General features: G+C 41.8%; 4 protein-coding genes and 2 long non-coding RNA genes across 16 annotated transcripts; 2 read left to right on the forward strand and 4 right to left on the reverse strand.

Annotated features, from left to right (window-relative positions):
- Positions 1 to 16,442: 16,442 nt before the first annotated feature.
- On the reverse strand, positions 16,443 to 19,649 carry LOC120323499. 2 transcript variants are annotated; one of them, XR_005563987.1, is made up of 5 exons: positions 19,368 to 19,649; positions 18,425 to 18,543; positions 17,868 to 17,930; positions 17,436 to 17,769; positions 16,443 to 17,357 (listed from the first exon to the last, which is right to left on the reverse strand). It is a non-coding gene; the product is annotated as an uncharacterized LOC120323499 (long non-coding RNA). The 2 variants fall into 2 exon arrangements; XR_005563988.1 differs by having other exon boundaries at positions 16,446 to 17,357; positions 17,695 to 17,769.
- A 1,008-nt stretch (positions 19,650 to 20,657) lies between these two features.
- SLC12A4 (solute carrier family 12 member 4) lies at positions 20,658 to 67,626 on the reverse strand. Of its 4 annotated transcripts, none has more exons than XM_027749983.2 (25): positions 67,353 to 67,626; positions 47,242 to 47,336; positions 45,451 to 45,582; positions 39,835 to 39,981; positions 39,202 to 39,256; positions 38,745 to 38,875; positions 38,081 to 38,322; positions 36,289 to 36,503; positions 35,133 to 35,297; positions 34,952 to 35,050; positions 33,388 to 33,445; positions 32,677 to 32,851; positions 32,175 to 32,293; positions 31,608 to 31,706; positions 31,186 to 31,305; positions 30,332 to 30,436; positions 29,169 to 29,337; positions 27,908 to 28,103; positions 27,046 to 27,215; positions 26,747 to 26,878; positions 26,543 to 26,650; positions 25,710 to 25,894; positions 24,950 to 24,964; positions 22,877 to 23,010; positions 20,658 to 21,810 (listed from the first exon to the last, which is right to left on the reverse strand). In XM_027749983.2, the coding sequence occupies exons 1-25, from the start codon at positions 67,624 to 67,626 to the stop codon at positions 21,719 to 21,721; spliced, it is 3,432 nt and encodes a 1,143-aa protein (XP_027605784.2). In that variant the 3' UTR covers positions 20,658 to 21,718. The 4 variants fall into 4 exon arrangements, with proteins under 4 accessions (XP_027605784.2, XP_027605786.2, XP_027605788.1 ...); XM_027749986.2 differs by lacking the exon at positions 67,353 to 67,626 and adding an exon at positions 50,718 to 50,962 and having other exon boundaries at positions 21,719 to 21,810; XM_027749985.2 differs by lacking the exon at positions 24,950 to 24,964.
- LOC114003246 lies at positions 67,251 to 73,924 on the forward strand. Its single transcript, XR_003546163.2, has 3 exons — positions 67,251 to 67,507; positions 68,987 to 69,217; positions 72,481 to 73,924. It is a non-coding gene; the product is annotated as an uncharacterized LOC114003246 (long non-coding RNA).
- A 1,698-nt stretch (positions 73,925 to 75,622) lies between these two features.
- LOC114003269 (dipeptidase 2-like) lies at positions 75,623 to 90,486 on the reverse strand. Of its 5 annotated transcripts, XM_039382510.1 has the most exons (12): positions 89,534 to 89,558; positions 85,864 to 86,008; positions 84,941 to 85,067; positions 84,331 to 84,460; positions 83,856 to 83,997; positions 82,938 to 83,007; positions 82,260 to 82,436; positions 81,652 to 81,739; positions 81,002 to 81,077; positions 79,191 to 79,326; positions 77,824 to 77,930; positions 75,623 to 76,885 (listed from the first exon to the last, which is right to left on the reverse strand). In XM_039382510.1, the coding sequence occupies exons 2-12, from the start codon at positions 85,995 to 85,997 to the stop codon at positions 76,720 to 76,722; spliced, it is 1,353 nt and encodes a 450-aa protein (XP_039238444.1). In that variant the 5' UTR covers positions 85,998 to 86,008; positions 89,534 to 89,558; the 3' UTR covers positions 75,623 to 76,719. The 5 variants fall into 5 exon arrangements, with proteins under 5 accessions (XP_039238444.1, XP_039238445.1, XP_039238448.1 ...); XM_039382511.1 differs by lacking the exons at positions 85,864 to 86,008; positions 89,534 to 89,558 and adding an exon at positions 89,664 to 90,486; XM_039382514.1 differs by lacking the exon at positions 85,864 to 86,008 and having other exon boundaries at positions 89,534 to 89,628.
- Positions 90,487 to 101,852: 11,366 nt separating this feature from the next.
- On the reverse strand, positions 101,853 to 104,157 carry DDX28 (DEAD-box helicase 28). The gene has a single exon (XM_027750054.2). The coding sequence runs from the start codon at positions 104,155 to 104,157 to the stop codon at positions 102,526 to 102,528; it is 1,632 nt and encodes a 543-aa protein (XP_027605855.1). The 3' UTR covers positions 101,853 to 102,525.
- A 47-nt stretch (positions 104,158 to 104,204) lies between these two features.
- DUS2 (dihydrouridine synthase 2) lies at positions 104,205 to 120,799 on the forward strand. Of its 3 annotated transcripts, none has more exons than XM_027749990.2 (16): positions 104,205 to 104,265; positions 104,600 to 104,739; positions 105,489 to 105,534; positions 107,069 to 107,160; positions 108,099 to 108,142; positions 108,980 to 109,040; positions 109,448 to 109,495; positions 111,316 to 111,381; positions 113,102 to 113,172; positions 113,649 to 113,735; positions 113,846 to 114,014; positions 114,976 to 115,097; positions 117,766 to 117,909; positions 118,279 to 118,366; positions 118,998 to 119,071; positions 120,296 to 120,799. In XM_027749990.2, the coding sequence occupies exons 2-16, from the start codon at positions 104,617 to 104,619 to the stop codon at positions 120,531 to 120,533; spliced, it is 1,473 nt and encodes a 490-aa protein (XP_027605791.2). In that variant the 5' UTR covers positions 104,205 to 104,265; positions 104,600 to 104,616; the 3' UTR covers positions 120,534 to 120,799. The 3 variants fall into 3 exon arrangements, with proteins under 3 accessions (XP_027605791.2, XP_039238509.1, XP_027605792.1); XM_039382575.1 differs by lacking the exon at positions 104,205 to 104,265 and adding an exon at positions 104,313 to 104,551 and having other exon boundaries at positions 104,646 to 104,739; XM_027749991.2 differs by lacking the exon at positions 104,205 to 104,265 and adding an exon at positions 104,313 to 104,493.
- The last annotated feature ends 18,062 nt before the right edge of the window (positions 120,800 to 138,861 follow it).

Genomic DNA, 138,861 nt, shown 5'->3' on the forward strand with positions numbered 1-138,861 from the left:
AGCAAAGCAGAGGGACTGCACTCCCTGCTTTTCTTACCTGCAGGCACACACAGCACAGCACGTTGGACAGAAAAGCCACAGGGTTAGTCCTGCCAGAGGCGTCCGGCACACCCACGGCGACCGCAGGAAAAGAGGGAGCCTGGGAACACGGAGTAAAAGACACCTTAATTAGGAGTACACTGAGCAATAGCCAGGTCATTCCCACAGCTTCACCGTCCAGTCACACAAAAAGCACTCACCGCGGGCCTCCTTTCGGATGGTCCTGACGCTGACCAGGTGCATACGGTCCCTGGAAGCCCGCTCCGCTCATGCAGGCACTGGGGCTCACCCAGGGGGTCTTTCCAAGCATCCCATGGAATTAAATTAACAGCCTGGCAAAGTCGCTTCCTCCGGACGTCCTGGCCAAGGCCACGGTCCGTGCACAGTCAGCCCACTGGACAGCCGGGGGGGATTTTTTGGGGCCCGCTTCAGCTTTTATTCTCCAGAAGCTCCAGTTCTTTCTGGCACCTCTTGCTTCAGTCTTCCCCTGTTGGAAGAGGTCACTTAAGGCTTTCGAGGGGCCAGACTGCCAAAGCCCGGCCGGTCCATTCCCACGAGGAAAGGTAGCTTTGTCTTGGACAGGATACTGGGGGGGAGACACAAAATAAAAGTTTAATTTAAAACAACTGCCTAGAATAGAAAGCGATTCAAACATAAGGCAGACAAGACTCGTGCAAAACTGAATTACATTTGTCTTCAAAGGATAATTATTTCCCTCTGCACCTCAGAGAATGCAATTTTCACCCGGGGTCTGCTCGCCGTCGTCGACAAAACACGCTGACCCAAAATTTTTCCTGAGACAGTGGAGAGATATTAGAGCACACTGCCCAGGGCGCTGTGAGCCTGCCCCGTCCCTGCCAAGTGTTCCAGCGGGCTGGAGGGCGGGCGGAGGCATCCAGCCGGGGCTGAGAGCGGACGGTGTCCCTGCCCCCGGAAGGCCAGGGTGGCCTTTGAAGGTCCCCTTCAAACCAAATCGCTCTGGGATTCCCCTCCAAAATCACGACCCAAGAGACACAGCAAGCAAAGCAGAGGGACTGCACTCCCCGCTTTTCTTACCTGCAGGCACACACAGCACAGCACGTTGGACAGAAAAGCCACAGGGTTAGTCCTGCCAGAGGCGTCCGGCACACCCACGGCGACCGAAGGAAAAGAGGGAGCCTGGGAACACGGAGTAAAAGACACTTTAATTAGGAGTACACCGAGCACTAGCCAGGTCATTCACACAGCTTCACTGTCCAGTCGTACAAAAAGCACTCACCGAGGCCTCAGGTAGGATGGCTCCTGACGCTGACCAGGTGAATACCTCCATTTGCCCCGGGGTGTCAAGAATAACATCCCTGGGAAGAAGTCACCTCCAACAACAAAAAGGCAAAATTAGTGAAGCACGGGGTCCTCTTCTGACTAGATTGCCACCAGCATTCCATAGCAAATGCCACGACTGTTCTGTTACAGACGAGAAAACCCTGTTCTCCCAAACAAACAGCCAGGAGATTTATGGGCACGCCTGAAAATTTCCTGTGAGGAACTTTTTGTAACTAAGGAGCAGGTGCTATCTTGAGTTGAAGGCATCAATTTGACAGACACTTAGTACAGCAAACTCTTCAGCAGAGCAATTAATTGCTGCCTATTTGAACAGCAGGGGAGAGAAAATGACGGTCGAAGGGAAGACAAGAAAAGCAGAACTGCAATCAGCAGCCTTTTCTTCCATCTCTCCCGAGAAAGTCTAGTTGGTCTGTTCTAATAATTCTATGCCCTTTTCTACATGAAACTTAGACCAAGGCTGAAAAAACAACTAGAAAACACGGAGAGAAGCTTTTTAGAATTTCACGTGATTTTCCCAAACCGATCCCAGAAAAGCAGAACTCGGTAGAATGTGCTCACCTCGAGGCCTTTGGTCTTTTTTTCCATAAGCTTCGTCACCTGATTGAAAAAGCAGAGTAGACTCGGTATTTAGGCTCACAACAGGAAAACCTCCCCTTCGTTTCCTAAAAGAAAGGACATTAATCTGCACAGCTGCAGGCGCGTCTCCAGCTGTTAAAGCCTTTCAGCTTTTCAGAGGGTGAGAATGCCCTGCTAAGGAAGGCTGAAAAATGCTCGGAGCCTGCCCAGGTCAAAGAGCCCCTTGATTTTGTCTGTGTTCCAGTCCCCGGCTAAAGAAAGGGCAGAAGAAGCGCAGTTGTTCCTTGCCTTTTCCCTACGAGGTTTTGCCAGGCGCTGGGCCAGCCCGGGCCCTCCGGGGGAAGGCCGGCAGTGGCCAAACCCCGCCGCTTTCCCAGGGCAAGCGTCGCTTGCCAGAGCGCCCCCGAGCGCCGGGCCCTGCCTCACAGTCGCCGCCTGGCGGACACGGCCGGGAGCGGCACTGCAGCCGCGCGCGGCGCTGCAGCCGCGCGCCCCCCCCCCCTTGGCGAGACCCGCGGCGCCTTTCGCGCGTACGGGCCTTTCTTCCCTAAAACCTGCCCTTGCCTAGGAAAAGCTGAGCAGTTCACAGAGTTGCTGTTTCCAGCCCAGCTTCCCAAAGGATTTCTCTCTCCCGGCAGCACAGACAGGGTCCCCGAGGCAGCGCAGACCCTCCCCGCGGGGGGGTGTGGTGCGTGTGCAATGCCAGGGCACATCCGAACCCGGCCCTGCGGCGGCACGCAGGTGCGAGTTTCTCCGCAGAGGCGGGAAACTTGCCTGTCGCTTCCCCGGCCTGCAGTCGCCGATGGTCGCGGGAGAGGCAGAAGAGCGGCCGAGCCCCCCCCCCCGTCGGATCTGCCGCCGTGGGTCGCTTCCGGGGGGGAAGGCGGCGGCGCAGCCCCGACAGCATCTCCAGGGCACTGCGGGACCGAGCGGGGCGGGGGCGGGCGCGGCCCCGAGACGGAGGCTGCCCGCGCCGGTGCCTGCCGCCGCCCACGAACCTGCCGCCCGCGCCCGGCGCCGCCGAGCCCCCCGCCCCGTCCCCACAGCGGGAAGCGGCGCGGCGAGACGGCGCTGCGGGCGCGGGGCGGGGGTCCGGGTCGCGGCGGAGGTCAGGCAACAGGATAGACGCCTCTCTGAGGCGAGGGGGCCTCTCGCCGCCATCTTTAGTGTGGCCCCGGCTAAGTTCCGGTCGTGGCGGCGCCATCTTGAGTGTGGCGTCGGGGCGAACTTCCGGGCCGGGGCCGCCATCTTTAGTGTGGTCGTTCCGGTCCTGGCGGCGCCATCTTTACTGTGGGCTTGGCGGACTTCCGGGCCGGGGCCTTGGAGGACTTCCGGTCGCTCTCTACTTCCGGTGACCGAGTTTACCCAAATTACCGGCCCTCCTCGCTAATTTCCGCGCTTTCACCCCAAAAAATCTTCACGTTATTCCCCCCACACACACCCCGCCAGAGACGGGAGACCGCCAGTCCCGCCCTGCCGCCGGAACCGGCCCTTAACTCGAGCGGGGAGCGCTGCACCGCCACGAGAGCCACTGCGCATGCGTCGCCGGTCCCGCTCCTGGCTGCCCTTACTTACCACGTGATCGCCGGCGTCTTGCCAACGACTGCGCACGCGCCGGCGTCGCCACCTTGCCTGCCCCCCCCCCCACCCCGCCGCCCGACCGCCCGGCTTCGCTTTCTTACTGCGGCTCCCCCTCCGCTTTTTCGGCTCCCTGGGGTTCCCCCACCCGCATTTTGGGGTCCCCGTCTCACATTTTAGGGGTGATGACCCCGCAATTTACGGGTCGGGGGCCGGGAGGAGAGGAAACGGGGTGCCCAAGAAGGGGTTTCTTTTTTTTTTTTTTTTTTTTCTCTTTTATTTCATTTTCATTTTATTTCCTTTTTAGGTTTTTTGCCTTTTTTTTTAATTTTATTTTGTTTTTTATATTTCCTTTTTTATTTCGTTTATTTTTTATTCTCTTTATTTTTCATTTTCTCTCCCAGTGCTCCCCAGTAACACCCAGTGCTCCCCAACAACCCCCAGCAACACCCAGTGCTCCCCAGTAAACACCCAGTGCTCCCCAACAACCCCCAGGAACACCCAGTGCTCCCCAAAAATTGACCCAAAACCGACCCAACTCACCCCAAAAGCTGACCCAAAACTGACCCCAAAACCTGACCCAAATCATCCCAAAAGCTGACCCAAAACTGACCCCAATCATCCCAAAAGCTGACCCAAAACTGACCCAAATCACCCCAAACAATGACCCCAAATCACCCCAAATCACCCCAAACTGACCCCAAAAACTGACCCAAATCATCCCAAAAACTGACCCAAAACTCTGCATTTATTTGGCATCATTTCCTCTCAAAAAACAACATCTCCGATTTAGTTGATTGCTAAAGCCATCATTTTAAAATCATCCCAGGAATCAAAAGGGGCTGGAAAACACACACAAATCATTCCTGCACCCACCAAATCATTAGGAATTGGAACCTGATTCCCTCATCTCTCTCCTTGTGCTTCTTGGCTGGAAAACCTGATGATCCCCACTGGTCTAGGGTTGATGGGGGTTTTTTGGGTGGTTGTTTTTGTGTTGGGGGAGTGTTTGTGGTGTTATTCGGATTTTTAATGTATTTTTAAGGATTTTTATTAAAAATAAATTTTATGTGAAGTTCTATGACTGTCCAAGGGATGGCAGCAGTTCGATTAATTTTCAGTTGCAATTGCGTTTTTCTTTCGGCAGGTGCCGCTGTTAACAATTTTTTTCAATGCAGTTCCTGCTTTCCGTCAGAAGGTGGCGAAGTTATGAATCTTTTAAGCTGCAGTTCCTGTTTTCTGTCGCCAGGTGGCAGTATATCATATCAAATATATGTGCAATTCATTCTCTGAGTCACCAGGTGGCAGTGTTGCTATGCGATTTTTTACTTATTGGATTTTTTTGTTTTATAACCGTATTTGTTGGTGTAGTTCTTTTGGGAAATCGGATAATTGGCTTGTAATTGCTGAGTGGTTTGAAAATTTACGTGTGTAATTAGGCTCTTCTCCTGATTTTAGTTCTCTAGGCTCTTCTCCTAAGAGAATAAAAATCAGGACAAAAGCCTAAAAAAATTGAAATCAGGAGAAGAGCCTAAGAAAAATAAAATCAGGAGAAGAGCCTAAGAAAATTAAAATCAGGAGAAGATCCCATAAAATTAAAATCAGGAGAAGAGCCTAAAAAAACTAAAATCAGGAGAAGAGCCTTAAAAAAACTAAAATCAGGAGAAGAGCCTTAAAAAAACTAAAATCAGAGGAAGAGCCTTAAAAAAATAAAAATCAGGAGAAGAGCCTAAAAAAATAAAAATCAGGAGAAGAGCCTAAAAAAATGAAAATCAGGAGAAGACCCTAAGAGAAATAAAATCAGGAGAAGAGCCTAAAAAATGAAAATCAGGAGAAGAGTTTTAAAAAAATAAAAATCAGGAGAAGAGCCTAAAAAAATTAAAATCAGGAGAAGAGCCCAAGAGAATTAAAATTTAGGAGAAGAGCCTAAAAAAATTATAATCAGGAGAAGAGCCTAAAAGAAATAAAATCAGGAGAAGAGCCTAAGAGAATTAAAATTTAGGAGAAGAGCCTAAAAAAATTAAAATCAAGAGAACAGCTTTAAAAAATGAAAATCAGGAGAAGAGCCTAAGAGAAATAAAATCAGGAGAAGAGCCTAAAAAATAAAAATCAGGAGAAGAGCCTAAAAAAATTAAAATCAGGAGAAGAGCCTTTAAAAAATAAAAATCAGGAGAAGAGCCTAAAAAAATTAAAATAAGGAGAAGAGCCTTTAAAAAATGAAAATCAGGGGAAGAGCCTAAAAAAATTAAAATCAGGAGAAGAGCCCAAGAGAATTAAAATTTAGGAGAAGAGCCTAAAAAAATTATAATCAGGAGAAGAGCCTAAGAATATTAAAATCAGGGGAAGAGCCTAAAAAATGAAAATCAGAAGAAAAGTGTAAGAGAAATAAAATCAGGAGGAGAGTCTAAGAGAATTAAAATCAGGAGAAGAGCCTAAAAGAATTAAAATCAGGAGAAGAACCCAAGAGAATTAAAATCAGGAGAAGAGCCTAAAAAAATTAAAATCAGGAGAAGAGCCTAAAAAAATGAAAATCAGGAGAAGAGCCTAAGAGAATTAAAATCAGGAGAAGAGCCTAAAAAAATTAAAATCAGGAGAAGAGCCTAAGAGAAATAAAATCAGGAGAAGAGCCTAAGAGAATTAAAATCAGGAGAAGAGCCTAAGAGAATTAAAATCAGGAGAGGAGCCTAAAAAATTTAAAATCAGGAGATGAGCCTAAAAAAATTAAAATCAGGAGAAGAGCCTAAAAAAAAGAAAAATCTGGAGAAGAGCCTAAGAGAATTAAAATCAGGGGAAGAGCCTAAAAAATGAAAATCAGAAGAAAAGTGTAAGAAAAATAAAATCAGGAGGAGAGTCTAAGAGAATTAAAATCAGGAGAAGAGCCTAAAAGAATTAAAATCAGGAGAAGAACCCAAGAGAATTAAAATCAGGAGAAGAGCCTAAAAAAATTAAAATCAGGAGAAGAGCCTAAAAAAATAAAAATCAGGAGAAGAGCCTAAAACAATTAAAATCATGAAAAGAGCCTAAGAGAATTAAAATCGGGAGAAGAACCCAAGAGAATTAAAATCAGGAGAAGAGCCTAAAAAATTAAAATTTAGGAGAAGAACCTAAAAAAATTAAAATCAGGAGAAGAGCCTTTAAAAATAAAAATCAGGAGAACAGCCTAAAAAAATAAAAATCAGGAGAAGATTCCAAGAGTATTAAAATCAGGAGAAGAGCCTAAGAGAATTAAAATCAGAAGAGCCTAAACAATTAAAATTAGGAGAAGAGTCTAAAAAATGAAAATCAGGAGAAGAGCCAAAAAAAATTAAAATCAGGAGAAGAGCCATAAACTGAAACTCAGGAGAGAGCCTAAAAAAATAAAAACCAGGAGAAGAGCCTAAAAAAATTAAAATCAGGAAAAGAGCCTAAGAGAATTAAAATCGGGAGAAGAGCCCAAGAGAATTAAAATCGGGAGAAGAGCCCAAGAGAATTAAAATCAGGAGAAGAGCCTAAGAGAATTAAAATCTGGAGAAGAGCCTAAGAGAAATACAATCAGGAGAAGAGCCTAAGAGAACTAAAATCTGGAGAAGAGCCTAAAAAATTAAAATCAGGAGAAGAGCCCAAGGAATTAAAATCAGGAGAAGAGCCCAAGAAAATTAAAATCAGGAGAAGAGCCTAAGAGAAATACAATCAGAAGAAGAGCCTAAGAGAATTAAAATCAGGAGAAGAGAGCAAGAGAAATAAAAGCAAGAAAAAAATAGAGGTTATTTCTAAAGCTGCAGTGCATCCTCGCTCCTCATGCTGCCTCCCCGACTCACCTCCGATGCCTGGACGCTTCCAAAAGTTACCCGGATGGCACCTGCCATCACTAAAGTTCTGTGCCTTGCTGCTCATCCTTTTAAAACTTGGAGATTGCAGACAAGGACAGCTCAAGACGACCAATCTGAGTCAGTCGCCCCATCGTGAGGTGGTTCCTGCAGGCAGGACATTACTCCGAGTCAACTACGAGAAAAAAAACCATAACCAATATGTGAGTTGTGTGGCACGGGGCTCGAAACCCAGTGATCCCCCTACTCACTGGCACCAAGGTCCTGACCAGAGTCAGACACTGTGGCTGTCATCTTCTGGGATACCTGAGTGAGCAAGAGACAAAATTAGAGGGCATCTCTAAAGCTGCAGTGGATCCCCGCTCCTCCTGCTGCCTCCCCAACTCACCTACAAGGCTCCTCTCTCTTCAGCTGCTCCCAACACCCCCCCTGCAAATGAAATGGGCAAATGCTCAAACACTCAGCTCTCAAACATTTAGGGATTGCTCACAAGGAAAGCCAAAAACCTCTAAACCCTAGACACTCTTTGCTACTCTACCCAGTCGGGACTCTATACACCCAAGCAAGGCATCACAAGACCATCCTGCTCACAGACTGGACAGCCATCGGCTCCACTGTCTAAGGGAACTGACATTATGACGTCAGACTCGGAGCCATATTCCATCTACCCACTGATCCACGGAGCAGGGCAGAGCAGTTCCAGGCTGACCCCAAGTGAGACACCCCACACCTGTGACCACACACACCACGAGACACAAAACACGCACGAGAGAAAGGACGTGACACACACCAGAACTGCTCTGCCCTGCACATGTAAATCCAATGATAAAAAGTAAGCCCTTCCTTTGAGGCGTCCAAATAACCTGTCACAGGATACCCCCTGCACCGGAATAATTGCAAAAATCCCTCCAGGCGAGGCACAGACTTGCACCCACTCCCAACCCCTCTCTGGGGCTTTGCCCTGCACTTATCTTTCCGAGAGCAGGGGATGCCAGTCCAGCTTTGATGCAGAGGAGGGGCACCTGGGCTGCCTCAGAGGTTCCTGCCATCGTCAGACTACTCGGAGCCAACTGCGAGAAAGAAAACCAGACACCAGATCTGAGCAGTTTGACACGTGGCCCCCGCCCCGATCATCCCTCTGGGATGATCATTTCCGACTGGGGGAACTCGGGAGGGAGCAGGGAGGGACTGCAAAGTGACTGGGATGGGAATGGGATGCACAGGGGAAAGGAGCACAACGCACTGGGGAGGAACTGGGGCAGTGGGGAGGGACTGGGATGGGACTGGGGACACTTCAAGGGGGTTGAAAGCACTGGGTGCGACTAGAGGCACTGGGCTGAGACTAGGGGCACTGGAGAGGGACTGGGGGTAGTAGGGAGGGACTGGGATGGGACTGAGGGCACTGGAGATGCTCCCAGTCCCACCCCAGTGCCCCCACTCTCATCCCAGTCCCTTCCCACTTCTCTCAGTGCAAGCCAGTGCACCCATTCCTTCCCAAGTGTCCTCCTGCAGTGCAACCCAGTCCTTCCCCAGTTTGCCCAGTCCCAGCCCAGTCCTTTCCCACTGCCCCCAGTCCCACCCAATTCCCTCCCCGGTGATTCCAGTCCCCTCCCAGTGGTGCCCCAGTGTGTCCTAGTGCCTCCCCAGTGCCTCTCAGTCCTATCCCAGTGCCTCCAGTCCCTCCCCAGAGAATCCCCGTCCCAGCCCCGTTCCCCCAAGTGCCCCCAGGGCCTCTCCAGTGCCCTCAGTTGTACTGGGAAGGGACTGGGAATCACTTAGGAGGGACTGGGATGGGACTAGGCAAGCTGGGGAAGGACTGGGTTGAACTGCAGGGGGACGCTTGGGAGGGAAAGGAGGTTGTGGGTTGCAGCGGGGGAAGTGGGGAGAGACTGGGATGGGAGTGGGGGCACAGGGGTGGGACTGGGAGCACTGGTGGCACTGGGCTAGGACTGGGGGAACTGGGGAGGGAGCAGGGAGGGACTGCGAGGGACTGGGAAGGGAACTGGAATGGTACTGGGATGGGAATGGGATGCATGGGAGAAAGGAGCGGAATGCAGTGGGGAGGGACTGGGAGCAACAGGAAAGCCACTGCAGGGACTGGGATTGGACCGGAAAGGGACTGCAAGAGGACTGTGACAGGACTGGGGAGTGGGCCTGGGATGGGACTGGGATGCAGAGGGGGAAAGAACCGGGATGCCCTGGGGAGGGACTGAGGTCACGGGAGGGCTGGGGATGGGTCAGGGGCACTGGGGAGGGAACTGGAATGGGACTTGGATGTTCTAGGGAGGGAGTGGGATGCATCGGGGAAAAGGACTGGCATGCACTGGGAGGGACTGGGGGCAGTGGGGAGGGATGGGGATGGGACTGGGGACACTGGAGAGGGACTGGGGGCACTGGGAGGATTTGGGCTGGGAGTGGGGACACTGGGGTGGGACTGAGATTTTCGGGGGGGTGAGGGGGACTGGGAGCACTGAAATGGGACTGGGGACCTTGGGACTGGGGGCACTGGGATAGGAGTGAGATGCACTGGGGAGGGACTGGGCCAGGACTGAGGGCACTGGAGAGGCCCTGGGGACACTTGGGGGAACTGGGCTGGGACGGGGATTCTCTGGGGAGGGACTGGAGGCACTGGGATATGACTGAGAGGCACTGGGGAGGCACTAGGACACACTGCGGCACCACTGGGATAGGACTGGGATCACTGGGAATTGGGATGGGACTGGGGGCAGTGGGAAAGGACTGGGCTGGGACTGGGCGAACTGGGGAAGGACTGGGTTGCACTGCAGGAGGACACTTGGGAAGGAATGGCTGCGCTGGCTTGCACTGAGAGAAGTGGGAAGGGACTGGGATGAGAGTGGGGGTACTGCGGTGGGACTGGGAGCACTGGTGGCACTGGGCTGGGACTGGGGGAACTGGGGAGGGAGCAGGGAGGGACTGGGAAGTGACTGGGATGGGAATGGGATGCACAGGGAAAAGGAGCACAATGCACTGGGGAGGGACTGGGGGCAGTGGGGAGGGACTGGGGGCAGTGGGGAGGGACTGGGATGGCACTGGAGACACTTCAAGGGAGTTGGATGCACTGGGTGCGACTAGGGGCACTGGGCTGAGACTAGGGGCACTGGAGAGGGACTGGGGGTAGTAGGGAGGGACTGGGATGGGACTGAGGGCACTGGAGATGGACTGGGGAGAACTGGGCTGGCACTGGGGACACTGGACTGCAACTGGGATTCTCAGGGGAGGGACTGGGGGAAGTGGGATGGGACAGGGGTCATTGGGGAGGGATTGGGGACAGTGGGACTACAGGCACTGGGATGGGACTGAGATGCGCTGGGTGGGCACAGGGATGGGACTGAGGTCACTGGGGAGGGAACTGGGATGGGACTTGGACCACTGGGAAAGGGAGTGCAGGGACTGGGATAGGACTGGGAAGGGACTGCAAGGGGACTGGGAGAGGACTGGGGAGGGGACTGGAGAGCGTGCCTGGGATGGACCTGAGAATCTCTGTGGAGGGACTGGGACCACAGGGATGGGGCTGCTGTCACTGGGATGGGATGCAGTTGTACTGGGAAGGGACTGGGGAGGGACTGGGAATCACTTTGGAGGCACTGGGATGGGACTGGGCAAAGTGGGGAAGGACTGGGTTGCACTGCAGGAGGACACTTGGGAGGGAAAGGAGGTGGTGGGTTGCAGCGGGGGAAGTGGGGAGAGACTGGGACGAGAGTGGGGGCACTGGGGTGGGACTGGGAGCACTGGTGGCACTGGGCTAGGACTGGGGGAACTGGGGAGGGAGCAGGGAGAGACGGTGAGGGGGCTGGGAAGGGAACTGGGATGGTACTGGGATGGGAATGGGATGCATGGGAGAAAGGAGCGGAATGCAGTGGGGAGGGACTGGGAGCAACGGGAAAGCCACTGCAGGGACTGGGATTGGACCGGAAAGGGACTGCAAGAGGACTGTGACAAGACTGGGGAGTGAGCCTGGGATGGGACTGGGATGCACAGGGGAAAAGAACTGGGATGCCCTGGGGAGGGACTGAGGTCACAGGAGGGCTGGGGATGGGTCAGGGGCACTGGGGAGGGAACTGGGATGGGACTTGGATGTTCTAGGGCGGGAGTGGAATGCATCGGGGAAAAGGACTGGCATGCACTGGGAGGGACTGGGGGCAGTGGGGAGGGATGGGGATGGGACTGGGAACACTGGAGAGGGACAGGGGGCACTGGGGGGATTTGGGCTGGGAGTGGGGACACTGGGGTGGGACTGAGATTTTCGGGGGGGTGAAGGGGACTGGGAGGACTGGGATGGGACTGGGGGTCATTGGGGAGGGACTGGGGACTGTGGGACTGGGGGCACTGGGATAGGAGTGAGATGCACTGGGGAGGGACTGGGCCGGGACTGAGGGCACTGGAGAGGCCCTGGGGACACTTGGGGGAAGTGGGCTGGGACTGGGATTCTCTGGGGAGGGACTGGAGGCACTGGGATAGGACTGAGAGGCACTAGGACACACTGGGGCACCACTGGGAGGGGACTGGGATCACTGGGGAGGGAATTGGGATGGGAGTGGGGGCAGTAGGAAGGGACTGGGTGAACTGGGGAAGGACTGGGTTGCACTGAGGGAGGACACTTGGGAAGGAATGGTTGCGCTGGCTTGCACTGAGAGAAGTGGGAAGGGACTGGGATGAGAGTGGGGGCACTGGGGTGGGACTGGGAGCACTGGTGGCACTGGGCTAGGACTGGGGGAACTGGGGAGGGATGAGGGAGGGACTGGGAAGTGACTGGGATGGGAATGGGATGTACAGGGAAAAGGAGCACAACGCACTGGGGAGGGACTGGGGGCAGTGGGGAGGGACTGGGGGCAGTGGGGAGGGACTGGGATGGCACTGGAGACACTTCAAGGGAGTTGGATGCACTGGGTGCGACTAGGGGCACTGGAGAGGGACTGGGGGTAGTAGGGAGGGACTGGGATGGGACTGAGGGCACTGGAGATGGACTGGGGAGAACTGGGCTGGCACTGGGGACACTGGACTGCAACTGGGATTCTCAGGGGAGGGACTGGGGGAAGTGGGATGGGACAGGGGTCATTGGGGAGGGATTGGGGACAGTGGGACTACAGGCACTGGGATGGGACTGAGATGCGCTGGGTGGGCACAGGGATGGGACTGAGGTCACTGGGGAGGGAACTGAGATGGGACTGGGAGCACTGGGAAAGGGAGTGCAGGGACTGGGATAGGACTGGGAAGGGACTGCAAGGGGACTGGGATAGGACTGGGAAGGGACTGCAAGGGGACTGGGAGAGGACTGGGGAGGGGACTGGAGAGCGTGCCTGGGATGGGCCTGAGAATCTCTGGGGAGGGACTGGGACCACTGGGATGGGGCGCAGATGTACTGGGAAGGGACTGGGGAGGGACTGGGATTTGATTGGAAGCACTGGGGAGGGACTAGGAATCATTTAGGAGGGACTGGGATGGGACTCGGGAGGGAATGGGGCCACTATGGCTCTTTAATGCACTTGGGAGGGACTGGGAGCACTGGGATGCAGTGGGGAAGGACTGAAGGTACTTGGATGGGACTGAGAGAACTAGGATGGCACTGAGGGCACTGGGGAGGTACCAGGGGCACTGGGTTGGGACTGGGCTGGACTGGGGGCACTTGGGAGCAAGTGGGATCACTGGGGAGGGAACTGGGGTGGGACTGAAGGCACTGGGGAGGGACTGCAATGGGTTTGAAACAACTTGGGAAGAACTGGGAGCTCTGGGGAGGTTCTGGAGGGAACTGCGCAGGGAGCTTGGTTGGACTGAGGGTACAAGGGATGGACTGGGATGGGACTGGGGTGCAGTGGGAGCAATTGGGAAGGCGTGGAGGCACTGGGGAAGGAACAGGGAGGGGACTGACTGCACTGGGATGGGGTTTGGGGTACTTGGGAGAAACTGGGAGGGACTCAGGAGGGACTGGGGACAGTGGGGAGGGACTGGGGACAGTAGGAAGGGACTGTAAAGGTGAAATTGAAACAGACTCACCTGAGTCACGGTCTAAGAAGTCCTGCTACAGCTCCTGACTCCGAACAACAGCCAAGGGGCCTCAGCCCAATCCCTGGCTCCTCCTCCCCCTCATTGTTAACACCTGGGCCTTCCCCATAGAACAGCTGACTCTACCCAGTATTCCCAGTTCCCTCCAATGGCTTGCAATATAATTACTAGACTCCCCAGAGTGCACAAAAATACAATCCCAATCCCACAGTAATTTCTACTCAAAATCTACACTCCCTGACCAAAGCATCCAGTCCATATTCTAGCCCCCAGCTCTATCCCAGCCCCTTAGTGATTTTAGCTTGAGACCCACAAGCTTTATTGCACTGCCAGCTCTGCTCTCTCAGCAGCAGCTCCAAATCTTGCAGGATCTTCATCTTGGCTCCATCTCTGTGACTTTCCAGCTCCAACCTCACACTCCCATTCCCAGTCCCCCAATTACTCCTCCAGCCCCACAAACCCTAGCCCAATTCAAAATTCACAAAGCCAGCACTAGACTAATTTAACCTCTCCTCGCCCAGTCCATGTTCCTGCCCATCAATCACTAGTCCACAGCCGCACAGGATTTTAAGCAACGGTGCCAGTCCCTATCCGAGCTCCAGACACTCTCCCAGCTCCAGAGATGCAATCCTAGCACTATACTGACTTCAGGCCCAGCCTCCCAGTCCGCATTCCCAATTTACAATCCCAATTCCACCACACAGGGATTTTAGCGACGGTGCCACAGGCCCTATGTCACAGTGATTGCTCTGATTACTGCCCCAAGTGTTACAGTCCCAAGCCCAAAACCTGTCCCTACCCCAGCCCCTCAGTGATTTCAGCTCGAGACCCACAAGCTTTATTGCACTGCCAGCTCTGCTCTCTCAGCAGTAGCTCTGCATCTTGCCAGCGCCGCCACGGGAAGCTGCTCCAGGTTCTCACTGCAGGATCTTCAGCTTGGCTCCAGCTCTGCGACTTTCCAGCTCCACCCTCACACCCCCAGTCCCCCAGGTGCTCCTCCAGCCCCAAAATTCCTATCCCAATTCCAAAGACACAAGACCAGCACTAGACTGATTTCAGCTCTACCCACCCAATCCACATTCCCACCCATTAATCCCTATTCCACAGCCACACAGCCATTTCAGCGATGGTGCCACAGACCCTATCTCCGCCCCACACTGATTCCTGCCCCAAGTGTTACTGTCCCAAGCCCAGAACCCATCCCTACCCCAGCCCCTCAGTGATTTCAGCTCGAGACCCACAAGCTTTATTGCACTGCCAGCTCTGCTCTCTCAGCAGTAGCTCTGCATCTTGCCAGTGACGCCACGGGAAGCTGCTCCAGGTTCTCACTGCAGGATCTTCAGCTTGGCTCCAGCTCTGCGACTTTCCAGCTCCAACCTCACACCCCCAGACCCCCAGGTGCTCCTCCAGCCCCACAAACCTGATCCCAACTCCAAAGTCCACAACCCTGCCCTAGACTGATTTCAGCTCTTCCCCCCGTCCACGTTCCCGCCCATCAATCCCTATTTCACAGACACAGATGTCTGAGTGACGGTGCCAGTCCCTGTCTCAATCCTACAGTGATTTCTGCTGCGGTGCCACAGTCCCTATCGCTGCTACACAGTCCCTTTCCGAGCACCAATCTCCCTATCCCATACCCACACCCACAACCTTTATTTCTCTGTCAGCTCTGCTGGCAGCTCCTGGTAAAGCTGCTGCACGTTCCAGTCCTAGCATCTTTCTTTTGTTAAAGGTCTGAGTTTTCCACCCCAGCTCTCAAGCCCACATTCCAGGCCAGGCCTGACTATTTTTATCCCAGCTCCATCCCTGCAGTACTTATGCCAGGTCCATGCTCCCTAATCCAGCCCCACTCTTGTTCTGCCTACAGTCCTACCGTCTTTATGTCTCCAACAGCTCTGCTGCCTGAGCTCCAGGTTCTCAGCTTTCTGCTGCCTCTGCCTAAATCTGCTCCTGGGTATCTCTGCAGCCCCGGGCTGTTGACAAGGTCACAAATCAGTCTTTGTCGTTCACTTAAATATCTCTAGGAGCTTTCCCACCCATCCCAACGGGAACAGCAACAAAACAATAGAATAAACAATCAAGTAGTCAAAGATGAAAATAAAAGCAAAATAAAATTATAATAGAATGAAACATCTTTTATTACTTTTCTTTGTAACAATACTTTCAATACCAACCCCACTGAGAGGCTGCATCCTCATCCTTCTGGTTCGGGGGAGCACCCCTGAGCATAGGCTGCTCCCCCACTGAGCACTGACCAAAGCTGGCCGGCACAGCTGCCGGGGACACCGCCTGCCCAACGCCCTGCCTCGGCAGCTGTGGGGGACCGACCCCGGCTCCCCCTGGATCGGCAGCCGAGGGGGTGCTGCCCCATGGCTCCTCACCGCTCCCTGGAGCGGCAGCCGCGAGGGTCCCACCCTGGCTCACCGCCGCTCCTCGGCCCAGCGGCCGCGCCGATCCAGGACCAGCTCCCGCCGCTCCAGCGCCGCCCCCAGCCCCGCCGCCGAACTGCCCCCAGGGCCCCCCGCCCACGCCGTTTATAGCCCGCGGCCCGCACAGCCCCGCCCCCCTCGTGCCAGCCCAGCCAATCCCAGCGTCCGGCAGCGTCCCCGCCTGCCCGTTCCCGCCCCGCCCGTCCCCAAGAACCCCGCTGTCCCCTCACGCCCCGCTCCCAGGGGCTGCTCCGCTCCCGCCCGCTCCCCGCCTCCCTCCCCTTCTCCCGGGAGAACTCCGGGACGGGACGGGACCGCGGACCTCCCACCCGCCCTCTCAACAGCGCCTGCGGACACCGCGGCAGCGCAGGCGCGGCTCCGCCGGATCCCGAAGCAAAGGCGCCGAGACCGGCGCCTGAGGGGAACGCGGGGGACGAGGTGGAGAGGGGGGCGGCTCCGCGCCGCGGCTGAGCGGGCAGAGCTTGCTCGACCGCGGCCCCGTTGACAGGGATCGGACCTGCACGTCGGGAGCGGCAGCCGCGGGAGTCCCGCCCCAGCTCACCGCTGATACAGCGCCGCTTCCACCTCCGCCGCCGAACTGCCCCCCCCGCTCCCCCCGCCCCCCCCCCCCCCCCCCCGCTCCCCCCGCCCGCTATTTATAGCCCGCGGCCCGCACAGCCCCGCCCCCCCGTGCCAGCCCAGCCAATCCCCGCCCGCCCGTTCCCGAGAACCCCGCTGGTCCCGCAGGCCCCGCTCCCGGAGCCCCTCCCGCCCGCTCCCCGCCTCCCTCTCCTTCTCCTGGGAGAGCTCCCGGACGGGGCGTGACCGCGGAGCTCCCACCGCCCTTCCGTGGTCCCAGCAGCGCCTGAGGGGAACGGGGGGACGGTGCCGCGCGGAGGGGCCGCGCCGCGGCTGAGCGGGCAGAGCTTGCGGGACCGCTGCCGGATTGAAAAGGTGGGCTGTGATTGGACGGCGCCGAGAAAGGCGGGCCGGGATTGGCGGGCCAGACGCTGCCTCGGGCCCGGATTGGCGGGGCTTGGAGCCCGCGGGGTGGCGGGAGGTGCTCGGGTGGTCGGGAGGAGGGACGAGGGCCGTGTCGGAGGGGCCCTTCCCGCGGGTCCGTAGCCATCCCGGGTCCCGCTCCCGGGACCCCGTCCCCTGCCCCGCCCCTTGGTAGGGCTGCACCCCCGGGGTCCCGGCCCCAAGGCCCCTGCAGAGCCCCTCGGGGAGCCCCCCACCGGCACACGGGGCGGTTCCGGATCGCGAAGGCGGACTGTGCGGCATGGGGGACCGGGGAGCAGCGGCGACGTGGTGGGCCGGGAGTCGGCGGCGGGGAGCGGGGAGGACGCAGAGCGGCAGTGACCGCCTCTGACCGCCTCTCCCCACGCAGCAGTTCTGCTTCTACGGGGACTTAGACTGCCCCGACTGGGTGCTGGCTGAGATCTGACCGATTCTGACACAAGAGTTTGGCAGCACATAGGCGATAACCCCGCAATTGGCTACTCACCGTCCCCTAAGCTGAGAAGTTCTCGGGCCACTGGCTCTGACCCAAGTCAGAGGCTGCTGCCGTCACTGTGTGCCGTACCTGGGTGAGTGAGAAAAAAAGTTACGTGGTGTTTCTGAAAGTAAGGGAGACTCCAGCACCTCCTCACTACCTCCCTACCTCAACCTTAATGCTCCTCCTTTGCCAAAGGCAGGCTGGATGGCACCTGCAACCAGAAAAGGTCAAGCCTTAATTGATGAGCCTCGTAGTACTAGGAGACTACTGACAAGGACAGATGAAGACCATCAAACGTAATTGGCAGGTGGCTCCAGCCCTCTGAGGCTGCACACATTCTCTGCAAAGTAAAAAAGCCAAAGGCAAATGTATATACTGAGATACTGCCTGAAAGGATGGCTTTCCTGTGGGAGCTCCTACCTACCTCTCCTCCACAGTGACCTATTACCAGCAGGGGCCCTGAAGCATTGGACTGTCTGTTAGAAGGTGGCAGAACCCCCTGGAGAACACAAGAAACAAAGCATGTGCACAGATTCACCACAACACCTGTAAAAGACCATCTAGTTCTGTCCTGGAGTCAATGCTCGCCTTGCTCACCGGTACTCACTCGGATCACCTCCCCTCCGGTGCCTAGAGCCTCCTGGGACCAGCGCTCTGCATCTGAAAACAAAGAAAAAACAAACCAAAACAATAAAATCCTTAACACATCCAGTAAACATGGAGCCAAAAGCCACATCTTTGTGCTGATGTCAGGTGACCACCCACCTTCTTGCTCTGCTCCTCTGGCCTCTGTTCTGTTCAACTCTGCTTTACACCCTGTCCTTCTGACATGGTAAAGAAACCCTAACCAAAGTCACCCAGATAGATAGGGAGAGCTGAAAGAGTCTCCCTTCTCTTTTAGCAAACCACCCAGGGTCACTGCCTGCAGCCAAAGACTGCAGCTGTAATCACACGGAATATCTGGGTAAATGAGAGGAAAACTTAAGTGGCACATCTGAAAAGTCAGTGGATGCCTTCACAGGCATTTAGGGGGCTTTTCCCAGACACTGCTTTCCACCCATACTACCTTCAAAACACCCCTGGCAATTCCTAAGCTGGCACCCAAGCCCTCGCTCCATCTCTGGGCTGTAACCCCCCACTGACTACTTGCAAACCTGGGTGTCTGTAGTCATCTTCAACACAGAGCAGCTTCACCTTGGGACCAGATAACACATGTGAAAAAATGCCAAGCTGCAGTTGAGATGATCAGGAGATCCCAAAAGATGCAAGGCTCCTAAGGAAAAGAAAAAAAGATAACAAATTACAAAAGCACCTTACCAACACAGGACACAAAATTATTAAATTTAAAACCCCTGCATTTGAGTGTAATCCTCTTCATTGCCATATACAGCTCTGCTTCGTTGGATGCCAAAGCTGATGCTTCAATAAAGCAGGAACAGCTTGAGAAGTCCCATTCAATGAAAGAAAGAGAGAGCTCTTATCCCATTAAAGCCCTGCTGCTGAATGACCTCCTCGAGCAAAGGCTGGGGTGAGGCCCCGGGGAAAGGGAGGAGCCCAATCCCAGAAGGTATAAAGGCTCTGGGAGCAGCAGCACCCGTTTTGCATCTCTGACTTAAAATCAGGATGGGTAAAGAGCCTGACAGAGAAAAGGATTCTTAACGAGAACAGGTATTATAGTTGGTATTGGATTTAGTGTTCGAATTTGCATTTGGGATTGTAATTTGTAAGAAAATGAGAGCCATTCCCTCCAGAAAGAAAGCCTATGGCTTTTGGGTGTCAGGTGCAGGTGGGAAAACTTTCTATATGCGTGGAAAGGGTTTTGTTAGCTTGCCGGAGCCCTGCGCTGAAACTGCACCTGACTCACAAAGGCTAGAGCCTTTCTTTCCTGGGGGAAAGGGAGCCCAGCAACGAAACAGCAGGTCTAACTCCCAAAATTAACACGGATGAAGTCCTCTCCCTGCACAGCTCCCCCGCTCGCAGAGGGCAGGAATCCCCGGTGCAAAAGGTCCCCCACAGTGCCCAGGGGGTGTGTCCGGAGCCCTCCGGAGTCCCTCAGAACCCCCCTCCGGGCCCGGGACACACGGGCTGTGCTCCTACCCTTCATGGCAGACGCGCCTCCCTGCCTGGAGAAGCCTCGCCCTCCGCCAGGGGATGGCTGCGCGGCTGAAGCGCTGTGTGGGGCGGCGGCGCGGGCTGGAGCGGTGCGGGCTGGAGCGGCGCGGCGGGGGCTGGGGCAGCGCGGCGTGGTTGCGTCCTGCCTGCGGGAGCTGCGGGACAAGGGCGGTCCTGGCGGTACCGGAACGAGGCGCGGGGGGGCCTGGAGGGAGCCCCGGGGATGCCGGACCCTCCCGCGGTGTTGGGCTGAGCTCCCGGGGTTCCCAGAGCGCTTCGCGACGAGGGATGTGGAGTGAGGCAGTAACGAGAATCAGGGAAGTGCTTCCACGGACCCGCGCCCCGTTCGGTGGCTATGCCGAGGTTTGAACCGGGAAACAGCCGCTCTTTTGGTACACTGAGGAAGGACTGGGATGCGGACCCGGCTGGGAGCGGCACTGCAGCCGCGCGCCCCCCACTCACCGAGGGGCCGAGGCGCCGCGGGGGCAACGCCGATTTCTCTGGAGCCGCGGCCTCGAGTCCCGCCACCAGTAAAAACTTCTATTTGACATTTTATTTTATCTTATTTTTCTTCCTTGTTTTTTACACTTTTTATTTCTTTTTTATTTTATTTCCACGCAAACCCTTCTGGGATATACCGGGCAGCACAAAAGCTTCTGGGATGCACCGAGGCGGCGCCAGGGCTGCCGGGATCTATTTATTTCTTTTATTTTGCTGTTATTCCTTGCCCTCTCGGTGCCTCCGGCCCCCGTCGTCCGCGGAGCTCCCCTGCTCCAATTTTTGGAGTCTCCCACCCAGTTTTTGGAGTCCTCCCCTCCCATTTTAAGGGTTTGGGACATGGGGAGGGAGTAAACGGGGGCACCAAAAAGGGTTTTTTTCTCTTTTATTTCAATTTTAATTTCATTTCTTTATTTTAGTTTTCTTGGGTTTGATTTTCTTCTTTTTTTATTTTTTTTCATTTTATTTTGTTTTATATTTTATTTTTTTGCCAGAAATCTTGAGGGGGTACAAGCTTGTGTGTGTTTAATAGTCTACAGGTGCAGAGTTCGACCTGGCTGTTATTTGTGGACTCTGGAGTCTTTCCTCAGGCCACCCAGCTGCTTTGCAGTCTGAGCTGGCACCTCCACTGTGCAGGACTTGTGCCATTTAGGCGAGCACCAGCGTATCCCGCCCACCTTCCCCCTCTCACCCTGGAACCAGAGGTGCCGACATAGGACCATGGCACGACAGAGAGGCTATTCCTATGTAATTCACCATTGCACACAGACCAGAAAATAGGTTCAAAGTGTATGCAACATTTTATTGAAAAAATATGAATGTTCTGTACATAAAGTACAACTTAATGGGCTTAATAAAATCTCGAGAGACTTATTGGTTAATACAGGTCTTCTTCTTCTCCCTCTAAGGGCATAAAGCACAAACTGAAGCAGCAGGTCCCCTGTACTTGTGCAAGTGCCATCCCATCGCTGTGCGTGCAGCATAGCACCTGTCTCTACACACAGGACTCTAACATGCTCAATGTACTTTGATGGATGGTCTGCAAGAAATTTAAAGCATGAAAGAACTGCCCAGGACTGGTCCTGCAATCCACTGATGATTCAGAATTTATTGTGAGATCTCTGTTCTTCTAAACAGTCTGCATCTGCATATCCAATATTTCTGACAAATAAATACAAAAATAAATAGGGATCTGGCCTCACAGAACCTGAAGTCTCAGAAGCAACACAACCTATAGTAAGCTACATACATAATTTCAACTATATCAACATAATTTATTTAAATCTCTATCAATAAGTGTATTAAAAGTATAAATTCTTATCCAATACTGAGAGTTTAATTCTGGAAATAAATCCAGAAAAAGAAAGCTTTTCAGTCCTCTCTTACAGTTTAGTGTGCTCTTAGAAAATGCTTTATAGCTGAACTTCAGCAGAAAGTAGCTGTTATATAATGTACTTCTATTCCCCAATCCTAATAGAAAAAGCTTTTTAAATCTTTTTACAATAACTGGCTTTTATGTCCTACCTTTAGATACAGTTACTAAAAATACTGCACATAGCAGTGCTGACTAAAATTAGGTTTAGTGTTAAAACTACTTGCACAAATGCTGGAGTCCCAAAGCAGAAACTGAATAATGTGGCAGCTTCACAATTAATTTATGTTGCTAATTGGATGGTGTAACAAATACTGCAATCCCAAAAGATATGTATGTTGCAAATGGAAAGACAATGAGTAGGACTGGATGAGGATAAAGTTAGGCAAAAACCTTTTTTCTTCTCCATTTAAAACTGGAATGTCACCAAGAAGGTAAATGTAGACCAGTGTTAGAAGCTTCTAAATCAGGAGTAAATGGTGATGACTTCTCGGCCGCCACCTCTAACAAGTAATACCCTCTCCAGACCCTCAGTCAAGACTTCTAGAAACTCCATGTCTGTTTCAGTAAGTCAAGGACAAAAGAAATATCAAAACCAAAATACAGTGATTAGCCTCTGTATTGGGTTTACATGGCAATGCTTATGTGCGGTGAGACCAGAGGCTGCCCCCATGTCAGACAGAGACAGTTGCATGCAGCTCCAAAACAAATCCACCACAGCTTAAAGCTGAGCCTGTCAGAGATGCTGGTGGCACCAGGTGACAGTCACACTCCCTCCCATGAATACTGAGCAGTTTTCAGTCACAGTGGCTCAGCCTCTCTAGGGAGGGGTAGAGAAATATGCATTACCCATTACCTTGAGTTTAAAATCTCTCCTGAGATGTGGTTCAAACCCCTTTATTCTAAGAGGAATGTTTTTATCCTTTCTGGTGAAACAAGCTATTACAGCTACTAGTACTATCTAGATTTAGGGGAAAACAACCATTTGGTATGTCATTTGTGACATCTTTTTTTTTGGCACACACTAAATTAATGGTACAAATCAAGGCTGAAGAGCAGCTGTGGACAGCAGCAAACTGTGGCACCAACGATCTCTCTCCAGCTCACAACCCTCAGCTCTGATCTTGCTTAAGGGAATCATGTAAGTATTCCTCTAAAAACCAAAGTACTGTGACTTTGAATTTTTATCTTACCAGAGCCTTGTACTTGGACCTAAGCCCCAAACTCTGACGTGTGCCTGAGATATTCCCTTCTCTTTCAGGACTTCCTTTTGACTCAAGTTCAGACGCTGCTCTGCCCAGAGCACTGGCTGCTGTGAATGCCTTCTTAAATATCTGCTACATCCACTGTTGAGAATTAAATTAAACTAACAAATAAAATCAAGTAAGAATTTAGATAAGACTAAATTCAAACCTTCAAACAAGGCTTCCATAGCAACCAGTGGCAACTTTTACTTTAAGCAACTTTAAGCAATTACTACCCTACAAGCCACAAGACAGTACCCTCCACTCAGTGGACACTTTATCACATATCACAGCTCGACAGTACTGGTGGCAAAATGAATTCAAGAGCATAGATTACAGAAAGACCTTCTGTGTGGCCCAGGTCTTGCCTGAAAGGATACAGTTTTCATCCCCATCAGTATTCTTTGGAGGACCAGGCATGTTGAGGAGCACAAGTCTGGCATCATGAGATCTATTTACAATAACTTCATTTAGCTTCACTGCTGTGTGCATCCTTCGGACATTAGACTGGTTCCTGTAGAAAAAGCACATTCAGACTTACTGTTAGAAACATGCCTCTGAAAACTGAATGATTAAAAAGGCCCTTAAAAGTATACCTTAATCTCCTAAAAACGCTGTAGAATGTCAACTCAACATACAGTGTTTTTTCACACAATGACAAAGATACAAAAGAGATTTTAGAGTTCTTTAGGTACAGCTAGTCTGTCGGTAAGATCTCTGGAGTCAAGTCACCAGTTTACAAAATTACTTCGCTCTTCAAAAGTACATTTTATCAAGATGATTTAGTCTTGCATAAGAAGTTAAAGCGCAATTGTACAAGGGGATGTGCTCTTTGACCGTGGACACCTGTGACTGCAGAGCCTTCCCTTACAGCAGCCCTGTCCAGAACCCCTCGCACCCACAGAAGCACAGGTCACGCACCTCTCCATTCTCAGTACCAGAAAACTCCTTCTCAAAAACATCAGGACTAAGTAGAAGACCGGCACCATTGCACTACTCCACACTTCCCATGAGCACACTTCCCTCTTTGTGTTGAACAGCAGTTGGCATCTCCAGAGAAAGCCTGGCTTACTACAGATTGTAATCACATGGTAGGGAAATACAGGATCACAGCCTACAAAGGGCTGGATGTATGTCTCCTATAGGGCTTTTCTGGAGAGTAATAAGGATGTGACCCTCTCCTTCAGCTGGACACTAATCCACCTCTCTGCCTGGCTATTTACAACACTTTTACCCAGGTATCCTTAAAATCTCAATCATGCTTTCAAACTCGAGTAGACACTTGTTTCAAACGTTATGGGAGAAAAGGGAATAGATGCATGATCTCATATGCCTCCGCTCCTTAAGAATCCAGGCTAAGAGAGGTAACGGCATTATTTATTCAGAATACATTAACACAAAATAACATCAGTTCATGCAGGAATTGAACTTGAAAGCATCCTTTGGGGATTTCGAGCCAGGGAATGTTTCCTTCTTACAGAAAATCAAACACTATTTTGGTAACATAAAAGGAAATACAATACAGAAATAAACTTATCAAAGAGAGAATTTATTTACAGCTTTGAGGATTTTCCACTTGGGTTTTTTCCTTCATTTTAATATATTAAAAACAAGTATTAGTAGAAACAAATAAAATATGAATCTTTGGTTTCATTAATTCAGTTTTGCGTGATATGAGTCAAAGTCTTTAGTAACTTCACTGCTCTTCTAAATATTCAGTCTTGCAAAGAAATAATTTATATAGCTAGAAAATAGAAGATGCAGTGGGAAGAATCATGTTTATTATACCAACAGCACAATTTACCCGCTGTGAACTATCTCGCTGTTACTTCATGTTCTTATTTAATTTGGAGCAAGGACACCCTCTGTCTTCACATCAGGTTCAGAAAGCCAGAGTATGTTTATAGGAAGTGAGGAAGAAACCAGCAGCAGGAACCACATACTGTCATTAACTGTGTATAGTTTTGGAAAGGGAATTGAAAACTGAAGATCTGGTTTTCTCTAAAGCGATATTTAAAATTGTCATCTCCCCAGTGATTCAAAGGTGTAGGCTATAACAAAGGGCTTGCTTAGTGTCCAGAAACCACCAGAAAAAACATCCTAGCAGTAGAGAACTGCTAGGAACTGTGGAACGAGAGCTTCTCTAAATGAGTAATGTTTCCGCCTGCTTGTGTCATACTCTGCTTGAGAAAACAGGTTCAGACCCATAATTGTTTTCCATCCAGACTTAGTTCTTGTCAGGACAACTCTTGTAGTTTGTTACAACCTACTTATAATGATTCTTAGCTTAAGTAGCTAATCCTGCTCCCTTTAAAACATTGTTAAGACTGCTCAGCTCTAATGCCTTTGCTTTTCTTCCATCATTACATACAGTTTTCCTGATTTTAGTTGAGAAAATGAAGTCTTCCCTCTCAACCATCTTAATGTATTTCTAAGTTCAATAACAAACTTACAAGTTTTCCCACTCTCTGAAAGCATGGAAGAGGAAAAAGTACAGGTAGTTAACACCAAATTCAGCAGAATTTCTACAGTATGATTCAGCCTAAAACAGAATTGAATTATGATTTATTAGGAAGAAAAATCTGGAACTCTGCCAAATATGCAAAACTGACTAACTGAACTCTTCATGTAAGATGTAGGACATCAAAGAAGTCACAGGAGATTCAGACATTTTTATACAAAATCAAAATAGACCTTTACTTCTAGCTCCTCATGGGGCACACACGTGGTAACCACAGCTGTTGTTACATGTCAGTGCTCCTTCAGCAGCAAGTCTGTCTCAGAGGGTTTTATCACACACATATTCTATTCCAAGTCATTAATCACCATCTCCACAGCTTCTTCCTTTCTGCCTTAAACATCCACAGTACATATTAGATAGTGAAGTTATCAAGACTTTTCGTTTAATTCTGATTAGATCAGTGAAATTATCGATCTGCTGTGTTTTACTGAGGTATCTGGGAGACGAGAAAAGTTGTTATAGGACTTAACAGCTCCAATTTGAAATTTGACTATACCAAGTAAAACATTGAGGGCTGTGTGCCACATTTAATTGGTTAGAGATTTTTCGGGAGGCTAACTGCTGTCTTGAGTAGTCAGGCCTTAATGTTGATTGTCCAAGTCTAAACCAAGGATTATGAAACAAAAGATAATAAAAGCAGAGCACATGTAGAGTTTCGGGAGGTGCAAGGTGTTCACTTAGACAAGACTCACGGCTTAATGCTGATGAGATCTCTAAAGCTTCCCACAGCACTGCCTCGGTTCCGCTTCTCAGCATCACATTTCTCTTTTGTCCAGGTCATCTGGATATTCTCAGGAACTGGGTCCCCCTCATCTTCTTCATCTGAGTAGAGGCTCTCCAGACGTGCTATTGAATGTCTGTCCTTTACCAGCTGAGCCTAGAGGGCAAATGAATGACAAGGTGAACTCAGGGACTTTATTTTATGCTCTTTGGTTCTCTTCAAGCAATGAAAGGCTTTTTGTTCCATTGTATCTTTTATTTTGTCCAGTCAATTTAGCCTTTAAGACAGCTCTGATACCAGGCATCTGCTTTAGCCAATAATCTTACATACCAAATTGACTTTAAACAGTTTTGAGGGGTGTAAGCTGTGCAGAATTTGGACTGACAGAGGCCTGTATCTATACAACAAAAAGAAGTCAGTCTCACTCACATCATCACGTGGTCAGAAACAACAGACAAGTCTGACTCAAAACTGACAACTAAAATAAGCTGGACAAACACATGCAGAAGAGTTAGATCACCTGCACCTTTCATAGCTACATGTCCTGTAAGTCCAAACTGGAATGACATCTTCAGTAGGAAAACAGGATATACTACAAAATGAGACAAATACCAGATATCCCATAGAAAGAAAAAAACCCAAGAACTACATGCAATTTGGGGAAACAAAAAAGCTACACTAAAAGTATTTCCTTGCATCTTCAGAAAAATAAACTTAAGCAGCAGCTATATAACACACTACTAGGAAGGAACCTTTGTGTCACTCCCCTCAGCAGCCCAGAGCCAAGAACCACAAATGACATACCTCCCTTTCCCTCTCAGTTTTTGTCAGCCTCATTTGCCTCAGCATCTGAGATCTCTGCTCCATCATAAGAGTTCTCTCATAAGTATATGCTGAGATATCACTATTGTGCTGCAGAAATAAGGACAAATATAGTGCTTGTAATCAAGTGATAGCCAAATATCACCACTTGCATAATAAAGTGAAAAATGGGCTCAATTCCCTTACCATTTCTACCACTTCTACCTCTGCCTCTATTCGGAGTTGATAGAGGAAAGTAGCCAAATCTTTCTTCATCTGGATGCTGTTATCATCCATCTGAGCTACAGTAAAAATTCTCATTTTGCATTTTCTCCAAACCTGGTGAGAGAAAACAAACTCTCGGGATTTGAACCAATAATATTCTGCTCTACAAAACAAACTTCATAATATATCCACTTGCATTTATCAATACAGGGTCTACTACTGGACCTTGTTTCTTTAAACTAATGCACGCAGAAGTAAGTAGGTTCTGACTAGCTGCTTACTTTGTGCTGTTTGAGAAGAAAAGGAAGCAACATCAACATGCCTCCATCATGCACAATCCACCACACATCAATATTGCCTTCGTTGTAACGCTCATGGTTGCTGGGGTAGAAAGACACATTTTTGGGAACCAGCAGAGCCAGGTGGGCTGCAGTTGTGCAGCGAACAGTACCTGGCCAAAAGGGGAAGAACATAGTTACTTCCAATTCTGCAAGAATGCTCTATCATTAAAACAAACAAACAAAAAGTTACTCACTAAGCAAATGTCAGCAAACCATAAAAGAAATCACTTAAATAAAGAAAAGTTTGTACAGTAAGACTTGCATAGACAGGTTGGTCCAAATGACAAAGCCAGGATAAAGCAAACTCACAGGAACACAAGCCCTATTTCACATTTGAAATCAAATCAGCAATCTCAAAAGCTAAGTCTGAGGAGAAATATCTGCTCTGGGTTAAGTAACTGGACCATAGGTGAAGGAGAAGGATAGAGGCAAGGAGAGTGTTATTCAGTAGTGAAGGACAAGTTGAAAGATAGATAATCTTCGTGACAAAACAGAGATTATCAGAGAAACAAAGTTTGCCATGAAACCAGCATCTCTCAAGTCCATAATTTTTTAACCATGAATTTTAGCTGCCAGATTAATCTTTGAGCATCTTTCATAGGTATTTTACCTACAGGAAGTGGCATTTCAAACAGAGCAGTTTTGTGAGAAATTATCTACTTCACCATCAATACTAGAAAAAAACAGACTAAAACCCAAAACCAATTTCACAAGGATACTGTTAAAATCCCCTGTGTTTACCATGTGTATAATAAACATCTCTGTTCATGATGTCTGATGACACAGAGCCTTTAAAGCTCACCTATAAATGTCTTCCAAGACCTTGGATCTTCACTTTGTCTCCAGCCATAGGGCCATCCCAACACCACAGTGTTATGCTTCATGCCACCTAGTCCACAGGACTGGATTAAGTGAGCAATTCCTTCTCGAACTTTATTGGCTACAACTACTTGACAAAATCCCTTAACCTTCTCAATTTCCATCATATTCTTAATAGTCTGCAAGAGAGACAAGGAAAACCTTCAGAACCAAAAGGAACTCCTAGTATTTCCCAATCACATGATTGCTATGTCAATTCCTGGTTCACGTGTCCATAGGTAATACACATTTCAATGCAAAGTTCTGCTCATCTGCTTTCCTTAATAAAACAAAAGAGAAAATACCCGCTAATTGTGTGTAATACTTGTTTAAAATAGAGTTTTCTTCCAAACATAATCACTTCTAACAGATTAGGATTAGGGTTTTTTCGTTTGTGCCATCATCTCCTATTCACAGTAGTAGTTAGTGATATCTGTGTTACTATCTCACTCTCCATTTTCTAATCCTATAACACTCACCTTTTTTAACCCAAGGCCAATTGACTTCATTGGGATTTCCAGTTTCTGATTACCAAGTGTTTATATTAAATTTACAAATATAAGCACCAAATCCACACACCTATCAAGTGTACCCTTCATTTGTTTAAAAACTAAACTTGGTCAACACATGGCCCATGAATTAGTTTTACTTTTGTAACAATTTTCCTATACAAAATGCCTCTGGGGAAGAAAATATCTGCTGATGTTATACAGATGTAAACAGGGCTACGATATCATGTTTATAGAATGAGAGAGGTTAATTTATTAACAAATTTTCACGACCATCCTTCAATGCTTTTTGGAATAAATTTATCAGCACACTGAAAAAGGCAGAGCACATTTGCTGAGTTTGACAGTTACTGAAATGCTACTTGGGATGTTCAGAAAGCTAAATAGTCCTCTTCCCTCCATTAAGCAGCATGTAGAACTTCCATAGTAATTATTCCTTATAAATTAAGACTGTTACATGCAGTAAGGCTGTTTACATAACATTTGAGCATTGATCTTGCATTCCCAAAGCCACAATTGGCAGCTGAACCATGTTTGCAAGCCCTTTACTGAACAGCTGTAGTACTGCTCAACTAGTCCTACGTTTCATGGAAGCCTTATTAACACGCTTTTTTCCATGTATGTTTGGGAAACAAAATTTCGCATTACCTGCCCACTCACCCCTTTCTACTTCAGGAATTTGTTTAACACACTGACCTGTTCAGCAGCCTGGGCTTCTCCATAAGTTTCCAAGAAATTCCCTTGGATCACTGATCCTATGATAGTCAAACCTTTACCAGCTTTCAACTGGGATGCAAATGTTAACAATCTAGGGTATTTTACATGCAAATCTTCGTCAAGTTTCAGAAGCACCAGCAACTGAGGCCTGGAGAAAATAAAAAAGGCAATGTCCTTTTTACCTAAAGCTTTAACAAAAACACTTGTAAAAAACTGCTTCTCATCACTTATATTGTGCTTGAATATTAACTCTGAGACAATATGTTCTTTCTGTATCTCACACATTAGAAGAGTTTTACTTAATATTTTATTTCTCTTGATTAAAAGCAGATGTGAAATATTGTGGGAATTCTGCTACTGCATTGTGTTGACAGTAATGAAACCCATTGATATACCTAGGTTAAGAAGCTTGCATTAGCATTTTATTCACAGGTTTGTTTTTCAAGGCTCTTTTAAGTACTGTTAGAGCACACAATATGTGTTCATACTTTAAGGCTGTTCTCCCAGATCTATCTGGATATTTGTGCCAAGAAAATATTTGTAGCCTGTATTCAGAAACCTGGCACATGGAAAACACGAATATTTTCATCTCAACACAGATCCCACCTGTCTTCTGTCCCTTAAGGTGTTGCTACATAGCAATTGAATTATTTCCTGTCTTAAGTTATGGCTGAGCAAGTATAAAAATATCTATAAAACTCTGTCTCGGGTAGATTCCTAGTCCTCTTGTTCAGAACCCAGGAGTTGTGCGATGCCCAACCAAGAGGAGGGTTCTTGCCCACTTAATCTGTTTTCAACACATAAAGTCAGAGGGAATAATGTTAGTCACTGTTTCAGTTTCTTGACCTCTGGACCTCTGAACTCACAGACTCCACAGTTTCCCCAGGTTCCACTTCTGAATTCACCAATTTTGAGTCCAACTAAAGATCCAAAGGGCATGAAAGGTCTGCCCATGCAGGGCCCATACGGTAGGGCTTGCCAGTGACGAGGCAGCTTACTGCAGTCAACACTTCTTTTTTTAACATTCTGGGCATTTAAATTCATTCACACAGACCAAAAGCATCTTGTTTAGAGTCCAGTTGAATTCCTTAAGTGTAAGTAGATAACCATGACAGTGCATTTTATCAGTCTGAGATGAGTACCTCCAGTTCTTTGTGTGTGGAGGGCCCTCCTCCAGTCTGAGTAAGGCATATCTTGCCGCGCTGAGCGAAAGGCCCCGGATACCATCACCCCACTCCTTCTCCGCACTGTGAAGAACACACAGTTTAGCCAACATGTGGTTCCATGAGCATTTAACTGCACACCTACAGTCAGGCTATAGACACACCAGTATCTTAAAATGAGTTTAATAACATGATACATAGCACACATCACATGTATATTTATCATTTGTACATGAATGTCTGATGTCACATGAGAAAAATGCAAATGTTTCAGTCAAATACATATGACAACACCACCATTCTGTGCTTAATTCATAATTAACGCTCCACTATGGACGAAGCTTCCCAAGCATATGCAAACATCTGGCACTTCACAATACCTGGTTGAGTCATTAAGCCAAATTATTTTATACAGCCATACCACAGCATCCAACATTATCAGTCTCAGGCAAGCCAATCTGTAGATTCAGCTTTTCAAGGACTGTTCTTGACAGACCTTTGCACCAGATAAACTGGAATTAGGTATTGCCATCAGCTGTTCTGGGCCTGAAGCAATCATGTGCCACAGACAGCAGGAAAATAAACCCCAACCAGTTTTCTGCTTTCTGTGACTCAAGTTTCACCAAGCACCTTTAAAGGTTTAACTACAAAGCACTTCAGGGGCTTTTGTTTAGCACTGATACAGTAAAACAATTAAAAAACATGAACTAATAAGGAATGCCTTCAAGCTATCTCTGTACAGTGCCTTCTCCAAACGTGAACACTAGAGATAATTCATTAAAAAATAGATCCAATTCTCCCTTCCTACCCATTTTTATCCAGTTAACACTTACCCTTGGTATTCAATGTACTTGTAAATCATGCCTGCAATAAGCATTGCTACCAAAGCATAATACCAAGAAGAAATGAACATCAGTGCCAGGCAAATACTCATGCCTAAAAATGAGAGGGCCCTAAAGGAAAAAGCAAAGGTATTACTAATTAGTGGGGCAGAAAAACCTTAAAAACAAATTACACTCTTGCTCTTTTTTCTTTAAACTGTCTATTCTAAACTGACAGTGAAAGTAAAGATTCCAATGGATCTCCCCAGTCCCCATTAGTTTTAGTATCCTGCTGTTGAAATTAAACTCTCATGCCATTACACATCTGGGTCTGGTCCACTAAGAATATCGTATCAATGTACTGCCCACTGCCCTCATGGAGAGGGTTCTTCTCAAGCCCTCACTGCAGATTACAGGCCTGGCCTTTTGCTTACCAGTGATAGTATTTGAAGCGAGGCCGCCAGTTTGGAGTTCGCAGAAGTGTCTGTACTGCACATGCCAGATTAACAAAGAGGTAACACATCAAGAAAAACCTGAAAAGCAAAAAAAGGGCAAAACCTTTTAGAACACACATTTAGAGATTCTGTCGCACACAATCACAATTAATTTACAGTCAAAATCCAGCTGCTCTGTCACATGTGCCTGTGATTTTTATTAGCCTGGACTATCAGTATAAAGTAGTCAAAACAATTTTTTAATTAGATCAAGTTAGATCTATTCACATCATCAGCGCTGTCTTTGCTCTGTGATAAAACTGTTTTCCCAAACCAAATAAAATATACTAAAAACTTGACTATTCACAGAATACTCCACAGCAGAAACAAATGTATATGAAAAGTCTGAAGTCAGAGGATTCATAGAAATAATGAAAGTGGAACTCAGACTCCAGTAATTTGCTTTATGGTTAAAGCTATGGTTCTGAAAGACAATCAAACTAGCAACATTCCAAAGGGTATTCTTAATCCCACCCCTCCCTTAACAGCAACCAGCCTGTTTCTTACATTGAGAGAATTGGAGCCACCATGTCAAGTGAAGCAATCAGGATTCCCAGCTCAGCAATCAATGCTGTTAACAGAAGAGCCCATGTCGGTTCACCATTCGCTTTTCCATGACCAAAGATCTGAAAAACAGAAACATTAAGCATATCTGCCAAGTATTTCATAAGGCTGTAATGGAAAAAAAGCAGATTACATTTTTAAAAACAGTAGTAATTTTCCTACATAATTCCTTCTCTAGAGCAAGGAGTCAAGTTATTCTAATGTCCTTTTGTGCTTCATTGAATTAGATATTCAACTTCTTGATAAAATTACCACATAACGTCTAATCAAACTCCTTAACAGTATTCCTAGTTTTTAACAAAGGAAAAAAAGTACCAAAATAAAAAATATCGACTCTCACTTCAGTGCTGGGCAAACTAGGGAAAACAAATCTGATTTCCAAGAGCATAAAGTCAAGCAGCTGGTTAGGCAGTATGTACGGAATGCGTTTTTAAGATGTACGAACCCACAGGAAAGGGATGATGTTGTCCTTGGCTATGGCTTGCAGCAGCCGGGGGGCTCCAGTGAGGCTCTGCAGACCTGCCCCACAGGTGGAGAAGAAGGATCCTATCACAATGACCCACGGTGAGGGCCACGACAGGGTACCCACCACCAAGTTCTTGTTCACCGCATCACCATACCTGCAGAGAGGGACAGGGAGCATTCAGTTGAGACTCAGGTTTGGGTTTTTGGGTCAGTTTTAAGATGTCATTTAAATATTATTAAATATTATTAAATACTATTAAATACTATTTTCTTGATCAGGAAATACAGAAAGTAGTAAACAAACTGAGTTACTTTTGATACACATATAGGAAGTGTCTGCAGCCTGATTCCAACAGTTTGAAAGCTTTCTTTTCATTATATATATTTTAAAATTCTTGTATTATCACCACATTATTTCTCACTTTCATATAGAGAAATGCAAGAATTAAGACACAGGATGGAAGATCTGAGGGAACCATGCCAGAAAACATCAAATCAAATAGAAGTAGATTACCAAAACAGCGATTACAATTTATATACAAATATGGTTTTAAAAGGCACCCGTAAGTAAAAGCGAAAAAAAACCTAAGGGCAGGGAGATTTGTAGGGGGAAAGAGGAGGAAAGATGGAAAAGAATACCTACTCTGCAAAAAAGAAAATGAAACGAGAGCATTAAAGCAGTACAACTTACTTATCTCTCAGGACAACACCTTCTATGCAGGCTCCAAATAATAATACACAACTGAAGTCTTGAGGACAGAGTGTGCTAAGGAAGTAAGATTTCTTAAGATGTGGCAGAAGAAAACCCCCATAGAAAGTATCGTGGAAAGGAGAGTATGTGCCTCCGTCCCACAGCATTTGCACTGCGGCACCTCCACAAGTATATCATAAAGCTGTGAGCAAATTAATGTTTCACAGCTCACAGAAAGCTTCTTATGTTAAAGTAACAAAGTTGTTCTTCTAAGTTTCAGTTTTTAAAACAGTTTTAAATGTTCTGATAAAGGAAACAAAATCAAATGAAGCATTTTTATACTAAAATGTCAATTTAATCTTCTGCTAGTATAGAAGCTGATATTAAACTATCTTTCTTTTCTCCCTCCTTTCCCTGTGTCTGAAGATAGTTTGAACATACAGCAACCCATTACCTTGCATGTTCCTATCTGTGGCCTCTGATGGCATTCACGTCACCAGTAGGTCTTTGACTATGAGGTTTGTTATTAAACTGTACTGCTGCTGCACTGTGCAGGACAAAATACCTTCGGCTTTTTGGATCTGGCAATCCATAAAGTTTTTGATCTTGTGAATTAAGTTCACATGAATGGTTAAATCCTAAGTTCTACCCCTGACATGCAACTGTAGATTACAAAGTGTAATAAAAGGGGAAACGTGGCTCCCTCCTAAAAACCACGGTGTGAGGCTCCCACAGGGTGGCGTATGAAACCGACACATCAGTTACTGAGTCAGTTCGAAACTGCCAACAGAGTTGGCGTTATGTCTGTGACCTGGTTTAATATTTATTATGTTCACAGGAAATGCTGACTTCTTCGTACAAGGCCAGTTCCCAAAATAACAACTGGGGAAGGCTGTGCTCCTAAGAAGCTGGGACAAGCAAGCTGGGATCCTGATTTACAGTTAGGCAAGGTTTGGCAAAAAACAGGAATGGAACAGCAGAATTTCCAGGAAAGTCACCATCTCAGCCAGCTGCCCTTTGGGTGGGATTTATTCAGAAAGCTCTTTTGACTTTTTTTTTTTCTTTTTAATCTCCTATGTTGAAAAATTGTCATTTAGGACATCAAGAGCTAGATGAAGCTGAAAGACTTTGGTTTAATCTCTTTAGCAGGAGAACAGAGATGAAGACAGTCTTTCCTAAGCAAAGCCCTTGTGGTTCTAATCCCAGAAGAGCTGAAATAAGCCTCGGAAACGTCTAGTTTCATTTCTAACTCCAGTTTATCTTCTCCTAAAATGTTCAAGACAACCTATAGTCCTTAAAGTCACCTCAAATAAAAGGCCTGAAAAGCTGTAGATCACTGTGTAGCAAAGAACAGCAATGGAAATGCAAAACAACAGAACCCACCACAAAAAGCGGGACAGAAAATAACAGGGTAATAATTCCAATGCTTTCAGCCCAAGGATTGTTGTTTTGTTGTTTGTTTGTTTTTTTACAAGTCATACTCACACTGATAATTTGGTGACCTGAATGCAGTTCCATAAATCAAATACAATGTAGCAGCACTCTACTAATTATAAAAGGATACAGACTAGTGATGTGGTGACAATGGCAAGAATTGTTCCAACGGGAATGGATTTCTGTGCATCTTTGAGGTCCCCTGATCTGTTTGAACCAGCCATGATACCTGAAAGTACATTCGGATGTAAGATCACAGGGCAGGAAGAAGCTCAAAGCCCCATGATGCCCTCTTATCCCAGCATTCTCACCAGTCACCGAAGGGAAGAAGATGCCAACCAGCACCATGAAGGAAGTAGCAATATCTGAAAGCACGTACAGGTGCAGGTTGTTTTTCTGGCCTGCTACATCAACAGATGGGTGATGTGCTTTCTCCAGGATCTCTCCTTTCTCCAAATAATTGCTCCATAAGTTGTCTTCAAGGTTATTATCACACCACAGAAAAGAAAAGCACATTTCAGTTCAAACTCATTATACTATGTTCTCATTGTAATGGGTCTACAACTGAGGATTACAAATGCAGTTCAGTGATCAACACAAATGAAGACGTATACAAGTTACATGAAAGAAAATTTATACTGCGTGTTTTCAAAGGAATCTGTATCAAAAAAGCACAAATATGTATCAATAGCCTACTGAAGTCTAAGCAACTTATCCTTTATTATTACTAAATGTAACATTCTTTTAACTTCGTACCTATTTTAACGCAAGGAAATACTGAATATATTTACGAACCGCCATACCACACACAGTAGCTCAGAGAATGCAAAGCAGCAATACTGAGCAGCTCTCTAGACAGGAACGGATTTGTTCTTCAGTCAGCGAAAGAATTACAGAATTGCACGTTTGGCATTTGAAATTTCACTAACAAATGTTGAGTCCATTTCAGAAACTAGAATGCTGGTTTCTGTGAAAATGGGAACCTTCAGCATTCAGCACCTGCACAGAGCAGCTGTTCCCTGGAGTTTTTTTCAATAATGAACACTTTTCAATGATATTATATTCAAGAGTGGGCAAAGCAGGAGACATACTATTTCTGTACAAGTACTCTTATCTTTCAGGACATAATCTTAACCTGTCTAAATGGAGAGTTGTCACTATGCAGAGTTATGAAAAATTTTAATAACTTACTCATGTTAGTATAATTTATAATCATAGCTGAATTCCTGATGAAATTATGAGACGTACAAGGCATATTTAATCAATTTTACAGCAGACAAGTACTGTATCAGGACAAAAGTGCCCTCTCCTCTTTTTAAAGATTATAAGATTTGGGGTTTTTTTATTGAAGATAATTTCTTCACTGTCATTACATTTCTTCAGTCCCTTCCCAGCAGGGAAGAGTTCAACCCATTTCAATTGCTCAGCATGCCTCCTCTTTAAGGGAAAAAAAATGTTCTACTATACCTATTAAAATGCCACTAGCAGCTCCCGGAATTCCTGCTATCTCAGAGACATTATTCATTAGGAAATATTCATCGCAGTGTTCTTCGGTTAAGTTTGTAGTGTGGCAGAAAAGCTCCCAAAGCTTAGAGGCCACAGTTATGTTATCCTTAACTATGGTTTTGGCACAAACATCAAAGTGATCTCTTGACAAAGTCCTGTTGCCCAACATGCAAATCCTGGAAGGGAAATATGAACACCAGGGTTATTGTATGTTACCAGGAAAATGAAATCCACCCTTCCCCATAGTTCTTCTTTCATATCGTGGAAGCTTCAAGTTACTCTAGTCTGCTACATCATTTCTTACCTTCAAAAGGATGGTGGTAGCAAGACAAAGACTGTCTGTTCCCTTTAAGGGTCAGAGGTATAAAGCTACTTTTTCAACAGTTTTGGGAAAGGTATAAAAAGCTATGTCAATGTGATTTATTGAATTTGGTCAATTTACCTTAAACAATGAAAAGGGAAGATTAGGCCGCTTTAGGTTGGGGGGGGGTTGCATTTTTTGTTTGTTTGGGGGTTTTCTTGGTGTGTTGGCTTCTTTTTGGGGGGGAGGGCATTTTTTGTAAAAAAGAACTACTGAAGTGGAAGAAATTTAAAAAGTACTAGAATTCAAATTATTTAAATATATTTGAAATCTCATTATCCCAGTTTCTGTATAGTAGCACTTGAATGACCCTTGACATTTTAGCTCCACAATTAGGAACATACATTTCAATCACAATAAGCAAGGGTCTTCTTGCCAGAAGATACTGTGCATAACTGCTAACATCCTCCAGTGCCTGCTGTATTTCACCTCACCATAAACATCACTTATTCCAGCACTGAAAAAATTTTAATCTACTTCTCCAAAGACAGTTCCACAAGACACAGTGATCCAACATAACAGCTTGCTGCTGCCAGAAGTTCGTTCAGCTTCTCCTTCCGGTGTCAGAAAACACCCACAGGAAAAGAAAAAAGTTTCTTCCATTTTAGTACATTTAATTGTTTCACGGGTCTTCCCGATCACTGAAGCCAGCAAAATAAAAGAGACAGGACCATTTTTGCAGGCCCATGAACTGTAACTTCAGAGAAGCCTTCCCCTCCAGAATTAAAAATAAATACACTATCTAGTGACTTCAAAAAAAAAAAAAAAAGAATACAACTGAAGGAAGAAAGATAGGGAAAACATGCAAGAATAATCCAAGAGATAATGAGGAGAAGGCAGAGACACTATTTTACTTTTACTGATGTAAACCTTCACTGTTTTAAAACACTATTAATCATTGGGCCTTAAATATCCAAAGGGAGCACTTGAGCATTGCAAGTACTTAGTTATGGTCACAGCACTTTCAGAGGTGAATAATTATATAGATTCAACTCCTCTATTTCCTTTTTATTCATCTCTTGTCAGCAGTATCAGAAAACACTGTTTGCATTCCTGGTAAAACACATTTCCACATTACTGCTGCTCCAGCTCTGAGTTTAAGGAGCTGTATTTCATGTTTAACTGCCGTCATGTCAAGGAGCATATGGCTGTGTGCAGAGCAGGGCTCCTCATGTGGCAGACCAGCCTGCTCCCAGACCAGGGCCTGACCATGGCCCCACCATCACATTCCTAAGAGGTGCCCTGTTTCTCACAGCTAAAAATGTTGGAAGTAATTCACAAAAAAGGTAGCTTCAACAATGCATTAGGCACAAGCTGTAAGTAACCTACCATCAAACCCCAACTTCCAGACCCATAGGCAAAGCTATACCCACATCCAGAAGTACTACTCACGGAAATTCAGGTGGATCGAAGATGGACTTGATAGCTCCAGCGTAAATGGACAGTATGGATATTACTACACAGGCCAAGAAGAGGGAAGCAAATTTGTTTACATATTTGACACCTACAAAGACCACCACTGCCATTAAGATGAGGAATACAGTGCCATACACCCTCATGTTATTTAGCATGGCACTGGAAGCATCGTGGGCACCGGATGGATGAAAAATTGCTGCTTGTGGCACAATATATGTCTGAAATGAGAAAGTAAAAGCAAGCTGAAGGAACATTGAAAGAGAATTCTGTCCGGGATCATGTACCTATACTGGCAATGTAAATCACTTTCCATTTTACAACATGCTCTTCACTGGGAATCCTCATCTTAACAGGAAAAGTCAAGAGATAACAGCCCGTTCTACGTCAGTAGAACAACTGAGCCAACTTTATCAATCGTGACCATGAGTCTTGGATTAAGTCATACTTCCACCTGTGTTGTCAGAAGAGCTTCTTGTCTGGACACCCAGCTTCCAAAGGGAAGCACTAATGGTACAGAACTGGACACCACGAAACTGGAGACCCTCTAGTCTCTTCCTGTGAATGTGTACACAAACATGGGACAAGAGTACTTTCTATATGTTATTTGTCTTTAAAGCAGGACTACTCCGGTACTACTCACCAATAAAATCTCAATGGCACCAAGGATATACATTGCTCCTGCAAATGTTGTTCCCAAATAGAAGCACAGCCCTACAGCTCCACCAAACTCTGGCCCCAATGATCTAGATATCATGAAATAGGAGCCACCAGCTATGAAAAAAGAAAAGTGAGAATAAAATTGTGGTTTATTAAGTTTTTAAATATTCACAACAAGAATACAACAGATTTTTATACTGTGTATCTGCTATTTTGAGATTCAATTAAGTATGTGTTTTGTTAGCACAGAGGGAAAAATCAAATAAGCTAGTCTTTAGCCTTATTGATACTAAGAAGAAATACTAGATAGGAATTCGGGCTTTGTATCCTGGATTAAGCAAACTCCTCTGGAATAAAACCATGTGAACAGCTTATAGCAATTTAGGGTTTGGGTTTTTTTTCTTTTTTTAGCACAAATGAGATTCGCTAACTACACTTACCTGGAACAACACCATTTGTGGCAATAGCACTCATTGATATGGTTGTCAACATAGTCTAGGGAAAACAGGGAAAAGGAAGCAATTATGTCAACAACATTTTTTAAAACATAACTTATTTCTTGATAAAATAAAGCTGCCACTGCATAGAGGATACATTATTTCTATTTATTCTGCCTGTCATTATCTAAAAGAAAAAAAAACAAGGGCAGGAGGAATTTAATCATCGAGCTGTTGAGAGTTCTGTTTGAGGGATGGCCACTGCTTTATCAGGTCAAACAGTGGGTGTCTCCAGACAAAGCAAGAGAACACAGGTGTCCCTCCATCTGCAGAACTGCAATTCCAACAAGGGCTAGTCCAGCAGAGCAGGCAGCCACCACCTGGGACGGGCATGGAAAACAGTTGTGTGCTGAAGAAACACAATTTTTAAGACTGTATCTACACTAGATAAAAGTTTGTCGTTTTAGAAGTACTAGCAAAAAAAAAAAAAAAATCCCACGGCTATGAACATCGGGGAAGTGTGTCTGGCAAAAATCTGGCTTCTCTTTCCACAAGCATATACAATGCTGCCCCTCCAAGTTTGTCAACAGTTTCACAGAGGTTACGTCACATGCATTATTCTACCTAAATACTTACACAACAGCAGCAAAGCAATACAATCAGGAAAGACTGAAGGACTCCAGCCATTCCCACCATCCAAGTCAGTCGAAGGAAGAGAATAACCCCAAAGATATTCTGCATGCATGGTAAATACACCCCCATCAGGGTGCCCATGCTGGGTGACTGAAAAAAAAGAAGTTTATATTCATTAACTGAAATTATTCAAAGCACAGATAACCAAGAAAGCCTAGAAGTTCAGGTTTTTAAATGGTAGAAACCTGGGAAACATAAGGTAGACACACTCAAACACTGTTGTGCTGGACTTCCACAAAACACAAAGCAAATTCCAAAATCATGAATTTCTGAGCAAAATCCTGATCCTATCACATCTTCACATTTTAAGTAATTACCCTTTAGCATTTAACACCAATTACTAACAACAAAAAATATATTTATTTGCTTTATTGTAGATCTACAGATATTCAAGTATGAAACCTGTCAAATGCTGCAGACCCAGAGCAAGACTGATCCTACCCTACTCCCCAGGTTTATAAATTCATGCCATGGAAAACACACTTTTTCGATGCTATGACTAGAAAAGATTTGGAAGCAGTCTGGAGACATGCATAACGTATTTTCTTCCATTTTATGTATTCCATGTAAAACTAATAGTTCTGCCTTTTCTTATGTTTAATGTCAGCATTAGACTCTGAATTACTTTTGACAGCAACTGAGAAAATACAGGTTAGTTGTGTGACTTCACAGGAAGTGAATGGATGGCATTCAACATAGCATCCTGCAGAATTCTCCTTTGCCCAAATAGTTATTGTCAAAGATCCAAAATAATGACATCACAGTGCCACTGGTAAGGGCTTCATTTCAAGGGATAAAAAAGTGTTTGCCGCATTGGCACACTGACACCAGCAGCATTTCAGAGTCCCAAATATCTGTGGCTTCCTGCCAAGACATTTCATTACTTCTGCCTTCTGAGGTTTTCATTTGCATTTAAAATTATATTGAATTCTATATCACAGGGGGAATGGAGTCTAACTTCTAAAAGGCTTTTAGGCCTTTTTATACTCCCTTCTATAAACCTGAATTACAAAATATATTATAGATAGACAACATTTAAAGAAACTCTTGAACAATCATTTAAATGATAAGGATATTACAGCATTTATTCAAATTTGACTCCACACAACATTAGCTAAATGCAAAAATAAACAGGTCACGTGTACCTTTTTAAATAAATAATTACTATTGCTTTGGATTAATGACTAAAGACAAGTACATTACTCTTAAAGTGATAAAATGGCTGTCAAAACCTTTTCCTAGGGTAAGTCAATAGTGTATTCAGTACACAAAGCAAAATCCTAGAAGAATTAAATGTTTATAAGATCATCAGGTCAAAATAAGAAGCCTAGGAATTTAGTGCTTTGACTTGCAATTACATGTTACAATTCAGAATTTTCTCGTCTGCATTAGGAATCTGCCCTGATGAGATGAAAGAGATGAAAGAAAACTGTGCCCAAGAGCATGATCTGTATTATTCTTTGTTAGAAATGCCAGGAATTGCTGACTGAATTTTTTTAAGTCAGCTTTGAATTCCTTGTGTGACTAAAGCTAAAACAGATCAACCTCATACACACTACAACTCGTGTGAACCTCCTGAAGTAAAGCAGGCAACAGAATCACATGTTGAGGGTTTGCAATGAAGTAACCCTATGGACTTACCAACATGGGGGCAGACCTGTTCTTCAGCTGTTCCAGTGCCATAGTACACAAAAAAAATTTCCCTAAACCATAACCTGCCATTGTATAAAAATTACCATCCTAAAGAACTCATCTGATCAGCTTTATCAGGATTATGTATAAGGACAAAAGGAATTGTTGTCTTCTGATAGTAACAGAAAGGAAACTTGTGTGTAAGTGTCCTGATCAGGGCGAGGTAAGGATTTTTTACTGTTGAGTTGCTCCAGTGCTGTTGTGGAAGAGAATCTTCACAGGGTATTATTTATAGTGTACCTGTTTCCTCAAGGAAGGGGAGGTTTAGATACTTCTGATTCCAACACCTTCATCTGATTCACACTGTATTCAACTGCATAAACAGTAACTGAGAAATGACTAAATATTGCCAGGCACTGGCAGATTTTGCCCAGCACAGGGGCTTCCCATTCTTAAATTAATGCACGCTTTGCCTCTCAAGAACACATTCCACATAATTTTATCATCTATCTGACCATTCATCCGCCAGTCCCTCCTCTCACAACATCTCTGAACGCAGCAGCCAGCATCACGTGAATTTATCAGATGTGTGGGTATGTCAGAGATAAAGGAGTTAAACAGTTTGTCAAAACTGGCATCTGAGAAAAGGAAAGAAACCTGTTGCTCCTACACAGAAGAAGCAATTCTGTGTATTCTACATGACAGTCTTCCAAACTGTGAAGCAGGTGACTTTTCAGCCTACCCTTTACACACTTCCCAACACCTGCTTCCTTTGCATAAGAATTCACTTTAGCTCAGCTCTTTCCTCTCTTCTGCCCTGTGTCCCTGCAGCTTTGCTCCACTGTTCCATTATCTTCTCCCTCTCCCTCTTAAGTGACCTCTTACACCTATCAAGTTACAAGCCCACTTCAGCCACAGAGGAAGAGAAATTGTACATTAGTTGTATAGTTGTGAGACCACTGCAGAGCAGAGCAGCCTAGGAAATGAATAAGTGTCAGTCCACAGCCAAAACCCAAGCCACAGTCTTACTAAGCGTATCTTGGGTATAAAAGTTGAGTCTAGATTTTCTTACCCTGTGGCAAAAAAATACTTGCAAGAAAGAATGATCCACAAATGCTACTTGAACCAGCTCGTGCACAGAAATATTTAACATCGGTAATCTGCAGTGATTTGACCCTTTTTTATAGCATCTGACCATCACTAAGTGATACTAAACCAGTGCTGAAGTCTAAACGGAATACAATCTGAAACAAGAAGGGTATTATTATGTTCAGCCTCAACAGCAACCAAATGAAAAAATATAACACCTCATGCTGAATAAAGGAAATAAAACACAGAGACATTTTGAAGAACACTGTTTTAGAACAACCAAGAAGGGATAGAAAAATCTCGAAAACAGTCGCTATTTCAGTGATGCAGATCATGTTTCTGTTCACTCTCATCAGCTGCAGACACATAATTTATATAAATATTGATCTGAGTCTGAAGGACACTATTTCGTTTGTGCCGGTATGATGGGTTATTAAAGCACTTGGCTGCAGGGCTCAGGGACATTGATCAGCAATGACAGCTCTTATAGTTGCTCTGTAGCATGAAGACAGACAGCACAGAAATGAACTGTCTTATTAAATATACATGGACTAAAATAGTTTATCTAATTTTTTCCATCATGAGAAGGGGATATTTCTGTAGCACTGTGACTATTAAGTGCTTTATTATAAGACTGTATTTAGAAAAGAAAAAGCAACCCCATTCTACCTTATTACATGGAGTTGTGTCAATTGTACCTGATGTGTACCTAACACAGAATGCTACTACCAAAAATATTTAGTGGGGATGCTGAAACAGGATAATATGTTCATATCAAGATGTTTTGCACTGAAATGACATGAATTTAAAAGGATCTGATTTGGTGGGCGGGGGTGTGCTAAGTCACTGAAAGGTATTCACTGAGAGAGACCTGTCTTGCCTGCTCAGAGAATTACAAACACTCAGTGAAAGGATTGCTTTCCTCAGTTCATTTCTGAATATCAGATCTAGAACCTGCTCATCAGCCTTGCTCCAGTTCTTGTCTATGAGATGCCAATTCCAGTGAGTGACAGGCAGGTTACTTTTTGTCACACTGGCTGGGTACATGTTTGCTGAGCACATCCAGTACAGGATTTAGCAATAGGTGGATTCATAATGCTGGCCCTTACACAGACCTGCTGAGGGGCTAGGTGGACTGCCACACTTCCATACTCATGCTCAAACGGGAAGGATAAAGTAACAGCAGCACGGTGATTTATACTTTGAAGATGATTAAAAACAAATGTGTAGAAAAATCCCATTTGCACAGTTTCTGAATACCTTCAATCCATAGCCTTGTAGTTACTGCTTTTGAATTTTCTGGGTTTAATGGCTGTAATTATTGGCCAAGTTAATATTCAATCGTCTTATAGTCTGCAAGATGTTTAAAATTTTATATTGCTCATGGCAATATAAACTGTCGTTATGATATTGCAGCTGATGTAATTTATCCCAGAGACAGACATGGAGGCTAAGACTCCCTTAAGGACACTGCAGTGTTTACACAGAAAATACTGAGATATTAATGCAGGATGATACTGTCACTTTTGGAGTGGTTACCAAACCCATTTACAGAAAACATCTGAGAAGTCTGCAAAAACACATTTTTGGGACATGGGAAAGCATAATTCAGGACAATCCAGTTATTAAGCCTAAACTCTATTCTGCCCTAGAAGCAAAGCTTTAACAAGGACAATGGTCTTTTTTTTACGGCAGGAAACAGCTTGAAAATACACAAGCACTTATAGAAATCATATCTAGATGTAAAAATGTTAACACCACACTTTTTTAATGTCAACTTATAGTACCAGAATGCAGTTCTTGCACCCAGATGACCTTCGTTCTGTCCTGTGATGATATTGACCACAGTATTGCAGCACTTTAGTGCATGTGGTGTCGGATAAAATTGAATTTTAAGCTTCATGCTGACTAAACAACTTTGTTAACCCCAGTGTAAAACCGTGCAGAGTAAGGAGCTGGAGTGTGAGTAAGGGTGTTCAGCACGGGGTAACATGCACGTTCTGTGAGAACACTGCTGATTTTCAACACTATCACTGCCATCTCTTTCTGAAATGGCTCAGACTTTGACAGGGCAGCGCTATTAGATCTGCAGAATTCAAGTGCTATCTTAGCTTCCTGAAAATCTTTCTTCTGACAGAATTTACAAGCAAACTGACAGGCCTGCAAGAGCCATAAAATGCAACCACACCACTCGCAGGTGTGGCATTAACCAAAACACCTGCAGAAGGACTGCCAGAGGAGAAGAGGAGCAGTTAAATATTCCCTTCCTGATAGAAATCTAACTACCAACAATCAAGCCTCAACTGCTATTTAGTTATTACAAGGCTGGCCCAAATGGGCAAACCATCTAAATGCAGATCCTTTGGGGCAGAATTCAGTTGCCTAAGTGCCTAACAGCAGAATGACTCCTGAGCTGCCCCAGGGTGTTCAATCTGACCTCCACCCACCACTCTAAGGAGCGTGTTGCCTCCTTCAAATCCTGTGTCATACCTACCAGGCTTGTAGAGATGTGTTAGATAGCACTGGTCAGCTAAAACAGCACTAGGAAAAAGCTGGGGGGCGGAGGGGTGTTGTTTTGTTGTTTATTCATATCCCCTTCTTATCTAAATCCACACCAACCGAAGGGAATTGCACTGTAGTGTGCAGTGCTTAACCACTACATCTGCCCTAATTCTTTGGTAACCTCTGGTTCCCTACAGAGTTCTATGCCATTTCTTTGCAACACTGTCATGGCTCCTAACAGAGGTTAAGAAAAAGCAGAAAGCAGCACAGCTCCCCAGAAATCACATAAGGAATCATCCCATTTATCAGCTGGCCATGGAGAGAATCTTTACTTACTTTTGATACTTTCTTCTTTGATCCATCAGTACTTTCTGCTTCTTCATGTTCCTTAACACCTTGGGTAAGATTTGTGTAATTGACCAACTTGCCAAGGAGAGATGACACTTTTGGTCGTATATCAAGTTCTTCCTGTGGAAAAAGACAACTACTCAACTTCTGCAGTTCACAGCATTTATGAAGAGAGACTGGGGTCCCACCTTCCTTGGAATGCCTGAGGCTACCAGGGAACACACCAGGAAAATCATCCAGGGAATGACTATTTCATTGTGCCTGAACCACTGATTAGGGGATTTAATTTTCTGAAAGGATGGCAACTCTGACAGCAAAAGGCTATACCAAAAGGTCTGCACTGCATCCTTCTCCTTAGGTGCTAAAAAGCAAAATTACACCAATAAAGAAGTCTGAGCCTTGGCACTGTAAGAAAATGAATGTGTACCTTGCATGTATCTCTAATGTCAACTGACATCAACAGACATACTTTTAAAAAGGTCAAGTTGCCAAACAAAGCAGAGGGATCAAATCAAGGGGAAAAAAGAACCAGAACAAAATCATTCCCTTCCCCTTTCTCTTTGAAATTAAAATCTCTTACATGTCTGCACAGTAAGTAACACATGGTAAAGAGAAACAACTTTCCACACAGGAAAAACTGATTGAGACAAACTTTGCTGTCTGCAGTTTTATCATATGTTTATGTATCACCATGGACAGTTTCTAGCAGGTTTGTTATTGTTATGTGCTTTGCACTTGATGCAGAAACTGACGCCAAATGGGATCATCCCTAAGGGGATGCCATGAGCCAAGCACCCCTTTTCTTACTTCTTCCTCTGATCTGACCTGCAGTAGTTCACATCTTTAAAAACCTGGTTACAATTCCTCACAGAAAGAGGTTAAGACAGTATGTGTCTCCTGTTCAGTCAGCTGAGCAGCATGGCCTTTAGGATGCTCCTCCCACTATTTAGTCCCACAGAAGAGCCTGCAAACTTGGTGTGGTCCTGTGCTATCGCTTATGGCAAAAGCAGGCATGTGAGTAGCAGCAGCCTGCCTCAAGTACCCAACTCTCCACAACCTACAAGTGAGTTTATCCTGATCACAGATTTACTGTGTCTTGGAATGAGGAGATACTACAGCTGGGAACGTGCCTCATAGTCTTTTACCTCAAGCACGCTGTCTGCAAACATGGTGGCAGTCTTTCCATGGTGCACTCCTGTGCAGCAGCAGCTTACCCAAGCTCTTTCCCACACTGCTAGACTGTGCAGGTACCAACCCGTCAGGGTGCAGAACCAGCTCAGGCTGCCCCACACCAAGCTCCCAGAATGGGAAACACGGGGCACGTATAACCAATGTTGCTGTGAAGCTGTCACTCAGAAGCCCAGCTGGAAAGCCACACAAAGTCCTTCTGCACCAGTTCCCAGCACCTGAGCTTCTGAAAACATTTTTGAGAAACTAGGTCTTAGTGTGCCGTAACACATTGGCATTTAACGCAGTGCCAGTGAGGTGGGGGTGTGGAGGGTTCTGCTGGGCTTGGTGTGGCTCCAACTGGCCTCTGGTGTGAGCGCCTGGTCCTCCTTCTTTCCACATGGAAACAGTCACTTCTCTCTGCCCCACAGTCCAAACTGATCAGAATATCTGAGCTTTTTCATCACACAGGGTATCTCTGCCTGCTGATACCTCAGACAAGAGACACACATCCACAAAAAAAAGCATGTAAGAGAGAAAGATGTGCTTAATCCCTCCCATTTTGGAAGATCACAAATCACATTAGGAGTATAAAAACCAGTTAGAAATTACCTCAAACAAGGCCAGATTTCTGTCATAGTAATCACCTCCCTTGCCCGCTTCTGTACTGTTCAGGAAAGGACTGTTTTCTTTGTGGTTGCCATGACCTGCAAAGAAAAAAAGAAACAGGTTTTGAATAAGCAGAGAAAGACAGACTTTGTAACCTTGACAAATCCATAGGGAATAAACTTGTTTAGTCAATTGAATTTGTTTATTTTAGTATCTAAAGTTATGCAACGTTAGCACTATCAGAGGTGTTACTCTAAAGGTAGAATTATTTCTATTTCTACTCCTGTATCTCATTAAAATAGAATAAACAGTCACCTCAAAGCAAAATTTACAAGTAGGGTCACAGCTACAAGGCTTTATGTGCCTTTATTCTCTAATGCTCACTTCTATAACTATTTCTTACATAGAATAGTGACAAGTGATAAGACAGTTCTCATGCACTTAGAAATCATTATTAACGCTAAGAGCAACTTTTGAGCCATTATGTCCAAACTGATTAGGTAGATTTAGTAAGACTTCAAAGACTAGATTCTGTTAGTACAATACAAGTAGACAGATACCAAAGCACTCCCTCCCTTGTTTTTTATTATTGTTTGTTTTTTATTACGTCCACTAATCCCAGACTTTAACACACTCATCATGCCTTTACCCTTACTGTGTTTTGAACATTTAGACTGTGCATTCTTCAGACTCCTCTTAAAGTTAAAACCTAACATCAAGTACAGCAAAAGCAGAGCATTCACATACACAATGAACAATGTTAAAAAAATGATAACATGGAAGATCAGTAGAGCTTTCTGTAACAAGTAGTAACTTAAAAAAAACCCAAACAAACAAGGGCACTATAGTTTAAAATAACCTTTGGAGAGAAAAAAAAAAAAGAGATTAAATTGATTTCCATCTTCAGAAATTCTCAGACCTACGTCTCCCACTACACTCTGCTTAACAAACAAAAATTCTTTTCTTCTGCCTGTGCCTCTTCACTCCCTACTCTTTCAGCCAATACAAATGAAAGATTTCCAAGAGCATCTCCTTAAGAAAGGATCAATCCAAGGAACACTTTTTTTTCTATTTACAAAAGAAGTAACCACTAAAGAAATTAAAAATGAAAGAAAAATTATTATCCCAAATGAAAATACTGCAAGTTAAAGAAGTATTGTACACTGAACACACCAAAAGCAAGACATTAAACAGCTGGATTTTTTTTGCACGTATTTTCAATTATTAAGGTAATTAATTCAGCAATACTACAATAAATTATTTTAATATAATTGAAGTGAAAATATCTGTGCCCTCTGAAATCTGAATCAACTTGCAATATGAACTTAACAGGCAAACAGAAGAGTCCTCCCCTACACACAGGGATCAGCACACACCGCACTGTTACAAAAGTAATTGTTATAAGCCAAAAAATTATGAGAACATTCAGTACTATTCTTACTGAGGGGAAGGGATGCATGGAAAGCAGCATAATTTGCTGGAAATTGCTGACCGTGCTTTGAACAAAATTTTTGGAAAAACAATATTCACAAAAAACAGAGGGATTTTCAAGCCTCTGGAAGTAAACAGCTGATCAAAAATATAGGTAGAGAGCAGTCTGTTGTGTTTACATGCCTATTGCCTTTCTCACAGCTCTGACACAACTAACCTCAAAATGTTAATTAGCAGCTGCCTTGAACAAGTGGGCTCAGCTTATTTGCTGATCCCACCTACATGTGAGAAATGCTCACTTTGCTGTACATAGTAAAATTTTTTACTAGAAAAACATCAGTAAGCTTAACCATACAGCATCAAAATCAAATGTTTATCAACTTCAGCAAGGTAAAAATCTGCAAAAACTCCCTGCTTGCTGTATTTGTTAAGTCTACACTGGCAGCAGGACTATAGCAGATCAATTTTGCTGCGGTGCTCTAAGCTGTGCTGCAGTCCCGCCTTCTTGTTGTGGTTAAAGTACATTTGTGATTTTTGCTGAGGAAATGGAGTTATCTGCCATATACATTTTACTCATTAAATTGGACACTAATGATGGTGCAAATGATGACAACAGCAACAGAAATAGCCTACTTGATTCTTCAAGACTGGTCTCTACAGTATCTTCTCACCATTACACTTTACCAAACACAGTAGGGTCATGAGCAACTGATTTGTTTCCTCATTGCTCATATACTATGTAGGAAATCCTATATACTATATAGGGTCCTGTATACTCGCTCTGGTGACTGAATGTTTGAAATATCAGACTGATTTTTTTTTTTCAATCACAGTGATTTTTAAATCAATTCTTTGTTGTCCTAGTTTTCCTTGTTCTTCCATCAGGAACCTTATTTTACTATTGTCTCAAGTCAATATAAATGGGCATTCCCTTACTTGTAATGCTTACAGAAATTCTCACCCTTTTGATATATAAAATCACACTGTTGCCAAGACAACTCATACTTTCAATCTCAGATATAGTATGACAACTGTTTTGCTCATTACCATCATCGATATAAGCTATCCTTATTTAAGAAAGACCACTTCATGCCATCTCCCCGAGTCTGACAAAGACCAGTGACTTCAGATGAATCTTCAACTTCATTGATATTATTTTTCAGATGCAACTTCATTTTATCAGCAGTGAATTTTTCACAATTGGTCTCTTCAGAAACTCTCTCAAAGAGCTTCCATCTTCTCTCTCATTCTCAATTTGTATGTTCAAGCATCACCATCAGATTTTCCTTCCAAATTTGACCCCTTGGTGTGCTCGCTTTATACACCTTCCTGCACACAGGAAGCCCAAACAAAGCAAACTGCAATAGAAACATTAGTAGAACTAGTGACTGGAAATAGAGTATTGGTTTTGCAGTTGCTAGGGCACATCTTCCTCTAGACGACAGAGAAATACAACTGGCTTTTTACCACATTCACAGCGCTAGCTCCATTATCCTGTAATAACATACAGATTATGAATTACTGCAGACAATGCAAAAATAAAAGGGGCCTTTCCTACTAATCTAATGAAGTGCCACATTAAAGCCCCTCTCAAACACTGTACACTTTCAACAGGAAGTGAAGGAGCGTAAATTTATATGCAAGTTCTTTACAATGACACCCTAGTTTCACTTCACCACTAAGCAGAACTGGGTGCTGCAGAGATGTGTGCTGATTCAAGAAGGGTGCTACATTGCTAAGTTAAATACAGCTAATTAAATGACAGCCAAAAATCACCTTCACCACACTTGCATGTTCAATGCAATTTCTACTTTTCAGACATGTTCTAAATTAAAGTGTTCATCTTACTTTCTCTCCATATTCTGTTTCCATTTCACAAGTAAAACCTATAGCAGATGACCATTTCCTCCAGAAGAATCACAAATGTACTTTGACAAAACAGAACGGAACAGACTGCAGCACAATATATAAACTGCACTGCAATAAAAGCTTTGTCTGATATAATCTGTCTGCTAATAAGCAATACCAGCAGCTTCCAACAGACTTACTTGCACGGGAAGAGCTTGTTATCTCCATCAGTTTTGGAAGAGAGTGGATGTGACCTCGGAAAGCTACTCTGGGGAATTCTTGCCCCAGCTTCACACGAGGGCAGTTTACATTCTGAAGCACGAAGTCTCCTGGGCAAGCACCATCCTCTGACATGCATACAGTTTTCCACATTCTTAGTTATCAAGTCTTGGTCTTGGCCAGTAGCTACGTGGTGTTAGTTTTCATCATGCAAGATTGTTTTGCAAGGAACATTTCTTAAAGAGGGAGCTATATACTCTGCAATAGAGAACAATTGATTTGCCTTAGTGCCTAATTAATCTCAAATTTGAGGCAGGCAAACTTTATTCCAAGTAGGCTAATGCTTCCTCTTCACTTGTTTCGGTGCTTCTCAGTCTTCATTATCTTTCAATAATTAAGGCATTTTATTTCTGAATGCTACCAGTTCTCTTCCAAACCAAATAATTCTATTTGCAGCCACCACTACAACTATACAGTTTATCTAAACATCTCCAGCATAGTTCCCTGAACATTTTAGAGCTCCCCTACTCAGATATGGACTCAGATCTATAGAACAAGTTCCTCATCATATGGATAACCTGAGTTCCTTAAAACATTAAAGATGGTTCATGAACAAAACCTACAAACTCTAAGTGTGCGTACTCCCAGACATACAAACACAAGCTCAGAAGACAGAATAAAAGCAACAAATGGATGTCCAAACTTTTGGCTACCTTTTATCTCATTGCCGAGAAAAAACACTGTGGCTAAATCCGTAGCAGATATTTTACTGATTGGTTTTATTTTGTTCTTCTCCAAAAGGTTAATGTTGTCTTTACTTAAAAAAAATGAAAAGAAAAAGATTAAGAACATAGAGGACGGTATCCATGTTACTGTTTTCCTTCTAGGAGAGGATTAGGCGAGACAGACATAGTTTCACTGCTTGAGCATGCTGAATGCAAGTCTTTTGTGCGAGCCATTGCATTTTCTTTAGTAACTGAGGGATGAAAACCAGAATTTAGAGAGCATTACAAACAAAACATATATGAAATTAACTAAAGAACAGATCAGTGAGGATAAATGAAAGCTGAACAATTAGGCATAGCGAGATTATTGTAAAGAGCAGGAAGGTTCACAGCGATAAGGTGTACTCAGCCAGACTACTAAAATAACCATCCCTGTGAGAAGGTGGCAAGAGCAGTTGCATGGCTTGACCTGTCAAGGTTTTATTCTCCTCTACTGTCAGCTTCTGAACTCCCTTATAGAAAACCACCACTCCCCTACTTCATCATGTTCAGGTAAATAAGTGGAAATTAGTGCATCTTGAAACAACTGCAGATTTTTTCCACGTGGACACGACTAAGTCAGAAATGCTCACCTACTGCTTATGGAAGCTTTATCCACCTGGCAAGTTAAGGCATGCTGAAGGCACAGATAGTTTGACCAGCTTCAGTCTGGCCAGCAGAGATAACACAGGAACTGAAACAGTAATGCCAGTTAAGCTACAATAAGGTTTAAAATATTAAAGAAAAAAAATTCTGAAGAGGGCTGAACTTTGATAACAAACTTTTGCCACTTTGCTTCTACAGGCAATCTGAGCTAGTTAAATGCCAATTGGCAGAGGCACACACACCATGCTCACAGTATCTCAGGTGGAACAGCCTCAGACAGGGAAGCTGGACAAAGCTCTAGATACGGCTGTGACCTGTGATGATGGCATGCAGGTCTGCCATAATCCTCCCTACCTGAAATGTCAAGAGTTACATCTTAAGTGACGGGCTAAATTTCTTCAAATAATTTTACTGCGAATCAGAGCACAAGTCAGAGCGGGAACTGAAATGCTCAGCTTGACAAAGAAACCTGTTGGTTTACTTACCTCTATAACTGACAAACAACACATGTATTTCCTAGAAAACCCAGCTCAAAGGACAGCTCAACACGCCTCCCCTCAATATAATTTAATTTCTGGAATAGCCTGAGAGTTAATATCTCACTTTTAATTGTACTGTGCATGTACAGACCCTTTATGTATACCACAGTAAAAAATATTGTAATGAAACAGCCTGTCTAGCAGCTAACACCACTTTTTGCTGTTATTCAGACACTATTTCACAAGTATCACTGGCTACAAAGCCTGTGATAGTTAAGGACACAAACCGAGCCATTTTCATGCCCATGGAACATCATTTAATCTGACTATTTCTTTAGTTAAAAAAACACATTCATACTTTTAATATTCCATCTACAAGTAACACTGGAATCTAAGATTAGAAATCAGAGTTGATATCCAAGTAGTTGCTGTGGATTTCCTTTAACCTAATTTCAGCTATCTAAACAGCAGGCAGTTATAACCAAGTAGTCACACAGGCTCACTTTTCACTCAGAAAGAGATGGCCCAATTAACTGATCCCTGGAGTACCTCCTGTGCACCTTGGCATGCTGCAAATTACCTCTAAAGAGAGCCTAACTTAAATAAAAGCCTAATTTATGGGTGGTTTAAGGTATGCAAAATTTATCCCACTTTGGAAAGAAAGTTAGTTCTGTTCTGATTTATTTATGCATTTCCAGATTTTCATGTGTCAAGATGTTCTGCACATTTCTTCACAACTGGCAATTAAGCCAGAATTTATTTTGATTTTTTGACCACAAAGCCAAAATAGGTTTGCTACATTGAACTGTTCTCACAAGACCTAGGAACAAATGCATACACCCACGGTAGGTATTCTACAGGGGAAAAAAAGTTAGAGAAACAATGGGATTCCTCCAAACAGAAATTATTGCATAACTAGGTAATTTTATTAGTCACAACATTATTTTTGAGGACATTTGCTCACAGCCTTATGGATGAAGTTTTTATATTAAAAGCTGTCCATGTCCGTTTTTATTACACTCTGGGGTTTTGGTTTGTTTTTAAAACAGTTCTTGAGAAAGCCCTACCCAGATGTCAATAAGGATAATGCTTTCCCAAGCACTTGTACTGTTCCTCCCAAAGGCTGGGTGATGTTCAGAGCATTCTGCTTGTCACCCACTGAGTACTGCTGAGGAAAAGAAAAACCTCAACACCTTTCTTGGCCTTTGCCAGCAGTTCAAGGACCCTGGTACCTCCACATTTCAGGAGCCAAGCATGCAAGAGTACTGCTGAAGTATATCAAGAGACTGACATATCAGGATAATCTAAAAAACATGTATATGACAATTTGATTTCAAATACATTCCAGATCTCCTTATATTCTTTAATTATGTGGTTCCTCACATGTGGCTGGACTAAACAGAACTCCTCAGAACTGTTATGGAACCTTCTTCTTGGTTCATTTGGGAGACTGCAACAAATAAGTCTATGTACAATCATGCCTTTGCAGATATCATTATCTTTAAGTTTCCTGAACATACATCGGATATGGCTTCTTTTCTTAAATTACTCACTTTCAACAACTTAGCAGAATTCCTAATCCAATGTCAGCAGCAGTCCAAAGTAGAGATTTTCTTTTAAATAATAATAAAAAAGAGAGACTATTAGAAATATTTGCTTCTACGTGAATAGCACACAACTAGTCAGAAACATGAAGCATTTCTAAAACAAAACTTCTGATTACAAACTTGCAACAGCAGAACATGCAGCTGACAGCATGGATCGGACAATGAGAAATACTTATTTTCCCTTTAGCTACAAAGTAGTCAGTATTATCCAAAGCACTTTTTTCATGCAAAACCAGAAAGTCATGATTTAACTTTCATGTTTTTCCATACTGAAACCAAAAATTTCTTTATTTTGCAGTAGCAAGACAGTAACAGTGACATTCCAAGCTCAGAAAAAAAAGTTCTCAAAATGTTTTGATAACTCCACTAAGTTCTTGGGTTGGAGGTAGGCTATTTTAGGTGTGGGGTTTTTTTATTAGGAGTATTATATTTACATCAGAAACAGAAGCAGCAGGAAATAAATAGCATTGCATCTAGATAGATAAAACTCATTCACACTACAAACGAGTCATTGGTAATGAAATAACCCTCAATGCCAGTTCACCTTCAGCTACCAGGTCTTTTTCACTTAAGGTGGCAGAAAGCAGGCACTATAAAATCCCAGCTGACCCAGTATTTTATGAAAATAAAGGTCAAAGTCGCACTAGATAACAACCCATGCAACAATAAGGCTATATGAGAGGAAAGCACAGCAGAACGAAAGGACAGATCTTTCCCTGGATAGCTTTTAGGCAGCAAAGAGACCTTCTGTACTTGAAACACAGGCTCGAACTCAGTTACACTGACAACACTGAACGCTCACATGCCTGATCCAGACACACACTTCCATCAGAAACTGCAGCTTAGAGACCAAACTATTGACATTCATGGGTATATTAAGAATACATGGTGTTCATTCATTATTATATTATGTAATAACATTATTTGTTTGACTGTCAAATTGACACTGTCAATATAGTTTTACGTCTACTGATTTTTACCCAACTAGCAAAGGTGTGATTCTTAAGATTCATTATGCACTACACAGCAGATACCATGTACATATTTATAATCAGCAACAGCTATGGCATCTACAAAAGTGACACAAAGTGCAATTTTACCAAAAAATAAATTAGGAAGATGCATTATTGAGAACATATTCATTCCACTGAAACAGTTCAGAGTTCAAAAGACTGCATTTGCCTGCGTTCTGCATGAAAGAAACAGCAAAAGCCTTCCCAGACAACAACCTATGCAACAGTTAGGTTGCACCAGAGCACAAAATTAAGTGTACAATTAAGCACAGATCTTGGATTTATCGCTAGATAAACATGTGAAATTACTATCAGACTTCTACTGTACTTTACAGAACTAGATTAGAGAATATCTTCACCAATCAAGTTAACTGATCCTACACAACTTGATGGATTTAACAACTTAATAACCTTGTGTTTCAAAAAGTGAAATGATTTTATTCTTCAGTTAAGTTACACTGATAGTTTCAGAACAATTGTCCTAGAAGCCCTACAATTCTTTGTAGGTACTAGTATCAACACAAAGTACTTACCCTTTAGCAATAGCTCTTTGCCATTTTCAGTAATTTGGTTTACCATTATTCTTCTTCCTGCTCTTAGCACATGCTTTAGTAAATGCCTTCCCCGTGGAGTCCTGAGGATTGGACAAGTTTAATAATATTGTATTCCCAAAAGAACTTTCTTCTACCTGCTCTGACAAAGTGCTGGCTGCAATGTTGAATTGGACTTCCAGGACACAAGAGTTTCTTACAGAAAGCTAAGCCAACACTGATATAATCCTGGCACTATAATCCTTTCAACACTGAGAAAACATACAAATGTCAGGATCTTACTCAAAATGCTATTTGCCAAATCCAGGCCCAGCCACATTTAAGAGGCACACTGCCAGCTCTTTGCACACTTACTCAGAAAAGTGTGCCACAAAACTGCTGCTTGCTCAGCGTGGAATCAGACAGCATTTTAAACCTGCTAATGCCACGAAAAGTATAGCTCTGTGACGTTAGCCCTGCAGGCATTTCAGCTTTCAAGTGAAAACAGCGATCTATTTCTTTCCATCTTCAATATGTTATAATATGGTTACCCATTAACCATATTATATACAAGATCACAAAAAAAAGCATCAGCACAATGAAATGAGAGGTTTATATAAGATACACAAGTAAATACTAACTTGATGATTCTAAGCAGTTCATAATTACCAGAACCCCCATCATTCTGCCCATTCACAAGGAAGTCCTCTAGATACCAGCACACACCACACTGAGACTTATCTACATGATACAGTAGGTACAGTCACCAAGAATGCCTGTGTAATTAAATATGTCAAATCACTTTTGAGAAATTGGATTTAGGAACTCACATCACTTAGGAGCTTTCAAAATATAACTTGTCATTGCCAGTTGAAAAAAACCCACTATAAAAAAACAACCTTTGTACTTCACTGTAATCCACTTCAGAGGTTCTCTCATGTGGAATGACTCCAAATCATTTCTCACAACTATCCTCCCTGGAACTCCATCCTTTCACATGCATGAAGGCACCTCAGATACAGAATACCTTGTATCAAAATACAAGGAACAGCATTCTAGCACTTTCCTTGCCTCAGGAAAAGCCTCTTGCTGTAAAATGTTCTCACGTTCTCTGAGAGACAGTAACATACAGCTATTAGACCAGCATGCAGATTCCATGCAATATTCAATCCAAGTTCACCTTTCTCTCCGATATCAAATACAGAAAATTGTTTTCAGCCCTACAAGTGTTCAGCTGACCATGGCTACACAGTACAAAAGATGAGAGAACAAAACCAAAAAAAAGTCAACCCCCTCCCGACAACATACACCACAACTTTGGACATACCTGCTCCCTCTTTCAGCTCAACATGGGCCAAAGAAACAATTGTACAGGCACAAACCATGGAGTGAGAGAAAGCAGGTGGGAACAGTGACCATTAAAAAGTCAATACTGCCACCAGCTCAAAAAGCTTCCTACAGGAAACAAGTGGAAAGAGAGAAGGTATAAACTAGAGTGTAAATATCTCCAAACATGCAAAAAATAACAGAAAAAGGAGATTTAATTACTTTCAACATTTCAACGGATGTACATTCTGTGCATTACATCATGTACAATGTACATTAACTAACAGCTACTATCTACTTTTGGAAGACAGTAGAAAGACATTGGTAACCGGTTACAGCTTATTTTGAAGCCCTGAATGTTCTATTAATTTTCAGTTAACTCATACAGAAAGTGCTGAACATCAGATATTTCTTACATTTGAGAAGTACTGTGTTCCATGTGAAAACAAAGTTCGTGAGAGACTTTTTGCAACTAAGGAAAGGGGGGGGAGGGTGTAGTAAGGAAAAAAAAAAAAAAGACAGTTAATTCTGTATATGGTCCAAGGTTGAGATCCAAGGATGACCCAGTGTGAAGTGCTGCAAACAGCCAAAACTCACTGTAACTCTGGCCATAATACTTACAGAAAGTACAAGTCAGCAAGAGACTTCTCCAAGGAAAGGGAGTCACTCCTTCCCAGTGAACATTTTAGAGAGTGGAGAGCACTCTGACATTGCACATGATAAGCAACAAACCACCGTCCTTCTAAAATCCATACATTCTAACATACATTTACAAAGAGCCCACAGGTCTTCCAAAATAGCACAATATGTTTCACACAGTGCAACACGCAGTACAAACCAAGACAAATTCAGATATCTGGAAAACCCACAGTTGCTTTTATCATCATTTTACAAAAAGTTCATCCATTTGCAAGAGCATCAAAGTAAAGTCAGTACAGCACATTAACTCACAGAAACTTTTCAAAGAGCAATGGGCAACATTAAATCACTCTTCTGCTCCAGTCAGAAATTAAGCAGATGCAATAGAATCTAAGTCTAAAGAAACTCAGGGACATACAATGGTGAGTTTACTCCTGCTAAATATATGCTTCTACCACAAAGTCCACAATACAGTATCTTAAAAGGGCAAAGGCCAAATATTGCAATTAAATCACTCTGTGTGTTGCTTTCAGTTAGAGCTTTAAAGCTCCTTGCGTGTATGCTAAAACGCATCTTAACACCATGCAGATAATCATCCTCCTGTCTGGTTACATAGTATTGGGATCTACCAAACACAACTCAGCTACACCTCCTTTCATGTTTGGCTACCCCGTCCCAGAAATTAATCCCTGACATTGCCACCACATTTTCCAGAACACAGAGACACATCAAAAGGGAGTGGTTGGTGTCTGCCTAGGCAAAGAAGTCAAGATGCAAGTTCCATGTGGGAACTGAAGCAAGGGCTGGTTTGTGGTGCTCTTTATAACACCTGTGCCCTGGAGATCATGCGCTAAGTACAGGGCGAAGAACACAAACAGGAATCAAGGGAAAGGAAGGGATCCTGTTGTGGGGAGATGGACAAGTAGTATTACTGCCGAACACTTTGTATGGTAAAAATCACAGACTGGACAGTTAAAACCTTAGCAGAACAAAGCCAAAAAATTTCAGGAGTTGTAGGTTCTAAAATCAAACCTGCAAGACTACTGAAGAACTTCTGCCTTTGTCCTTTGCATCAGCTCTGGACACAAACATATACTATAGCAAGTAGGAGTAAAAGTAAAGTCAACTACGCTACTCAGAAGTGGATGAGGAGGACAAAGCTCCCGAATGCAAAGATAGAAGGCAGAGGAGAAACAGTAATGTGCTGTCCTCTGTCAGAGACAGCAGCAGCTATGCTGTCTTCTTGAATTACTTCTAGTCCTGACTCGGATCTGGCCTCCGACATGGAAATCCAGAGGTGGACTTTGCACACAGTAACTAAGCTCATGGCTGCTCGGCTTGCAAGCAGAGACAAGGTCATAAAACAAAGTAGTATTGCTATAGATAATTTTATGGAGAACAATTATACTCCAGGGCATAAAATCTGTGTTTTACTGCAGCAATCAGCAATTTAAAGTATGCAAGAGCAAGTCTGAACAAGTTTGCCCTCCTTAGGAGTTACTCTGAGTCAGCAAACAGGCAGCTTCTAATGGCACACCATAAAAACCCTTTTTTCCCTTTGACATGGAAGTGAAAGTCAGAAGTTTGGATGGTCTAATCTGCTTCACGATAAGGGGGGAAATGTAGTGACCGAATGATGTTCTAAATCCCTCAGATAAACACCAGAAATTGCTAGCTACTGGTAGGAGATGAAAATAAAGGCTGGTAATTACCGTAGGGGAAAAAAAACACATATAGTTCTGTTCAGGCATAATTAGCTTGAACCTATACATAGTACAGCATGCCTCTGCCCTAAACACAGCTCTGCGTCATTGCTCCTCTCCCAGGATCTTGTTATACAATCTCTGCTACAGTTCCCTTCAAGCCACCCTGCAACATCAGCTTACAGCTTTGATTCTCATTTTCAAAGTAATCAATGGTTCGCATCCTAATTATATTATAGACTACATGTCAATCAATGAAAGAGTTGGGCTTCTAGGACAATGCAGGTCACTCGGGTGGAATGGGGAGAAGGGAGCAAATTAAGCATTCTGGATTCAAGGGGATGGACCTGTGGGCCAAATATCCATGAGACATTAGGCAAACCCAGAATCTGAACACCTTTGGAAATGCTACTACTCTATTCCTTATGCAAATAATTTTCCCGGCTTCCTGTAGCAGCACTGTGACACCAACACAAAGGTGGGATGATGACCATCCCTTCACTAGAACCAGCCATTTCCTCCCTCACCCCTTGCCCTGCTGCCCAACCCAGCCTGGCACTGGCCTCTCATCTTCTGCTCAGCAAAATGCCATCTCATTTACATTTCTGACAAGTTGTAGGCTGCCTCCAATCAGCAAAGCAAAACTGTCAAGTTATCAAACTTCCCCATTCATCCATAAGATAACTGAGTCAAAAGCTCTTTTGGGGCAATTAGTGCTTTATTTTGCATGTCAAACTTCACATCTCTGTCCTACAGAGCACAAAGAAGATCAAAAGATGATTAAGAAAGAATTCCACCAAGCACCTTCAATAGGAGCAAAATTTTTGAAAAAATGTTTTCCCAGAGCTGTTCTGACCTATACCTCTCCTGCTCAGACACGAAATATGACTGCTGGAAAGTAAACAGCCTTCTTTTTCAGGCCAAACCTAGCACCTACCACAAAACCTAAAGCCGTATTACATGGCCTGTTAGGAAAAAATGCTACTTCATTAACTCCAGGACAGTTTAGAAGTGAATTTGAGACTTGTGAAACAATGTTTAAAATAAAAACCAATGGGGACAACTAGGCAGTCTACAGGCTACAAAATAACCTCCAGATACAGTTTTATATATATATATATATATATATATATATATATATATATGCATATGCAGTTACAGTATAAAAAATGCTGTCATATCAAAAATCCAGACAGGTTTACCCTACATGCATTGTAAGACATGTATTTTTTGTGGCCATGTAGACTTACATTTAAAACCAGACATATTAATTGTCAAGTACTTGATTCTGTGAAAAGACTAACATTTTTTGCGTACAATATTTCGTTATTTTGCTTGTTTAAAACCAAGATATTGTTTGTTTGGCAATGACTACAGCAGCCATTGTGAAAGATGCACAGTTCTCCATGCATGACAAAATCCAAGTATGCTGAAGGAAATCATCCAAAGCAGCTCAACTGAAAGAACAAGAACAGTACTACTCATTGCTAAGGGATCACTTGGCAGCATTTAAAGAGATGCCTACTGAAAATTAACAATTAAGAAAGAGGTTTTACTAAATCAAACAAAAAAATATACTGAAACTTTACTGTCTGAGAATAGAAATTAGCTTACTACAATTAAGAGATTTAAAATTTCTGATTCAAAGGTTATTGAAGACAAAGGAACCAACCCTAAAATGTAACTTAAATAGACTTTAGACCATGTCTTAAAATGGTGCATTTTTCTTCTCTGTAGTTCAAGTGACAGACAAAAGTATTTAAAGAAAAACCTCAAACCAACAGGTTGAAGACACAAACCTTTCGATCAAATAAATCTTGCTCTACATATTGGTGCTAACAGGACTTCTTTAGTTTAAAACAGTCTGCACATTATTTGTTGCAACACAATCAAAAACAGGTGTAAATCTTTAACTTGATCTTGGAAGGGGAAACTCAAATGCAGCTTCTCTCTCCCTATGGCACTGTGTATCCCTCCATTCTGTTACATGCACTTAAAAAGAAGTCAATGATCACTAAGTCTGCTCTTCCTCAAGGTGGTTGTTGCCAACTCCAGCAAACAGCATTTATGATGTTTGGCTACATTTCCTGTCAATGAGACTGCAAACTACCTTAGTCTTCATTCTACATCGAACTTTAGAACAAAAGCCAAGTTTAAACTTTACATTGAAGAGCATGCAAAAACATTCTTTAATTTTGCTGCAGTACGGAAAAGAAAGTAAATGTCACTGTTTTCTTTAAAGAACTGAAACACTGAAGAAATTTGAAACAGGAAATTGAATAACACACACAGATCAATTTTATACATGAGAGAGAGATGTACTACAAACACAATATAAGAAACCCAAAAACGTATTTAAGTTTCTTTAGAAAAATTCAGAGTGAACAGAAGATACAGCTTCAGCATATTAAACAATTCCCAAACTTAGTCTCAAATTAAGTTTGAAATGGGCACTTAGCAAGCATTTGCAGGGAGAATTACATGGGGAATCCACGTCTTTTCATGTGCAATTGCTTAGCTTCTAGTGCAGGTGTTCTCCAAAACACAAAAAATCAGCAGTTACAAAAAAATAGCAGGTGGTTGTTTGGGTTTTTAACAATCTTCTCTTAGTTTTTTGCAACATGCAGACCCACGCATACAAGGTTACGGGAGTTGCTTTCACATCACTTAGACATATCACAAAGATTCCTTCCAGAGCTTTTTCAAATAACTGAAATACCAGAGAATCCACAAAAAGGCCCATGTTTTTCTATATTTAGCGAAATCTCCTGGTCACCAGCAGCTGGCACCATGATCCCTTTGGTACCAGACAGCTGCAGCCTCTCCAGCTCTGCCTTAATCACTGCACAAAAAAGGTATGAGACATACTTAGCAAAAGTAACAGTTTACGCAGTAACATGAACTTTTTTCTTTTCCTAGACAAGCATTTTAACAGATAAATTAAATATCACAACACCGCATGCTGCTAAAAGAAACTGGAGGTATCCACCATGGGCTCCACTAAAATGAGCTTCTCAGAAATTCCTTTGCTTACAGGTGATAAATGAAGTATATACCATCCCCTTCACCCACCCAACTGTTTTAAACAGTTAACTATGTCACAAAACACTTTTCCACTCTGATTTTTCACAAACTGAATTCTTAGCTTTCCTTATCTGAAGCAAGAGTCAACTTCTCCGTGCACTAGATTGTTGAGAAAAGTATTCTGGAATCTAGCACTCCTATCAGTGCTATGATAATTGCTGATTGCTCAAACAGCAAGCAACAAAAAAAAATTTAAAAAAAGAAAAAAAAAAAAAAAAAAAAAAAAAAAAAAAAGAAGCCAAAAAACCTCCTAGGATTTCAAAAGTATGACCCTGCTGCTAAGACCCCTTTCAGTTTCTGCATTTCAAACCATAACCATTGTTGCGTATCCCAGAAGTACCCTTCATGGAGCAGAAACATATATTGACGTATTTAGCACTGACAGGGCATCTTTAATATCTCCAAATTTACACATCATACTTTTCAGAGAGGGAAAACAAATGCCAAGCTTAACAGAATAGAAAAAAGACCCTTCCTCATCAAAATGCAGCTATACTGAAGAAGATGAAGTCTCTATATCACTTTCAGCAAGAAAACAAATCACCAGAAGAGATAGTTCCCTGACATTAGTATTGCTATTCTCAGGTTACTTTCTTTCCTCCCAAACAATTCAGAGGTTCTGCCTCAACTCCACCCCAGTCTGCCTCCTCCATCACTTCTTTCTATAGTGGTGAGGCAACATGAAAAACGCTGAAGACACATGTGCTACAGAGGTTATGCAAAAATATTCCACTCCGACCACTGTAACTGTGCCATTTACCCACACTGCTGCCAGAAGTTCTTGAATTAAGATAACTTAGATGGTATTTGGACACGTGTTTCTGTCAGTCCTATTTAGCTGTAGTGTCTAATTTGTTACATGATTGATGTTATATTATCTCTGGACTTCGCCAAAACACGTACATGTAAGAAGTAAGCACTCTGAAGAAGAATTTTTGAATTATGTCCCCATTAAAAGTATGTTCAGACATATTTTATGTGAGCTTTATTTCAAGTCTTGTAGAAGACTGAAAATCTTTACCAGTAAGTTACTATACACTAAAAGCAGTTAACCAGGAAGAAGCTTATAGTAAATCAGAACTTTATCCACATTCTCAAAAACAGCTTATTGCTAATGAGCAGCAGAATCTGTTGCTGCACAAAAGCACTGAACACAGTGCAGAATGTAAGCGTGAGGAAAAGGTCTCAAGTCCAGTTAGAGAACTCTGGGCTGAGAGGAAGCCATGTGATAACTGGAACATAAGCAGAGCAATTCCTTGGCAAAAACCAAGGGTGGCAGCCGACCAAAGCTGGTTAGTGACACCAAGCTGATTAGTGTCTCATTTCTACATACAAAAGTCAAGGGAAGATAAATAACTTCCCACAGGACACATGACATTGCCGCACTTCGGTTAACAGGGTGCACAATCACTGTGGAGTTGAGATTCCTATTAAAACAAAGTGTATTTGGTTTTTGTAAACACTGTTCAGACCCCACTGTCCCTCTTCTTGCCTTGTATACCCAACCTAACATGCTGGCCTTATTTCAAAGACTGAGGGGATGCCAAATTCACATTTCTCATCCCTGATGATCCATAAAGAAGGGCTCACGTGTTTATCATCGGATCACAAGATAATTCTTTGTACTTCTTTTTCTAAATGAAAGATGTCAAAGCCTGTTAGAAGCAGTGGCAGTCAGTGGAACCTGCTTAGAAATAAAAGGCTGATTTTATTCACAAGCAAGCACTGGAGCTATCTGGGAAGGCTAAATTACTGCACACTAACTAATGTCTTCTTATGGAAATGGTTGACGAGAAATTCTATTACGTCTGTGGTGTTTAGATGACACCCTATCACTTGATCATTTTATTTATTTTTTTTTGCAACCGGACATGCCTATCTCGTATTGGCCTTTTTAGCCACCAACGCGCTTGCAACAAACGTGGGTAGAGCCCTTCCCAAATCTCTGTTCGCGAAGCCTGACCATGATGATCACTTGATGTCCTAAAGAACGCAAAATTCAGAAAAAAAAAATATAAAACAGAGCTATGACAAATAAAGGTTGGAGTGAAAAGGTCAAACTGAAATAAGAATCTGTCAGAATCATAAGGAGCAGCCCAAGAGATTGTGCAAGGAGTATTGGACAACACAGCCACTACTTTGCATGGTTACAGTGCCATGACAGACCATACTCTTGAAGGGCCATGAGTCACCTTAACCCATCTTCAATCAAACTGAGCAATCCAAACAAGTTTTTAAACCAGGTTCTGAATAACAAGCTGACAAAACAAAATCTTCCCAGGAGAAGGTTCACAGAACAACTGCAACCAGTTTCTCGCACTGACTATGGTGGAGCTCCTGGACCGCATGGAAAGCTGGGACCATCAACACTGCTTAGGCAGCTCTGTCTGCACACACCGCAGTGCCAATACCAACTGTGTGCACTTCCATAGGGCCACAACCTACAACCTGAACTGTGCGCTCAAGTCAAACAGTTTACCTCATCTGGAATCAGGGCCATTACCAACACCAACAAATCCCTCCATGAGCCCGCTATCAGCTGCCACAGAAAGCTCTGGAGGGTCACTCTCTTCCCTCCAGTCTGCAGGCTCCAGCTTGTGCTAACCAGCTGTGAGATACTCTGCCTTCAACAGCAGCTTCCATCTCCACCATGTCATATCATCAACACTCTTCCCATAGGAGTGGCCTGAGTACTCTGCATAGGATGGAGAAAGAAGCACCAAAACCCAAAGGAATAACACAAGGAAGTTCAGATTCCCTTCTACAGAGCTACAAACCCCCCAAAAATAGGAAGAGACAGAAAAGGCTAGTGGGGAAGAACATGCTTGTCAGTACAAGTAGGCAAGACATATCTTTATACACATACCCTGAGGATATGAAACAATTACTGTGAAAGTAAATTAAAAAACAGAAGACACTTATAGTTCAAACAGAAACAGAACTACCTACCACACATTAACAGAGAAGTTACTAGATATTTATAGCCCTTAAAATGAAGAGACTCTGCTCACTTCCATTAGCACGGTTGTGTACTGCAGTCTGAACAGCAGTATGTAAGAGACCACAGCTTGCCAGTGACTGATGGACTGTGACGGGGAGCTGAGTGAGCATCTTGAAGTATTTTGTTTGCATATATCCTACGGGCAGCCTCATATCCAAATGAGAGGTGGTTTGAGTTGACCTTCCTTTATCCATCATGGCAGCAGCTTCCACAAGCCACACTTACCAACCCATGGCCAAAGCTAGCTAGTGGAAAAAGCACTTCACAAGATCTCCACCTCGACCTGCTGAGATGGGTGAAAAACACCTGTTATTTTCATGCACGTGGACTATATGGTAAGTAACCTCAGAGTAAAACAGACCTTTTTTACAAAACAAAGACCAGGCCCTGCACAGCCTTTAGGGCTAGTACCTAAAATTGTCTGTGATAACAGACAGCTTGGGAAAAACAACTACCTTTCATCACTCCAAAATACCCACACTAGACATGGAAAAAATGGACATAAACAGACCTACTTGGTATATGAAATCTAAAATTTCTTTGAAAACTATACAAAGAAAGAAAGAAAAAAACCCCAGTGGGTACAGATTGGGAGATTAAAGCACATATTCTCAGAGAAATGAATGAAGTAACAATGAGGAACTGAACTTTGTTCTTAGGACAGTTGAGTATCACTCAGCAAAATAACCCTGTTGGCTTCCTTAAGCATAGGCCTGAGCAGTGCAGACTCCCTTCAGGGATTACTGTACATCCAATAACATTTGCAGTCTGAAAAGTTTGACTGCACAGGCAAGGAAGAACAGGTCAGGTGTTTACTGCTTTTTCTTTTGTTGCCTAGAGTCACGCATGATTCACAGAGGGTAAGTCAGATTCACCAGCTGAGCCCATGGGAAGATCCTCTTCCTAAAGATTACAGAAAAGTAAACGTAACCAAGGCAGAAGAAAAACACAGATTGCAGAAAGAGCTAAAACAACCTTGTACCAGAATTACTCTGCTCTCCAAATCTAAGCATCCTTCACATTCCCACTAGAAAGACTCACTGTATTTAAATTATTACCTAAAAGTCACAGCAAAACACCAAGACAGGCTGAGCACTGATATTAGCTGCCTAATTAAAGAATGTACTTCTCACCACCCAAAATCCCCTTCTACTTACGTGATTTTCTTCTGTAATTGGAATAAATTAACCCCTAACAAAAAGCAGCTTTGCCTGGCAGGAGCAGTTGTGAGCTACACAGGCACAAAGCACTTGCTGTAGCATTCAAGGGCCCGGTTTGCTAGACAGCTGCGGTTTTTAAGATGATACAAACAGGAAAAGCAGCCACCTAAGACGTTGCTAATTTAACTGACTTCGCTATCACCCGTTTATTTTGGCAGCGGAGCACTGAAAACACTTGAGCGTATCTCACCGTACTCTTATCACTCTGGAGACGGCAGCTGGTGTAGAAACGATAAGAGCCGGCCCTCCGAGCCGGCCCCGCAGCCCGCTGCACCCCGGGCTGTCAACAAGCGGCTGGGGGGCGGAGGGAACCCCCGAGTGGCTCCCGTGCGCACCGGGGGACACCGCGCCCACAGCACCCCCGGGGCACCGCCGCAGCCGGGCGGGTTGCGGTGCCGCCTCTCGGCCCCGCCCGGCCCGCCGGGCTGACAGTGGCCACAGGGCTCACCCACCGGCCCTGGCAACAGCGGAGCCGCCGCCCGCCCCAGCCGACCCGGCAGGGCTCCTCATCCGGGCGCGGCGACCCGAGCCGTCCCCGCGAGCGCCCCCGCCTTTGTGTGCCGCGGCGGCGGCGCGGGGCCGGGCTTGCTCGAGCCCCCGGAGCGCGGGCACCGCCGCCCCCCGCCCCAGCCGTGCGCGCTCACCGTCGGAGCTGACGGTGTCGTAGGAGTCACCAGGGGCGGGCACCGCGGCCGGCTCCCGGTAGTCCACCCAGCTGAGCCCTTCTACGCTGTCGTACTCGGCGCGGGGCTTGTCCTCCACCGGCACCACAGTGAAGTGCGGCATGGCTGGCGGGGCGGTGAGGGCTCCCCGCGGCACCGCGGCGAGGCAGGCGGGACGCGGCGCGGAGCCGGCGGCGCATTCCTGCCCCGTGCGGTCACTTCCTCTCAGGAAACCGCGCTCCTCAACTCCACCCATTCCACTGCGAGCGCCGGGGCGGTGCAGCTTCTACCGCCCCCGGGAGCGCGGGGCGAGCGCCGGGCGCGGGGGTCGCTCCGCCGGGCGGGCGCGCTCAGCAGCGGGGGTGCAGAGGAGGGGCCGGAGGCGGCGAGGCAGTGCGGGGAAGGGGGAGCCTTCGTCCCGCAGTCATCGTGACAGGAGCCGGAGCCAGGGGCGGCGGGAGCGGGGCGGGGCGGGTGCCCGCCGCCCTCCCTCACGGGCGCTGCCCGGCCACCCCGGGGAGGAAATTTCCCTCTGCCGTGTCCCGGGTTCCCTCCCCCGCCGCCGCCATTTGCTGGGCAGGAGCGATGCGGGGAGGGGAGCGGTAGCGAGGCTGGGGCCGGCAGCGAGCGCTTCTTGCCTGGGGCCGGGTGGTCCTGAAACCGCCAGAGGGGCGGGGTGCTGCGGGGCAAACATCACCAACCGAGCCGCGGGCAAGGGGAGCCAAGCGCGCCAATTATGGATGTCACGGCTCCCAGCAGGCGGTTACAGCCCCGTCCGGGGCTGATGAAGCGGGCGCTGGCACCCCGAGAGTGGCGCTCGGTCCATGCAGGTGCCGGTAGCGGCAGCTGGACCCGCTTTCTGTGCTTGCAGTGGCAGCACACAGCGATTCCCCTTGTGCCTGCCCTCGGCTGTGGCTGCATGAAACCCTCAGCAGGGACGTGGCAAGCGGAGCAAGCCCACGGGAAACATGGCAGCGCCAAAGGCGTGGGGGCAGCGGGAGTAAGAGTGCTGCCCCGGGGAGATTTGCATGCAGGCTGGAGCCGAGGGTGTTTGTAGCTGTATGCAAAGCACACAGTTGCTAAGACAGCAGACGGCCAGGGCTGATGAACTGTCGCCTCGCTGCAGAGGCAGGGGCCGGGGTGCACCATTGTTCCGTCCCACTCAAGGGAGGCAGTGGGGTGACACCCCCTCCCTGACGCCTCGGTGGCGGCAGGGTTCCTCAAGCCTGGGGCACGCCAGACTCGCAGCCTCCTGTCCCCGAGAAAGCAAAATTCGATTTTGCCTTCCCATTTGAAAAAGCTGGCGCCAGCAATGGGTATCTTGGCCCTCATTTCGTGTATGGTAGCCTTCACATGGAGTTTAAACGTGAATTAATAGTTGATAATGCTATTTATTGCCTGTGTTTGAAAGATGGCCTTGACAGTAAAAAGATCCCTTTCTAATGTGTTGTGTAATCATCAGAAAAAAGCTCTAGGAAAACAGTTTGTGCATTTTACTATGGGCTGTCAACTGAAACTAGTTCTGTAGAATTTTTTTTTTACTAAAATACTCACTGATCAAGAAATCTTTGTACAGCGACAAGTTAATCGAGTAATAATATAAGTTTTGTCTTCAGATCACACAGGAGTCTATGGAAGGATACAAAGCTTAGCGTGGAGGAAGAGTCTAGGACTAAACATTTCCTGTGCTCAGAACCACCTTATTCCCAGCTTTCTGAATTTGTCCTGCCTTTTTGACAAAGCAACCCCCAGGTCACTGGGAGAAAGAGAAATTTGTAATGAGCAGAAGAGAAACCAACATGAGGGAGAATGCTTTGTTCAGGAGAACTAAGTCTACTTTTAATTAGGTGAGTTTTGAAATAAACATGAAGGATCCATGCTGTGGAATGACTACTGCCAAGGGGGTACAAGTCTCTCAGTTCACTTGACACAAGTTGCTGGTAGACCACCTCTGGAGAAAGTCAGAGCAATTACACCTCTTAGTATTGATCAGACAGATGGAAAGAGTTCTGTAAGACTCCTATGCTTTCATATAACCTACATTTTGCTTTTGTCTCTTTGCTCTGCTAGGGGAAACAAAAACGATCTTCATGTGGCCATATGTATCTATAACAGTGTCATCGGTTTTGGAGGAGATTGAAAAAAAAACCAACAGAATTTCCTCTATTCAAAATTCATGGGTTTTGGCCTAGGGTGAGATTTTTTTTCCCCTCAGTAACCCTAAAATGAGCACATTTTTAAATGCAGTCCCACTGTAAAGTTTTACTTGCCATTTCTGTGGGCAAGTTTGACCAATTTTAATAATCTAGAAAGCATTTCTGGTGATTTTAGAAGCATTAGTTCTGACAGATGAGAAACATCCTAATGCACCACTTAGTCCACTGTCCTATCTGCAGCAATATTTTTTCCCTTAGAGGAATGTAGAACAATGGGCCAAAAAATAGCATTTTCTGTTTTACCCTCTTTGGTTTAATTACATTTCATTAGTGTTTATGAAAAGTATGACCTAATAAGCTAAAGCCCAGCAAGAAAACAGGAAAATACGTAATTGGTAGGGAATAAATAATTTTATATCGAAAAAAATGATAGCTCCCCATTAAGCCAGTTAGTTCATGTTCAGTCGTCTTCTTTCCTGTTTTCCACTTTATAAAGAGTGTACTTTTGAGTGTAAGTCTCTGGTCTAAGTAAGCTGCCCTAGATAAGAAATATGTCCCCAAAGTTAATGTTTTTAGAGTCATCAGGAAGAGAATTAGACTGGGCACTTCCTTCTCATCTTGCTTTTCAAAGCAGATGTGGCAAGGAGCTACTTTTCTTTAGGACCTTTCAGCTGGAAGCTTATACCTACTTAAAGCAGTTCACAAATGCCCAGTGGCTTATTAATTAAGAACCAAACTGTGTCTTTGATTATATGATTTGTAGTTAATAACAATTTAAAAACAGTTCCTTCTTATCTTCCCTTCTTTCTGAATTTCATGAGGAAATGCCTAATTTTAAATAGTTTATTTTGTCTAACTAGGAAAATCGAGGCCAAGAAAAAATTATCACCCTTAGAATTAAATATGTCATGAAAAAATTACAATTCAGTTTTGGGTTTTTTTTAATTCATCTGTAAAATTATGTTGCCCCTAACATTGTTTGGGGCATAATACCTCAGAAGTTTAAATTAATTTTCTGTAAATGAAGCTTTGAAATACCTCATTGATGGAGTAATCTGCCCATTTATTGCTATCATTGCTGACTGTAATATTTATGTCCCCAGGCAGAATAAGTGGCCTGCTCAGAGGTATATACAGAGGATGCACTGCCCTAGAAGCCTGAAGGATAATCCATAACTGTTTATCCAAAATACATAAAACTTCTTGAGTGGAATACCTTTATTTTGGTATTTTAGATCGTAATCATATTGCATCTCTGTTAATACAGACCAGTATAACGCTCCTCTCCTCTTTGTCAACAGGACAATCTATGAAACTGTGCTTTGAAACCATGGGAAATTCTAAACCATGTAAGATGAAATGTCGTGAATCATCCAGTTAGTAGCATGGTACTGGCCCAGAAATAAAATACATTCTGTTAGAACAGAAATAAGGTTGCTGGCTAGAGGAAAGGTTGGCAGATTTATAGACAGCATAGATCTAGCATAGTAAAAAGATCTCTGGGAAACTGAAAGCCTGCTCAGTTAGCTTCCATACAGTTAAGCACAACACCCTGATACCTGGAAGTATTAAACACTTGCAAGATTTGAAGCCAACTTTTTTTTACCAAGCATAGAGATATTTAAAAACTATGTAAAGAGAAAGGCTGGGATACACACAGCAGGGAATCTCTAACTGCTATTTATTGTTTTGAAAGATTTTTCCCACTGGAGTGGAACCTGGATGACAAGTAGCCAAGAGCTGACATCAGAAAAAAATAACAAAACAAAATTTGTCACTGCCAAGGTACAGCTTCCCTGGACATGAGGCTTGACAGGAATTCTGCAAGTTCATGACCAGCATTTCATCACAGTGAACTTCAATTTTCAGCACATTCCTGCTTCTCCACATCCAAGGATCACACCAGCTTGTGGACAAAGCAGGCCAGAAACTTGCAACCTGTCTGCAAAGGTTGTGACTAACAAAAACCAGGATCTAGTTCACCCATGACAAAGATAGGCAGTGGCTGGAAGAGGTCCTTTGGAGAGGACCACAACATGTACATGTACATGTACATGTACATGTGAAGAATGGGGGATGGTAGTCAATGCTTGTAGGAGACACAATGTGAAATCCTCCATATGGCATCTCCAGGAGAAAAGTAAAGCAAGGAAAAGCCACATTATAGTAATACAGGAGCTCTTATGCTAAAGGCAACTGAAAATTTTGCTGTTCTGCTAGAAAACGTCACAGTTTAAACATTAAAAGACCACAAGAGGACACTATGGTGCCACTTATCTTCAACATTTATTTACTTTAAGGAACTTCTGCTTGACTTGTAAAATTGCTTATAACTGTATTTGATACACGGAATAGCCATTTATAAAAAGATACCTTAATTTCATCTTTAGAAACTGAAAAGTTGCTTAGTCTTTTAGATATCTTTTTTTCCTACTCAACAAAGTTCTGTAAATTCAAATAAGAACTGTATCAAAGTTTTCTTCAACAGACTTTTTAAACACTGCAGTAATTATTTGTGTAGAATTTAGATGCTGGGAAAAATACTACTCAGTGTTTTATTGTCGTTTTTTCTTTTATCTTTTTTTAAAGGGTCAATTTTCAGATCAGTTACATTTTTAGCATGGATTGGTTTGTCATGGTGTATTTAATTTTTAATAAAGGGCTCAGAGAAAAAAACTGAGCGCAGGCCTACACGAGATTCTTTAGATATTGAGTTTAACTACAGGACACTCAGGGAAATTAATCCAAATGGATTTTTCAAACTGTATTAAGCTTTTTTTTTCAAATGTTTATATTCCAGACTAAAGGGACCTTCTTTTGAATTGCCTGACAAAACCTGTATTAGCTTCAGTTTTAATCTCAGATATTTTGATCTTTATTTTGTTTCTCAGCAACAACCCTCGGAGGACATTGAATTTTTACTTCCTGAGCTCTGTACTTTCCTTTCATTGCAGAGTTGGAGAAAGAAGTGCTTTATGAAAACATATAGACCAGGTGCTGACAATGGGCTTCAGAGGAAAATACCAGATATAGAGAGGAAAGAATCATCCTAATGGAGTTTACAAAACCATTTGGGGAGAAGCAACAGAAACAGAGCAAAATTAAGTGCCCTCTCACCTGAGTTATAATTGTTGAGGCCAGAGCCTTGATTAGAACCTGCAACATTTCTCTGATGTAAGCTAAATGCAGATCTTTGTTTACTTTGCTTTTGCTTCCCCTCCACTATTTGTTGACCCATGAGAGAAGCAACTGACCAAGTAAAAGAGGGGTTGGTTGTTGCTTTTGCTCTGAAAAAAAAGCCAAACAAAAACTTCACAGGTTGTAGGAATTTCTCAAAAAGTGCAAAAAAAAAGTGCAGACACTGTGGAAAGAATTGACACCATTGCAATGAGTGCCAGGAAGCAGAACAGGCTACAAGCAGCTCATCTGGTAATACTGGACTAAGCGACTGAGAGGTTCTGTCTCAGTCACCGAAGATCCTGGACATTTGTGAAGTACAGAAATGAAACGAAAATGCTTCCCACTACCACAAATTTTGGTTTTCCTCTATTTCCTTCCCATTTCCTAATGAAGTTATAAATAAACATGAAGGTTAGTAAAAATCTCTGGTTTCAGAACATAAAAAAAGTAAAATTATAGGAGAACCAAAACAACCATTCCCATCTCAAGTTCTTCTACATAGGTGTAAAGTTTGTAGGTAAGGTAGCAAGACAAAAATCAAGACCAGATTAAAAAAAAAAACCAAAAAAAACAGAGAAACAATTCTTGAAACACTGAATCAAGCTTTCCAGAACAGTCCAAGAAGGGTTATCCAGCATCACAGTCTGTTCTGAAAATAGTTCAGCAGATCCACTCTGGGTCTGCAAATTCAATCCAACAAATCTTGAGTAACTGAAAGTCACTGTTAGTGGGAAGACTCTTTGGGTTATTTAATTTTTTTTTTGTTGTAGTTTAGACTTGTTACATTTTCAGAATTTGAAACAATTTGATCATTTCCATATATATAAATCCAGAGAAGAACAGAGCTGCTGCTTTCAATAGCAAATGGAAGAAATCCAAGTTGTTGCAGTCCCACTTTGCTTTTTCCCTCCTCCCCTCCCCTAACACTGAGCACAGTCAACCCAATCACTGACACGGTCAGCAGGAAACTCATCCCTTGACAGAGTAAAACAGTTTGCAGCTAGACCAGTTCCCTGAACCAGCACACTGTATAGTTACACAAACACCAGTGCTGTCTCAGGGGACAGGGAGACAACATGCAGCCAAGAAACAGAGCAGGAGTGCAGCAGAGCAGCCAGAGCTGGCATAAACTGCTGTGGCACTGCAGAGGGGAGAAGGATGTAATGATACCTGGCTTTTCAAAGTTGGTTCTGTGGAGCAGATGCCTACTGAACCTCATGTGTGATATCAAGCAAAACTAATAAACTTATATTTTTATAAGTGGTTAGACCTAATGCACAATGTTTGCTGAACTTGAAACATAAAAATATGCTGACATGTTGTTTGAGCAGCTAAATGGTATGCAAGAAGGAATGTTGATGGTAAGCAGTGGCACCATTGGGTAGTCTATATCCAATGTAAAACATGCAGGAGTCCTTCCATGGCCCAAACAAGTCACCTGCTGGGTAGAAGTTGGACATAGGAATTGAACTACTCAGATCTTACATAACAGGTTTGCTGTACATGTTATACCATGAATAGTCTTTGAAGTCTTGGTTTCTAGCATCACCACTTGCCCAGATGAGACAACTGGGAACTGAAATAATTTATTTCTCTGGATACTACAGTCCATTAGTCTGAAAAAGGATAGTACTGAGTCCTGACGTCAACCTTTTAGAATCAAATCAAGAGTCTGCATCACCATTATGCCTGTAATTTTTGGCTGTTCATATCACACATGTAAAAGCATGAGCCTTTGATTGATTAAGATGCCTTGAATTTTGGGTCTTATTTAGAAATTCAGCCTAAGGTACCTGATAGTACATAGATTTTAAGATTTACAGAAATAGCCGTAAATATTTTCAGAATTCGTGTTAGCACAACTTGTTATTTAGAAGAGGTAAATCATGACTTGCATTGTTTCTTTTGGCAGCCAACAAAGCCTATGACAAAGTTTGTATCTCAGTTATATCTGGTACTTCACTGATACTACCAGCCATAATAGAATCTGCCAGCTGAGCCAGCACGCGTTCGGATTCCCAATGCAAATGGCTGTTATTAATTGGTGCAGGGCAAAGGCATTCAATTGCAGGATGAATCATCCTCCCCTTTGGGAGGCAGAAAGCAGATTGCAATCGTTTAATGCTTTACCTGTCACAAATGCACTGTTCTGACTACTACTACAGGTTGCTGTCAGTAGGACTGGAGACACTACGCTCAGAGTGAAGGGTAACTGTAGTTTTTCTGAGAGCAGCCACAGCCGCGTCTTACGTGATTTTACTTTTGAAATTAAATTCTAATGAGATGCCTTTCTACCGTGTTTCAAGCTGCGTGGTTTTGATCGTTTAAGAAAAATAAACCAGCTGCATCTATTAGATAAGCTAGATAATGTGCATAATCAGTGCACAAGATCCCAGTTCTTGATGATTTTGCCCTCTGATATTGTTTCACACAAGCAGCTAATTTGAAGCATTCTGAATTAACATTGTAATTAGTAATGGAAAAGAGACTTCTAGATCATCACACGTGTGAGAAATGCTGTGAGGCAGAGGGTATTCTAAACTTGGTGCAGACAACCTGGCTAGTTCCCCGTAAGCCTTGTTTTCCGTGGCTTGACCATGGGAATTGCTGCAGGTAACGCACCATGAACTCACTGCAGTGACTGAGTCAGCCATGTTCCCTTTCCATAGGCACTTGCTTGGACAGGTTCAGCAGTGTCTCAGTTTAGATGAGACTGACTGCCTACATCCAGGATGCTCTAGGTTTAAACCTCCCTGACTTTCTCCTGCCTTCCAGGGAGGGAGCTACCTTCCCTCTGAAGAGTCCTCATGATACTCTGGCCTTCTTTCTGCAGCAGAGTTGCATGGTTCTTTTAGGGCTTCATGGACTTCTGAACATCTACATTGTTTGTGATATTATACCAGTATCCATACACAATTTTAAACAATATTTTATTTAAGTTTCCTGTCTGTTTTGCCACAAGCTTACCAATTACTCATAGCACAAAGCAGTCAAACAAATAAGCGCAATACATTATAGATAAGACAAGTCATATTATCTGTATCTTTAAGAAAAGCAATATATATTTTTAATCTATGCTGTAGCATGAAGAAAAAAAGAGTAAGAATTAGCAGGCAGTAAAGTGACAATATAGTATAAAGAAAACAGCTGGAAGGAATAAGGAAGCATCTTACATTTCAAGTATTGAATGAAGCAACTATCAGAGTACTAGTTCTATGAAAAGGGATCGTGGATGGCAGTTTTCCAATCGCTTATGAACCTATTAGAAGAAATGCTCATGGGAAGTAAACATTCCCTATTTAATTCATCATTTACCAGTAAAACAAGTTCTGATGCCAGTCAAGCAGTATCAGGAAGGCCAGACTTCTGAGTCAGTGCAGTAATTCCCCTTTCTAGATGCATAAGAAGGATCAGTATTTATTGAGAAACTGTTCTTAAAAACTTGGCTTCTATGCAACTAGATTGTTCAACACAATTTGTAAAGAATTTGGTAAGTGGCAGGAGTATATTCAAAATATACTTATCAAGGAGACCATCCTAACAAAATAATTAATGAAGCTTCATTTTGAATCATGAAAGAACAGGGTTCTTCCGGAACTCCTACTTTTACATGGAATGCAGAAATGGATGGTAGGAACCCTCTCAAGTGACTCTAGAAAACAACTGACTTGCTGGTTTTCCATTCTGTTCATGCTTAGCCTTCTCTTTCTCTTTCCTTAGCCTTTCTCTTCCCTTTCTCTTTCTAACACAAAGTTAGATACTTTGTGTGTTTACAAATACCGCCCTTAGATCAGCAGGACTTTTATTCTATACTATTCTATTAAATTCTGTAGATTTCATATCAGTAAATAAAAGGAAAAAATCACAATTAACAGCATTGCTGGTAAGAAGGCACTTACCAGCAAGCAGTGGGAACTGACCCTACAAAGAGGTTGTGCTGCCATCCTATAATTTCATCACAAATTTCAGTATATTTGATTGAAATGTCAGTTTTTAGCCTACCAAGAATAGGCCTATCTCAATATATGCTCTTCTCTATAACAGTAGCTTCTAACCTCACATACCTTGTGTATTTGAAAATGTGTTCCAAAGGCCAAAACAGCAGAAGATTTATAATAAAAAGGCCTCTTCCTAATCTCATGTCTAGGAATCCACTGGCAATGGTCTGATTTTAGCCAGCTAGAATAAAAATGAAATAGTAAAACCTGTTACTGATAAGGATAATTGTTTAAATGAGAAAAAGACTTCTGCAACCCTCTGACTAGCTGGAATTCCTTCTTTGTCCTGGGTTGTTCTTGTTATCATCTTCATGAACATGCAGCAAACAGCAGTCCCCAAATTATAGAAAACTATTTACAACATTGCCTGTTCACCTGTACTTGAATACAGGAGATCTACTCCCACCCTTCAGTAACTCTCCAGTTGCCCGCTGTCCTGGTCAGGGTTCAAAAATAAGAGTTTAGTACTGCAGGATAGATCTCTAAAACTAGTGGTAGGCATGAAACCCAAATAAAAATAGCCTTGTCTTCCATCTTGTCATCTTAAAAAAACAAAACAAAACCCCAAGCAAACAAAAAAAAAATCTCTCTTCTCCATATAGGGTGGTCTCCTCTGAGTAAGTTATCATCTATTGAAGAAAGTTGTATAATTTAAGAAGAAGTAATATCTGAAAATATCTTGGCATATCTGTCTTAATCATAATCTCTACTTCCTGTGTGGAACTGCTGATTCTGTACTCCAGTATTTATACCAAGTGCCACAATACGGGTGCCAAAACTATATGTTGTGTATTACAGAATTCATTAGATCTGGGTACATTCTATTAACAATGTTGGTCCTGGTCTAGCCAAGAGGATACAGAATTTATAACTTCAAATTCTAAATGCTTTTGATACATCTTTTCAAGTTTACAGGTGAATTTGTAGAAATTAGATTGAAAATTTAGTATAAAGCTATACTTATGCATTAACAAAATGCAAAAAGATAACTAGTTGCATTGCAAATTACTCCATAAATCTCTCTCTAGACTCCATAGATGTTATGATTCATAATACAGCACTAAACATGATACAAGTGTCACACTAAAGGGTTGTGCCACAGAAGGAAATGCAAAGGACCTGGCTGGCTCAAGCCGAGGATTACGTAGGTCGAGGCGACAGGAATTTTGTACTTCTTGTAGAGTTTCACTTTCACCTATGTCCATTACTCCACTGATGTTCTGCACCTACAAAAATTCAAAAGGTTGCCCCTGAAAGCTAGACTGACGCAACACCAAAAGCTTTATGCAGCTAGCAAATTCAATGCTATTTCAAGTTACCCAACTCAAACTGTATTGCCAAACCACTTCTGAATGTGAGGAAATCAACATCATTATCCTGTTGTTTGCATTCCTATCAAACACTTCCCAAAATTCAGTACAGATACATTACAGGCAAGAGTTACAGGTCTGGCTGCTCTATCTTGGCTCCCTCCCTCCACATATGGATGCATTAGCCAGTAAAGCTTAAGCAAACAAAACCATGATCTTTCTTCCCTGAACTCTCAAGACAGGGTTTCAACATTTCTAATTTAGAAGGAAAAATAAAATTATTAAATCTCACAGATTGGAAAGGTGTGATGAATTTGAGCCTCTTCATAATGTCAGTCTGCCACCTGATGAACTTGTCATTATGTAGATATTTTGGCAGATTAACTAGAATAGTACAAATTTCCCTGATTTTTGTTCATCTAACATACCTAGAAGGACAAGTGGAAGAAAGGCCACTGTGAAATATATGCTGTCTATAAGGCTTTGTGTATAATATCTACTTACTTATCACTGTAAATAAAAACAGCAGGAGGAAGCAGTCTGGAAATGTCAACAGAGGCATGTGAAAAAGTTACCACTGAGGGAGTCCTTACTCTTATATGGTCTCCTTCCTCATCCTTTTGGATTTGCTTCTACCATTTACGTTCGAAGCTCATTGTTATCTAGTTGTTGTGTTTATGGCCTGTTAGTGATCTGGTCGTGGCATGAGCCTTTTGGATAGCAGCCCAATCCCATGACAAGAATTAAATTGATTTGCAGGAGTCAACATTCCTTACTGCACCAGCGAACACAGCCAGACTGTGATGCTGGTACATCCGCAGTTTCTCCAAACCATGAAATGATTCTATTTAGAAGTCACTGATGTGGACTTATCAGATTACTGCAAAGAGAGAAACTTCCAAAGAGCTTTGTCTGCTCTCTCTCACTTTCCTTTATTCTGCTAATGCTCTCTTGCCATCTTGGTTTCTTTCCCAGCATTTGGAATTACTGAATTAGGTGCTTACATTCCCTCATATCTCTCTCACTCACTCAACAACAACAACCAAAAAAAAAAAAAAAAAAAAAAAAAAACCCACCACAAAGAAAAAACCCACCCAAAAAATAAACAACAGGGCACCAACTGTTCCTCTCTCCCTCTTAGTAAGAATCAAGATTCAGTTTGGGTTTTAATCTTACATTTTCCACTTCCCTGAAGACACGGAGGAAGTTTTCCCTTAACACTCCTTTCAGTTCAGTTTCATTCCATCCTCTTCTAAGAAGTTCCTCAATCAAAGAAGGGTATTTAGAGACATCTTCCAATCCCTCAGGGAAACTGTTGGCAAAAGTCACACAAGAACATTCAACATGCATCACTGAAAAAATTTAGAAAAAGATTTTTAATTAGTCTTTTGCACATATTGACTTTTGGATTGAGCTCACTTTGGACCCAATTCTTCCTTTCAGAATTCAGCTGACAAACAGAAGCAGGACTGGGACACAACAAAAGGTTTTTTCTGCACATAGGATTCCATAAACAGAACACAACTTGTATTCTGGAATGAAGATGCATAGACATAATATATAAGCATGTATATGATGTATAGGCAAAACAACAGCATGGAAAGATATTAAAACAGAACAAAAGGAAAAAAAGAACCCCACAGAAACTCATGTGTGCATTTATCCACTCTTTATATCTGGCCTTTAGAGTAAGAGGAAACAGCTACATCACAGATGGAGTTGGCACAATGCACCTGTGTAACAGAACAAAAGGAAACTTGCAAACACATGATGAGCAGAGGAGTTGCAGGCAATTTTGTAGACTTTGTTGGTTGCAAAGTAGTTTTTCCAAAGGGAATATAATTAGAATAATAATATTGGTTTGAATTCAGCCATTTAGGAAGTGAGAAGCAACCTATTTAGAGCCTTCTACTGAAGAAATTACAATAAGCGAAGTTGATCTATGTCTTGTGCTAATTCTTGTCAGAATAAAAAGAAATAGAAGTAAGAAGCTGCAAAACCTGCATTAAACAGCTGTTTAAAATTCTATTTTCATGAGACTGTGACATTGTTTTGAGACAACTAATATTTTTGTTATTTTTCTGTTCTGTGGATGTGTGGTGATAAGCATATCTCAAGAAATCTGTACTACCAGGAGTTAGGACCTTAACCACTCCACCGCCAATTTGACTGATGATCTTTGAGAAAATGCATGCAATAAAATGTGTCCTTTTGTTGCAAACTGTGTTTTTATTTTGAACGTTACAGCTTCAGACCTACGGCTAGCTATCATGGGAGCAGACACACTGCATCTGTGATCATACTTTTCAGATGTGAGCCTGACTCTGACTTTCACTCCCAAGCATATCTGACCCCAGGAGAAGAAAAAAAAAAAAAAAAGATGATGAGTAAACCGAAAGATAAAAAGCAAAAAAAAAAAAAATTTAGGGTTACACCAGCAAATGCCACCTAATCTGTATTTATTTCCCGTACTGTAACAACACTAGCCCAAGAGTGAGGAGAGGTTATGTAGGCTGTTCACCATTCTCTGCTTGCCTGAAATACTTCCCAAGCCCCAAAAGCAGGAGTGGTTTCACAGCACCAAAACACTTTGGGCTTTCCCCAAGGATAGTGGAGGAAAGAGTTTTGCAGCATCTCTCTAGGCTGACCATTTACCATCTAAAGGCTGAGGCAGCTTTTCTGTCATTTATCTTTGGCTTTTGGAGAAAAACAACCTCTATCACTGATTGTTTATGCACAAAACACTGTCTAGAACACAGGATTGCAGAGTTCACAGGGCACTAGGATCCATTTCCACATTTGTAGCACTGCTTCATACAGTTCTATAAAGGAATCATTGTGCTCCTCTTTCATAAAACTTGGTTTAGCACTCATCACAAGAGAACTTGATACCATTCTTTTAGTCTGCCTTCTTTTTTTTCCCTTAAATGAACAAAAACCTTCATAATTTAAGGAGGCGGTGTCAATGTAGGTATAATTTTACTAACCGTGCCACTCCATCATAGTCACCACCAATTCCTATTGATTCTGAACCTGCAATTTTCTTTACATGGTCAAAATGATCTGAAAGAAAATACCCAAGAAAACAACATCTTAGCATCCAGTAAAAGACAAATATTACAGTTCACACATATTGGAACAAGGCTGTTCACTTTAATTGTGGATTCTCAATCAAATCCTTTTTTAAAAAAGTCAAAAGATATCCCATCAGACAGCAATCTTCAAAATAACAGCTATACTGATGAAATGCAAATGAGGAAAGAGACATGATCATCACAGCATATTTGTTCCCAACAAGTAGCCCAATTATACCATCAGAATTTTCATTATTCATTACATACTTATGTTTTCTACTCTTAATTACATAGGCTTAAGGTGTTTTCCAGAAAGTAACAATTACTTTGGGATTAATGGTTCTCGGCTCCGTTTGTAAGCGTCATGTCCTCCAGCTACACTCACCTTGTACCTCTTGTTATTGTTTAATGAATATTAGCACCAAAAATACCTAGAGTTTGGCTAAGGTGTGGAAGGAATAAACAAGCACTTTTTTATAACTTCAAAAATTATGCATACACCAGGAAATTCATAGAATTTGTATGAATTCATTGAACCGACAAAAACTACATTGACATCAAACCTGCAAGGGTAGAAATATTAACAACTTTTCTGCCACAGGCCAGTACATCTGCATTGAAAGTCACCATGATAATTCCCTTTTTCTTTTTCTGAAAGATAGGAAGAGACAAGTGATGAGTGAACACTCATGTGCCCTGCAAACCTCATGAGCTTCTTATATAGAACCTTCTATGTCCATCTGTCAGTGAGCACAGCAACACTCTGTAAGTCAAAGCTCAGACGGCAACACGAGGCTTTGCCTCCCTGCCCCCTTCCCTTGGGTTCATTATACTTTCACGTAGACTGAATCAGCAGAAGTGCAGTGCCTGCATCAAACAACCAGAATTTCAAAGTATTTGCAAACACTTCATTTTTGTAGTCAAATACTAAAGACAACCCAAAAAAAAATCTCTCAGAAGCAAATATGTAACCTGCTGCACAGGAATCTGTTTCTAAATCAAATTCAGAGATGAGAAGGTTAAAAGTAAACACCATGACTTGAATGCACAGGTTTGCCTCAGCTAGCCAAACATTGCCATTAAACCCAAACCCAAAACCCCCAAGAAGCAAGACCAACAACTAGCTTCCCTCAAAAAATGACAAAACAAAACCAAGAACGATATTGCTCACCAGTTGCTGGAGGATATCATCAGGGACATTTCTTGAGTGATTACAAATAGAAAATGCTGATGAATGGCTGAAAATTACTGGTGCTTTTGAGATACTCAGTGCAGCTTTTGCTGTGGAATATGAAGTATGAGATAAATCTATCAGCATACCCAGGCGATTCATCTCCTTTACCACTTCCTAAAACAGATATACAGAAAACAGTGTCAGTATTAACTTTCCTTAAAGGAAACTGTTTAGCTGATGTCTGTAAAGAGATAGACTAATTCTGCAGCTGTCAGCTAGTCGTAAGCATGCTATGCCAGTATTGGTTTCTCTGTACCTATTACTTTAATAGTAATTTATTCACTCACAATTAGCTAACACACCATCACATGCTCAAAACTTAGAAAACTTAGCCTATCTAAAATAAGTAATTTGAACTGTTATTCACATCTCACTGATTCCACATATGAATTCATACATCTGATCTGAATTAAAACATTTTTTCTAAATAAATCTAATGCTTCTTTTACCCTAAAGAACATCACAGGGAATTTGGTTTGACTGAGCCCCAGTCATCTCCTAACTATCAAGAACTTCCAGTAATTAATTTTTAATGACAAGTTGCTTTTGAAAAGATAAGGCCAGAAGTTGTTACATGACAGATTGCCCAGATTAGCATTTGAAAGAGATTCTTACTTGGCCAAATGGAGTCAGACCAATAACATTAGGATAAAAGTTGTGTATTCCTTTAGATGATGATTCAGACCTTAAAAAGGGGAGTGAGGGAGGAGAAACATCATATTATTATGGAGACTACAGTGTCAGCAACTGAAATCTCTTACCCTACACACAATAAAAATGTTTACCATATCATATAGCCAAATGTGGAGATAATGAGCTACGTAATAAGTATCTTGTTTGGGCAGTGCTTTTTTTGTTCATAACTGTTTTCAAGTTCATGAATGTTGATGTTTGTGAAGCAATGCAGGACAAGCAGAGAGGTAACTGTCAGAAATTTTCTGATTAAACAATCTTCCATGAGAGAACAAAGAGACACTGCAATGTTAGTTACCTGTCTGCCCTCTGTATGCAATTTCCCTGTCTCTCAGTAAATGCAAGAAAGTATTTTGTCAATCCAGCAAAGAGTAGGTGCTAATATTCTGATACAGGAACTAAATACCTATCTCTGTAGCGCCATATGGGACCTGCACTTTTGAGGTGGCCAGAGAGGGCAGTGTTGAAGGCTGCTGACGGCTGAGTTCTTACATAGCATTTACACTCTTTTATCTACATCACATGCATTTTTAGTACTTTTCTTTTTGTCTTTTTTGCCCTAGGTAACTTTCCTAATATAGCAAAGGAATAGCAAATTTACCATCTTTATGCTGTTAACAAGTTTAAAAGTGTCCAACTGTCATCATTACAAGCCCTACATAACAGATGTAGTCTCCCACTTGACACATGGCAAATGATTTATCCCCCAAACCTATCATCCTTGACTTGGTTCAGAGTCTTTCACAGGTTAACTCTGTGTCTGAATCCATATTTCTCCCATCATGGAACTGCCACTCCTTTACATTAGATAGACACACAAAAAAAAAGCACATTAATTACCAAGGTGTATTGCAGGAATGTGTTAAAGTCATATAACGAACACCCAAGTCATAATACATCCTCAGCGTTGCCAAACTGCTGTCAATGGAGTGGCCACCTTCTATTCCAATCAAACACGCAATCCTTCTACTTTCAGAGATACCTGGAAACAAAAAAGGGAGATAATTCCAAAGTAATATCATGACAGATAAGAAGACAGCACTACTGAGCAGCAATTGTTTTTGGAAATTGCAAGCAACGATACTGACATTTTCACAGAATAGGAGCTTATAGTAGTACATGTTTATCTGGCAAATATTCACATTACTGCAGTGGACCTGGATGGTGCACAGAGTCCATCGCTGCAGCCCAGTGGAAAAGTTGAGGTAAAGTTACTCTTTAAAGCAGGATAACTTGCCTGCTTGCAGGTCTCTGTCTTTTGTACTACCTCCTGCAATCACATTTTCACAAATTCTTTTACAAGAGCGAGCATCACCTTGGGAAGTTGTCACAAGTTCCAGCTCTTCGTAGCTGTTACACATCCTCTTGACAACATCAATTTGCTCTAAAGTCAGACGCACAGCATCCTTATTCTGAGCGCTGCAAAGAACATACACTGACCAAAACTGAAAGAGACGTTGACAAGTAAACTAGATAACTTGTGTTTTGACTTGGAAACTTCCATTTGCTAATAGTTCATGGGCACAGACCAAAATAACTTCCTGCAGTTTACAAGGGAGTTGCCACTATAGTTTTTCCCCAAAAGAAGACTTATGATGCAAGACAATAGCATCTACTCCAGACGTGACTAAAGCCTCCTGACACACTCAGCTACTCCACAGTACATGCAGGAAAGCAGATGTGAGCTTCCTTTAATTTATATATCACAAAACAAATGCTGCTGTTTTGACTAACGGTACCTGAATTATAAAACACAAACTTTTGAAACACAAATGTTATGAAACAGTGTTGGGGGCTTTTTGGTTTTATTGTATTTTTCTTTTTCAACATAAAGAGCCAAAATCAAGGCCAGGAGTACTTGTGTGATTGGGAAGGAGGCAAATATAAAAATATGATCTCAGACTCACAACCATGGCAGTACATACCTGAGCTCCCACATAACCAGCCCGAAGTTTCACAAGGTTTGTGTGGGTCTTGTTGAGTTCTCTTAAGTTGACTCTACTGATTCTGTTTTGGTAAAGTATTCTCAGTTGCAGTACAAAGTCATTGTGGCTAGAATCAAAAAACAAATTGGGCTTGTGACAGAAATAAGATGTTCCCTTTCTAAGCCAAATGCAATTTCTTCCACTTCCCTTAGACCATTAATTGCCAATAATCCTTGCAGCAATAGATGCTTAAAAGTCTCCCTTCTTTTCTGCCTTTTCTACTTCTCACCCCACCCCGCCAGTGAGCAGATTGGGGGCGTACCTTACATTGGGAGGGGACACATCTGAGAAAGCTGACCCCAGCTGGCCAAAAGGATATGCCAGACCGTATGGGTCATGCTCAGCATATAAAGTTGTGGAGAAGAAGAAGGAAGGCAGGGGACATTCAGAGCGGTAGTGTTTGTCGTCCCAAGAAACCATTATGCTTGATGGAGCCTTGCTTCCCAGGGATGGCTGAACACCTTAGTCATGGGAAGTAGTGAGTTAATTCCTTGTTTTGCTTTGCTTGTGTGTGGCTTTTGCTTTCTGTATGAAACTGTCTTTATCTGAACCCACGAGTTTTCTCACTTTTCTGATCCTCTCCCTCAGAGGGGCAAGTGAGCAAGTGGCTCTGTGGGGCTTAGTTGCCAGCTGGGGTTAAAGCATGACACCTGACCAGAAAATCACAAAGGTATTTAGAATAACCCAGTCCTATAGTAAGTACCCTCTGACCCAAAATTCCTTCCCAATACATCATTGCAACAGGAGCTAAGTGCTATATGCTAGTAACAATCTATGTCTCTACTGATCCAGACACACTTCAGCATTTCCTCCTCACTTATCAGGATTCACAAAGAGGGTTTAGTTGAACATGTTTTATATACCCATCGATTAAACGTGCATCTTGCATCAGCTCAATAGCTCTTTCTCTCATTGATTTCTCATAACTTAATGGCACAATATCAAAAAAGAACATCAACAGCCACAACAACTTTGTTGTGTTTCTCTTCATTTCCATTTTCCAGTTTGCTAAAGCAAAGAAATACCACAGTTATTCGCTGATGACAATGAAACAGCAAAATTTGCAGTCTGTGGAGGCTGGAGAGCCGAAATGCCTCTCCTTCTGGTAAGGCTGGTGTGAATTCTACAGTAGGAAAGAAAAAGAAAAGAAATAATAGTAAACAGAAGGGAAGATAGCATTGGAAACTGTGAAATCGCCACCTTCTCCCAAAGATTTTAAGATCGTATAACCATTCCTTAAACTCTGCTGCTACCTCCAGCTTACTGCTGAAGAGAACCAACTCCTCAGTCACAGCTGGCAGAGTGAGCCTGACACACCCTGGACTCGGACCTCCCAAAAAGCCAGAAATGAACTGCCTCTAAGTAAGCTGTCTTCTTAAAACAAACAGCACATCAGAGTATTTTCAGAGGAAAGCTATTGAAATCTAACACTTTCCCAAACCTTATCAAGGACAATATGTGCCAAACTTGAAAGGGTTACTTTATTTCCATGAGGAAATGGGTATGACAACAACTTCAAGAGTAATCAGAGCACCTCCCGCACTTTTTTAAATACAGTACTCAAACACTTGGACAACAGTCTTTCAGGTGTCAGTAAAAAAGCATTTTTTCCAAACAGATTAGAAATAACTCCTGTTCTATGTAAAGTAAGCGTGAGATCTGCTAGGAGGTGAAAATACCTTTGCAGATAAAAGATGAGTTCACCCCCACCCCATTCAGAGTTATTGGCAGCATTTGCTATAAAGCTGAGAAGCACTTGCCTTCATTCATGGGAGTGACATCCTAATTCAAGGCAAGTACCCTCAGGGAGGACAGAGCTATAATGAAGCAGGATGGCCATATCTGCCATATGAGGATGCAACGATGGGAGTTTGCTCTTGCAAAATAGATAGATTTTAAATGAAAATTTCGCAGTAAAAAAAAGAAAAATAATCTTTTTCTGCATTCTTCTGTCATTTACCATCTTCGGAACTATGGGCAAGCTGCCTGGCCCCTCCTCTCCTTTCCAGCAGGCAGGCCAGACCTCAGTGCAGAAGGTTCAGTTAAGCAGCTGCTATTTAAGTGGAGCAAATCTCAGTTAGGAATGGCATTCCTTTCATCTCATTTGAAGTCCTTATTTTCCATCTTATTTTGTATTAAAGTACTTAACAGCCATTACATTAATATTCAAATTTGTTGAATTATTGTGCCAAATGAAATATACAAAGTGCAATAAAATAGAGCTCACTGCTCAAGATAGTAACATATCCTGACGAATGAAGAAGGTTCATCCCCTCCATAGTCCAGTTATGCTGAGATCTTGTTGATAATCCTAGTGTAGCTCTGAATTACCTACTTCAGAACATGGCAGCAGCTTAGTTGCAAGAGCACAGAGAACAATAAGTGACCAGAACCCTAGGTAAAACTTCCTTGCTGACCACGGGCAAAAGCATGGATTCTCCCTATTCCTGAAGTAATAATTAAATATAATTAGTAAAACATAAATATTAAACATACTTTTAGGAGCAGAACACATGCATCATACTATGGAGTATATTTTTGAGGAAATATACTGAAATATGTATATATATATATATAAAATATATATACACTTTGAAATTCACCTTGTCATCAGGATAGTCTCTCAAATATTTCTCAGTTTTTGCTTGAAATTCTTTCTGCCATCACCAGCTCTAAATCATCATTCCTGGCATGTCAGGTTTATCTGTTCTCCTGCTTGGAAACCACCTTAGTGCTGTATTACAATTCGTAGTTTCCAACCGGCTATTCCTTCACTGCCTATGCAAAGATGTAATGAAGTGCCACCAAGCAATGAGAAAACACGGTGCTGTTAAAGTTATTGCTTCAAACAGTGATAAAAGGAAATAAATACAGTAACATTTGGAAGGCATTTCAGGATCTCCAGGGAAGAGAAAAGAACAAGCAGGATAGCTTGCCCCAAACTTCCTGGGGAAAAGGAATGCCCTAGAGGTAAGTACAGTATTTCTATACATAGACAAAATGTGTTGCCCACATTTTCCAAATTAAAAGAACACTTTGTTTTCTTCCAGTCATGCCATACAAAGGAAAGACTTTGAGAAACAGTGATTCCTAGAAACACAACCACCCTCAAAATCCTTCCTCAGATAGGAGTTGTAGGAATAGGTGTGCTTTCAGAAGAGTTTGTAACACGAAGGTCGAACTCATTTCACTTAGGAAGCCTTTTTTCCTTTTCCCTTCTGCATTTCAGAGAAAGTTGCAGGGAGAGCTGTGAGTGAGATCTCTCTCTCTGGAATGCCGAAGAGATAAGGTTCCTTCGCAGACATGTACAGGGCCTCCTCGAGCCAGAGGGCGGGGGAGGAAAGAGAGAAGATGAAAAGTGCTGAAAGAGCACTGGAACTTGCCTTTCCCCTGAGGCCCAGTGCTGTCTTGGGGCACTGTGAGGTTTCTGTAAGTTTTTAGTGTCCTTGCCTCGGGAATAAACCTTTTTTAAATCCTTTCCACTGCTTTGGCATTTTGGGGGGAAAATACCTGTGTATATTTACTTTACAGGAGTACAGGCTTAGAAGTTTTTCTTCCGTACATATACATCAGAAATATGCATGCATTGTGAGACCCAAAAACTTTAATGGAACACGACTTCTACAACACTGTAAAGATTAGAGACCAGTAAGAAGTTGTTTCTTTTTTGCTTTGTGGCAACCATAGAGATTTCCCTCAAATGTCAAAGCACAAACACAGACTTACCCTTTTACCACAAATGCAGACTTTGTTATCACAGTGAAAAAAAAAGCCATGTATCTCTAATCTAGAAAATGTTAAATTTGTTTGTGGCAGCTCAGCATGCAAAATGTTAAAAAGAAAAGGTAAAAAATCCGCCCAAGCAACAGAATTCTAACAGGTTAGCACCACAAACGTAAATTAGTTTTTGTAGGCATGTTTTGGTTTCAAATTTCTCAAACCAAAATGCAGGTCAGATCTGCAACCTGAGTCTCCAGAACTCAGTCAAATCCCAACAAAACAACTCCAAAGGGAAAACTAAGATTTTACATCTTATTATCTGCTACTGGCCTTGTATAGGATAACTGCTATTCCAGAAATCCACATAATTTGTCCGTTCAAAATTCTTAATGAGAAAGTAGAAAATTTTGTCACATAATAAGACTGCTCTGACGCTATGAAATCTGCTACACATTGTAGATTTTGGTTCAAATATTTACTGTTTTTCAATCTGTATGAAGTCCATAGCAATTTTCAGGAAGAATTTCAAGCAGGAACTCTACCTACATGTTCTTCAAGTGGTTTGGCTACTAAAAGAAATTAAACTTATCTATACATTTCCAAATCTCTATTCTGTCTATATTACAAAAATGCAAACACTACACAAAAATAAGAAGACGGTATATTAGCACTCCTGTTTAAACAACATCTAAAATACAAAACCCGCACAGCTTTTTTCCATGTTGACTGAGCAGAGTTAAAAAGTGGAAGTTAGCATTACATTTATAGCTTTTTGTTTGTTTGTTTATCTAAAGGCTCCTTGGAGCAGTTTACCTTCTTAGGATAATGCAGCTGAGTCGAAATCCACATTCCACTGTGTTGGATCCAACAGTTAAAGCTTGGCACCAAGTCTGCCTGGCATCAGAGCAGCAAGGAAGAAACGTCCTCTATTTCTTTAGCTCACCTCACATCACAGGCTTCACACACACCAGGCATTTGGAAATTACCCCTCTCAGAGAGGCAAGGTCTGTGAACCAGCTTTCAGCTCCACCCACGTGGGTACCCACAAGCCTAGTGCTGTGCCGTGTTCGAAACCAGGCATTTCCTCCCTCTCGTGGCAGCCTGACTGTGCAGTCCCTAGTACATCTGTTCACTAACAGATGAGGTACTTAAAATTACTCTGTTTATATTGTTCAAAAATAGGCCCCTCTTAACACAGAGTAATTAAGGTTGGAAATGATTTCTGGTGGGATGTCATCTAGTTCAGCCACCTGATCCCAGGTAAGGTAACTTCAAAATTAGATCAGGTTGCTCAGGCCTTCATCCAGTGGAAGCTTTGATGTCTTCAAGTAAAAAGATTACACAAACTTTCCAGGCCCCTGTTTTAGTGCTTGCTCATTCACATTGACTATACCTAAGCCAATAAATATCTACCTCTTGTTACCTATACCTGCTGTATTTTAATCAGGACTTACAGTGCCATTGTATGATATTTGTAAAGGTCAAAATGTTTACAAGGTACAGGTGACCTTTTAAAAGATATTTATGTCTCTGAACCTACTGGCGATTTCCACTTCCTCTGTGGGAGCTGAAAGTTTGGAAACAAAGAAATCTGTGCAAAACCATGATGCTAAATTTTCAGAAGAAGTAAGGTTTGCTGATCGTAATTATTATTTCACTTCATATTTTGTACAGAAAACGAAAAGGCATTATGCTTTTGTTTATGATTTGATTGCAGAGAAATGACCAAGTCTCATGAGCAAATCTCCCACAGATCTGTTGCGCAAGTCCTGTCTTAACTGGAACTATATTCATCATCAAGCCTCTAGTTCCCACAGGACGCGGGCCCGGCCCAGCCCCGGAACGCGCGCTTCGCGGCGGCGCGGGCCCGGCCCAGCCCCGGGCGCGTGCGCGGCGGCCCGGCCTCGGGCGCTGGGGCCCGGCCCCGGGCGCGGAAAGGACCGCGAGAACGGAGGCTTCGCCTGTGCGGACAGTGCCATCGTGGGAGATGAGAGGGGAGCCCCGAACACACGGAAGAGAAGGACAGCTCTAAACCCGGGCAGCTGGAGCTCAGCTGTAAGGCCATCCATCGAAGAGAAGGTCACTCTAAACAAGCCTACATCCTGAGGACCTCGCTGCAACCGTCCAACCTCACTCGGCCCCGGCAGATGAACCTTAGGATTTAAGGGTGGGCTCAGTTCAGCGCACACTGTGTCTCACCGATAAAATCCATTGCGCAGGCTCGAAGGCCTTACCCGCATTTGCAAAGCCCTGTATCACCAGCGCGCTTGTAATAAACGTGGGTAGAGACCTTTCCCAAATCTTCGTTTGCGAAGACTGGCCATGAATGAATGAATGAAAGTTCCCACAAATTGGAAAACTTAAACAGAAACCCCCACGTCACTGGGAATTCTGCTGAACTTTGCTAATTCGGTGAACTTCAGTTATAAACATTTATCATTCACTCCAGTGGACTGAAGAACCCCTGAGCAATACAAATGAAGTGTCAGGAGAAAAGACAAATATTTTCTCTATTTAATCTGAAGCTTGATCCAGGCCAGAGGCATTTTTATGCCTATGGCAGGAAACTATCTTCCATATTTCGTTTAAAGCAGCAATTAACTGGTTCAGATTAATTATCCATTTGTAGCCTAGCTCATGTTTTATTGTTCATTTTAAACTTTTCAGATTCTCATCCTTATCTTTCAAAGTAAGTAAATATCACATAACCATCATTGCTTGCAATTTATTTTTCCCATTTTCTGAATTTTCTCTCCTTGCAAAGTCAAGTTTAATCTCTGATCTGATTTCTATCTAAAACACTATGTTTCTGCATGCCTGCAGAAAAACTAAGCTCACCAACTCCTCGTTTAGGAACAGTTTTTGCTGAGCCACTAAGCTCCTTCTTGGACTTTTAACAGCTCACCTCTTTGCATATTCAGAACTTCACTGATTTTTAAAGCTGCTAAAAGCCAAATTCTCCCTTTGGCTCACAGTAAGAGTTCTTCTATAATTTTCTTCTAATAGCCCTGGATGAATGTTAGCAGCTGTTTGTGTATAATAATTCATATAATGTGGTATTTGTGATGTACATCCTTCCTGCAGAGTCCATCTGGCAGGACTGGTCTCTTAATAAGTATCCCAAGATCTATCTTTATTGTCCAGAATGTTGTTACACAGCTGTCTCTCCCTGATAATACCTATCCCTATGTTTATATCATGTTATATTCACCTCACACAATTTTGGAGCAAGCTGAGAAGCTATAAAATAACTGCAGCACTTACGCAGATACCAGCTGCTGTCAGGACACAGAGGGATAACATTATGTTTTGGAACTGTTTTTCACACTAGAAAGGCTTGTTCCAGCCCCAGAGCAGCTTCACTAATTTCAATACTTACACTTCCAGACCACTGGTGTTTTTACTACCAGCACAGATTAACTTATAGATTACTACAGCTGGGAAAGTAGGACTTTGCAAATGTAGATGCCTACTGTGGCAGTCATTTTAAACTTCAGTTTGGTTTTCAAAAAAAATCCTTATATTCTACCAACTCCTGACTTCATCTACACTATATAATAGCACTCTAGCATTTGGTATGGATATAGTTTTGTGTGTGAATCAGCTTTAGAATCACATGCAGTGTAATTGCTTAGGGACAAGCCACATTAACATAGTCTTAAAAGTTCTGCTTATGAAGTATTCAAACTTGGGGTTTTACTTCTTTGTAAAGATTGCAATCTCCAAGGCTCTCAGTTTGGCATTTCTTGGGTACAGCTATCAGTGTTTCAATTAGAAACTGTTATAACAGGTTAGGAAGAGGAATCCCAGGTACCAGGACTTCTGTTTTCGTAAAAATAGCAATACAGGCAGTCTTAATTGTTGCAAATTGAATTCCAGCTGTTTCTTCTACTTATCTTAGTATTAGTTTCAGGTCCTAAAATGAAGTGGGTTCACACTTGGAGGGGATGGTGATGGGAAGTTCTTTGGTAGTTTTAATCTGTTTAAATCAGCATGTTTGCAACATATTTCTCAGATAAGATCTTGTGATAAATATTAATCTACGCTTGGGAAATCAAGAGGTTAAAGAACCAACCTCTTTTTCCTGTGTTGCTCTGCTTTGTGGGTGCCTGAAGCTGCCACAGTTTCACAACTTAATTTGACCAGCATCCTGAAGACTGTTCAGATGATGCCATATACTCTCAGGATATATAAGTACAGAACCACACCAGTTGGCACCTATTACCAAATGCAAAAGAAACAGGAAGTACAAAGATAAGGTTTTCTCTTCACAGAAAAAAGGCTACATATGAAGCACATGAAGATACAATCAAAGCTCCTAAGAAGGAAGTTAAGCTGAACGTTTCCTAAAGCTGAAAGCAAATAGCCCATAAGGAATGCAGATACCTTTCAGGATGAACACAAATGAGTACTATTCTGCCACCCACTAATATCTCTTGTCAACAACTTTTTATAAAAATACCAAAGTTGTTGTGGGTTCTCCTGGCTCAATACTCTGTCAGAACTAATTTCTATACTTTCTTGGAAAGAAAGATGGAGAAAGCAGCTGCAGGGGAAAAAATAAAGCTGCAATAAGCTTATCTAGTAATCTAAATTATGCTTATTTTAAAATAATAGTAATATTTACAATTGATAATGCCCAAATAGTGAGGCAAGCCAAACAAAGTGTCTGTTTGTTTAGTTTAGCTATATGTTTGTTCTACAAAGGTATCAGGTATCCAGTTTAACTCTTTATTCAAGGAAGGTGAAAGTTCTTGCCACAGTGTGGCAGGAACTTCCCAATTAAAATCATATTTAATCTGTAATCTGATGACAGATTGCTAATTGGCAGGATTAGAGACTCTTACTGAGAACCAGGATGCAAAACTAGCTTGCTTCAGATGGGTCGGCCTTTTTATTTGGAGGTTGTTCCCCCCCCCCCAAGAAAATAAAAATCAAAATCTTTTTAGCAAAACAATAGAAGAAGTCACAGAAGACTTGTGGACAGCAGAAGTTGTTTCCAACTCAGTTGGAGAATTTTAACCTAAAAAGGCTTCCGGAAACGTTACCAAAAAAAAGGTACTTTCCCCACTCGGGACTGATTTCTATGTAAGCACTCTTTCCTGTTTAAAATCAAAATTGTCAGAGCTCTGTTTCTGTCACTTCCCACTCTAATTTTTCAAGGAAGAGCAAATCTATTTATAATTTCATATCTATTTAAAGTAGTAGCTGCCCTTGTGACATTAGGCACCCACAGCCATGCAGGACAGCAAGCTCCACTGGATGCCATGTTTCCTGTTTAGCATGGGTTTCTGAGAAGAGCCAATACTTTTGGTATCAGTGAGAAAACCTAAATTAGAGCAAGTCTACTTAGTCAGCTTCATTTTTGCTATCTAATAATGGGTTGATATTTTTTATTTGTGTTTCAAAGGCTTGCCTTTGTGTTTTGAGGTGATGCCTAAAAGTCATCATCATTGCTTGATCTGCAGATGACATCCAGGTAATCCTTGAGCAAAGCCTGAGTCCTTATTTATTCCTCTGCCTCCTTCACTGGAGCTCATGCCTGAAATATAGCAGCTACACTGGTTTTGGAGATGTTTTACCCTCTGCTCACAGCTGACAACTCTGCTGGTGAAAGTGTAAGTCTAGACCTAACCTAAATCTTTCAGCGATGTAACGTGACCAATGTTTATGAATGCAGCATTGGGAATTACAGTTCTGTGCCTTGGCCAATGTAACTTTTTTTTCACTTTTTTTTACTCTCAGAATTATTCAGAGGAACTGGAACATCACAAAGCTCAGGAAGGACCGAAACATTTAATCCACCGCAGTCGCTCATACTCTGCTATCAGCAGCAAGAAGGTGCAACCAGGTTATAGTGGTCACTGAAGCTCCAGAGAATGCTTCACATAACAACAGCCAGACTATGGTAGCAGAGGATGGTATCTTCTGGATTAAAAAAAGGAATTAACGTAATACAGAGAAAAGTTTCAAGCGTTCTGTCTGCCACTGACTTTAAACTTTTTTCTACATTTCTTTGCTTTAGAGCTCTTATTGTGTGCTACTTTTTCTGCCAAATTATAATTATTTTAAATTGTGCTCTCAAGACATAACAAAATCCCAAAGGTAATTTTGCATAAACATCAACAGTGGTATGTAGTGGATTATACAACAGTAATGCATCTAACAAGTCATATGCCTAAACCCAAGTTACAGGACAAAGGAGAAGAGCAGCAAGCTAAAAGTGAGTAGGGCAACAGAAGGTCTGATATTGGCTGTTATACATCTCTATACCACAACATAGCTACAAATACAACAGACGTCCATTATATGGTAGATTTCTACTGTATTTACACTGAAACACATTCATTCTTATACCAACTTTCTAAATAATCAGCTCGTCACTTCATTAGCAATTCCTAAAGACTCATGCAATGACTTCTCTTTGCTGTGTATCCGCAACCAAGGGTACCAGGCACACATACAAGTAGGGTTTATTTTCCTACCCTAGAAGTATTATGAACCTAAATGCAGCATGGAAGTAAATTGACCAGTTATGCCTCTTGTCCAGACCACTCTGAACAAACTGGAAACTAAGGAAAATCACTCATTCAGTCTGTCAGAGGCTTTCAAAGTAATTATTAACTCAAATCTAAAAAATCTAAAATTTGCTGCAATTAAGTTAGCTGCCTCAGAATCTAACATGAAGCACAATCATGTGCTCTTAAACATCCAGAGCTGTGGGCAAATAAGAGATCCTAGATATAATATTATTATTTTTTACGGAAATGTTAAGAAACTTCTAAGCATCTTTTTCTTGGGATGTCTTTGTTGGATCAGAAAATGTTCCAACTTAGGATCCATTATTACTGAGGTACTTTACAATCTACACAACATATTGTGATGCTTAAGAACAGGTTTCTTTAATTGAGGAATTTGGCAGTAATTTGAATGAGGCAGTAGGTAAAAAATTGCTGTGATTCTATTGGAAAGAGAGCTCCCTTGCAGCCATGAGAGCAAATCACCATGGAAACTTTTTGCTAAGATGATATTAAAGCACAGCACGTACACTTACATCTCTCCTTTTGTAATAAGCAGTATTTTGTGATACAGTCTGGAGTGACTGAGTAAAAGGGCTATTTGCACAGCAAGAGACCAGGACTTACTCAGGACTACTGCAGAATTTTGCTATGCTCCGGAGCTGGCCAGTTGACAGTATATCTTGTTACAGAAGAAAAGTATTAGGAGATGAATGGATCTTATCCAACCAGCTTGGTAAAGTCAAGTTGATAAACACACAGGAAAAATAGGTTTGTGAACTGGCCTCAAACTATTTTATCACCATGAGAAGCTAACTAAGTGTTTTCATGTTGTCATAGAATGATCTGTTTTTCCAATCAGGATAAACCAAGCTCATACGCTCCACTGAAGTTGTAGTATCTTCTTACCTTCCCTCATGTAAACACCAAGTCTGGTATTGAATAGGAGAGCATCACCTCTCCAGGGTGATCTTGTTCCTCTGGCTTTCACAATACAAGTATGTCTCCTCAGACTCTGCACTGGGATCTGATTACCCTCTGCATAAAGTCATACATGTGTTTACAAATATATCACGTTAGGACCCAAATCAAGAAATCTTATTCTTCTGTGTTAAGGCCAAAATTTGAGACATCATTCACACCACTTTGATCACTCTCAGTTCACAGAAGAGCTGTGCACAAAACCACAGGAGCACACAGGAAGACATACGCTGTCTTGAATCTGATGATACAAGTCATAACACGTTCCTTATTCTCTACAGAATACTAATCAAGTCTCAGCAAGCATCCTGTTTTGAAGTTTATTATGGTTTTGGCATCTTCTTGTCTTAGTTTTATATGTATCGGCCAACACTGCATGCCCAAGAGTCCTCTCTTTCTGTAGCTTTATCCCGACATAATTTCTATTAGAGCCAAAATCATAATTTGTTGGTCATAAATGAAAAACAGACTTTGTTAAACAACGCTACCTGCCTTATCAAAAATTAAATTGCAGAAAAAAGTCAGCAAACAGTGTGGATACAATGCTTTTGGCTGTTTAGATGGAGCTGGTTTATTTTTATTATAAATTTTAGGTAAGGTAAAATTAATTTGTAGGGTATTTATAACCAGCTACCTGTCCAGTAAGGATGACATGAAAAAGTCATGTGAGGACTTAGGGCCAGACTGAGATACATAAGTTGAATTGCGGAGATTTCGGATATTTCATTGCTTGTTTTCAGCTAGCTCATTACTCAGCCTAAAGGGCTTTTCAGCCCAAATCAGCCTTTTGAAGAGCACAGTATACTAAAGCAGCTGCTGAACCCAAAGCCACAAGCTGGATCTCTATTTGTTTTTGTTTTTTTTTTAAATGGATCTGAATCTGAGATGTTACCCACATTCCCAGAGAGAGAGAGATATGTGACAGTAAGGTTCCTGGTTGTTGTTATGCTTGAGTGCCCTTCTTCCACTCAAAAGTCAAAAGGCTTAGAGAGCTAATGCACAGGTATCAGAAAGTTGAACCATGACTATCAAAACAGTGAGAGTGGTTTACAGCATACCTGATACTTAGTGTAATTAGGAGCTGAAGCACCTATTAGCAATTGGAAAATGGACAAATTAGTTTGTACCTACACAAGATGAAAATGTTACCATTTAAACGCTACCATCTAATGTTTAGGGGTTTTTTCCCCCCTACACTTATTCCTAGGGCTGACATTCTCCTACTCTTCTTACAGTGGGATTGCAAAGTTATCTCTAGTGGTCCAGTACTGTCCTCTCTCAACAAGACACCTCTGATGCCTGTTTAGTCAGAGACTCAGCATGTGAGTCCAATTCTTTTATCTAACCAAAAGAGTTTAGACAAAGGCAACAGCATCTGCCTTCCAGTTCAGTCTTGATCTAGGTGATGTCTGTCAGACTTCTACTTTTTTTCCCCTCCCACAGAGAATATTCAATTTCCTTTTCCTACATCCTCTCACTCATGTTTAAATGAGTACTTAGTAAACTGACTTGACCTTCTCCTCCTACTTGGACTAATGAATAGGTCTTATGGCAAGTATTTTGTCTTGGCATGGTCAGTTCCCTTCTGACTGTATTTGGACCAGGAATTCTTTAGGACAGGATATTTCTCCTTGTCAGGAAGAATTTGAGAAGTGGCAAAAAATGGGAAAGAGAAGAAGGAATCTTTACCTTTTTGGAAATTTTAAATGCTATGGTAAACACATTTCAACATAAGTTTTCAGCACAGCATGGAAATTAACACTGAAAATTATTTCTTCCTGAGTAAGACCAGCCAGGAATACTCCCACACCAGCCAGCCTCCATTTGAAGTCAGATTTGCAGCATCTCAGTTCCCTGATGAAAGCAAGCTGAGTTCTCACACATAGTTAACCGGATGTCTCGTTCACCAGGTGACTGCCACTTCCCATCCAGAATACTCACCTTTCCTCCCACTCTCCCAATTATAACACTCTCACTGAACTGGAGTGTCCTTTCTTGTAAGAATTTAGGCAATTTTTATTAATTTCTTTTTTTTACAAATCTAAACAATCCTATGATCTATCCCTCCTCACTGCCAGAATTGTGCGTCCTCTGCCTGTTTTCTGCTTACTGTGCCATATGATCTTTCCGATCTGCAAAGCTGTGTTTGTTCTGCAGGTGACACATACAAGCAATTCTCAAATTCTTGTGTGCATTGGCTCAAATCCCCTGCAGCAGAAACCACACATGGTGCAGTTTTTATTATTTTGCCCAAACCCGCTAAAAGACAAAAAATAGATGCTCTCATTTGCTGTGATTGCTACATGAGCTTCTTAAATAATTCTTTCTGGTATGACTGCCCACTAAAGAGAAGTGAAAAAAACTCCAACCAAAATACAAAACCCCCAAACATCTAAAAGATAGAGATAGCCATGGAAATCACTTGCAATAGCCTTCTCTAAAATGTTACATGTAGTTATATGAACCTTACTGTGGTAACATATTGTCACAAAAGGAAAAGCAAACATTAAAGTTTCAATTTAAGGGCGTATGCTTGCATGAGGCTGAGAGGAAAGCAATATCAGGTAGAGTTATTAAGTTATTACTGGACTGACTATATGTTTGAGGGAAAGAAAGGCCATGGGCCGCCACGGGAGCTGCCCGAAGGCAGCGAAGGAAGCGAAATGCCAGTAGATGGCACTCGGACTGCAGCACAGCCCAGGAGCACGCATAGTCCCGGCAGACACGGGCAAACAGACAAAGGATTTGGGGAACTGGAAGACTTAATGGTGTCTGAGGTACACTGCCACAGCACGCAAAGCAGTCAGGCCATAGAAGAAGAAGAGAAGCTGCAGGTGGTATCCAGGTAGCTGCTCCAGCCATGGTGACCTGCTCACGACAAGGGGGAATAAATTTTTCTGCTGCAGCTTAGACATCTTTCACTCCCTGGCCACTTTCCACCTCACCCCATAACTATCCCCAAAGCTATGGGGGGAATAAGGAGTCTAGCTTCAGAACAGTTTTAAACAAGGGTATAATCAGAGCAGGCTAAGGAAGGCAGCACTGTCCTCTCCCAATAAGAGCTTTGAACCAAGTCACAAGGCAGTTACCGAACCTTGTGGTCCATGCCAAATGTTCACCCTGCATCCGCAGCAAGTGCAACGCTGCCCTCAGCGTGGGTGTCATTTGGCTGCTGTCTCTGTTCATTGCCATCCCTGTGGCCCAATTTCAGGCTCTCATGAGTGGTCATCAGCAAGCACCCAACAGCTCTTTCTGCTGGGAACACTGGGCAAATGGTTCAACAGCCAAGCAGATGTACAAGGTTACCATCCTGGCAGTGGGATACCTCCTGCCCCTGGTGCTCATCACCTGCTGCTATGCTAAGGTGGGTGCGAGGGATGAGAATTGTGTTTAAATGGAGGGAACAATTCCAGACTCTTGGTGTCTTGTATGTGTACACTGAAGTTACTCAGCCAAATAGCAGATCCAACCTTTTCCATATTCTCTCCTGGTATACAATACTTTCCTGAGGCAGGGAGAAGGAAGGAAAGCAGAATGAAATTCCACCAGTTCACAAAGGGATTACAACTATTAAGATGACACCCAGCCTGACACTCAAACCCCCTAAAGACTCTTGCTGTTTCTCCTACTCTTAATTTTGTTCTTTCTAAATAATAAATATTTGGTTTTGGCAAGAAGAAAAACCTATGGATGGATAAACTATGCAGAGAATATTCAGGAACAGTTTTAGATAAAGACACCACCCTGATTTCTCTCCTTTCTCTCTCTCCCCTTTTTTCTTTTTTTTTTTTTTTTTTTATTTTTGGTGGCACAAAGCTCAGACATTGTGTCTTGCAAAGAGTTGCAAAAAGAGATCTTAGGATCCGAGTTCTGAGTTTTATTCAGCAAGAAATGTTTTCTTTTTTACTTGTGTTTTGCTATATTTTTGGTTTCCCCTTACTGATCTTTGGCATGTTGAAGACTGATAGTAAGTCTATGAGTTGTGCTAGTATGCCAAATAAATTTTCTGTGAATTTTGAATTAATCTTGATTTAATTAACTGCCACAAGACTACCAGACATTGAATTTCCTTGTCACTAGTCAGTTGCAGGTCTACCCTATAGGGAAAAAAAGTTTACCTGGGATTTAAGTTCAAGTCTGTTCAATCAAAAAGTACATTACTTTCAATATTAATCTGCTTGGCTGTCATCAGTGCTATGGATAGGACAGTGTTGGAAAGTAATGTTTACAAAAGGTTTTGTTGGTAAATATAGTGTATTCTATCTACCCATGGATTTTTACTGGCCACTTTAGCATATATATACCTAAAGATTTTTTGGTTGGTTGGTTGGTTGGTTTGGTTTGTTTTTTTTTTTTTTTTTCGACAAACTGTTGTGATCAACAGTGCCCTAGCAACACTTTAGGGCATTTGTACCAAGTTCAAGCTCACTGTTTGTAAATATATAAAGTGCATATTACTTCAAAATTAGGAAGCATATGGCTGAAAGAACTTTATTATTTCACTGTGTTGTCTAATTTGTTAATTCTGTATGCTGCAATCTAGACTGACTTGTTTATAGATTGTAAAAAAAGTGTGTTACAGAAGTTAAATGACAAATTATGCATCTAAAACCATAACAGAAATATCCAAATATCTCCAGTATCTTTTCTTACGGCCATCAGAACACATACAAATAATTTTTTTAACATGTTTCTTGAATACAGATTTTCAGCAGTTCAGGGGACCTAATGCAATGTAAGATGCATATTACAAATGGAGATAGGATCTTCTGTAAAATATAATACTAGATTGTCCCCAGAGATTTACCCTACTCCTATACATGAACAGGAAGCTTCGGTTTGTGGACACATAAATTGCCTGATTAGTAGTTAATTGAACTACAGATGAGAGGCAAGTAGTGCTTGGAATGAACAGGTCCAAAATATAAAGGTTTCCAGTCTCCAAAGGGATAACTCTTTCACTGTATTTCTAAAAATTGGAAGTTATTGTATTATATAATTTTACTGATTTGTAACTTCCTCTGAAAGCCCCTTAACTGTGCAAAATGAGCAGAGCACACATGTACAATAGGAAAAGGTCCTGCAGCCTGATCCTTAGGTGATTACCTGTACAAGTTTTCTCTTTGTTCAGCTTTTACTCTTAGTATACTTATCTCCAGACTGTTATTTTCTCAGAAACCAATTGTTTAGATACTACGCTTGATGATCCTTTTATTTACCAGGCTTGCTATTTCTAAATTTGAGTCTTAGCACAGGCTAAAGTTGATAGTATGGGAAAAACAGCCACTGAAAGAAAGGGCTGTGATACATCACTGCAACAGAAATCAGAGCTAAAATGCTATTTTGTGTGATTATTTACCATGGATACAAACTAGCAAGTAGATATGAAATAACTTCAGCCTCACTTCAATCCTCTTGGTTTAAAGCAAAATAGAGCAATGGCACAACATTCAAAAGGAATCTTGCACTCACTCTGTTACTTGTGAGTCACTAGAACTTGAATCAATGCACTCCTTTAAGAGAAGACATTTTTGTGTGTTGGGGTTAGAGGTTTTTTGTTTGGTTGGTTGGTTTTTTTACAGGTAGTTCAGGCACTAGACTTGTTGCATGCAGAAAAAATGAGGAGGAAACACTTAAGGGCTTTTAAAATTTTATTTAATATAACATGATGGAGCAAGATCCCCTTTCTCAGTGAAAGGCAACCATAAAATGGCTAATTAAGGCCTTGAAAGAGCCTCAAGCTTTATTGTGCCTTCTCATTCCCGCTGAACTTTAAAGGTATCTGGTCTAGAATTCTCTGAACGAACTGCTACACCACAAGAAAATCAAACATCACTTGTCCTTTAGTCTTTCTACGTGTATCTATGACAGGTCAAAGTTATATCCATTTTTTTTCCTGCCACAGTAGTAATTTTTAAGTTTTAATAATGAACGTTTAGCTGCTAGTGGTGGGCAGCAATGAAATGTAACAGAGCTGCATATCATACAGGCATACTTTCATTCTGATTTGAATTTAAGTTGTAAGTCTCAACAAAATCAAATCAGTTGATGAGGTCATTCTTCAGTCTTCTCCAAAAGCATTCTGTTACTCACTAGCTTCCTTTTGCAAAGCCATGTGTTGTGATGAGTATGGAAATGACTACTGCAGCTTCCGGAACAGTACACAAAGTTAACCTGAACACCTGGCTCTGAAACTCAATTCTCAATTCTCTCAGTCTACTTTACAAACAGCAGCTCAATCACTCTGTCTTAAGGACTTCAAGGTGAGTCCCTACCAGGCCACCTAGTACTGCCCAGCAACTTGAATCAGCCTCCTTTAGGTGAAGGTTTATTAATGGAGGAGTCCATTCCCGGGAGGCCTGTCCTTTTCCGGGCTGCAGTCTCTATTTTCCGTACCAGGTCCACATCCCACCGATGGGTGACAAAACTAACCACAGCTCCAGGTGCCTTGCTTCCAACTCGTCCAACTCTCCCCACACGGTGCAGGTAGTCCTGCAGGGTGTCTGGGAAGTCATAGTTGACCACGAGCTGCACGCTGCTGGTGTCCAGACCCCGCGAGGCAAGGTCAGTGCAGACAAGGACAGACACATCACCCCTCTGGAAAGAGGCAAAGATGCCAGCTCTAGCAGCTGCTGACATCTGTCCCTGCAGCCTCAGGTGCCTGATTCTGTGGTCATCCAGGATATAGCCCAGCCAGTTGACAGTGCTGGCACTGTTGCAGAAGATGAGAACAGCCCTGCCAGATGATGGGTACTCCTTTAACAGCTGCAGCAGCTCGGGCAGCTTGTCCCGGCCTTTGAGGCGGACGAACTTCTGCTGGACGTGAGGCGGCAGGCGGTGCAGGCTCTGGGTGGTGAGGGTGACAAACCTGCTCACGTCTGTGAACTTCGCCAGTGTCTCGCTGAGCCCCGCAGGGAAGGTGGCTCCGACCACCACCACCTGGGTCCTCTCCTCCGCCGGTCCGGACGGCCTGGGGGCTCCAGCGGCCAGCGGCGCGTGTGCCAGGATCTCCTCCAGCAGCTCCGTGAACGAGTCGTCCATCAGCGTGTCCGCCTCGTCCAGCACCATCCAGCGCAGCCTCGCCAGGGCCAAGAAGCGCCGGCGCAGCGCCTCCCGCAGCGCCCCGGGGGTGCCGAGCAGCACGGCGGGGCCCGGCGGCGGCGCCCGCAGCTGCCTGCGCAGCCCTCCCGCGGCCCCTCCGCCCGTGAGCCCGCGCACCGCCAGCCCCGCGGGCGCGCACAGCGCGGCCGCCACCGCGCCGACCTGCGCCGCCAGCTCCCGCGACGGCACCACCACCAGCCCGCGGGGCGCCGCTGGCCCTGCCGGCGCCGCCGGCCCCTCGGGGCGGCCGAGCAGCCCGTCCAGCAGCGGCAGCAGGTACGCGAGGGTCTTCCCGCTGCCGGTCTCGGCGGCGCACAGGGCGCTGCGGCCGCGGCGCAGCGCGGGGATGGCGAGGCGCTGCACGGCCGTGGGGCGGCCGACAGAGAGCCGCTCCAGCCCGGCCAGCAGCGCCGGCTGCAGCCCCAGCTCGGCGAAGGTCGGGCCCTGCCCCGCCTCGGCTGGTGGCGCCTGCAGCGCGGGGGCCGCCTCCTGCGAGGGCTCCAGCTGGAAGTAATCCCCGCACGCCTTCCTGTGCTTCCAGCCCGCTGACACCAGCGGTGGCTGCTCCCAGCGCCCCACTGTCTGCCAGCGGGGCTGGCTCAGCTCCGGCCGCCGGCTCCGCAGCAGCAGCTTCCCGGGACGCGCTGCCGTCGCCGCCTCCCCGTGCCCGCGCCGCCGGCGCTGCGCCCCTCGCTGCAGGCGCACCCGCAGGGCCCAGGGGATGCGCACCACGGCCCCGGGGGGCTCCGCGCCCTCCGCCGCCGCCCCGGTGCCCGCGGGCCGCCGCGGCAGCAGCAGCGGAAGCGCGGCCGCCGTCCCGCCCCGGCCCAGCGCCATCGCGGCTCCCCCACGTGGGGCCGCGGCGCTGCCCGATGACGTCGTGGAAGAGCCGCTTCCCTCGGCGCTCCCCGCCCCGCGGAGCCGCGGCGGAGCCACGCCAGGAGGGTGAGCGCGGCGGGCGAGCGCGGCGGGCGGCGGGGTCGGTTCGCCTTTTCCGCTGCCGGCTGAGAGCTGCCCTCGCGGGAGCAAACGCGGCCCTGGGAGGCTGTGGCGGAGACGGCCCGGCGCCCCTCGCTCGGGGGAAGGAGCTCGTGTGGCGGGGAGCATCTCCCGGTTCCGCTGGGCTCCCTCACGGGTGAGCGGCCGGACCGGCTGCCGAGGGGGCCCTGTCGGGTATGACGGGGCACCCACTGCCCCTTCCCGCCAAAGGACAGATCTGGAGGTTTTGCCGGTAGGAAATCGACGTTCCATGGCTGTCCTCCTTGGCTTTCTCTTTCAGGTAGTACAGCAATAGGAATGACGGTGAACCCACCCCTGTGTTTTAGAGGAAAGAAGATCCTGGCTCCAATGGTGCGAGTGGGAACGTTGCCAATGCGCCTTCTTGCCCTGGACTATGGTGCTGATATAGTGTACTGTGAGGTATGGAGGATGAGCAGATGAGGCAGTCTTATCTGCTCAACATTATTATTAAGAAAAGAAAACTAGACTCTGTTTATTGTAGGACTTGTTCTTATTGCACATGTTTGTCGATTAAAAAAATTGGAGAAAGAAGAATCTCTATGGCTTAAGGCATTTCTCTTTGAGAGTTCTCAAGTTATGGCAAATCTATATTTTAAGCCTGTTCAATACTCTCAGTTCATTTAGACAAAACACCATAAGAGTTTCCTCACATTGTACTGTTATTTGGGTTTTGTTGGGTTTTTTGGGGGGGTTTTTTTGGTTTTTTTTTTTAGTATTTTTATTTTGATTTTTTTTGGAGTAGAGTCAGAACTTTGATAGAAGTTTTAGACTGACCTTCTGTTTCACCTGATTAGTTTTGTACATCCATATATATCCCATCACAGCACCGCTGTCCTTCTTGCTTAACCGCTTTTCTCAAAGCTGGCTAAAATTGAGACTCCGGTTTGCTGCAGATCCTGTTGGTAGGACTGCTCTGTAACTTAAGGTACTTCCAGCCTAAACTGTTCTGTGATTCAATACTCTTACATTCTTATGTTCTGTTAATATTTTGAAACTTCAGCGTGTTGTATATTAAACTCTTGTTTTAATTTGCTTTCTTTTTCTATATTTAGTCTCTCTAGATAATTAATTATTAAATGGGCAACTTTTTAGAACTTGCTGGCTGAAACACTTCAACTCACTGAGGTTTTTTTATCTTTCCTTCTCAGGAGCTGATTGACATAAAGATGCTGCAGTGTAAGAGGGTTATAAATGGCAAGTATAGCATTTCTTTTGATAGTACCTGTAAGCAGTCTTTTTTCTAATCAAGAGAAAAGATAATTACTTCTCTGAAGTATTTTTCTAGTGATTATAGTGATGTACCAGAACATACAATCTCTCTGAACTGTGTCTAGGGACTTAAAGTAAGCTTTTGAAGTGCTACCCTAGACCTGTCTGCTGCTCTACAGTTTCAAACTTTTGGTTTCCCTTCTAAAGGAATTTCAATAGTTCATTTAGTGTCCCTCAGGAAAACCATAAACATTTTTGGAGGATATAGCTAATGTATTAGTAACAAACAGTTTGTTATTCTTTTTAGAGTCCTAGCACAGGGTCCTTCTCCACCATTTGCTTAGTTTATTACAAGGATTCAATGAGTTTTCTGCTTGAACTTTTTGACAGGGTCAGGTCACTGTGTGTAAGTATTTGCCTCCTAAAATGGAGAGCTGTAATTTTACCTCCTGGAATGGTGTATTTCTCTTTTTCTTAAGAAAAATGGGATCAATGTTGGAAATGCATTGCTAATGTTTCAGCATTGTGCTTTCTGGCAGCAGGTGAAAGAAACTAGTAGCTGGAATAGACTGGACTTTAAAGTTCTAGTGCATTGTTTAAAATGTTAAAGCTTTCCATTTTATGTGGAAAGACAAAGACTAAAATTGTAATGAACAACTAAACTTCCTAATCTTCCTCAGTTCTGTATCTACATACTGGCTCCAGCCTCTCTACTGCCTTCATATGCTATTATAATGAAGAGTAAACAGTAAAAAACTCTAGGGATTGTTTTTGTTGTTGTTTTGTGGTGTTTGCGGGTTTTTTTAAAGAAATTTTACGTGTGTTTGTGCTAAAATAAAATCTAATTTCCTGAGTAAAACTATTAATATTAGATACAAAGCCTTTTAATTTTTTTTAAAGTTTGATAATGTCCAGGGAACAAATTTGTTTGGACGGCAGTAGAGACAATTTCCAATCATGAGGTTTTTTAAATGTTCGTGACATTATAATATACACACCTCCAAGTGTAATGCAATAAGGAAGCAACACATACAAGGTCTCACTGTTCATCATTTGTTTACTAACTTGAAGTCCATGGGGTAGACTTGGTTTAACATGATTGTCACCACAAGTTCTTAAAATTGTATGCTGAGACCTCCCTGCCTGAGTGGCATAGAAACAGTTGTTTGCAGTGTCCTTGTTGGGGAATAGAAGTTCACTGCAAGTCTACTCTCTCCTCCTGCCCTTTCCCAAAAATAGTACTATTAGGTTCATTCTGGGTGAGTCATCAGTGGACTTGTTCTGGTGCTGATGTCCAAGGCTGAGGGGTGATTAGGGAGCACTTTGGGAGGGAAACAGCAATGTGCAAGAAATGTACTGCAAGGACATATAGGAGGTAGGGTGCCATTAGTTCTGCTCTTCATGGAAGACTTCTTTGATAGCATTTCATTTATATACAAATTACATAGTCCTATGACTTTTTTTATGTTTACATTTGTATATAATGTTCGTCTGTTTTATCATTTCTCATTTCATGCAGAAGTACTTGAAACGGTGGACTTTGTTGCACCTAATGAAAGAGTTGTTTTCAGAACTTGTGAAAGGGAGAGGCAACGTGTCGTCTTTCAAATGGTAAGAAACCAACTGCAGGTACTCTGCTAACAACATGGTTAAACAAGGCAGTGCTAGTAACATGTTGATCTAAGTCTAAAGCACCTCCCAGTATTGCAGACTGGCAATTTCTTGATGCTTCAGATGGAGGTAAACCTTCATACCAAATGTGTTAGAGAGTTTCTGATCTGTTGGTACATATCCAAGGAGATGCTACATTGTAAACTCTCCTTACAGCTGTTTTCAGAAGAGGTGATGAAGATGAATTGTACTCTGTGACAGCAGCTTGTTTTTGTAATAAATATCTTTGATTTTTTTCCAAACATAGATGCCAAAAATAAATTGTTTGATCACATGTTTAAATCTTATACTGTCCTTTGAAACAGTCTCACTGGAAAGGCTGAAAGAAATAGCATTGTTTAGTATAGATAAGAGAGGATTAATGAGTGCACTAGCATTGCACAAATGGATTAAAGGCTGCTGGAGAGAGAAGGATATTAATTTGCTCTTAGAGACCACTTTGTGTAGGACAGATGATGATGGGATTGGAGGGAAGGAGAAGTGTGGACTGTATTAAATGCTGAAAAGACCTTTTTCAGTGGTAATGGTAGCCCTGAAATCGGTTGCTGGAGGCTGTAGAATTATTAGTGAAGCTTCTTAAGAACATGGAAAATAGATATCTTAGTGCTGATGGGCTAAGAACATTTGATATTGCTGTAGGTAAAGGAGGTGGACAGACCTCTTAGAATCCTTTTTTTGCATTACCTTTTGTCTTTCAGTAGCTGAGTCTAGTCCATGCTTTAGCTAAATATTTTAACTGTCCAGTGTTCTGTGAGTGAGTCTCTGTCTACACTAAATGTTAGAGCAAATATAGTTGTACACATGTGCAAGTGAGCACTTCCTTTTTTTAATTAATTTGTGATACTTTGTAATTATACATCCTCTTGTTCTACCAACAGGGTTCAGCAGATGCTGAGAGAGCCCTGGCAGTAGCTAAGCTTGTGTAAGTTGTCCATCTCATTGTGTAAGTTGTCCATCTCATTTCCACCACGGGTTTATTTGGGATTTTTTGTTCAGAGGAATTACTGTGGAAGACAGTTTTTTTATGATTGAGAGGTTAAAAGCTGGTCTTCGTAGAATCAGGAAAAGTTTTGTAGGAGCTACACAGTGAAGTGTAGCTTCTGAGAAGGCCAGTGGTGTAACGATGTAGCTGCAGCTTCTACTTAAAATAATTCTTGCTCAAAGCAGCAGCTGCATAAATTCTGTACTGGTATTGATGGCTTTTTGCTAGTGTGAGCGTGCCCTTGATCTCCCTAGCATGAAAATTCCCTGGGTATTGCACAGCTGCAAGTAAGATCAGTATGCCTGAAAAATGTCTCCTACTGTTTGTGGTTTAAAGCCTCCGATAATGTATTGTGTAGAAATGAAAAGGGGCTCTCAAAAAGGTGTTTTGAAGCCTTAATGTTAAATAGATAGAAATTTCAGTAGGACTTGCTTTAGCGACAGTGGTGGATTAGTGATGGATATACTTATATATAATATATATACTATATGTACTTAATCGTATATAAACATATTTGAGATAAGTACTTGCAGCTTCTGCACAGCATTGGTAATTGAAACCTGTAGAAAGACTGATCTTCAGATCACTGTTAAAATGTATGTATGCAAGTTGTATGTATGCAAATGAGAAGCTAAAAATTCAGAAATTCAAATAAGAACCACCTTAAGTTCTCATTTAAGCCTTAATGATGATGGAACAAGTTACCTGGAAAGATATCTATTTCCTGATTCTTGTTCTAATGTGCTGAAAAATATTTGTTTCCTTCTTCTTTTTCAGAGAGAGTGATGTGGCTGGTATTGATATCAACATGGGATGCCCAAAAGAATACTCTACTAAGGCAAGTGGATTTTGATTACTCTTAAATAAGCTTTTTCTTTCTTGGAGATATGGAATACGTGGTCTGTTAAAACAATTAATCTGTTCAGGTGTCACTTAATGAGAAGAAACTAGATGATTACAGTTGCTAAAAATAGCTTTTTGAAATCCTGTCTGCTCCATAAAGTAATGAGAGCAAATTGGTGCCCCGAATTACTGCTTAGTTATTTCGATACAATTCTAGCAAATGTTGCACCAAAGTGTTCACAAATGCTCCTGTATTTTAGATTTTGCCACTTTTTCTGTCTTTTATTTCTCCCCCCCCCTTAATATAACATTACACTTTTGTGCTGGTCTGCTATTAGGCAATTTAATTGAGTTGAAAAATGTGTTTGCCTAGTGTGTAACAGTTTCTGTATATTTTCCCAGGGAGGTATGGGAGCAGCACTGCTATCTGATCCTGACAAAATAGAGTCTGTAAGTATCACCTTGTGGCCTTTGAACTGCTTGGAAAGTATTGTGCACTGTCCTCTACTGGCAGCAAGATTGAGTTGCATAGAAGACAAATTTTTTTGAGCCAATTTTTTTGAGGCCTATATGGTTTTCCATGAATTAAGTAACGTGGATGATACCATCCAGAATGAAAAGGTAATTTGTGAAGCATAAGGTGATGAAAGCTGAAAGAAAAAGAATTGAAAGAAAAGAGTGGGAATTGAGAGGAAAATATTGAGCAAGCTAGAACTAAATATTGCAAAAATATCTTTCACGGAAATGAGAGGCAGTTGTAAATATGATTGCTAACAGCTTCCCTTCCCCTCTACAACCATTACATTTTGTTCTGATCTTCAGAAGAGTGGGAAACTCGATGCTCAAAAATTTGGAATTGTTCTTTTCAATTGAAGATGTTAATAGGCAGCAAAATCTTAGGCATTAAAATTACTCTTAGCAAACTGCGAGGGATAACTGAACTCATAGCCTGCAAAAGGCAACTGAAACTACAGCTCCAGATCAAGCTTACCATGTGATTAAAAATGATTTGGTTCTCACATTGGAATCTTTAATGAGGCTGACACAGAAAACTTCTAAGATTTGCTTATGGTGCTATTGTAAAAAAATGTAGTGACAATGTTTGAAAATTATGTCATTTTAGTTTGATTTATATCCAAAAAATACAACTTGAAAATACTAAAGAGAGGAGTTTTTTAGATAATTTTCTTGGATGCTGCTGTTTATTTTGAGAAAACACTACTGAGGAAAGGTTTGAGTAGCCAGTGCAAGGTGACAGAAATTGCCAGCTGTTTTAAGTACAAGAACTTGAGTGCAGCTATAACAGCTCATATCTGTATTGGGAACCTAATAAGTGCAGTAACATTAAACAAAATTCAAGTTCATAGGATACACCATCCTGAAAGCATTTATTTGCAGTTCCATCCATTTTATGTAAGAATAACATGCATGATAATATCTGAGAAAAACGGTTGAAAAAGAAGGGTTTTTTCCCAATAGCAGTCAAGATCAGCTGGCTTCCACTCCTCTATTTAGAGACCTATTGGTTACTGTATAGTCATACAGTGATTTAAACGTGTATAGGCCATTACATGGCACTTTTAAGTAAGGTCTGTTGGACTTAAATTCAAGCTGTGAAAAGGAGATTCTTTGCATCGCTTGGTTTTTAAATGATTAGACTAACAACCGCTCATTTGCCTGATTGTTCCAAGTTTGTTGTAATGACTAAAATGTGCTTTGTGTTAAGCATGGAATTCAGTTTGCTTTCCTTAAGAAGATTCAATGGTGTAGCTTGAAATTCCCCAAATTTTTTTTCCATTTTGAAGGCTTTCTTATTTTTAAATAAAAATCTCTTTTTAGGGAATACTTATATTTAGTTTTTATGAGAAACTGACAACTGGAATATAAGATGATGGTGAAAACAGCTGCATGAAAATGAAAAACCTTTGCACTTTATTTTGAAATTATTAGTTCACAGGTCACCTCATGCTAAAAGCAGTGTTGAAACTCCGGCAGCAATTAAATGCTCTGGAAATTGAAAAAAGTTGAAATAAAAAAAAATGGAAATAAAAATGGCTTAGACTAGAAATAGGTTTTTATATCTGTTGGATAAAATGATATGTTCAATTACAGATTGAATGTGTCTGTCTAGAATGTGAGATTTTTTTATAGAAGAATAGTAAGTAGTGTTACATTGTTCTAATTTCTTTTATCTTCAAGAGAGAAAGGAGGAGAGCTTTAGTAATATCACTGTTGTGATCACATTTTTGTCTTTTTCTTCCTTTTTCCAGATATTGACTGCCCTTGTTAAAGGAGTTTGTAAACCGGTAACCTGTAAAATCCGCATTTTGCCCTCAGTAAGAACCTAAATCATTATGCCGAAGTGTTAAGTTGTTGTTTATTTTGGTGATTTAATATCAGTTATAATATATGCGTTCTCATATGTTGTCATTTTAGGCCTGTTGTTGTGAAATAGTGCTTGGGGTTATAATTTCTGTTTGGAATGCTGTCCCAGCCTAAAGGGTTATCTGACCCGCAAAATGTATAGAGACTGTGATTGTGGGCTTGTCAGATTCCATGATATGCAAGGACACAGAGGCTTTTATCCTCAAAATTTTTCAACTAAGTGATTTTTAAGTCATAGAGATACAAGAGAGTGTAGGACACCACCTCTCGAGCAGCCAGTAGCTGTTGTTAATTCCTATTTTTCAACCAGGGAAGCCAATAGATGATTATTTTCTGTTTTTTCAGACTAATTTTTTTTTCCAGACTGTTTTTCTGTTCTTGCAGTTAGAACAACCAATGGAGTTACAGATTCTTTCTTGTACAGGATGTTTTCCCCGTTTTCCAGAGTTCTTTTACAGCTCACGTGGCTTCCTTACTGGATTTTTTTTTTTTGCAGTTGAATTCCCTACATATTTTTAAACCTCCAAGGGATGATGGGCCTTCTCTTTAATAATGACTGATTATTTTGCCACTGTTTATTTTATTACCTGCCTAGATACTGCGATTGCATATGACCTGAATAGATACTTTGGTAGATGAATGAACTGTACCTGAACCAGCTATTGTTCAGAAATCATTTACATGTGCACTTAAAAAGGTTAGATGAACAACTGAAGCCTGTGGGAAAAGAATAAAAAACCCAGTCTAAGATGATTTTGGTTCTGAAGTACTGAAGTATTAAATCAGAGAACCGGCACCTCTCCTTTTTATTTTCTACAACTATCCTAGAGCCTCTTCCTTTTTGTTTCAAGCTGTTTCTGTGTAACATGTCATCCATCAGAACAGCAGGTGAGCTTCTCTCTCTGTGTCCATGCCAACTTGGAGATGTTACATTTTTCAAAAACTGAATCTACTGTTTTTGAGATGACCTACAGATATTTCTCCAGATTTTGAAAAGAAAATTTATCTTTTTTTCATTCTCCCTTTCCCCAAAGCTGCATAAGACAGGCTAATGCAGCAGTGTACCACATTTCTTTCTGCCTTTTAAGAGCATCTTACTTCTTTGAAGATAGACTGGGAGCTTCCCCTTTTTCCCACTGGGTCTTTTGATTCACTGGTCATGTATGAATATCATTAGAATTTTTTAGATACTGGTTAACATTTTTAAGACATATATATCTGAGAGGGATGTTTATAGATGTGTGATTGCATGTTATGTTGATTTCAGAAGGTATCCTCTTACTGAAAAGCATTTTAATTACAATTTACAGGGTAGTCATTAGAGAGGACTTGCTAATCAAATGTTCTATATCATTTTCAAATGACAGTCCATAAACTTGCTGGAAAATATTCTTCTGCCACAGAGTATTATGTTACCTGATTTGAGAAACTTTGCAATCTATGGTTTCAAGGAGGCATTGAAAATGGATTCTTATTTTTGGCGTAGTACGTAGTTCTTAAATTGAAGTATATATTAAATGGTTATGCGTGTTGGGTGTTATTGATGAAATACAGGAATCACATCCCTCTTGAGGAAAGAAAAGACTTCCAGCATTTGTCTGTACAATAATTGCATGATGGTTATTCCTTTTGCTTTGAATTAAAATCTTGTCATTCTGTCTTATCCCTCAGGTTGAAGATACTGTGAATCTGGTGAAGAGAATAGAAAAAACTGGTATTGCTGCCATTGCAGTCCATGGAAGGTAAATTGATTTTAGGCAAGAAATACTTAGATTTTTTAGTTTGTTGATGAACAGAGCACAATATGATATGACTAGAGTATTCTCTACATGCTAGATATAGTACATGGTTCTGATTTCAATCGTTAACTGAATTGGTGTTGTAGAAAATCAGGCCACCAATTAGGGAATTGTACTGCTTGCTGCTGTTTTCTGAAAATTTTTGTCTCAAAGACCAAATAAACCTAAAATTATCTGCATACTCTGTATCTAAAAAATGCTGCTTATCTGGATATGGAATTACAGTAACAATGTCTTAAAATGTGTTTGATAGGAAATAATTTTGCATTTAAAGAAACAGCAGGAAATTATATGGAATATATGAAATAAGTGGAAACAAATATATCCCAATACTCCTTGTGTCATGTCTGCTGTGATTTAGAGATCTACAAATTCCACAGGAAATCTTTGGTCTTGTCTTTCTTTTGTTTGTTGGACAGAAATAAGGAGGAGAGGCCTCAGCACCCTGTCCACTGTGATGTGATCAAGGCCATATGTGAAGCTGTCTCCATTCCAGTAATAGCAAAGTAAGTTGGACAAAGTAGCTCGTTATGTCCAGATGCTGGTACCTAACTTAAGATTTGCAAGTGCAGGAAAAAGATCCGTGATTAATTAAAACAGTGTTGTTAATTTTTAGTGGAGGATCTCATGACTTCATCAAAGAATATATGGACATAGAGACCTTCCAGAAAGCAACAGCTGCCTCATCAGTAATGATAGCTCGTGCTGCCATGTGGAATCCATCTATCTTCAGAAAAGAGGGGTTTTTTCCCTTGAAGGATGTCATGCAAGATTACCTTAAATATGTACGAGTTTTTTTAAGATCTCACTTGTTAAAATTGTTTAGAATTGTTAATCCAAATCTTAACTCCTTGTCATTTCAAAGACTTAGTTTGGGGATGTTTTAACTTAATGCATATGACATGAGTCTTTCAGATCAACCACTGCTTCTTCTGTTTGACTTTGTTCAGAAAACAGAAGTTCAGAAATCTGTATTCAGTTTTTCTTGATCATTCTTTTCTTCTGTACCATGCTTTTTAGCCCTAGTTTCTTGGGAACATTTATGACATTTACAAGGCTATCTAAAAATGTCTAGAAATTTAAGAATATGTAGACCAGCTCTTTTGAAGTTACAAATGTACAAATTGAACAGATTATTATATACAGCATACAGTATTGAACAGAAAAGTGAAGGAATATGAAATAGTTTCTGCTAGATTCATTTTTAGAAATTAATTACTTTTCACAAATATTGTCAATAATTATTCACAGCAAGGAAGCAAAGGGAATGATTTGCCAATAAAGTTATGCTGTATTGATTGTAGTACTGTAGCTCTCTTAGCTGAGTCACCTGGTATATAAGGTTTTATCTGTTATTCAAAAGACACTATTTTAAGGATGTAATAGGAAATTAATCAGAAATCTGTAGCTTCGATCATGTCATTAATTCAAAATGATTTGGTTTTTAAAAATTCGAACTTGCCATTTACCAGTTACTTACTAAAATAACAGTGCATTGCTAGTTGGTGACGTAAACTGGTCAACTCTTTCTTCACGAGTATATGAATAAGTTGAATTTTTGTTCATGAAGTCATGCCAAAATAATCAGATTATAGTCACATTCATAGTGGTGTTGAATATGTTATCAAGGAAACTGCATTGTGATTTGCCTTTCAAAAATGATTTTGAAAGTTATCAAGAGACATAAGCAAAATATAAGATAAATTTGTTAGGTGTGTTTTTAAATGCTTTGTGTCTCTCCTTCAGGCAGTGAGATACGATAATCACTATACCAACACAAAATACTGTTTGTGTCAGATGTTAAGAGAACAGTTGGAAACTGCTCAGGGTAAGAAGCTACATGCTGCACAGTCCACACTGGAGATCTGGTAAGCTTGTGCTTCAAACACAGGAATTATACTCTCTGTTAAACTTGCACATCGCTTCTCTGTCTGTAGCACTGCCTGGCATTTCATACCTTCAGAAGTTGCAAACCCCCCAAAAATGTACAAACAAAAAAAATCCAGTTAGTAAGATGTGAAATAACACAGTAAATTTTCCAGGTTTCCTTCATACTCAGATTTTAAATCTTTAACCCTGAAATATTCAACTAATTTCAACTAAAATACTAATTTGATTGGTGCTTAATTGAGTGACAGGCATTTATTCAATATTTACATTAACTGATCAAGAAAAGTTTCAGCATTCTCTAGTGTCAGTCTGGAGGTTAATAGTGTGGAGCTTGTCTCCTTCCAAAGATATTTATTGGTTTTAATTTTGCCTCTTGCATGTGGGGTTTTTAATGTTACTGGAATATTTACAGCCACATGTTTATTTTAAATGAACACTTAGAGATTAACTCAAAATAATGTATGAGGGTTGTCTGTGTGGTACTTCAAGGTATTTCTTTTGTGCTGCTTTTCATACCTGGAATATATTAATGAATAATGACAGCTTTTTTGAGGAAATATAGTAGCTTTAATGAATCTTGTCATCCTGGACATCTGAAACAGTCTGGATGAAATTTCTCAAAGGGGAGAACAGAAAAGGAAGAAGGAAAGCTTTGTGAGAAACCATAAAATAAGCATGGAATTAAAGAATTCACAGAGAATTAGGGGAATTCAGGTTTGGAACCATCCCAAACTGAACCATCCCAAAATAAAGGTCTGAGCTTGCATGTGTGATATCCATGTAGTGTGATATAATTATACTTCTGATGGAATGGAGGGGAAGAGACTCCTTGTTCTTGTAAACAGTCTGAAACTGTTTGATATCTTACGTGTATGAAAATGGATAGAAGTGTTGAAAGCTTGAAATATTTTGTAAAAGAATTTATTGTTTTCTCACAAACCCTAGTCAGCATTCTCTTCATGTTCAAAATTAGTGGAAATGACTGCAATCTTTTTGCCAGTTTATTGCCTTTTACCAGTTTTGGCTTTCTATAAATACTTCTGTCCGTGATTATTACATTTCAATACAATGAAGGGAATTTGTATTTCATAGATAAAAGGAGCTATCCTCCCTTAGTCATAAAGGAGCAGTGGAATCCAGGAACAGCTTTTAAACTTTGCAAGTTACTTTTCACTTTGGCAATGTAAAGAGTTGAAAACTTTTTAATATGGTAACACACTATCTATTTTGATTGTAGATTTCCAATTTGAAAAAAAAGATATATAATATAGATTGAAACTGAAACAATCTTTTACAACTTCACATAATTCCTAGCCAACAGGGTGGTGCATGAACAGTAGTTCATAGTATGTAAAGAAAAGAAATTGTAGAGTGAGAGTCAAGCCTTTAAACAGGTAATTAGAGGTGTCACAGTTTATACACATAAACACTGGATAGAGATCTAGTGTAAAACTTTTGGGTTTATGTGCTGTGCCTGACAATTCTTTAGGAGCTTCCAAAATTGAACTTTGTCAGTTTTTGTACATGTAAGGCAATACCAACTTCAAACTTGGCTTAAGCAGTGTGCATGAGAGGGGGATAGACACTTGAAAATTTTTGAAACTACTTTCTGTCAACAGACTCGGTCCTTTAAGCCCTGTTCTGAATAGCCTGTTTCATGTCCAGGTAACTGAAGAGCATTCTGTTACTTAAAATGCGCCTGTGCATCTTCAGACAAAAATGGTACTCTCTCCTGGTGGTGAGGGCACGTTACAGCCATGCGAGGTTTAACCTCAGTACTGAATGCAAGAGAACAGAGGCTGCATTTTGCACTAAACATTTACATACCAGTACATAATAAATTGCCTTCTCTTAGAAGTGTAAGTTAACATCGTTCAACCTCTTTGCTTTTCCTCTTGGAGCGTTGGAGATGGCTTTGTGGCCAGCGTTCATTTTACCATTGAACAGCCCTGTACCAAAGAGGATTCTCATAACAGTCAGAAAGTAAAAGTTTTCTTGTGCTGCAGGTTTTATTGCTGTTATTATCTGCAGAAAATTAATAGTCTCAGTTTTACAGAGTAGGTCCAGCTTGCCCTGGATCTGAAATTTAAAAGGACTTGAGAATCCTACCTTTGACTCAAATCCTGACGGCTTCCTCCCTTACATTTACACTTGTGAATAATATTCTGATGCCAGAAAGTCTGAGATTTTGAGGGTTTTGGATGTTATAGTGTTTATTGCTTATGGTATTTTTAAATACTATAATTAGAAAAAGCATCTCTTTCTTACTTCTTGCTCATATTGCCCTTGTGGAGCTGATCCACCAGGAGTCACACGGAGATGTTTTTTACCAATTCATCCACCTGCAAGTTACTGATTGAGCTAATAACTTGGACATTGCAAGACCTGTATTTCCGATTGATTCTGCCTGGACTTTCAGGCTGCAAATTGCATATGTAGTGCTGGTATCACAGCAGAGTCTGATAAGAATTGAAAGAGAAACTATGTAATGTCACTTTGCAGAATATAGCCACGCTTTCATTTGATTCTCCATACACATATACTCTCTTTAATCACAATTGATTTCTGTATTTATTTTTCTCTACCATAATGTGATACAAAAATTCATAAACTGATCTCTAATAAGAAGGAATTCTGTTTGAACAGTGAAGTCTTTGAAATGGGTGACTTCTATGAAGAAACAAGAGCTATTTTTGAAGCAAAGAAAATGTCTTTAGAAACTGAGACACAAGATGAAGATGACCAAGTAGATGATTCAGATGTAATAAAAATGGCTGTTAGATTTGACAAGTAAGCACACAAATTAAGTCTTTCACTATCTTGCATCTGTGAGTAGCAACTGTGAGTTTGACAGTGCCTGACAGTTTTTGAAAAGAATTATTTGCAAACCAGCACTTACCGAGTGAGTTTTTATGAGGCAATACGTGTACATCATTACATAATCATCACTCTTCCTGTGCAATTTGGCTGTTGTAAGATGTTCTTTAGTTCCAGGCTTACTGTTACTTGAGTTATCTAATGAGGAAGCAGCATTTTTCTCGTAATTTGAGCTGTAAAGTTAAACCTCAGATAACTGGTAGAAGTAATATAATAAGCAGCACTGTCTGTTTTAAAATAGAACTTTGTGCACAGTTGTTGACCACAAATTTTTGTGTCTAGGCGAGAATATCCACCACAGATTACTCCAAAAATGTATCTTCTGGAATGGTGTAGGAAAGAAAAGCATCCTCAGCCTGTTTATGAAACTGTGAGTCAATGAAGAAACTCTTTCAAAACTTCCTCTGCCTTGTCTATGAAATTAGGTATTTTAGGACTCAAGGTAGTGAGGAAATTCTACTTCCCAGTCTGGCATAGCTCCTTGAGGAAACAGCTTCAGAAATGTTAACACTCATAGGTATGAAAATAGTAGCTTATTTTATTTGAAAATAAAAAAAGTCAGACCTTCCATCTGGTTTTGATTCACGTGTGAAAGAAGTTGCTGTAACTACAGGTCATTATATAGAATCTGATGACTGACTTTCTTTTACTACTTCTGTGAAGTAAAGAATTTAGACTTGGAATGTTTTCTCTGTTGTTGCACATGGTTATGGGTAGGAACTGTATGGGACAGGAGCAACTTTTTTGTTAGATGGAGGCATTATTTGATTATTTTTTATTTTTGCAAAGCAAAATACTTCCAGTTTGGACAATTTCTTCTTATATTTTACTGTTAAAAATGTAAGGTTAAATTTGTGGTGTGAATTACAGTAATTTTAAAGCTGTTACTTGTTGTTCTTGTCTCTACACTTATCAAAGAATCTTGATGATGTTGTTTCTTCTGTAAATGACATGACTGCTTTTTGATACCCCCCCTCCCTTTTAATTTTTTTTTCCCACAGGTTCAAAGACCATTGGATAGATTATTCTGTTCAGTAGTGACAGTAGCTGAGCGAAAATACCGATCAACTCTATGGTAAGCTGTCCTTAATGGTTTTTCCAGCTGGATTTTTGTTTTTGAAATGTTGCTTAAAATACTTGCAATATTAAGAAACTTGCATTAAAAGGGCACTCCGGTCTATTCCAGTTGACTTTGATATAGGTCAACTAAAAACTATGTTCTAAAGCTACCTCTAGGAGGGAGAAAGGTTTAAAAATTTCTGAGAATTGACTGTGACGAGAGGAAGTAAGCATTAGTGTAATCAAGTAAATGGTTACCGATTTTAATTCACTTCGTGTGTTAGTCCACAAGTTCTATTGGAAGGGGTGCAAATAGGTGACACAGTTCAGTTCTGTATGTGTTGAGTTCAGAAACTAACCAAAGGAGGCAGAGGGGAATGTTTAGGGGGAAGTGTCTTCAGCCACCACAGCAGATCCATTCCCAAAAAGAAATCAGGATTAAGTGTCTACACACAGTGAAGGAGAGGACAGTGCAGTGGCTTCTTGGGGATCACAGTTCATTAGCAGTTACATCCAGGGCTGCTCTAATGTTTCACAACGCTATCTTGTACGATCATCCATTAATACTGGAGTTGACTTGAGGTATTTACACCTAAGGTGATCTTGATTTAACTGCACATTGAACATTTTAAAGAGGACAAATGCACACAACAACTGCTGCCTTGCAACCTTTCTATTCAGAGACTTTAGGAAGTTAAGCTCAGCTGATATGAAACTTTGAGAAGAAAATGTTTTCAAATACTGAATCTCACAAATGGGTGATCTGCAGAAATGATAGAATTTTTATTATTACGGGACAGTTCCTACTTTTGTCAGCGTCAATGAACTTGTTCGCCTGCCACAGTAATATTTAAGCCTGAGTCTCTTTCAAGAAAAGTGATCCTTCATAACTCAGTTAGTTTTGTTTAGCGATCAGATTTGTAAAAGTTAACTTTCTGAGGATTGTGACCACTTGGGCCAAACACACATTGACTTTGTACCTTTGAAATGGAGAGTGTTTGAGGCACGAGACCTGATAGAAACAAATTTTCAAGGAATATTACATCAGGAGTGATGCATCAACACTTGACACCTAGCAAGATTCAAATAATTTCTGGAACTGACCTATTTTGTTCTTCTGCTATGAGATGACTACAAATGCTCTTTGTTTATGATGTTGCATCAGAGACAGGAAATTCTCTTGGCAGTGTAGAGACTTCAGTTTCTTCTTTTACCTGTGCTCTGTCTGCTTGCTCTTCAGGGACAAGTCCAAGAAACTAGCAGAACAGGCTGCAGCTATTGTCTGTCTGAGAACATTGGGTGTTCCAGAGGGAAAGCTGTGTGAGGGAGAAAATCACCTGATTAACAAACGCAAGAGGGAAGACCAGGAGCGCTTGAATAACAAAGACCATGGAGAAGATCTTGCTGAACCTTCCCATAAAAAAGCTAATTTTATTGAAGAAACTTCTGACAGGAATGTGCCTAAGATGCCACGATAGCATGGAAATTAGAGGTTTCATGCCTATGCAGCTACAAATTATCTCCTATTTGTATATCTTGTTGTTCACATTTCATTTGGATTCTCTCAGAGACAGATGAATTCCCCAGGTATGAAAAATGCCAATGGGATGTTTACTGTTCACCACTCACTATGTCCCTATGGTGCCTTTCTGACAGGATAAATTAGGAACTTGATTTTAAAGAACATGGAGAAGATTATCCCTGTTAATAAATTTTTTTCAAATATCAGGTATTTTCAAAGCAAGTTTGTCATTGGTTTTATTACTTGTTTTTAAGAAATCTATGGTGTGCTGGTAAGTGATGTATTAATATTAATATATCATCTATAAGCAGATGGATTCCTTATGCAACTATGTAGTTAGAAAAATTAATGTAGGAAAATTATGAGTTTTATACATGCCTTGCAAGCTTTGTTTACGCCCATCAGGTATCAAGAAAAAGTTTTTGCAGAGAGAAGGACTTAACAATTGTAACACTAAGCATTAAAATAACATTCTTCTTTCATAGTTTCAACTACATTTTTCTCTTCAGAAACATGACAATAGAATTAACCATCCTTTCCTGGTCTTAGGTATTACAATTATGTCTTTCCAGTGGCAATTGAAGCCAGTCTGGTAGCCATGAATTTGTTGAATGAAGGCACTTTCAGATGTTTTATTCTTTTGAACTTGAACGTCCTCGTAAATGTCTGCAAGTATATTACTTGCAATAATGGGAATCCAAATATGGCCTTTTATGTTCCTGAAATGTGACCTTGTTTGTCTCAGTAATTAGCTGTTGGTGATGCTGGTGGTCTCAATCAAAGATACATGTTCTCTTCTTCATTTTCCATCATCACAACTTCCTATTAAAGTAAACTATAAGTACATGCCATATGCCAAGAGAGGATACAGACCCAGTCTGATTCACAGCAATCCAGCTGAGCTTGTCTAATTTTAATTAGAGTTCTGAATCCCCAAAAGAATGCCGAAAGAATTCAGGGATTTCATTTACTAACGGTTTATTTAAACAGTGGTTTAATTTCCCTTAACAGCTGAGGGATCGTGAGATTATCAGTTCTGTTCTGAAAACAAAATGACAGGAATATATCATGCCATGATCTCTAAAGTACTTTGTATAAAAATGTACAAAATATAATTCATTTGGATGTTGTTCAGAAATACTCTTCCTATATAAAATTGAATCTTTTCCTCAAGTGATAGTGCTGACACTAAACCATTCTTTGAAAAAGGAAGAACGGTATCTCACCAGTTCAGAGCTGTGAAATTAAAAATTGTGTATTCAGAGATAAAATGTCTGCTGTTCACATCAGAGTAATGTATAGTAAATATATGCAGTCTAAGAAGAAAGCTTTTCATGTTCATTTTGGACATTGCAGTAAGTGCAGTTAAATACACTTACATTTGATATAACTTAAGTGCTACTCCAAAGCAGCAAAAGAATTTGCAGTATTAATCAGAAATTTCAGAAGTAGCAATTTTTCTATTGTGAGTTCTATCTGAGTATCTTGTTTTTGTCAGAACTGTTTGGGGCCATCAAAATAGAGAAAAAGTAGTTGTTAGGTCCTGTTAGCAGTGTGACTTGCAAGGTCTAATCTAATAGAATCATAGAATGTTTGGGTGTAGAAAGGACCTCTGAAGATCATCTGGTCCAAACCCCATGCTCAAAGAAGAGTGAACTGGAGCAAGTTTCCCTGCACTGTGTCTAACTGGGTTTCACGCATTTTCCAGGACTGAGATTCCACAACCTCTCTTGGCAACCTGTTCTGGTGTTTGAGCACCCTTATGATAAACAAAAGTGGGGGTTCTTTTTCTTCTTCTGGATAGAATATCCTTTATTTCAATTTGTGCCCACTGCCTCTTGTCCTGTCACTTAGAAGAATCTGGCTTTGTCTCTTGTCATCATTGGCTGTCTAAAATGCAAATTGAATCTTTGGATATTATAGGTGATGGTGTCTAAATACAGTGTAGACTTGTATGGCAGCAATTACTATGGATTGGTGGAAGTTAAAATGGACTGGGAGCTAAGGCCCTCAGTACTTGTACCTTTTTTTTCTCCTCATATTTTGTCACATGATGCAAATACTCATCCTTTTGCCTCCTTAGTGAGGTACAGCCTACGTAGACTTTTTGTATTGTTTCCTTCCAGCAAGTGACTTAATGCAGTTCAGAGCACAGGATTATGGCGAGAGCCAGGTGTTCCAGTGGTGCTTGAGAATGTGGAAATCTTTGGTTTATTTGAACAGCTGAGCAGATTTCTGCAGCATGCTGTCAAAAATTCACATGAAACTGTAGTTGAAGTTTGATACCTAAACAAAGGTTGTATGAGTACCCAGCATGTAGGTGCTTTACCGGCAAACCGTGGTTTGGTTGATGGAGAGAGCTGGATAACACTGGCTACGTAGTTCACTGTGAGCTGAAACAAATGCTGTGTTAACTCAAGTCTGCAAAGTGTATATATTGTATTTATATTAAATCAAATGGGTGCTAAAATCTGAGAGGATGTTTCTGTTTTCTAATAAGTGCATGTTTTCAAATCCTTCCTGAAATTATTACGTGGTTGCCAATGTGTAGCTCACTGCACTGGTTGTACACATTAATGGAGTTGTCTGTGCTGTAGTTATGGATAGGACAAACAGAGCCTGTAAAAGTGAGAGTGAGGAGTCACTCTGTTGGGATGAGCTTTCAATGCTAAATATAAAAGGACTGTAAATTCTGGCAAGTGGCTAGAAAGCATAACATGCTTGACACTCTTTATGGATCTCAAAAAGAACCAAAGAAAAGTTGCAATTGCATATATGTCTATGTGCATGTCAGAATGTTGTGATTTAATGACTTTCTGTTACATACTTTCATTCCTCTTAAATCTGTTACAACTAATGTGTGATGATTTATCCTACTTCGATAATTCAATTCACCCTAGCCAGATAGAATAATTGTATTTATCATGTATGTTCCCTTTTCAGCACTGATTTTAAAGTAATTACTTCAGTGACCAGTGCTTTTCTTCTAGAAATTGTTCTATTCACATTACTTTTAAAGAGCAAACCACACTGGTGACTCTGTATTAGTTTCTCCCGTGCTTCTGTTCTCTGCTGTACTTACCATAAACAGAAGGTGGCAGGTTTTTTTTTTCTTCCCAAAAATATGCTGACTTCTGCAGTATTTAGTGATCCAGCCATTGCACTTCTGCATTCTTGTGTAGGGTGGCAATTGAGACCACAGTTGGGTTGGAGGATATTTAGCCTCACTTTTCAGAATTTTTTTCTCAGTTTTAATGTGGTGTGAATATGGTACTTGGTCAATACTGATCAGAGCTGTGCTCTATTTTAAGTATTTGCTTAGTGAAAATGTTTCACTATTAATCGTATGGAACTCAGTGACGCAACTGGTTTCTTCTTTCCCAGGGCTACTGTCAGTGAACAAAAAAGCAGTTTTATTTTTTACTTGATATTGATGCTGCAGAAAGTATTTGTAATGATACCTGCCAAAGTTGGTCTGTGGTTGTTGACAGAACTGTAGCTTGTCCTCCCTTTAGCCTACATGTACTCTGATTACTAGAAACCTGAATGGGAACGCAGAGATATTTTTACTAGCCTTTAGCGTGGATGCACTCACTGTGGGGCTACCTCCAGGGCCTTGCTGGTTGGAATGCTTTTTGGAATGTCCTGGGCTCTGAGCCCAACCCTGCCCTGGAATGTGAGGTTAAATGTTGGCGGTTCAAATACAGAGTTTGAATATCAAAATCCTAGAGTTCCCCAGTACTGCAGTTTCAGAAACTGGCAAGTGAACCACATGTCAGCTCAGCTGCTCGCTGATTCAAAGGATGAGCATGCCTTGGGCTGCTGGGGAAGGAGGGGGAGGTAGGACGTTGTTTGGTTTGGTTTGGTTTTTACTTGCCCATTATGACCCGCAGAAAACATTCTTTTCGAACATGTCAACTGGCAAGATTGCAAGAGGTCCCAAACAGGTGTTAGCTAGAAAAACATCTTAATTCACAAAAGCATTTTATTCCTACTTCTTTAATCAAACCTAGGAGCTCAGCATAATGGGAACTGTTGCTTTATTAAACAGGAATCTGCTTATATTTGGACTCTGAGTCAAGATGTGATGTCAGTGAGATGGCCTGGAAGGCTTAAGTTCCATCTGTACCACAGTGCAGGAGGCCAATGTTTGAGGCTTTTATTCAGAGTTGCTGATGACAAAGCTGATGAAAAACATTAAAAGCTAAACATGAAAAGTAAGTCTTTGGTGAGGAGGGAGTGCCTTGTGTATTGTTAAACAACAGTTGCCTAGGTCAGTTAAGGAGAAGAATTGCTGAGCTCCAGAGGGAGTCTAGTTCAGTCATCCGTGCTCAAAGGAGCACTAACCTCAGTGGCTTTTATGAGAGAGGCTTAAAAATATACATCACTTGTGGTGTTCACTTAGCTCCCACTTGAAACTGTTGCAGGAGTTAATGTGAATCTGCTGTTAAATATCTATTAGTTAAATAAATAAATAAATACTTTTCCCTTGCCCTGGCATGGTGGAAGAGTCTCTGTTTTTCATTTTTAGAAAATTATTGTCTGAGAGAGATCCTCTTGTGAGAGTTTACAGAGTTTAGAGAGTAGTACCAATCTGACACTTCACTCATTTTAACTTATTTTTCCTTGATAAGCTCCATACATTTTTTAATGCTTATGTCATTGTGAAAAATGAAATTAATATAATCTATGTATAAGAGTGAACATGGATTTTTTAATTAGTATTCTATTGCATAGAGCTGACAGAACTGGATTTGAATACAGATCTTCAACTTTTTAGCTATTTTAAAACTATATAAACATGCTACCTTTCCTAGTCCTGTTTTCTGTTGCTTTGCAAACTTATCTATGCAGTGTTAGGCTGCTGCATGTGCCATGCATGCCTGTGTACTTGCCACTGTCTGTGCACAGGTGTCAGCAAGGATTGTTAGCAGTTGGTCAGAGAGCTTTATGTCAGACTTCTTAAACAGAAACTGATAAAGTGGTTTCCCTCATTGTGGTCTGAGAAAAGTGAGAGTTACAAAGATATTAAAATAAAAGCTAGTACATTTTTACCTTTTTTAATTTCCAGTGTTGGAAAAGATTATCTTTTTGAGGTAAAAAAAAAAATCAGGCTCTAATCATATTTCGTTGGGAAGCTTCTTGGTGACTTACATGGTTTGATTCAGTGTATGCTTATTTACTTAGAAAATTAGCTACTGCATTTTTCTTTAAGTTTCTCTGGTAGCAAAAACTTTGTTGTTGTTGTAGTTTACTGTTTTATTAGCTCTCTGAATCGTTATAAAATTTAAGGTGAATTTCCTGGCCATCTGCATATCTGTTCTAGTTACATACTCATATAGAAATCTCAGGCAACAAAAAATTTAATAGCTGAAACCATTGTCATTGTTTTCTTCTGTGCCGAAATAGAGCCAAATCCTGAACATCAGGCAGAACATAAGTAAACATGTCTAAGAAGTGGTACCTATATGAACCACAAAACCCATGAGATCTGAAGATCACTATGAGACAGTTTCACTCAAGCAGAACTGTGCATTTATTTCCCCTGTATGGCATACAAAAGGGGTTTTTGTAAGGATTTGGGGTTTTTTCAGAAGTTAATTGAACATTCGGTGTTCAGATCCTTAGATGGGAATGAATGGAAGATGGAGCGTTCACAAGGGCATCAGAATGATATGATTTCGGAGAGGTGGAATATTGAGACTGCAGGATTAAGCCAGTAAATCACTGTACAGTTAGTTACAGATGCCTACCTATCATATAAGTGGCATGGTAATTCTAGTTTACTGTGTCGCCCTGTGACATGCTCTTATTACAACTAATAGCAGCTTTCATATTTTGTTCTGCTTGAACATGGAAAACAGTTGTAGTTCTTAAAAAGTTTATAGCCTCTAGGCTACAGAAATATTGCATTGTGAATACTGAATTAATAGTGATTTAATAAATTACCTTCTCTCCCATTAAGTTTTATCAGCATGGCAAATGTTGCAGTGTAGGCTGTAAAATCAGTTTGCTCACTAGTATGGGTGACGTGCAAGACTAGGCAGCATGAGTTGAGAATGTGCATGTCCTATAATGACAGCAGTGCTGGGTTAAGGGATAAATAGAGAGGAAAAAAAAAAGAAAACTAGTCACTAATGTCTTCCTGTACAGTAGTACTGGCACAGCACTTTACCTGTAGATTCAGCATTTACCCATTTTCATGTTCATATTCAGTATTGTAACTCTTGGGAGTCTGTAGAAGGATTCTCAATTCTTTGTTAGAGACAAAATATGTAACACAGCATTTATTTAAAATGATGCCTTATGCCACAGAAGCAAACACAGCTCAAAGTATGACAGGGGATAGAGTTTCCATTTAATTTTATAGAGAAACGCACTGAAGACAAACAGATTTGATCCACCTCCACTTTGTTATTTTCTTCATACTTCCTAGTTAAAAAAAAAAAAGGTAATTTAGATGAAGAGGAGATTTTTCAGAAAGGGTTGATGTCTTGTCATGAAAGGAAGAGCTAACCTCATCCTGTTAGAAAACCTCACATGTTCACCTATCACTGCCTCGTTCCCATTGTGTACTATTTTCCTCTCAGCCCAGCCTGTGAATTCACTGGATCACCTGTTCGGAGAGAACATTTCACCCACACAGTTCACTCTTCTCACTTCCCCTGTACTTTAGAACCCCACACGCCCACTGCCATTGTACTGACATGGATCCTAAACTCACAGAAAACAACTAACTCTATTTCTTCTTGCATTGCTCTAGCAGTCTGCACTCACAATAATACCTATGCAGATAGTAAGGATGTTTTAAATAAAGTAGAATGAGCTGCTGGGTACATTCCAGTTCTCAGCATGAAACATCCTGTTGACAACCTCAGCACAAACACCAGTGGCAGAAAAAGAAGAGGGCAATTAAAATACTTTTTAGTCCTTTCAAGTACAGTATCTCCAGATCAAGACTTGGGGTCAGTGATAAGGGCATCTGTGGAGTTCGTACTGTTACTGTTTGTGATGTAGCTGATCTCGTAAAATTTTCATTCTTTGACGTTTCTATGCAAATTATCACAGAAATTAGTGTGATGAGAAGATCCCAACCAATACATGCAATTATCTGTTATGCTTCCTTGTGATTGAAGAAATGGAACTGGGAAATGTCTGGCATATTTCTATCCAGTATACTTCCCATTTATTGACTGCTTGGTATTTTGCAGACAAGTTGATAGGCTTTGCATAACTATTAAATTTATTCTGTTAATTTGTATAGATTATTTAATGAACAATATACAGTATTGAGCTCTGTCAACAACTTGAAATACACCCCCAGTGCATGGTGAACTGCTGTAGTTTAACTAGCATCAAGAGGATCTTCCTTGATAAGTGAGGAAGTGGCATGATCTGTCATTAGTTTCCTTCTAACGAGAAACAGGTATCTTCAACCACATCTTTAGACTCCCACGCCACTGTGGAGATCAAGATGTTAAACTTGGTTTATTTTAAAGGTCATCCCATGAGATCTCACACACAATTTCGAAGCTATAAACAAAACATAACTCCACAAAAGGAAAATGCAGATTATCAAAAGTGAGTGAAACTTAACACAGTGTCTAAAAATAGATTCTGGCATTACATTTCTGACTAACATCAGCAGTTATGCACAGGTTTGGGGTTTTTTGGTTGATCCGGATGAAATTCAGGTCTGTGTGGAATATAATTTTATTATCTGTATTGTAGCAAAATCCAAAATAGGCGAAGTGTTAAGATTGTATGGAGCATCTGCTATGAAGAATTTACCATCTAAGAGAACAAAGCTTGAACAGTAGAACAGGATATAACCACACAAAGGGTGAAAGGCAGGGAGGAGCACAAAGCTGACTGACCCATTTTTCACAAGAATGGAGGAGAACTGGAGTACATATTTTTATGCTTTTTGTGCTCTCTGTGAGAGATAAGGATGGATGTGGTAAAGAAGGAGGAAGCTCAAAGTGGATTCGTGTTATAATCAAGACATGAGAGAAAGAAAAACTATGCAAAGCAGCTTAAAGAATGTGTTGTGGATGAACTGGTGAGACGAAAGTTAAAATAGTCAGGGATCTGGAATTGGTGTTACATAAAGGGATATAAATGTCGGAGTAAATGATTTACTATCTCCATGAGTGCTTTTATTGGTGATTTAGATATGGTTCTGAGATCCTGGATGATGTCCTGAATTCAGATCTGCCCACTACAAATATGGGAAGTAGCAATATACTTTCTTAGATGTGATTGTTGACAGGAGATTGTTTAAAATGAAGATCAGCATTGTTTCAAGTTTTCACTAGTTGACTATGAAGCTTTAGACCGAATTACTTATAAAGGATGAAATGCTGAATGAATTAGATGGATTAAAGTAACATACTTCGGATCTAAGTTCTCACAAACCTAAAAGCTATTTAGTCAAGGAATTTTGCCTCAAGCTCTTTTCTGTTTGAAATTTTTAATTTGTGTGCCTAAGAAGGAGCTGATATCCAGTACTTCATGGTGACTGCCTGAAATTTTTCATCAAATGTATTATATTTAATTGAGATGGGATGTGAACTGAAGAATGCTGAAAAGGGGTATTGAATGACCATCAGTTAAGGAAGTTGCTGCCTGTCCTTGAGTCTCATCGGTGTATTGGAATGACACTGTGTTCAAACTATGTTGTCAATATATTCTTGGCACTAATTATTCTTGAAACAAATAACACACATTTCTCAGAGACATGCAAAGCTACTGAATAAACTACTGTAGCATTGAATTCAAACATGTTAAATGCTTTCTTTCTTTCTTGAAAGGAATAGTGTGGAGATAACTAAGGCAAGGGACTGTGAAAGCTGACTTGATGTCTATTCTGAGCATTTTCATTGAGCTATTCTCACTCACCAGTAATTTCACCCCATTACAATTCCAGATCCTCTGTTAGCATAGACACCAGTGTGCGTTTTCAAGGCTCACATGATACCTGTGGTTCCAACCAAGGTATCAAGTCATTGCCTCCTGCTTCTTGTTGCAATCTCTTTCACTTGTTGCCTCCTCCCTTTTGCCAGCACAGACACTCGCTTGTGGTTGCTTTTATTTTTCAGCTGAATCAATTCCCTGATGTGATTCACTCTGGTACCACAAAAGTGTTAGTGATGGCACAACAGCAAAGATGGCACCTTGGTGAGAAAGAGTACCTGGGAACTGAAAGCGCCTAAGGAGTGAAAATGGGAACTGCTTCAGTCAATATTCGTCACCTAGGAAAGGTCAGTACAGCCACAGCCTCATTAGTTTCAGGCCCAGAGAAATACTTCCTGGCAGTCTAACCTTTGCATTTATGGATCTTGTTTATGGGCAGGGTTCATATTAATCAAATGAGACTTTTAATTTTTTGCATTAAATTGTCCATACAAACGATGAGAATCATGGCAACAGAACCCTCCTGAACAAGAATACGGGACCTTGGGACACAGTTTGCTTTCTGGGAGCAGAGTGATTTCTGGGAGCAGCCAAGACAAATGGTATTTCCCTGTAACTGAAGTTGTATTGTTAAAATACCAGTTTCAGTGACTGTCTACTGGCAGAACAGCTGGACAGAAACAGATCTTGGAGCTGGCTAAACTTCTCAAGTATTTAATTCACTTTTGTAGAACATCATGTACCCCTGCAATGAAATCTGTGCTGCAAGGGTTCTGCTAACAACAGCTGATACAGCTGCTTTACAGCTAGGCTGGCTATGCTTGCATGAGCTCTAAAAATGCCTACAGCGTACATCCACTCTCAGTCACGGGGAATTGGTGGGCCAGTATCTGCATTACTGAATGGTAAAATAGTTCTAATCCAGGTGGGCTACCCATCGATTTTGATGCATATGGCAGCAATGCGAGTTTGTGATGGAAATCTCTGTTTCTGAGCCTAGATTGTGTTTTTAGAGAAGACCGTATCTTTCAAACCCTAGGCATTTTATTGCTTCTTGCTAGTTCTCAATAGGGATCATGGCAACTGATAAACAATTCAGTCAAGGGTAGAATCTAAAATTAAATATCTTGTTTTACCCACTATAGTTTCCTGAAAACAAAGAGCATTTTGAAATAATTATTGAAACTACAGCCCACTTGTAAATGTTTGTCTAGAAAATTAATGCTCTGAAAAAAGTTTAGATTAGTGCCTACATAGGCTGAAGTCCTCTGTCTATGGTTCAGATACACTGTGGTCAAGTCAAGTTTACAAGTGTGTCTTGTGAAGTCCATTCTACAAAAGTACCCTGGACCTCCTGCCCCTGCATCTCACTCTCAGTTCTGCAAGTCCAACTGTGTGTACAATCCTTGGCTACCTAGCCCAGGGAACTGATGCAGAGTAAAAACAAGCCTGCAAGATAGAGTGGTTTTGTTAGGTGGAATTTTTTGATAACCAAGGGCCACTGCTGCCAAAAGAACCACTCATGAACCACTTTTATTCTCATCTCGGATGCCTTTGAACCAGGTTATATAGTTCCTGTGCTATCCAGGGCCCCACAGTTCACATTACCAGATGCTTTGGACAATGTCTCACTCTAAAATGAGAGATGAAAACAGATACCTTTTCAACACAGAAGTGGTGGCTGTAAGTATTTAAAGGATAGATATTGGCAACTACAAATGAGCTGAAATTGAAGCTAAGTGGATTCTTGCATGTCTAACAGACAAACAGCATTCCTGTACAAAGTGAGTCGTCTTTCCTGGCAGTAAGGCACTCAGTTGTTTCTTGACTGTGTAACAGATGCTATGCCTCTTTTCTGTGCATGTAAGATAACAACATTTAATATTTGGAGGAAAGTTGCTCTGCAACAAAGAAAATTTGTGGCAATTCAAAATGTGGACAAGAGATCAAATAGATTTCATCTTGCAGCAGTTTCTGAGTTAACTGGTTTTAATTGTAAGAGATTATTTTTAAAATAGAACTGCCAGAGGCTAAACTTTGCAGATCATTAAAATATAAATACATTTTCCCAAATGGTCATCAGTTCCTCTCTTTAAAAAAACTGCTATACAGTTTCTAGGGTTTCCTAGTGAGATTTCACTCCTTTCTTCTAAATTATGGTATTCATTCACTTTGTATCAGGGTATTAATAGCCATCTCACTCTCAGTGAGAACCTTGTCAAGGCCTAGAGTAACAGGAGCCAACAAAAAGGAGCATTTGTCTTTCATTCCTTTCCTATGGTTCTCTGATAATTTGCCACAAAAAGCAGATTATTTTGACAGAACCAGGTTAGGGAGTGGTTCCATGTGTATTCAGGCTGGCAAATCTGAGAGGACTGGCAAATACAGGCAGTGTGAAGGAGTTCATCTCTTAATACAGATCAGCTGCACATGTCTGACCATGTCCTCAAATTCAGTAATAATCCCTCTCAGATTAAGGTAGGGAAGACAGAAGCTCCATTCTCAAAGTGCCTTGAGATACAGAGGCCAAATGAATGCTCAGTTTATGGTCCAATTTCTAAATGATAAACTTGGAGTTCTGATTGCTCTAGACAGACAAATAAGTTTGATCCTTTGCTTTACTTGCCTATGAATGAAGCCAAGGTTTGCAGAGAGATTCTCCATCCTGAACTGGCCTCAAAGAGCATAAGGGATGGAAAAATGTATGGAGAAGGGAAAGGTTCAGGGAAAAGAATTGAGAGAAAACTTGTTCCAGGATCCACACTAACCTTTTCTCACTACTCTTTGATGATGCTCCTGAGACTCTATTATTTTAAAAAACAAACAAGGTGTTGATATCTTATACAGTATGTCCTCCTGAGGAGTCCAGGTATTTCTCACAGCTGCTGGGGTAGGTGACAGACAAACACAGTTGTTTGTGAACCCCATAACACATCTGGGAAAGCATATATACATCTGTGACATTATTCACTCTTGAACTTGAAGGCAGATTGGCAAAAATAATACAGTTGGCTCCATGTTCCTACCACATCTATATAAGCCTACATAAGATAGAAATTCTTTTAAAAGAATGTATGCATCTGAGTTTTCATCTGACTTCTGGCTCCATGTTTTTGTCTACAGATTAAAAAACCACAAGCATGCAGGATTACCAAGAGTAATTTCTAAAGGGAAAGACTGGGGAGGGGAGGATGAAAACAAAAATGTGCCTCTGTTCCCTAAAACAAAAGCATATTCTTTGGAATCTCTTTATAGAGATTCTAAATAGGGAGCATATACCCTGGTCAGTATGTGAAAGATACTTAGTCTAGTCCCACTGCCCTTCAGCAAAATTACCAGGCTCTGACAGTATCACTGGGGAGGCAGATACGACCTGTAAACAAAGTGTTAGGGATTACCTCCTACCTCATGGAAAAACAAGTACTCTATTATATAGAGTAATAATTCAGCCTTGTGTTCATAAAAGTGGGGAATAAGCAGCTGCTTAACAGTTCTGTTTTGAGTGTTGTAGAGCTTTTAAAATTCTGCCTATGAATTTTTATATACAAATACCTATATTGTGTGTCTGGTTTGGGGATAGGCAAACACGCTGGATCTTGGAAGTTTATACATTTATATGGGATTATAAAATAGTCTGCATATTTTCATTTTTAATTTTCCAATAAACTGCAAGTCAGTAACAACAAGCTTGTTCATACAAAAGCAGCATGCAATTGCAGCTGTATCTGGGGTGGAAGGGAGAAGGAGAGGTGGGTATCTCCTTGGTCCTCTTAACACAAGCCTGATTTATAGGTGGATGTTCTTTTTTTTGAAGAACAGGGCAACACCATGTAGTTTGTGGACAGATAAAATGCCAGTTGAACTGTGAGTTCTGAACATATAACATGACCCTTTAAAAATTTTGAAATTTTAGTAAAGACTGTCTCTACCACACAAGCCCTGCGCGAACAAGCCCGGTTTTGCACATATAGTGAATGTGCTATAATGCGAATTTGCAAAGAAGCAGCTAAAAGTGCGTATTTGCAAGGAAGTCACTGTATTCCACTCATGGGACCCCTATGGTTTCAGTTTAAAAGAGCACTTAATTATTTGAGGGACACGTTTTGTTGCCATCTTTAACTGACACCTTTTTGCTTCCCAAGAACTCCCCTTTAATTGGATGCCTCGATAAGTAGCAGAAATATCTTATGGTCAGACAGGATGGGTGCTGTAGTTTGATGAACACTTTTTCTGGTGTCAGTACTCCTCAATCCCTGACTGTTCATTCACCACATCATTGTCCCTGTCTCGTTTAAGTATGATTGCTTATGGAATTTTGTAGTAAAACAGATTAGGGAGTTGATGCAGGTTAAAACCTGTATTCTCCACACCACTTCCACCACCTCTCCAAAGAGTTCTTTGGGGGCAACAAGGCAGAAAGAAAAGGAAGGAACAAGGAGCCTTGGAGGCAAGGGCGGTTTAAGACAGCACTGCTGGCAAAAGGAGTATTTATCAGACTATGTCCTGTAGATATTAGCCATCTTTGTTGATGTGGAAGTCTGTGACATTAGAAATGTTAAAGATTTCCCAGTAGAGCTAGTCCAAGGAAGTATAAACCAAACCTGTTTGTTTCAGAAACAAAACCCCAACCTGATCTGTCCAAAGGGAGAATTGCCATTATGGAAGAGATGTGCTGTTTTTCCAGCTGGCCTTGGTGAGGCAGAGCACTCAAAATTTACATGTACATCGTAGCCTTTCCCTGCACATGTGTATATTTGTCATGTAAAACTGCTGGTAAAAATATTTAAACAAGTCTAATTAATTTAAAAGTTCAAGTTTTATTTTCAGAACTAATATTGGAGACTACATCCCACTGACTTAAAATGAAAGACTGATAAATTTCTAAGGCATTTTGGAAACGAAATGTAGGTTTAGGAAGTAATTTATTGATGGTAGGCAATTTACTCCATCCATTGCTCAAACCCTAGTCCTACTGCTGTGTACAGTCAAGCTTTATTTCTAGGCACTGCCATAGGAACTCGGTGGTTGTCAGTCAAGTTAATTGAGAGGCATTTTTGAATTAGTGCTGTATACCTAAAAATCAGAATTTGTTTTTCAAGTTGAATATATGCAGATTTTTTAATCTTGTAAAATGAAAACAATTATTTCTTCTTTAACTGCATGCAACTCTTTAGTGCTAACCAAAATTTTACTTTACCATCCCATTGTCTCTTTTAGTAACAAGAGGCAAAGTCAGTTTACATGGGATAAGTCTCACTATAATCTTCTATATTTAGAACTGAATTTTTTCCCCACAACTCTTGAAGACAAAACACCATGTGAGAAGTTGACTACTCTCAGCTGAGAACAGAAATAAAAGTGCCAGTAACATCGCAAATAAGCCTTTTTCTCATGAGACTTACAGGACATTTTTTTCTGACAGAAAGCATTCAGATGAATTTTCAAACTCTTAGATGTTTATCTGAACTATACCCACATTTTTTAACCTTTTGTAGCTTTCCTTATATCTGAGACTAAAAAGTATATTTGTCAGGGCCATGGCTTAGAAAACAATCATCACTAGTGGATAGATTGTTTTCAGAGTTACTGGTATGAACTGTGGGGAGAGGATAAATTGATGAATTGTTGTCTTAGTCTTTTAAAGATTCTCTTTTACTTGAAGTATATTTTAGTCTGTTTTTCCTGATGATTTACTATTGCATATCACTTCTTTCAGATAGTAATCCTTTGAAGTGATTATCCTTCTCTTTACTGAGTGCAAAATGTGTCTTTAAAACTAAGGTTATCAAGAGAAAATCCTGTAGCAAATAATCCAATAGCCCTGTATTTATCACTTGCAATAAGCCTCATTATTTACTTTTCAGACTTACTTTCTCCAAGTTTCACTACTGATCAGCCTCATGATAGGTTTTCTTCTAAAGTCACTGTACAGCAATGTATTTGCAGCATTTATCCTTGAGATACCATCTGTTCACTCACAGGCTTGTTCACAGGGGTTTTTACTGGTGTTTGTGAAGAGCATAGATCTGACAGCAGGGCTGGAGTATTTCTCTGGAGCTGTTGCCCCTCGTGGCCGTGCCCAGTGACTGGGACTGCGTGTGAGGGTTTGTCTCATGACACACAGCACTTGGCAGCAGTACTAACTTTAGATATCCTTGATCTGTGTTCTTATTGCAGCCACTGCACCATCCCTGAGCACTTGTGCTGACACAGCATTTGTGGATCAGATCAGGGAACTTATCTGGCCTGAACAGTCCTCCCCCTCTCCCTACAAATAAAGAACGAAGCTGGGTCGGGTCCCTTGGTCTGGTTCACAGGGTGGTCTCACAAATGGTTCTGCCAAACCAGCAGAACATATGGCTTTGCTTCTATGGCACAGAGGGAAGGAACAGAGTGTTACTGCTGTTGCCTAACACTATATTTTTATTAGCCTCGAAGTACAAGCAGATAAAAATATTAAATTTATTTCTTAATACTTGTTGTTAGAACTGCAATTTACCTTAATGGCTGGGTAGATGATTTTAAGTATAAATGTGTAAGGGAGGAGGTTTTGAGACTTAGGTTTTATAATTTATCATGTAGTCTAAATTAATTTATTTATTCAAATCAATTAAAATGTTGTTAGGGAAAGATCTGTACTTCATATACCCAGCTGGCAGTAATGGCAGTCTGACTAACTAGTACAGATCAAAGCATTGCTTCTTTTGCTAATGATTCTTTAATTGCTAGGTTAATATCATTTTTGGTTTGTTATCTGGTACAATAAAGATACATGTTTAAAACAGCAACAAAGGTTCTGCAAATAGGGTCAGGTCTGGCTCTGTTTCCTGGATTAGAGTGTGCTCTGGCATTCAGTCAAATTGAATCGATTCCAGTGATTTCTGTCCTGTACCTGACTTGGGCTGGCTTTTCCTGCAGGTCTTGTAGACCAGAAACCTGTGATTGTGCCTTTGCTGCCCTGCATTCATTCTCCATAGATTGTTCTTTGATCAAACCTGCAAATACCCCATGGTTTAAAAGCTTCCCCCCCACCCCCTGCACTTTGGCACAAGGCAAGCAATTGACAATTTCTGTTGAAGCAACAGGTTCATCCTTATCAGTACCTTAATTTTGAAACTGAGTATGTTCAGTTGGTACAATTTGCTCTTTCTTTTTTTTTTTTTTTTTTTTTAAGGAGAAGATGTGTAGGAGGCACAACAACAGAGGAACAGGAAAGGGCTATATGCAAACCCCTTTCTTTCACGTCTGTTGTGGCCCCATTACAAAATAGGTGCATAATGAGAGAGCTCTGGTACACACCCATCAAATATCTCAGAGAATTGGCCCTGGGGCATAGGCAGGTGGGCTGTTGATGAAGAAAACTAAGGTGCTAAAGTTATGACCAAGTTACAGGTTCCATCCTGATTTTCACATGGAGTTAAGGAAGATCTGCTGTTTAAGCTGTGTGGGCTGATGTGGCTTAGTTGAACGGTAACTGAACAGGGAGTGTCACTGCTCGCTGTGTGAGCTGTGTAGGTGCCTGGGAAAGGTCCCCCTTCCACGAGCCCAGCAACCATCACACCAGGACATGCATCCACAGCCTGAGAGGGAAGCGGCCGAGCGGAGCTGAAAAACCCTGCCGCTTCCCAAAGAAAGTGATTCCATTCCTGCCTTGTTCTGCCCCAGGCAGAAAATTAACACAGCAAAAGTGGGTGAGATGTTTCCATCCAGTTAAGTGAGTTAAGTCAGTTCTCTGAAGGTCATATGGAATCCCTCCTTTCCTCAGCAGGGAAGTGTTGGACTGGTGCCGCGATCTCACTCCACCTTGCCTGGGTTGGTTCTACCAAGCAATTCACAGCAAGTCATGCTGGGTGATTTGTGACTTTCTGCTGAAAGATGTTAGTGTGCCCTTGTTGGAAGTATCAGATTTAGTGCAGTTTCGTCTATTTAATTTACTACCTGCCTAAAGCTAATTACAGTTCATGTCACTATTTAGCCTGCGAGCTCTGGGGTTCATATGAGGGTGGTTAACCACGGAGTGTTGGACTGCTGATGGTCCCAGGGGCCCTAAGACCTCCTATCAAACAACCATGAACCGGAGCAAGCTGAAGTCCCTCCCTTGTGCCACTCATGCTACCATATAATGAGCCGGTTCAGGGAACTGAAACAAGAAGTGGCTTTCTTTGGAGAGATAGTTTTCAACTGGCTCAGATCCCTGAGCTGACTTACTGCGCAGCGCTCACATCAGCACAAATCACTGAGCAGCCAAGGGAGGGCAGAGGGCCAGGCTGTGGCAACTGTAAGTTAGGTTGGCTTATGGTGTTATAGAAATACACCCTAAATGGAAGCAGAAAAAATATAAAAACTTTCCTTCCAGAATGCTGTTTTTCTTGAGTGAGCCTCTACCAAGAAATACAGATATATTAAGTAAAAAGGAATTGAAATCCTACACAATCCTAATTTAATTTTTAATTTTGAGTCAGTATTTGGGCCAGTTATGTTATATTGAAGTAGATTTCCCCAAAAAAGGTTTATTCCCACCCTTTTGTTTAGATACCTGTCATTCTGTGATTTTATGGTTAATTAATTTATTTTCTGAAATGTATTTCTGGGATATCTTCCCTTTAACTACTTCAACCCATAACCTCATGTTCTGGGAGTTACTTAACCTTTGGTCTTGTACAGTTTACTGGCAACCATTTCTTTCCTTCTAGGATTTCTTATTTGTGATTTTCTAAGCAATATAAACCACATATAGCTACTATTTCCTAACATGAAGCCTCACACAGTGAATTGATGTTACATTTAATTAACAGAAGAGTTTTAGATATTTCACAAAGTTACTGACACCAAAACTGCTGTACATTAATACCAAATGTTTGACATTGTTTACTGTGAGAAGAGATTGCAATCCTAGATTAAAGTCATATTAAAAGATGGATTAAATTTACTTTCCAACTAAAGGACTGCTATGGGAAAGAGTTAACATTGCTTGGATAATCTACATGTAGTTCTATGCCTTAATAAGTTTGGATTTGTTTCAAATTCTACTCTAACATTTCCTGGTTTACAAATGTTTTCTACACTCATTTTTAAGTTTAATTTTAAACTCTAACAATCAATTTTGTAACAGCATCAGTATAATTTGTTAGAGAATTCCCAAAAAGAAAAAGTCCAAGAAATCCAGTAAGACTGTTTTTAATACTCTAAAGGTATATAAATACCAATGTTGAAGCTATTTTTAGTTTGATCTTTTGTCTGATTCATTGGTACATACCAATTGTTTTGTACCAAGCACAGTCAGAGTCTGGTAGCTAGTTGAACTGGGTTTACAACTTTTGAAGCTGCTAGACGAATAACTTTCATGTGCTGTCTTGACTGGCAAAGAT

Source organism: Pipra filicauda, unplaced genomic scaffold, assembly GCF_003945595.2.
Source record: "Pipra filicauda isolate LSUMZ 115617 unplaced genomic scaffold, ASM394559v2 scaffold273_size1055052_pilon, whole genome shotgun sequence".
Lineage (NCBI taxonomy): Eukaryota > Metazoa > Chordata > Aves > Passeriformes > Pipridae > Pipra > Pipra filicauda.

What these genes read in the sequence shown, in the direction of transcription:
- SLC12A4 (XM_027749983.2), bottom strand. Translation starts at nt 67,626, where the DNA reads ATGGGTGGAGTTGAGGAGCGCGGTTTCCTGAGAGGAAGTGACCGCACG. An exon ending in TGCTAGTGGCATTTTAATAG is followed by an intron (nt 35,298 to 36,288) that starts GTATAGTAGAAC and finishes ATAACCTTGAAG; the next exon opens with ACAACTTATGGAGCAATTAT. An exon ending in TACTGATGGGGATGAAAACT is followed by an intron (nt 21,811 to 22,876) that starts GTATCCTTTCAG and finishes TTACTGAAACAG; the next exon opens with ACATGGAGTTTCTAGAAGTC.
- LOC114003269 (XM_039382510.1), bottom strand. Translation starts at nt 85,997, where the DNA reads ATGGAAATGAAGAGAAACACAACAAAGTTGTTGTGGCTGTTGATGTTC. An exon ending in CATTCCTGCAATACACCTTG is followed by an intron (nt 83,008 to 83,855) that starts GTAATTAATGTG and finishes CCCCTTTTTAAG; the next exon opens with GTCTGAATCATCATCTAAAG. An exon ending in CCTCGGCTTGAGCCAGCCAG is followed by an intron (nt 76,886 to 77,823) that starts GTCCTTTGCATT and finishes TTTTTATTCTAG; the next exon opens with CTGGCTAAAATCAGACCATT.
- DDX28 (XM_027750054.2), bottom strand. Translation starts at nt 104,157, where the DNA reads ATGGCGCTGGGCCGGGGCGGGACGGCGGCCGCGCTTCCGCTGCTGCTG.
- DUS2 (XM_039382575.1), top strand. Translation starts at nt 104,496, where the DNA reads ATGACGGGGCACCCACTGCCCCTTCCCGCCAAAGGACAGATCTGGAGG. An exon ending in AAATCCGCATTTTGCCCTCA is followed by an intron (nt 111,382 to 113,101) that starts GTAAGAACCTAA and finishes CTTATCCCTCAG; the next exon opens with GTTGAAGATACTGTGAATCT. An exon ending in GCCATTGCAGTCCATGGAAG is followed by an intron (nt 113,173 to 113,648) that starts GTAAATTGATTT and finishes TTTGTTGGACAG; the next exon opens with AAATAAGGAGGAGAGGCCTC.